A 139,778-nucleotide genomic window follows, 5' to 3' on the forward strand; every position below is an offset into this window, starting at 1 on the left:
ACCCAGCACATATGTTCAAAATCGCAAGTAAATGTAAATCTTTATAATTTACAGTATTTTTTTGATTGTATCTTTTGCATGTACTCTTAAATGGGATGCTTGAATCATTGAGCCATTTTCAGCAGTTAAAATATTTTGTCCAGAAGAATTTTATAACTTCATTATTTTTCATGTACAATTAATACATTTAAAACTTTTTTTTTTTTTTGCCGTCGATTGAAGATGACATCACCTGTGCTGAGGACATAGTTAACGACCAATCACCTGTTTTCTGGGTTTGGTCAGAAAACTGAGCCATGATTGGTCGTTACCTACTTCTTCAGCACAGGTGATGCTATCTTCAGTTAACAGCAAATGTAAAAAAAAAAAAAAAAAAAAAAAGGTATTGTACATGAAAAATAATGTTATCAAATTGTTTTTTGGTCAATTAATTTTTTACTGCTGAAAATGGCTCATTGAATCAAGTATCCCTTTAAAACTGCCAGGTGTTAAAATCTACACTCTAAATACAGTTGGGTCAAAAGTAACCCAATTATGGATCAAAAATGGACTGATCCACTTTATGGGTCAATTTGACCCAACTTTTTGAGTTTGTTTTACCCAAGTAAAGGAGCTGACCAATATTTACAAGTTGTTTTACACTAAAAGACCCATTTATTAACTCTAAATTGGGTCAATTTGACCCAAGTATAGGATTGGTTCATTTTTGACCCATAGTTGGGTTATTTTTGACCCAACTGTTTTTAAGGTCCAAAAGGGACAGAGTCACTGCTGGATTATTTTTTACCCATGGCTATTGAGTTGAGGATTTGACCCAGCATGTTGGGTCAAGATTTGGATCAAACAAGGGGTAAAAATGGGCTATCAGTATTGTAGTTAACAAATACCAATTTGAAAATCACTGTTTTGTCAGGAAAAAAGCAACTTTCCCATGTCAGGGGTCGCCACAGCAAGTCATTTGTATGAGATTTTTGTCTTCAGCCACCTAAATCCAATCTTCAACCCAATCTGCTGGGTCCAGAAAATAACCCATTCATCGGTAATAGTAACCCAATCTGCTCAAAATCTACAGCTACGTAAATAAAATGGAGAAATGGTAACCTCTTAAAATTAAAAAAATATATATATTCTTCTTCTGATTCTTTTGCGGAAATAGAAAATGACTTATTTTGCGTCTAAACAAACCAATGTGAATGTATGACAGTCTTGTTCATAATGTAATTGAAATCTTTATTTTTAACGCAAACCTTAAAATACAAAATATGCCTTCGTTCAAGTGGGAAACAACAAAGTCAACAACGCACACTGGGGTACAGTATATGAAAAGAAGCGACAAGACGACGCGTGGCCCCCCCCCGACCCCCTTCAGTTGGCGGCCTGCTGGGCCTGGCGGCGCAGTAGCACGTAGATCTTCTCCTTGATCCAGTCCTTGTTGTTGGGCTGGTACGTCTGCGTGTCGGCGCGGTACCTGACCAACACAGTTCAGCGCGGTTTCATGTTATACGGGAGTCGGTAAAGTGCCTCTGATAAGCCCCGCAAAAATTTCAGACGCGTACCTTAAAATGTAAAGGAAGCGAGCTTTGAGTATTTGAACTAGAATTCTACCACGGACAAACACGAATAGGCAAATTTATGAATTGTGACCCTTTTGCCGTGCTTACACCAGACAGCTGAGATCCGCCAGGTCGTCGATGAAGTCAAAAAGCTGGCTGATGTCGTACGTGATGGACGGACTGTTGGGGTTCATCCTCTTCAGATGCTCCTCGTACATCTTGCACACACCTTTGATACAAGACAGATTTGAGTCTTTACTACCCGCTGCACACTTTAACACATTTGAGCTCATTAATACAACAATGATCACTTTACCTTCCATGCACTCGTTGACAGACTCGTAGTCAGCATATGTTCTTCCCTCGGGCCGCTTGGTAGGTTGCACCAGCAGGATGGTGTGAGACTATAGAAAGCATTGACCAAGTGTTAAGAAAAAAACAAATGTCATACACAGTTATACACTTGATTAAAAAAAAGAAGGGAAACAGAGTTGCGGCGACAATAATCTTCGGCTGAAAGTAATTCGGTGTCTTAGTTATGTAATACTGAAATTAAATCAGAAATGGACGCGTGATAGTTATAAATTCCAAGTAAATGGTACAGGTTGCGAGCAACCTGAAGTACACAATGGAGAAAATAAATAACTTGGCAAACATTCTCAACTTAAGTGATGAAATGACTTTTTGTGAGGAAGGTCATTTAATTTATTCCAAAACATGAAAACGCAGTTTATGCCAGGCGTCGCCTGCTGTTAATTCATCAAAGTCTCCGCTTGACTTGGCCATGTTTATGCTAACTTTTAGCCAAAAGCTAGCAAGCGGCGCCGATTTTACTGATTCAAAATACGCAATAAAAATATTGGACCGGGTAACACGTTCGCGGCTGACACTTGAAACGAAAATTCATTTAGTGAGCATCCTACATACCATGCTTTGAATGTGGTTTGTGGTCGGTTTTTGTAAAGGTTTGTCGATCCGTGTCGCGTTTCTGCCGCTGTTGCTTGGACGAGTTGACTTCTGAACCGGAAGTACAATGTTAAGAAGAAAAAAAAGAAAAAACCGACACAATTATTTGAAGAACTTGAGTTCCGTTTTAAATGTAACTTAATGTAAATTAGTTTTGTTTTTAATATGTTCAATAATCAGTGAATGTGTTAAAAAAATTTATGTGAACTTTACATGGGGCGTACTTTTATTATGCTTTAGAAACACTGAACATACAAACACAATAGCCAGGGGGCGCAAATTCACAGTTTTATGTGCGTTCACATTTGTGGACTGTCCCGTAGTCCCAAAATATAGTTTGGCTTCATTTTCAAATATGCAATAAATAAATACATAAATTTGTATTAGTGTATTAACATATGTGAGTATGTTATTTAGCCAATAACGGATGGATAGTTGCTGAAGCCAAATAAATGAGACAATATATTTTCAGAGCACGCTTCTGTAAAAGGGAAATATGTGGTCCTATATAAATGAAAATAAAACTGTAAATATGTAATTTTACAGAAAATGGGCAATTCCAAAACTTTATCCAAAATAATAATCAGTATCAATGTCTTTTTTAAATCGATGCAAGAACTTTGCGCTCACATGTGAATCGTTTTAAATGACACTTTATTCTTAATCAAATGTTTTGCGGGTAAATTACACGTCTTTATCCTATCAAGATTATTGACACGATTGCTTGGCGTGTTCGGGACCCAGGAAGTAGCCAGTATTTATTTATTTGTTGTTTGTTTATTCATATATTTTTCGAAAGTAGCCAGCAGCGAAAAGTTGTCCTCTGAACTCACGCATAGATAAAAAATAAAAAAATTAAAATACATTTTTATTTTCATAAAACCAAGTTTCTAACAATAGTAGCATAATTACATATTTAATTCTGATATAACGTGAAAATATGTGTTTTAAGGCGGAACTAGTCCGTAAAACAAAATGCGAGGGAGACTAATTTCGACAGCACAATCCGGAAGTAGGCTCACAGAGAACAGGAAGAACAAAGAGGGAAAGTACTCCGGTTAGGAGCCCGTATTTACCTACTCAGTTTGTCCACAACGCCCAATTCGCCCTTTGTCGTTTGTTGACGGTAAGTTTCAATTATTTGAAGCCCTCTCTTCGGAAACAGCATTCGCACTGAGACGTTATACGTGTAAATATTCACCAGTTGGCGCGGGCGGTCGCTGCCGCTTATTGTGCCGCTATGTCATTGTTGCTAACTCGCTGGCATCAGCGGCTCGGCTAAATGATAACATAACAACGTAGCAGGTGTTTGCTGACGTCCAAATGTGTCCAATATTGTTTGTGGCCAACATGTCTTCCCCGTGGTGATGTGGAGCACAGAAGTCACAAAAATACTGATTTACATACGCTAACTCCATTTGGTATTGTAGCCAAACTGGTCTTAAAATATTAAATACAATTGAATCTTTTTTCCTTCTTAGATTTGCAATATAAAAAAACATTTGGTACGTTTTCAATAAAGAAAAATGGCATCGTAGAGTAGAAACACAGAATAAATAATAATAATAAAAACAATACTGGATAAAGTTTGACAGCATCGACGTCAACTAATTTATTATGGCCTACCACCGCTCGTTAGTAATGTTTTATTGAACAAATGGTAACAAAAATAAACGCATAATAACACAACTGATGCCCAGGTACTCAACACGCTGATTGGCTAACGTTTAGCCAGGTAAGCCAACCACTAATCTCAGCTCACAACAGCCAACTTTTATTTGCTCACTCCCACATCACTCACCAGGCCGTGTCCAGCAATTTAAAGCCACACACCCTCAAAGTCACAGATATTTGGAAGTAGACACAGATTATTTGCTTATTGTGGGCCACATATAGTGACCCCATAGGCCGGATCAGGTCAGTTAAAACATGATCACGACCCTTAAAATATGAATTTTACAACGTAACATGAGCCATCAAACTGGGCCATATTTAAGATAATTATGGCTTGACCTTGTAAAAATAGTACACTTCCAGGTTTCATTGTCAAAAATTGACAGAGTTTAGCCCCCCCCCTCAATTTTTTTGTATTTTTTTTATTTACTAAATATTCTATTTAATTGTAGCTTTTAGGTGGTTTTTTTCTGTTAAAAAGACTTGTCATACTAAAATTGTGATTATTCAAGGTAAAATGATGACTTTATTGTCATCTTGTTTCTTGCTTTAGTCTGTGACTGTGCTTTCCTTGAAATGTCATTGTTTAGTCTTATGTGACCCAAATACTTCCTTTATTCACTTCCTCATGCTTGCCGCCATTTAATGGAGGTCTTCAGTGTTAATGATCAGTGAAACTGCTTGACACAATCCTGCCCCTTTTCATGTCCGCTCAGGGCAACGGCGACTTCATCATCATTAGCTTTGCATGCGAGGACCAGCGTCGGCACGTCTCAACATGGCCAACGATACTCAAGACGTGGAAAACAACATGGTGAGTGTCAAACGGAAGGAAAGTGATTGCTTAATACAGACTTGCAACGCGTGTGGCCGAGTGTGTGTATGCCACAATGAGTGTGTAATCTCATACGTAAAGGCGTGTCCATGCATGCGCAGTCAAAGTCCACTTTTATAAGCACCATTTTGGAGTAAATTTGATTTACAGTAGCAATGCTTGTGCTCTCGCTCACAAACACACTTTGATATAAACGCTCACTTCATGTTTATTTGTAGGCAGCATCGAGTTCAGACACGTCTGTGTTGTACTTCAGCAACTGTTACGTCCCTCGCGCCTCCTGACTCCTATTTCAGCAATAGTTGCTCTTGTCACCGTTACTCTTACACTCATCGCGCGTGTCCAGATTTGGTCATAAACTTGGGTCACCCAAGCCTGCCGGCGAACCTGTGAGCAGTTTATCCATGGATTTATTTGCATCTCGCGTTTCCAGGACCAACAGGATGCCAACGGTGGCACTGAGCAGCACCAAGGCGACGGGACCACCAGAGTTCGGTCCAGGGGTGGCTCAGGGGGAGGATCTGGGGGTCCGGAGCAGAACGGCCTGGCCCCCTCCGCCAGGCCCCCCCGCGTGGCGGAGGCCGACGAGGAGGATGATGAGGAGTTGACGCTCAAGTATGGCGCCAAGCACGTCATCATGCTCTTCGTCCCCGTGACGCTGTGCATGGTCGTCGTCGTGGCGACCATCAAGTCGGTCAGCTTCTACACGCAGAATGACGGACAGAGGCTGTGAGTGGACAAAAAACTGGCGCGGCCACTTGGTGGCGCCATTGCGGCATTTCATGCACTATCCCATGGGTTCTTAAACCTTTTCAGTATTGGGGGATAAATGAACGACCCTTTCATAATCCTAATGCTAAGTACACATAATTAATATCTGTACCCTTAAATAGCAATTAAATAGAATTAAATAATAATATAAAAAAAGCCATTAAAAGCTTACCTGTTGACCAGAAAAAGTAAAAATGCTACAATAACAAATTTATATTTGATGATCTATGATTATGTTTTCAAGAACAATGGCACGGTTAGCTTGGACCAAAGTATGAAAAGTCATAATTTGGTCTAGAACTAAAGAGTATTCCTGTAAAAATATGCAACTTTCCCCCCCCCCCCAAATAACTTTACAGTAAGCTTTTTATTTGACCATTTATGAGTGAAATGCCTTCTAATTAGTAGATTAACACCTTAGCTGTTCAAAATGGGTACTCCTGCAAGCCTCTGGCCAACAGTTTTCAGACCGGATTCGGGTTCGAGTTTCCCGCGCCCTGTCTGCGGATGTGACATAATGTGTATGTGAAGAACGATATGTGCAGTTTCATTTCTCGTCAGCAGGTGGCAGTAGTGATTCAAAATGGAATATTCTACATTCAGTAGCTTTAAAAATAATATATGACCTTTTTTTTGCGCCTTTTTTCTAGAAAAAAAAAGTTTCCTCCTGTAATAATACGCTCTTAGTTCTAGAAAAAAAACATGACTAAAGTATTGTAATAATATACGTACTGTTGAAAAGAATGTTTAATTCACGATGGCATGTCATATTTATGTGATTCGTCACAATCATATCAGAGTTTTAATTGGCCCAAAGGTGACGTAGGGAAGAGTAATTGATTTATAAATTGGTTTTAGTGTCAATCGCCGTATTCGTTCTTGTTAAAGAATGCCATGTGATTTCTTACAAATGATTTTGCTGACCCTTAGTTACAACTCACGGTTTGACACAACCAAAACATTTTCAGCTCAAGTTGGCCATTTCCCGCGGCTAATTGTTATAATCATGACTATGGTTATATTAGGATCTACACGCCGTTCACGGAGGATACGGACACGGTGGGCCAGCGGGTGCTGAACTCCATCCTCAACGCCACCATCATGATCACCGTCATCATCGTCATGACGCTGGTGCTGGTGCTGCTCTACAAGTACCGCTGCTACAGGGTACGTCACGCCCGACACGTTCACGCTGAGATGCGGCAAAAAAAAAAAGAAGCATCGGTTGCTTTAAGACAGAACCCAGCAAAAGGGTATTGCCGCAATTGTGCAGCACACCTCAAAGTAAATGTAAACAAACCGTTCTTGTAAAATTAAGACCGTTTCAACAAAGAAGATAAACATTTTTTGTCTCGTAGTAAAAACTGTTTCATTTCCTAAAAACAGATTTGTGTCTTTTTTTTGGGGGGGGGGGTGTATGATATGGGCTTTTTTTCTTATTCTTTTTGGACGAAATGATGACTGTTTCTCTCTTGTAACAACAGTGATTTTAGTCTCTTAAAATGACTAAAGACTTTTCGTAAATTGACTTTTTGGCTGTAATTAGATTTGTTTTGTATTAATAGTACAATTTTAGTCATAAAATTAAAAATCTCGTAAAATGGCTGTTCTGTACTGAAATTGTGACTTATTTTCTGCAAAAGTTCATATTTTACTTCTTTTTTTTTTTAAACTAAAACTGTGACTGTGCTAAAATAGAAGAATTCTTGTAAAACCAGAAGTTTATGTAAAATTAAAATTTCTGACTAAAATTGACCTTTTTAAAACAAATTTTAAAAATTCCCTTGTAAATATTCTAGTAAAGTGTTTACTTTTTTCAACCCCCAAAAATATTTTAGTAATAATGATGCAATTTTATTCCTCAAAAGTTACATTTTCCTCTGTCATAAAACAGTATTTTTTTGCACCTAAAATAAAATTTTAAGTAAAACTTCATTCTTATTTGGCTAAAGTCATGCCTTTTTCCCCATAATAGTGTTGTTGTCCTACAATATCCCCCCCCCATAAAATAGTGACTTTTTTCCTTGTTACAATGTGACTTTCTCGTAATAGTACAATTTTATTCTCTTAAAAATATATATATTGTAAAATAATACTAATGAACTTTTTCTGCCATGAAAGTTGTTTTTTCTCATGAAATTCCATCTTAAATTAAGATTTTTTTTGTTTTGTTTTGCTAAAATGATCCCCTATCGATGCTATTAATATAAAACTGTGTCACAGCAGGCAGTGTGAAAGGGGCTTTAAACTGCAAAACAGCTGAAGCGGAAGCATGTAAAAAAAAAAAAAAGACTTTTCGACTGGCAATGTTATCACTTGACTTGTTTTTCTTTAGGTGATCCAAGGCTGGCTCTTCATCTCCTCCTTGCCCCTGCTCTTCTTCTTCTCCTACCTCTACCTCAAGTAAGCCCCCCCCTCTCATTTCACCCATCCCCTATCCTACATCCTTACATCATATCCTACCCCCCCCCCCCCCCCCTCTTTCCGCCACCACAGGGAGGTGTTCAAAACCTACAACGTGGCCATGGACTACATGACGCTGGCGGTCATCGTGTGGAACTTCGGCGTGGTGGGCATGCTGTGCATCTACTGGAAGGGGCCGCTGCGCCTCCAGCAGGCCTACCTCATCATGATCAGTGCTCTCATGGCGCTGGTCTTCATCAAGTACCTGCCCGAATGGACCGCTTGGCTCATACTCGCTGTCATATCCGTCTACGGTGTGTATGACCCGCCTTGAGTCAACACCCCCCCCCCCCCCCACCCGCCGTCACATGACCATTTCTGCTTCCAGATCTGTTGGCGGTGCTGTGTCCCAAAGGCCCTCTGAGGATCTTGGTGGAGACGGCTCAGGAGAGGAATGAGCCCATTTTTCCCGCCCTCATCTATTCATGTAAGGACATTTTTTCTGACACCGAAATGTACAACACGATGGCTGGGAGATTATGGAAGAGAAAAAAAATAATCACAGTTGGTTTTATTGATATTGAAATCATGATGAACTCATTCACTGCCATTGACGGCTATAAAGTCAAAAATTCATTTGGACTATTTCTATTAGTTTAACATTTTTTTCCACTTTTGTCAACAAGAGTATGAAAATCTATTAAAAAAAATTATTGTACATTTGGAACAGATATAAAATTAATGATTAATCGTGAAGTCATGCGACAAATTATGATCTGACGCCCCTAATTTTAAAGTATTTTTTCTATCTTTTTTTAACGCGTCAGGCGATTATTTTTTTTTTATTGTAATTGATTGCATTACTTCAATAGTTAACTCACAATTAATCACAAATTTTATATCTGTTCATTCTGTTCTAAAAAAAAAAAACATGCCGCTGTAATGTGATAAAACAATAAGAGTTTGAATTTATTAAATGGGTTCTGATGTTACGTTTACATTGCTGCAAAATGCTCAATCCGGTTCAGATCCAGATTAAACACATTTTGACATCTCTTTTCACCGCTTTTGTTTAAATTGGGTAAATTCAGACAGAAATGCAAGCGTGTGAATGTCAGAAACCAGATTTTCCTTGTTGCATTTACAAAGTGTGCAAATCTGGATCAGGTCTGGATTAAAACGGCATGATGATGATGATGATGATGATGATGTTGTGTTTTGTTCTAATTGGACAAGACCCCGTTCTCTTCGGGCTTTATGGAAAACGATGACATTAACATAGTCATTTAGAGCATTTTGCAAATTCTGTTTTTCGCCTTGAGTGACGGGTCGCATCAAACGCTGCCGTCGGGGTCATAACGTGACCCACATGCCGCATGTTGACCACACTTGCTTTAGAGCCGTGACCTCAGGCGTGTTCTTGTAAACATTAACGAGCATTTAGGGGATCATGATAACACGTGTGTTTCAGTGTATCCACCACGGGGTGCATATCATGCGCGTTTTTGGCATGTGGGAGGAAGCCACACTAACACAGGAAGAACACGCGAGAGCCCAGATTAGAAGCGGCAGTACATTCTTGCCGGCAGCCACGCTGGCGTCTTATAGAAATAACGCAGGGAGAATGTGAACTTTCCCTCCTCCCGCAGCAACCATGGTGTGGCTGGTCAACATGGCCGACACGGACACGCGGCCCAAGAGGACCCCCGATGACACGACGGCGCCTCAGCCCGAGCCTCAAACAGGTGAGCGCCCGCCTCCCGTCCGACTGCGCGCCTCGACGTTGCTGACGAACGCCCCCGTGCGCAGCTTTGGCGCCGGCGCCGGCCAGTCCGTCGGGCGACAACGGAGGCTTCACGCCATCCTGGGTGAGCCACCAGGAGCACCAGCTGGGCCAAATGCAGTCCAACGAGGACACCCGGCGGCAGATCCAGCAGATGCCCTCGGACCGGCCGCCCGTCGAGGATGACGACGAGGAGCGTGAGTGGAAACCTTTCAATGCAGCAAAAATAGGAATGGTTTGGCCAAAAGTATTCGTCATGGGTTGCCTGAAGTCAACCGCACAAACAATCAGTCTGCTTTCATGGAGGGCGACAAAAATCTTCTGTTGACAAGCTGAAATTCAAAATTTGGGCAATTTTAAAACAGTTATGTAAACGATTAACTCATTCCCTCGCAGCCATTTTCACTAAAACAACCCAATTCAATTAGTTTGACTGATTTTGCAAGGCCCGCAGAATATTGTAACCTACCAAAAGAAAGATTAGAGTCTCTTCTTTCATCAGGAAAAAAAAGTATATTTCTATCTGTTTCCGTTTTGCAGCAATTAGCATTAGCAATATAGCTAAGTTTCATCTTTTCACAAATCTATTTAGAAAGCTGAGTAATTAAGTTTTTTTTTCAACATGGTCCTGGTTCATTTCCTATGCTCTGCTGCCGCCTGCTGGCCGTTTGTGTAATAATTACCATTTCTTCTAACCGTTCTTTGCAGTTGAGAGGCGGCATCAAAGCCTTCTTTATGCTCTAGCATTAAAAACAAACACACATAAAAAACGTATAAATACGTCTTTGGGACAATTTTAAATAGAACACATTTATACGTTTTTGGAGGTAAATGAGTTAATCGTGATCAAAAATAATAATTGCGCTTTACTCGTGTTATTTTTATCCGCCATTTTAAAATTGAGTCTCCTTTTAGTCCAGTTTCAATCACGCTTGTTAGTTTTTATCACAGTCAGTCAACCTCATCCCATTTTTATTTAGTCCATTTTTAGTCGACTATAAATCTAGCATTTTAGTCTTAAGAAAATATAATTTTATTCGTCTAGTTTTAGTCAGGACAATCATTTTACCCCCTGTATATTTTTTTGTCAGCAGATTATGTTGAACATTTTGGTTCTAAAACTTTTTCACACAAAATGTTCTCTCATCTTTTTGATGATAAACAACTTGACACACAATTTACAGTATATCAACAAGTGGCTACAATGACTCAATGCTACGAGCTAGTAAATTAGCCAGCATTCGTTCGCGGTCGGATTAACATTATTGCTGGAACGTTTTCGGCTGAATTTAGTCCCGTTTTTATTAAGTGAAGTCAATTTTCGTCTTGTTTAGTCTGTTATTGTTTATCAATGAGAGTTTTAGTCGGGTGAAAAATGTTGGCTAAATTATTTGTGTTGAGTTTTCGTTGCTGAAATGAACACTATGCTCATGAGGGGGGAGGGGGGGGGCAACGAGGGCCATTCAGGATGAAGGGCATCTCGGGACAAGGGGCGCTAATGACACGGGGGGGGGGGGTGCGAACGAGGGGCTGTCCTCACATGGTGGCAGGGAGCCCGCGCACGTGTGGTGGTCACGTGCGCCCCCGCTGTGTCCCCAGGGGGTGTCAAGCTGGGCCTGGGAGACTTCATCTTCTACAGCGTGCTGGTGGGAAAAGCCTCGGCCGCCGCCAGCGGCGACTGGAACACCACGCTGGCCTGCTTCGTCGCCATCCTCATTGTGAGTGGCCGCAAAGCCGCGCTCCACCCCCGGCGGCGCCGTCGTAAATAAGCCGCCAGCTTGACGTAACCGCCCCCCCCCCCCCTCCCCGCCCCTCCTCGCCCCAACCGCCCCTCCCTTGTGTGGCGTGTGGTTTCTCCCTCCCGCAGGGTTTGTGTCTGACGCTGCTGCTGCTGGCCATCTTCAAGAAGGCGCTCCCCGCGCTGCCCATCTCCATCTTCTTCGGCCTGGTCTTCTACTTTGCCACCGACAACCTGGTGCGCCCCTTCATGGACGAGCTGGCGCTTCACCAGTTCTACATTTAGCAGGAACAAACTTTTTCCTCATGAAAAACTTGCCCGTGACAGGACGGGATGACTAGTTTGTTCCAGCTGAGAGGAAGGGAGGGCGTTCCTCGCTTTTTTTTCTTCTCTTTTTTTGTGTCATTTTATTTTTTTATCCAACTCCTGTCTCAGGCTAGCAACGCAAAACTCTGATTGACTCCCAGCGAGAATGTTTTTCCACCTTTTTTTAATTTACGCCGAGACGGAGCCTTTCCGGTTCTTCTACGGCCGGCGCAGCAGGTGCCTTGCTCAGGGACACCAGGAAGTCACTTTCAGCGCCGCGACTGCCGAGCTGTCCAACTCGCTCCCTCTCACAAACACCAGGATCTTCGAAATAAGAGTCCAGATCTCACGGCCCCTTTCACACAAATACTGTCTTCTTTTTTTTTTTCTTTTTTTTTTAACACCGTTTTCCATCCTCTCTCACTGAGGCAATTTCCCGCCTTGGAGAAAGGGGTGTAAAGTTTCACCTTTTCTTTCCACATCTCGCTGTATAAAAAGGATGGGTTGGGGTGGGGCAAAATCAACCCAGCTTCAGAAGTAGTACCAGAGCCGTAACAGCGTGAAAGGGTGTTTTGCAACGTCACAACCAGCATGTAATGTTTGTCACCGTCCGACCGACAAGTATTTTACATGCCAGCTTCAGTTGGCGCGGGAATATTCCAACTTTGTAGGTGTAGTACCAGCGCCGTACTGCGTGTAAGGGTCGTCGACCAGGGAATATCTGCATGTAAGGGTATAGCGGCGTAAAGGGTGCCACAGTTCAACCGAATTTTCTGTGTTTGTATCAACCAACATGGTTCGGGGGTAAAAATCTAAGACTCATAAAGTTTGCGTTTTCTTTTGCGGGATTCGGATGTGAAAAGCCTGACCGGTGATGCAGACACGGAATTTTTTTTTTGGCAGCTTGTATCGGCGAATGTGGCAGTGCTGGGACAGCGTGAAGTTCAATTTGCACGACATCACACATGCAGTCCAAGAGCCGTGGAAGATTTGAACAGCTTGAATATGAATAATAACAACGAGTGATGCGTACGACGCCGCGGCATCGCTTTTCTTCTCATACGCGCAATTTTTTGGGTTTGACGGACAGTTTGGGCTGACTTTGCTTTATTTTGTGTCCTTTAATTAACATGCATCATGTCTTTTTGCGAGTTTAAATGTGTTCACTTGCTTTTGTTTTTTTAAATAAACAACCACTGAAGTCAATGCAATTCTTTGTTTTCACCTTTCAATCAAAATGGGACCTTATGAAAGCGTTTTGGTGAAATACCGCAATTTAAAAAAGAAAAAAGTTTGAGACATTATCTGTACAATTCTTCTTTGTTCTGGACTTTTTGAAGGCAACTAAGCTTTTGGGGACTTTTTCAAGACTGCTTGGTAAAAATTGGGATGGCATACGTTGGAGAAATGTTAAATTTGAAGTTTTTAAATGTGACGACTTTTTGATGTATAGTTTGCCCCTTTTTGGCACGTTTTGAAGGCGTTTGATGCAGAATGTATTCCATTTAGAAAGTGTCATTTTTGTAGAAACTTTTGAACGCCATTAAATAAGTCTTATTTTCAGGAGGTTTTGAAGGCGGTTTGTGTAGAATGTTTAAATTTTCAAAACGTTCAAGGCATTTTGTAGACATTTGAATATTTAGGATTGGCAAGCCATTCTTATAGTTAAATTTGTTTACAAATGTTTTTAAATGGCATTTTTTGACTAATCAGTCATTTGTGGGGACTTTTGGACTTTTTAAGTCAAAGAACCTGAATTTTCAGGACTTTTCGGAAGCCGTTGAATATATAAATGTTCAGGAGCTTTTGAAGTTATTTTATACAGAATAAGTTGAAAAAAAAGGACATTTCTAGGTGTTCCTTAAGGCATTTTTTTTCTTACATGTCAATTTTGAGGACTTTTGGAATTTTTGTTAATTTGTCAAATACGTCTGTTTTGTAATAACTTTCAGGCCTTTTGGAAGCCATTTTAGGTTGAATATGTCCATTCTCTGTATTTTATTCAAATATGCTCCTTTTGGAGGCTTTTTATGTAGATTGTCAATTTTCAAAACTTTGAAGGCATTTTTGTAGAACGCTCAATGTTCATGTCTTTTGGAGGATCATTTTGAGGACGTTTTGTTGATCAATCCATTTTGAGGGACTTTTTTTTTTTTAGGAACCTTGATTTTCAGAACTATTTCAAACAAAAAAAAAATACATCAATTTCCAGCAGTTTTTGAAGGCATTTTTGGAGACACTTGGAAGACGACGGCAAATGTATTTTTATTTTTTTATTTTGATCAACCTCCTTTTCTGGACTTTTGGTAGCCGTTTTAAATTGATCACATCCAATCTCAATATCTTTCATCCATTTTTTTTTTTTTTGTAAAAAGCCCAACTTTTAGGACATTTCCAAAAATTCTTCAAGGCATTTTGTGTATTGTGTCCCTTAATGTTGAATATCAGCATTTCTTAAAGAATAGGTCAGTTTTGGGGGACTTTCAAGGCAATTGACGTACAATACGTCCAAAGCTGCCGGGGGGATAATTCCAAATCCTCGGCATCACCCAAGATAGATCCCCTAATGAGATTAGCGTGTTGGGAAGAACGAGGAGGATATTAGGCGAGAATAACCGCCGGTGTGGGTAACCGCACAAACGTCGACGACACGAAGATGTCCCAGGACAAGCTGGACAGCCTGGTCCGCCGCATGGAGGACACCCTGTCCGAGATGGAGCAACTGAAGGCGCACTGCGGCCGGCAGAACGACGAGCTGAGCCAGCTGGTGGTGGAACTCCGGCGGGAGAACCAGGAGCTGGCGGAGAAGTACGGACAGCTGGCCGGAGACATGCGCGAGGCCCGCCAACTCATCGACCAGCTCCAGGACACCAAGTACGCCTTCAACGCCAAGGAGCGTCAAGCCCACAAGCTCAGCCGGCAGCTCTGACTTCCGGGAAGAAGAAAAAAAAAGCGGGACGTCTTGTGCAGCGCTCGTCTGAGAAGCGGAAAGAGAAAGTGTAGAAACTCGAGAGGGAGTCTTTCGCTAGAACGAAAATGGAACAAGTTGCGCCAGGCCTTGTGAAAGGTTCTGTTTGTAGTCGTCCCGGCGAAGGAAGTGTCCGGTCAGCTATTTTGGGGGGCGCACAACTAAAAATACTCCCGTCATCGCAGCGCACGCAAACTGAGCGGATTGGACTGAAGAGAAACGTGTAGCGTCTTTTAGCAAGCAAAATGCAATAAACTTGATGAATTTCAAAGGTTTGTTTTTCCTCTTTGATGTTTGCGACACATACAGATTTTTGGGGACAAGTTTTTAGTGTTGACCATTTTACGGCAGAAATGTTGCGTCATCAGCGCATTGCTGCTGAGGAAAAATGTTACGTATCACAATACATTAAAATGTGAAATTATTGCGTTACCTCCAAAATGGTGAAACTCCACACCAAAATATTAGGGGCGGGAATCTTTGAATGTCTCACGATTCGATTCCGATTTTTTATTTTCTATGTTCAATTATAGTTAGAATGCTTATTCTCAATCTCAAGCAAATTGTTATTTGATGATACACAATTGTTTGTTTGTGTATAATTGTGTTAAAAAAAATCCCCGCAATCAGCCATCTTTGTTGTTTACATTTGCCTCAAATCCTTTGAGGGCGGAACTAGTTCACTCCAAGTTAAATAAATCTGACTTCAAACCCTCCTCGACCGCCATTTTGACTTGTGACGCCATTTCGGAATTGTCAATTGCCCGAATTGGAAACCCAAAATGCAAAGTGGCTCAGAAATCGCTTCAACCTGCAACTGAGTTCGCTTGACATCGGAGCCTTGAGTGTTGAGAAGTCGGTACAAACCGACATCTTGGCCGTTTTCACATCTTCTGAATTTTGTGATAAATCCAAGCCGTGACTGTTTTGCGTCTCCACTGTTCAACGCACCGATGGAAATCTCTCTCTCTCTCTCTCTCTCTCTCTCTCTCTCTCTCTCTCTCTCTCTCTCTCACTGTCTCTCTCTCTTTCTCTTTCGCTGTCTTTCTCCCTCTCTCTCTTTCTCTCTCGCTCTCTCTCCCTCTCTCGCTGTCTCTCTCTCTCTCCCTCTCTCTCTAGCTATCTCTCTCTCTCTGGCTGTCGTTCTCGCTCTCTCTCTCTCTCTCTCACTGTCTCTCTCTCTCTCTCTCTCTCTCTTTCTCTTTCGCTGTCTTTCTCCCTCTCTCTCTGGCTCTCTCACTCTCTCTCACTGTCTCTCTCTCTTTCTCTCTCTCTCGCTCTCTCTCCCTCTCTCGCTGTCTCTCTCTCCCTCTCTCTCTAGCTATCTCTCTCTCTCTGGCTGTCGTTCTCGCTCTCTCTCTCTCTCTCTCGCTGTCTCTCTCTCTCTGGCTCTCTCTCTTTCTCTCTCTCTCACTTTCTCTCTTGCTCTCTCACGCTGCCTCTCTCTTGCTCTCTCTCTCTCTTTCGCTGTCTCTCTTCCTCTCTCGCTGTCTCTCTCTCTCTGGCTGTCGTTCTCGCTCTCTCTCTCTCTCTCTCACTGTCTCTCTCTCTCTCTCTCTCTCTCTCTCTCTCTCTCTCTCACTGTCTCTCTCTCTTTCTCTTTCGCTGTCTTTCTCCCTCTCTCTCTTTCTCTCTCTCTCGCTCTCTCTCCCTCTCTCGCTGTCTCTCTCTCCCTCTCTCTCTAGCTATCTCTCTCTCTCTGGCTGTCGTTCTCGCTCTCTCTCTCTCTCTCTCGCTGTCTCTCTCTCTCTGGCTCTCTCTCTTTCTCTCTCTCTCACTTTCTCTCTTGCTCTCTCACACTGCCTCTCTCTTGCTCTCTCTCTCTCTTTCGCTGTCTCTCTTCCTCTCTCGCTGTCTCTCTCTCTCTGGCTGTCGTTCTCGCTCGCTCTCTCTCTCGCTCTCTCTCTCGTCTCTCTCTCTCTCGCTCTCTCTCCTCTCTCACTCTCTCTCTCTCTCTCTCTCGCTGTCTCTCTCTCTCGCTCTCTCGCTCTCTCTCTCTCTCTCTCTCTCTCTCTCGCTCTCTCTCTCGCTGTCTCTCTCTCTCTCTCTCTCTCTCTCTCTCTCGAAGATCCAAGGTCAACTCTTTCCAATTTTCCACACGAACGCAACGTAACCAAAGTCGCTGACGGGTGAATATTGCGCTATACAATCAGCCGGGGTATAAAAAGCCTGCTTGACATTGTGTGCTATAATCACGCGCCACCACTGGCTGCTGCGTGGGAGGCTTAACACTCGCAAATGTTGGCCCCGAGTCGCCTCCCTTGAGAAAAAGGAGGAAAAAAAGTTGTTGTTTTTTTGTTGGAGGGCAGCGTGGTTTTCAACCATTCTGCTGAGAAGTGCATGGCGTAAACGCGTAACGCGCGCGCACACGTGGTTTGGGCTGGTTCCACTGGTAATGATCTTGTCAAGAGAGGTCTCATTCCGACTCTGTGAACGGCATCCACGACAAAGTGTGACAATTATACTTTACAGCCAATGTTTATTTATACACAACAGCTCATTGCGTCTCTTTTTTTTTTTTTGGGGTGATTTTGAAGAGTAAGGGGTGCACACTCGCCATTTCCTCTTTCAAATTCCCAATTAATCCTGTTTCGCTGTTATTTTTGTGCACGTTTGGACCAAAGTCGACAGCGCAAAATCCCTTCGATGTGCCGTCCCTTTGATTTTGATGGAAAAATGCTAATTAAAGGGCCTGATTGAAGGTTTAAATGTTGCTTAATCATAAAAAGCAAAGCCAAATTGTCGCTTTGGGAAGCCTTTAAAAAAACACAAAAAAAAAACCACCAACAAGCCCATGAACTACATTCTAAGCTTTTCGTCAAGACACGCACACACACTTCATTGTCACAATTTGGGACAACGTGAGAAAATTCATAAGTGGGAAAATATACTGTATATTTGTAAGTTCACATGAGAATATAGAGAATGCATAGATGAAAAAAAAGCACCTCTTGTTTGAACACGTCCACTTTAAAGTGAGCAAAAGTATTGGAACAGATATTATTAAATAAACGTAAAGTGAACCACATGTCATATTTGGTGGCATAACCCTTACTTGCAATAACTGTATACAGAGAAATTAATATTGCCTGCAATACTTTGGGTGGGATGCATTCTGGTCGTCTAGCAACAGCAGTCTCTCCATCTTGTTGACTAAATGAGCTCATCACAATATTAGAAAAAGAAAGTGGACATTCGGCGTTTATTTATGAACTTGTTTGTTTCAATGTCATTAATTTACGAAGGCATTTTTATGTATGGCACATTTTCTCACCATCTAAGCGTCATAAATAAAAGTTTCCCCTCGACATAGTTCGACCATTCCCATTGTAAATCATCACATCGGCTATCATTTAGCACAGACATGATGAACTTTGATTATTTTTATTTTTAATCAAGCAGATGGGCCAGGACATCCATGAATAAGGTAAAAAAGAAAAATACATTGAATGAATTATTTAAGGTAGTAAATACAATATATAAAGAAAGAAGCACCCCCCTATTTTACATAACAGGCGCTTCTAAAAATGGATGCATATCAATTCCAAAAGTCCTCTTTTTGTTCGCCTCGCGTCTGAAAATAAATTCCCCCCCGGACCTTGAGAACCTCGACCCAATTAGTAGTTTGCGCTCCGCTCAAACATAAAGAGCCTGCTATTTGAAATGAAAAAAGCGAGGCATTTAAATATAAAATGAGGCTTTTGGTCAACTTGTAATCAAATGACAGCGTGGGCGTGAATAAATGATAGAACAGTGCATGCAGCACTTGTATATGATGAAGATGTGCTCATCATCCTGGTTCAGTCCAAGTTGTCGCAGTGCTTGCGTGTCACCCTGCTATTACGCACGCGCCATAATAAGCACCCAAGAACAGTGGTGGCAACTAACTAAGTACAAAATAGGTAAGTCGAGTTGCCAGTATAACCACATCGTCGTTCTGATTTCCCCTCATAGGGCTGTTACGTGTTGTGGATATAAAAAGTGTACACACCCCTGGTCAAATCAGGTTATTGTGATTTATAAAAAAATTAATCAAGTTTTTCCCCTTACCATTTATGTCACCAAGACCAGTACCAAAAATAAATAAATAAAATGCCGGAAAAATCAAGAAAGTCTGAATTTTATTTACTGTTACGGTTCGGAGAAACACATTTTTAAGAGGGTGTGTGCACTTATGCAACCACATCACAGTTGTTTAGTTTGACTTCCCCCTTGAAAATATTTTTGTAATTTGTGTTGTACAGGTTATTATATAATGGCAACTTGTTAAATTAATATTGGTCTATTTTTTTTATATCACAAAAACCTGGTCTTTAAATAGGGGTGTGTAGACTTTTGATATCCACTTTATTTGTAACTATATTTGTATTTTACCCCCCCCTAATTTTTATGCTATAAAATGTCTACACACCCCTGTTCAAATACTGACTTTTTAGGTTTTTTAAATTATTATTTTTCAATTATGTACAATATCCATGCCACGACTCACATATTGTCTTTGACAAAATAAGGCGTAGAAAGTCCAAGTCTCTCTAACAAATGTAGGGAGTAAATTAAAAGCAAAAAGATACTTAAGCCAACTACAGATAGCTGAAACATCCCAGTAATGAAGTATTTGTACTCAGTTACTTTTTAACACATGTATCTGTGCAGTCAGTCATTACTTTTGCCCTCTCTACCAAAAAAGTGGCCAGGGAATTAAATGTGCATCTAATGCGCATGTGCGAACTCTGCCCCCCGAACCTAAATCAACCCCCCCCCCCTCCTCTTCCTTCCCTATCTCCCTCCCTCATCCAACCCCTCCTCGTCCTCCCACCCGAACCCCCCTCCCTCCCTGGCTTCCACCCCAACACCTCTTCATCCCACCCCCAGCATATATGAGGGCACCGCGGCTCTTTTTGGACTCATCTGTCGGACCGAGTCCAGCAGCGAGGAACCTTCGGACCCAGACCGAGTTTGACTGCACCGAGCCGGGTGAGTACTGACCGAGTCTCCGCGTTTTTTTGGTGGAACGCTTTTCGGAAAAAGTTGCAAAAAGAAAAAAGAGGAGGAGTAAGAGGAGGAGGAATTTTAGGTCAAGTAGACGCGACGAACACGAGCGGAAGTAAAACATGTAAACAATGTACAAAGTAAATGAGAGAGACCAACGCTAACCGGAAGTGCGTATTAGGACGTTAAAGGTTGCAAAAATAAAATAGTCATCGAAATGTTTGAGGACGTAAAAGAGATTTTCAAAGTCTTATAAAAATAAAATAAATGACTATTTCAAAAATATCTGAAGTATAAAATTTAATGCTGTAAAAGAGGTTAAATAAGACATTTAAGGGAAAAAGAAAGGAAACAAAAATTAAGGTTAAAAAAAACAAAATAAAATAAATATAAGTTTAAAAAAGCAATTCCAGGTTGAAAAAAATATATATTGTGGAAGTAAAAGTCATGAAATAAAAAATAACTTAAAGAAAGTTTCAAAGGTGAAATAAATTTAAGGAGCAAAATAAAACAAATTTAAAGAAAAAAGTTAAAAGGGATCAAATAAAACTAATTTGAGGTTAAATAGCAAATGAAAATTAAGGTAAAAAATACAATAAAAGTAAAAGAAAATAAATACATTTAAAGAAGTAAAAGAGGGTAAATAATGTTTAAGGTTCATAATGAATAAATTCAAGGGTAAAGAATGAAATAGAGATTTAAGTCAAGGTTTAAGTCAAAAAAAATTTTTAAGGTTAAAACATTTGTTTTACGTTAATACAATTAAGCGAAGGTTTTAAAAAATGTAGAGTAAGTAAAATAAGTTTAAAAGACAAATTTAAGGATTGAAACAAGAAATTTAAGTGTCAAAGATAAGATAAATGTAAATGAGAAAAATTAAAAACAGTCAAGGAAGTAAAAGATGTTTAAAAGTAAAATAAATTAAAGGCATTGAAAAAAGACAAAAATTATGTACAGAGTAGATTGGTCAACAAAATTAACTGAGAAAAAGTTATTTTTCAATACGAGTATCCTCATGTCATCTTTCATTTCATGTATAAAATGACAAATATTTTTTAATTGAAGTGAATTTTTAGAGCTTTGGTTGTTGATGCTATAGAAATGGAGTTGTTTTCAAAGTGTGCTATGTTTACCCGTAGTGCTACATGAAAGAAAACCTAAATTGTGCAGAATGTTGCAGTAACTTGAACTTAAAAAAAAAAAACTTTTTTAAATTTTATTTTGATACAATTTTGATTTTATTTTTTTATGATTTTTGTTGTTGAAGTGAATCATTATTTAAGCAGTTTCCCCCCCCTTATATCTGAATCACATTCTTTCATGTTCAAACTGCGGACGTTGGACTGACCTTCATATATACTGTACATACTTTTACCTCCCTCAGGGAAGACTAATTTACGACGATGATGCTGCCTCTGTTACTCCTCCAGCTGGTCTTGGCTCCAGCCCTTTTGGTAACACTTATATGACAACTCACATTTCAAGTGTGAGAATAGTGTCTTAAAAGCGTTCTGTGCGCGTAGGTGTCCGCCGAGGACTACTGGGAGGGGTGGGGTGCATACGGACAATGCAGTCGGACCTGCGGCGGTGGCGTGATGGTCCGAAGCAGACGCTGCATCACACACAGGTATGGCAAGTCTGGCACTTTGGTTTGAAGTGGTCATTTGGGCCCTATATTGCGCACTCTGGGTTCGAAATGAATAAATAAATCGCCCCCCCACCCACATTCCGTCTCAGTTAGCCATGTGAACTTTTGCAGAAGTGCCCGCAAAGTCAGGTTCACTTTGCATCATGAATTTCGGGTAGACGTGTCTCCAACGAGTAAACCCACAAGAAGCCATGCCTGAATTGACACATTTAGTTTTCTTGTTATTCATAGTTTGCACACACACACACACACACACACACCCACACACACACACACACACACACACACACACTGTACGTGTGGAGTTGGCACGGGCGTCGCGCAGTTGGCAGGAAAAATGTCCAAGTCAAACAAAATGCATCTTTTTTGGGCCGTCGTCTGGGAGAGGATGAAATGCGTGCATTTTATTTCTATCTCTTCAATTTTGGCCGGGCTGAAAACCTCAGACGGGGTGTATATAAAAAAGTCGCGCATCATCATTTTGGTTTGTGCTCTTAAATTATTTTTATTTATGGCTGATGAACTCATATGCACTATACATCCAATAATACTGTTGCAGGACTTTTTTTTTTTTTAATTAATTTTTTTCCTTCTAATTCTCGGGGACATTTCTTTTTCAATACATTTTTTTTAATCTACTTTAATTTCTTATAGTATAACTTTTATATTAAAAAAAGATTCAATTATGTATTCTGAAATAATCATTATTTAAGCGCATGTGTGTAGCAGCTACTAGCAGCTCGTCCGCTAATTAGCATGCTAATTGCCTTTTTCCCACTGGAAACAGGAACGATGGAGGCTTCAACTGTGTCGGACCTGAAAAGTCTTACCTGGCCTGTAACACTCAGGTAAACACACATTTCACCAATACAGCCACACCCAATGAAATAATTGTGTTTTCTAATATTATCGCTACATAACGATATCAACTTCCGCGTTCAGGAGTGTCCCGCGGGAACCAAGGACTACCGCGAGGAGCAGTGCTCCCAGTTCGATGGCACTGACTTCAAGGGGTCCCGCTACACCTGGGTGCCCTATTACGGAGGTAACTTAACCCGCAATCATTTATTGTTAACGCAAATAATAAGTACTGGATCGTTTCTGTAGAAATAACGCGTGAATGCTGAAAAAAAAGTAAGTGAAATGTGGGAAATGTGAAAAATAGAAAGTGTTAAAAGTACTCAATTGTAGTACTAATATAATGAGAATTGATCAAATGCTAGCGTGCTAATAAGACATTTTAAATCTAGCGACTTTTCAAAGCCTCTTGGTCTTTTGATTACATTTGATATTCTAGCATTTAACAATACAAGATTGATTTATATAATGTGGGTCTAGACAAAGTATTAAAAGTAGCATTAAGGAACTTTTCAACCTTAATCAAATATTTTCATCGACTTAAAACTCGTTGAATGGTACCTGTGCCACGACCCGAGGGGGTCTGTATCATTTTTACTGGCACTAATCAACTTTGATTAGTTTTAGTTATTTCGAAAATGCTTAGTTTTAATTTAGTTTGAGTTAGTTTCCGTATTCGTTTTTGTTTATTTAATTTACTTATTTATTTATTTAATGTGTGTTACTTGTGCGCAGAGGTGGCAAATCCCGGTCCAGAGAGTAAAAACCCTGCTACAGTTTGGTTTTAGCCTTTGATGCTAGCTAGCTATTTAGCTAACCCCCTAGCAGGTAAACGAGCACCATGGGAGCTAGCCAGGGAACTAGCTAGCTAGCTAACAAGCATCTAGGGTTAAAGCCAAACTGTGATAGGGTTTTTACTTTCCGGACCTGGATTTGCCACCTCGGCTTGTGCGCAATATTTAATAAACACCGTGGTAAAATGAGAAAAGTCACACATTTCTTACCTAACGTTGCGTTTCGTTGTATTGCCGATTATGCAAATTAGGCGATGACGTCATTTAGCAACTTTTAGGACAGCCACTAACTACTTTCGTTACTGGGGAGTTGGCAACACTGATTTTAACATAAAGCAGTAAATGGAAAGCACTCGTCCCAAATGAGCAGAACAATTTTGAGGTTGAAATAGTTCAAATTATTTGGGAAATGTGAAAACATGTGGTTAGTTGGAGTAATAATTGACAAAGTAGTCAAGAGTAGTTGTATATGTCAGTCTCCATTCCTTTCAATTGGATCGTTGTCATAAAAAAATAATTTGAATTGTGGGAAAGGTAGGAATAAAAAAAAAATATATAGTTGCGTAAATGAGCTGAATATTTTGACATTGGTTTAAGTAATGTGGACATTTTTGAAGAAATGACAATTTTTCTTGTGACAGCCGAGAACCCCTGCGAGCTGAACTGCGTGCCCAAGGGAGAGAACTTCGTCTACCGCCACAGTGCCAGCGTGAAGGACGGGACACCTTGCCACCCTGGACGCTCTGACATTTGTGTGGAGGGAGTGTGCAGGGTAGGACGGCAAACCAGCTCGATTGTTGATATTGCGCGGTGACATATTGACATTGCTTTGACATCGTAGTTCGTTTTCAACTTTGTGTCTTCCAGCGCATGGGCTGCGACAACAACCTGGACTCCCATGTGCAGGAGGACCCCTGCCTGCAGTGCGGGGGCCACGGGCAGACCTGCTCGCTGGTCAGGAACACCTTCACCACGCAGCGTCTAGGCCACGGTACGTTACTGGAAGACCCCCCCCCCCCAAACCCCCACCCCCCTCAGAATAACATCTGAAGCTCACTGTCCACATCTGCAGGTTACCAACAGATCTTCACCATCCCCGCTGGAGCCACCTCCATCAGCATCAGAGAGAAACACGCCTCACGCAATTACCTCGGTAAAACTACTTTTGGCCATAAGTTAGCAGCAGTAAAAAAAAAAAAAAAAAAAAAAAAAAAAAACTTGCTCCAAAAACAAATTGAAACTAACAAAGTAATAAATAAATAAATAAATAAATGAAGGGTGTCAGGCGATTAATTTGTAATTAATTGCATGACTATAGATAAATTAAAATTTTGATATCTTTTCTGTAAATGTACAATAAAATGTACAATCGTTTTCCCACAACATAAAAGAAAAAAATGTAAAAATAATTGAAATATGGCTGCATCTTTTAGCCATTAATACAGTAATTTCATAATTCATAAAATTGAGTTAAAATAAAAAGATGTACTGTACTGTAAAAAAAACGAGTGTGATATTGATTTGTGTTGAGATCATTTTTCTGCCACTAGATGGCATAATTGCATTTCTAAAGACCTTGGTTGACAGCTCAGTGCATTTTTCTTTTCAGAGCTATCTAATCTTTAACATAAAGTAACGTGAATTTCTGCACATTTTAAAAATTGAAAAATACAACTTGATCCAAGTCTCCACAAATATATGCATTATTATTACATTTATTACTGCAAAATTTTGACTGTGGACGTGTCTGCCGAGTTGCAACTGGAATTCTCCCAGTACAAACTTCCCAATCATTAATCATTAATCGTACGTTAGAAAAGTTAAGTGTTGTTAAATTAACTCAAAATTAACACACTCATTTTGACACTCATAAAATAAAATAAATAGATAAATAAAAGTAAAAAATAAAAGTAAAAAATAAAAGTAAAAAATAAAAGTAAAAAATAAAAGTAAAAAATACAAGTAAAAAATAAAAGTAAAAAATAAAAGTAAAAAATAAAAGTAAAAAATAAAAGTAAAAAATACAAGTAAAAAATAAAAGTAAAAAATAAAAGTAAAAAATAAAAGTTAAAAAAAATAAATAAATAAAAAATAAAAAAAATGACTATTAACGGTCCTAGCAAAGTCCCGTTGTGTGTGTGCGCGATTAGCCGTCAAGAACCTGCAAGGAGATTACTACCTGAACGGCCACTGGGCACTCGAGTTCTCAAGTGCCACCCACATCGCCGGCACCAAGCTGTACTACCAACGAGGCGTCGAGGGCGACAACATTCCCGAGTCCATCATTGGCCGCGGGCCCACCACCGAGCCCCTCGTCGTGGAGGTGCGAACGCTTCTCCGACGGGGAGCGCGCCGCCCGCAGTCGGCAAAGAGCGCAAACGTTGAACTTGTTGAATGTGATGCTCGCAGCTGATCAACCAGGAGCCCAACCAGGGCGTGGAGTACGAGTACTACCTTCCCGTGGGGCACCCCACAGAGGGATACTCCTGGAGCTTCGGATCTTGGTCCGCCTGCAGCCAAGAGTGCGGATCAGGTGGGAAATCCAGGAAGAGATTTCTACCTGGCGTTCCTTTTGTTATCGTGTTTGAAAATATCCGGCGCTCTGCCACCAGGCTCGCAGTCCAGAGCCGTCTACTGCTCCGTCGACAACGAGGCCGTGCCCGACTACCTGTGCGCGTCCTACGCCCGGCCCGAGAGCAACAGAACCTGCAACCCTCAGGCTTGCCCCGTCACCTACGCGTGAGTGAAACACGTTTCTTCCACAATGTTTTATTTTACAATTCACTAACATGAAATTTGGTAGGCTTCTCCGTCGGTGGTCTCGAAAAGCCCATGGCTCGAAAGGCAGAAGAAATCCGCCATGTTGATTTGAAGTGGCCGTTTGAGCTCGTTAACACCTTTTAAAGTCAAATAAAAAAATACAGTACAGGCCAAAAGTTTAGAAATAAATTCTATTTTGTGCGGCTATTTTTGAAGAAACTAGAATCTAAAACATGTTTTCAGTTATTTCACCTTTTCTGTGTTGACGACATAACTCCACGTGTTCATTCTTACTTTTGACGCCTTCAGTGAGAATCTACAATGTAAATAGTAATGAGAATAAAGCAATTAGCACATTGAATGAGGCGTGTCCAAACTTTTTTGCCTCTACTGTAAATAAATAAAGTTTCATTAAACAGCATGAAATTCTATCATGAGCAGACCTATAAAAAAAAAGTCTATAAAAGCCAATTCCCAGACCACGTAGGAAGTCGGCCATTTTGGTTTTACACGGCCATTTTGGCTAGTATACCCATAAATCTGCCCACAAAGCCAGTTTCAGGAATGTGTAATGTGGTAGGCATGTTTACAATGAGTACCGGTAATCATACGCCCAAAAAAAGTCTCAAGGATCCGCGGCTGGAAAAAAAACGTTAAAAAAACACTTTATGTCTGCTATTTTGCTGTGGAGCGGCCATATTGGCTTGGTAATTCCTTCCAGAACAGAAATTCTCAACTGGTGGGTCGCGGGCCCATTTTGGGTGTATTGTGGACAGCTAGTAAAAAAATATGTAGTCGTACTTTGATTTTTCTGCTACGGTGCTGAGGCGTACCTAGTTTAGTAAGCAATACGAAGCATAGCTGCCTAGCGCTTTAGCCGCTAATTTACACTAGCTAGCGCACGTCATGGCGAATGATGTACCGTTAGCACCGGTATGTTAAACTCGTTTTATATTTGATACACTACTCGTGTTGTCAGAAGCTATTTTTTAAATAAAGCTGCATGTTATTTATTGTGTGCAACGTCTATAAAAGTGGGTGATGAAAATAAAACAAAAAAGGAAAATGCTGGTCCCAGGGGGACAACAGTTGGGAAACCACTGCTGTGGAATTCTTTTAGAAATGTTACATTTGGTAGGCATGGCTATAAGTAGACTCGCTGAAGTGTCCGAAACTCATGTCCAAAAATGCACTTGATGTCGGCCATTTTGGTTTGAAGCTGTCTTTGTGGTCCATAATTTCTTGTCGGTATTTGAAAAAGTTCAGCCACCAAACAAAGCCAGTTTTACTTCTATAGATCTATAAAATGCCATGTTGCTAATCATGAACAGACTTCAGAAGACATGCCTGAAAAAGACAAAGACAAATCAGCCATTTTGGTTTGAAATTTGTCATTTTAGCTAGAATGTTTTTTATTGCATTTTTTTCTATCCATTGAACATAAATGGAACCTTTTGAAGTACTTTGTTTCCCAACAAACTGACTTGTCCCACAGCTGGAGAAGCAGCGAGTGGAACGACTGCAACGTCCCATGCGGAGGCGGCTTGCAGTATCGCGGCGTGGACTGTCTGTACAATGACGAGTCAGGACCCCGTGTGGTCGAGGACGCTTACTGCGCACAGTACTACCAGGCACCCACAGACCAGCAGAAATGCAACATGCAGCGCTGTACCGACCTCCCCGCAAGAGCGGTGAGAGAAGCATGTTTGCCTGTATTATGAAATTGTTCATTTTAAAAAAAATGTTTTTGCACAGTCAATTGTTGCTAGGCAGAATTTACTACTACTACTCTATTGTATTTACTGTACTGTATATACTGTATTATAGGTTTACAGTTACTGCCATTTGAAGTATGTATGACTTTCACAAAGCTTAATAATACAAAGCTTTTCTTTGATCTCTGTATTTTTTTTCCAACTAAATTAAACCACTTAATTGATAATAGCAGAATTTGATGTAAAGTGCTTTTATAAATTACAAGTTACTGTGTTGATCCAATGATACATTAACAATCATTGAAAACTGTCAGCCAATGATGGTGCAGGTAGGGCTTGATTAGAGAACCATCAGAGGAGTAATAAGCACCCACGACAGAGTTAAAAGAATGGGGTTTTACTTTTATTCATAATAATTGCTTGAATTATTATTTTTTGTAAATTAAAAAAAAAGATTAGGCAAATATCATCACCAAAAAAAGTACAATCATAAAAAAATGAAAATGAGAAATTCAGAAATGAAAAATAATTAGTTTTTTTATTATTGAATTTCAGTTTTTTTATTAATTTAAAACAATCCCCTAGATACCCTGAATATCAATACTGTGCTGTATCATAGGCTACTGCATTGACAAAACTTTAACGGATATCAATATTGTGATGTGTCATTAGCTACAGTATCAATAGAACTAAGTAAAAAAATATATAAAAAAATATATTAAAAAAATAAATAAAATAATAATAATAATAAAAAAAGAACTAAGTAAAAAAAAATCTCATAATGTATTATAAGCTACGGTGTTTCAGATATTGATATAATCTACTATAGGCAACATTATTGATACAATATTGTGAGGTATCGTATATTAAGCATCAATAGGACTGGATCAAATATCAATATCATGAGGTTGATACGACTGGATCAAGTATCAATAATGTGATATATCACCGCCTACAATATTGATAGGAAATTGGCTTATTTATTAACATTGATGACTGCTGTGGCACGCATGTGTGTACTCAGATCATTTCCTACGTCCCCTCTGAGAACGCCGTCCAGTGCCGCACCACCACCTACGGGTGCTGCTACGACCGTACCACTCCCGCAGCCGGGCCCAATGGAGAGGGCTGCCGCGACCCACCTGCACCTTGTGAGTGTCAACAACGAAAACCCCAACACACGCATGCGCGATAGTGATTTGAGGAAAAATTGATTTGTTTTCTCCAGATGAGCGCTCCATCTGCTCGCTGCCTAAGGCTGCCGGATCCTGCGCCGGCTGGACATCGCGTTTCTTCTTTAATGTTCTAACTGGCAAGTGTACCGAGTTCTGGTACGGAGGCTGCCACGGCAACAGCAACCACTTTGCAACGCAGGAGGAGTGCGACCTGGTCTGCCACGAGCCCAATGGCAGAGCAAACGGAAATGGCTACAATGGAAACGGAAATGGAAACGGAAACGGAAACGGCAACGGCAACGGCAACGGCCGCGTCAACGGAAACGGTAACGGCCGTGCCAATGGAAATGGAAATGGAAATGGCAACGGTTACGCAAACGGAAATGGTAACGGCAACGGCAACGGCCGCGCTAACGGTCATGGAAATGGAAATGGAAATGGTAACGGTAACGGACGCACCAATGGAAACGGTAACGGTTACTCAAACGGAAATGGTAACGGCCGTACTAATGGAAATGGCAATGGCAACGGTAATGGTTACCCAAACGGAAATGGAAACGGTAACGGTAACGGCCGCACCAACGGAAACGGCAACGGTAACGGCCGCACCAATGGCAACGGCCTCACCAACGGAAACGGAAACGGCAACGGTAACGGCCGCACCAATGGCAACGGCCTCACCAACGGAAACGGAAACGGCAACGGTAACGGCCGCACCAATGGCAACGGCCACACCAACGGAAACGGCAACGGTAACGGCCACACCAACGGAAACGGCAACGGTAACGGCCACGCCAACGGAAACGGCAACGGTAACGGCCACGCCAACGGAAACGGCAACGGTAACGGCCACGCCAACGGAAACGGCAACGGTAACGGCCACGCCAACGGAAACGGCAACGGTAACGGCCACGCCAACGGAAACGGCAACGGTAACGGCCACACCAACGGCAACGGTAACGGCCACGCCAACGGAAACGGCAACGGTAACGGCCATGCCAACGGAAACGGCAACGGTAATGGTAACGGTTACTCCAATGGAAACGGTAACGGCCGCACCAACGGAAACGGAAATGGTAATGGCCACGCCAACGGAAATGGTAATGGTCACTCAAATGGAAATGGAAACGGTAATGGTAATGGCCGCACCAATGGAAACGGTAACGGTTACTCAAACGGAAACGGTAACGGCCGCAACGGAAACGGTTACTCAAACGGAAATGGAAATGGTAACGGCCATACCAATGGAAACGGTAACGGTCACTCCAATGGAAATGGAAACGGGGAGCACGACAATGGAAATGGTAATGGAAACGGAAATGGCCACTCAAATGGTAACGAAAACGGCAACGGAAATGGTGAGCACTACAACGGAAACGGTAACGGAAACGGAAACGGTCACTCACACGGATATGGACAGCGCGCCAACGGAAACGGCCGCGCCAACGGCAATGGCAATGGCAATGGAAACGGAAATGGCGAGGACTACAACGGAAATGGTAACGGCAACGGTGAGAACGGCAACGGCGAGAACGGGAACGGAAATGGCCACAACAATGGCTACCGCCGCAGGGTAGCCTCCAGCGTGGCCCAAACTGCCCACAAGGCCCGAGTCTACATGAAGGCCCGCAAGCCTTACTTTGTCACCGTGAAAAAGCACCTCATCCCCGCGGCCAGGTAAGGACCTTTAGAGAGGGGGGGGGGGGGGGGGGTGCGCCCCTAAAGTAACCCGAATCCCCTTTACCACAACCAACGGCCCCCATCAGTCACCACTTTCAACCCTTTAACGAACCCTTTCAAACCCCCCCCCCCGAAAAGAAAACCAGATTGAATAAATGTGTCGCCACCGCCCTTTCCTGCCCCGCTTTTGTTCCCATAATCCACCCGACATGAGCTCACCAGCCCCGCCCACACTTGTTTTGTGTTCGTGTGTCATCTCACTCTGTGTTACCATCAAACTAATAAAAACGTGCTGTGATGCTCACCAGTCCTCGTCCGAGTGTGGTCACTAAAAACCGGGAAGGGAATCGGTACAGTGGTGCCTTGACTTACGAGTGCCCCCGGTTTGAGTTGTTCGAGTAACAAGCGTGCCGTATGCGGTTCCTTCAAGCTGTTTGATGCCACGCCCCGTTGAATTTGACCTTTAAAATAAACAAACGGGCTAACACATAAAACCGCATAAATTTTTGTTTACATAATTATGCAAAATAATTGCATAATTTTTCTTGCAATGGTCTGCTAGCTTAATGCTAACATCGATATCACGGTAGTTGTAAACGGCGTAAAATAATTTTTTCTAAACATGCAGACAGACAATAGAATAGTTATACGCGTATATGCTTTTTGTTCTGCAAAAAACTGCAAATATTGCCGCTTAGTCTATGTTTAATTTCTTACGTTTTATTTAAATATTAGTTTTTTTACCGTACAATACAGTAACATTTTTCTTATTAAAAATACATAGCAAAAAGTGGCTAGTATATAAAAAAAAAAAAGGAACAGATTAACGACATTTACATTCATTTAACTGGGAAAAGTTGACTTTCAAGTTTCAAGATTCAAGTTACAAGCATAGTCACGGAACTAATTGAAATCTTAAGTCAAGGTTGCACTGTATTATCGTGTTGGCGTCGTCTTGCTGTCTTGCGTCTGTCTGCACGCACCTTCGTCACCCGCTCGCGTGGCGCTCTTTACGGCCCACTTTGACCCCGCGTCGAAGTGCAGCGTAAAGTGACTTTTCCTTGCTCGCTCCAGCTTGACTTTGCCAGCCCAGGTGAAGATCGACCAATCGGACCCGTCCGCCGTGGAGGCCCTCGTGGGCCAGACGGTGGTGCTGCCCTGCAGAGTCAGCCCACCGCCGTTGGCGTCGTCGCGGTCGTCCGGTGCGACGGTGGTGGTCGAGTGGAGGAGGGACGGAAACGCGATGACGTCGCGCAGGTAAGAATTTCAATCGCTACAAAAAATCTTGGCTGAAAAATAACCCAATTTGGGTCGGAAACATGAACCGATCCACTACTTTTGCTACCAATTTGACACAACTTTTCTCCCAAAATTAGGTTGAAACGACCTAGAAGTGTCTTGTTGACCCAAGTTGGGTTATTTTTATATATATTAACCCCGGGTTATTTTCCTAACCCACTTGATGGGTAGCTGTGAATTTTCAACAGATTGGGTTCCTTTTATTTAAAGTTGGGTGGACGAATTTTTCTAACCCATCAGATTGGGTTGAAGATTAGATTTTGGTTACACCCTCATCTCAATGCGCTGGGTACGAATAACCCAACGTTGGCTCAGTCCCTTTTGGACCCAGCGCCGGGTTAGCCGCTTTACCCAATTTGGGTTACTCTTGACCCGTCAGCTTTAAGAGTGTATGTCGTAGGTTCTGCTCGTGTCTTTGCTTTAGACATCAGCAGCAGCCGAACGGTTCGCTGCTGCTCGGACCCGTCAGCACGTCGGACGCCGGCTGGTTCTTGTGCGTGGCCACCAGGGGGCAGGAGAGAGACCATCGCTACGTTTACCTGACCGTCTCAGGTGAAGCCTTGGCGGAGGTCTGCGCCCTGCCATCCCATAATGTGTTCCTAATGTTGTGACTCGCAAATAGAGGGACGGCCTCAGCTGCAGCCGACCGTCTTGCCAACGGCGGAACCTTCGCCGAGGTGAGAGCAAAATCCTTTTATTTTGAAGTTGAGCAGCGCAGGAAGTGGCGAACGGACTGGTGAGTTCTACTTCCTGTCAGGTTCGACCTGGAGCGCTCGGCCTCGTCTTTGCTGGAGACGAGAGCGGGGCAGGCGGCCCGACTGCCGTGCGCCGTCGTACCTGCGGCAGCGCGACGATTCGTCAGCACGCAGTGGACGCGGGACGGACGAACGCTTGGCGACTCCAGGTGATGTCCGCATTTATATGAATTCCATTTGAAGATGTTTTCAAGAGGAGAATATGTTGGGGTTGTTTTTTTCAGGACTTTTTGAAGATTCTTTTCACTTCGGGGTATTTCATGTAGAATGTCAATATCATTGGGAGTTTTGTTGAATTCATATCGATTTAAAAAATACATTTGATTGTCGAATATGTTCATTTTCAAGACGTGCTTTTATGAGTAACACATCCATTTTTAAACCGGATTAAAGCATTTTATGTAATAAATCTTACATAGAACACCACAATTTTCAAGACTTTTTTGAACTTTTTCCATGAAGAAGATTTCAACATTTTTCAATGCTTTTGGAAGACATTCTAGCAAGAATATGTCCATTGTCAAGACTCCTTGAAGCCTTTTAATATATAATACCTCAATTCAATTCAAGATTTTTTTAAAAAGTATTTATAATATGTCAGTTTTCAAGACTTTTTGAAGGTATTTTGATGTAGAATGCCTGACTTTTCAAGACTTTGGAATGATTCTTTTGTTGAGCAACTCCATTTTCAAGATTCTTGGAGGCATTTCATGAGCAATAAGTCCGTTCTAAATATATAGAATGTTCATTTTCAACATTTTTTTTTAAAGTGTGCCATCTTTCAAGATTTCTTGATGGATTTGTGTTAAAGACCTCAAATTTCCAGGGTTCTGGAAGATATTTGACATAAAATATGTCATATTTGAGGACTTTCACGGATTTATTATGTGTAAAATTACTTTAAAAAAAAGTCTTATGAACAACAATTCCTTAGAAAAGCCCTTAAATAATGAACATTCAGTAAAATGTGGCTTCAAAAATTATTGATATTAAAACCTAGTCTGTGCAGAATGCGTCTTAAAAAAATTGGATTTTCTCCCTAAAACCTAAAAAAAAAGTCATGAAAAAAACGCACATGCAGTACATTTTAAGTCGCGTTTTAATTGAATTGCCTTCAAAATGAGCAATGTTGCACGTGGAAATAAAAATGTCCAAATGAAACCTTGTTCTCCTAAAGGTTTGTCCAGCAGTCCGATGGCGCGCTGCTCATCGAGTCGCTCCGGACGGAGGACGCCGGCGTGTACACTTGCTCCGCCTCCACGCAGCGACAGCTGGAACAGAGACGCGTGCAGCTCAGAGTCCAAGGTGACCTCGTCGGTCGTCATACTTGCAATTAGCACACTTAAAAAAAAAAAAAAAAAAGTGGTGGATGAAGCTAGAAAGAAGACAAATTGCTGTCATGCTGTCTTTCGTTCTGCCTTCGTTGTTGCGCCTTCAGCCGCCCTGCGGATCACCAAAGCTCCCGACGACATCCAGGTCCCTGAAGGCAGCACGGGCCAGCTGCCCTGCGTGGCGACGGGAGACAACGTAAGCATCGGCTGGTCCAGGTAATTTGCTCTTACTCTTAAAATGGCCGTGGTACCTTGACTTAGCAATTTCGTTCTGACAGCATAACTCCTATCACAAATTTGTATTTATTTTTATTTGATTTACGAAAAATGGATAATATGGATTTAATTCAGTGAACACCATCCACTTCTTCTCATCTCTTTACTTAAGACCAATTAGTAAAAGGACATCTGGCAAAATACCTGAAAAAAAACCAACAGCATAATATGCGACCACAAAACACAATACAGTGAATCCCCACTATTTGACACTTTTACCTCAAGTAATTTCTATAGTTGCCACAAGGTGGCGGCAAATCAAAGAGTGGTCATAAAGCATCAGTGCCATGCATCCAGAATGTACAGTATGTATGTATTCCGTAGTTAAACAAAAAAATAAAATAAGAGGCAGCATAACAACGAAAACATTAGAGGCTCTAAAATTGAACCCTGTGGAACACCATAAAACAATGGGGCAGATGTCAAGTTTAAGTGACTGTTAATAACTTAGTAAATTGGGGCACTCATAAGTCAATCTACCACTATATGTCCAAACACATTACATCATCATCATCATCATCATCATCATCATCATCATCATCATCATCATCATCATCATCAGCATGGCTTTTCCTCGGGATGTAGGAACGGCGTCCCAGTGCGTCCGGACGGACGAAAGGTCCAGGTGTCACCCGACGGGACCCTGATCCTGAACAACGTCCAGACGAGCGATGAGGGCACCTACACATGCAACGCCTACGCCGGCGTCTACTCGGCCAGCGCCTCGGCCGACGTGCACATCGCCAAAGACGCCCGTACAGGTACGCGAGCACGACGCCCACCCGGTCGCTTCATTAGGTACACCCACCATCAAACTTCCTAAGTCGAGTCAAGTTTGCAATGGAATTAAATATTCTAATCAGGGCCCAACCAAAATTGATTTTTGTAGGCTGATTCTGATATTTGCCGGAATAAAATTCCGATTACCGATTGACCGATTATTTAAAAAATATATATGTATACGATTAAAATCACTTAATTTTTTCCCTAAAAATGTGAATTACCTTTACATAAAGAAAAAATTTGCAAAAAAAAAAAAATGCAGATTTGAAAAACGCTTATATCATCCATTGAAATATGCTCAGCCCTGGTTCTAATATTATCTCAAATTTATATCCATTGGCAGATTTTTTTAGGTATGTTTTATTACTTTTTTCTTTTTTCTTTTTTTATGATGGTGGCTATACATCTCTCACTCTAGAAAACAGTTGGGTCAAAAATAACCCAATTATGGGTCAAAAATGGACCGATCCTCTACTTAAGTCAATTTGAACCAACTTTGAGTAAAAAAAAAAAGGGTCTTTTAGTGTAAAACAACTCATAAATATTGGACAGATCCTTTACTTGGGTCAAAAAATTGGGGCATTTTGTTAAAAACAACCCAAAAAGTTGACCCATGAATCGGTCCATTTTTGATCCATAATTGGGTTACTTTTTGACCCAACTGTTTTTCGAGTGCGTCCTACAACATATTAGGGAACAACTGACAGTGTGACGCAGTGCAGTGGAGCGTACCTAATATTCTGTCCGTTACAAAGAGTACATTCAAGTTGTGACCTTTGGCGCGTCCCATGTTGGATTTTGAAAAAAGCTGGACGTGCGTTTCAGGCGCGGTCGCGACGTCGTCGTCGTCGTCATCGTCAGCAGCGCCGTGCTCGGATCAGCCCGAGTTGGCCAACTGCGAGCTGGTGGTCTACGCCCGCCTGTGCGGCAACTCGTACTACGCCGCCTTCTGCTGTGCCAGCTGTGCCCGCCAAGCACGCAGCGGTGACAGCTTAGCCCAGTGACGCTGTGGTTCTGCGCTCTGTTTTTGGCTGGGGTACCCAAAAAAAAAGGAAAAAAAAAGGTCACCATGCCGCCCTTTCAACGTTATCATGTAAAAGATGTTTTATTGCCATTTTTGATCATTTTTTGTATGTTTACAATAAAAATCTATATGTTCACAATGTTGTCACGTGAGTGTGCTGCTTGCCGTGCCGAGTCGTGCCATTCAAAGAAGACTGCGAGTTATTAGGAATAATAATAATAATAATCATCTGTTTAGGCTACAATAAAAATACACAAAAAATATACTGGTAAAAGATGAATTCATTGAGATATTTTTAAAAATATATGTATATATTAGATAGGGTTGTCAGAACTAGTGCGTTCATTTTGAGTTAACTTAAAAGTTCCTTTAACGCCACTAATTTTTTTAACTCGCGATTAATGACCGCCCCTTACTTGGAAAGTCTGTAATGGAGGAATTCCAGTCGCAATGCAGCAGACACGTCCACGCCAAAATTTCGCATTTTAAGTTACTTCATGTTAAAGATTAGATAGCTCTTAACATAAAAAAAAAAATGCACTGAGCTGTCACCGTCTTACAAATGCAATTTTACCATCTAGTGTCAGAAAAAATGACCGCAACACAAATCAATATCACACTCGTTTTTTACAGTACTGTACAGCTTTTTAATTTTAACACAATTTTATGAATTATTATTAAATGACTGTGTCAATGACCTTCCCCACTCTTATGTTAGCAAGAGTATGAAAACATAGAAAAATATATTTTATTGTACATTTTATTGTACATTTAAAACAGATAGAAAATGTGCAATTAAACTATTGAATTCATGCAATTAATTACGATTAAAAAATTTTTGCCTGACACCCCTAATATAAAAAATATTTAAGGGATTTATTGAGAGTACCTGTATATTTTTTTAATAATGATACACGTAAATACTAGTGCTGTCAAATGATTAAATTTTTAATCAGATTAATCACATCTCAGAATTTTGATTAATCATGATTAATCGCTTAATTAAAATGGCTTTTTAACAACAATTTTTTACCCTGCAAATTTAAAGAGCACCTGTTATGTGTTTATTTTTTCGACATTTAATGTTAAGAGGACGTCTTCAACATTTTTTGATCCACTACACACGCTCATCCTCTTCTCTTTCTTATCAATTAATTATTTGCATAATTTGAAATGGGGGAAAAAACAACCCCAATAGTTTAACATGAACAAAAATTCTGAATGTCACACGCAAACATTTATTAAATGCTTTACTTTAATGCATGCAATGCATGTTATGTTTATTGCTCAAACACAACCTGTGCTACATTTACCATAACCATCCGCAGTCAGCTAAAGGATCATCAAAATTAATAGTGTGATTAATCTGCGTTAATACAAGATTAATGGGATAATTTTTTGTGATTAATTAATTAGTTAACGCTTTAATTAACTTTGACAGCACTAGTAAATACGCATTTATTTGTATTCATAATTAGATAATTTCAATCATTTTTATCATTTACTTGTTAATCAATTAAATTAAAATAAGTATAAAATTAATGAAATATTTAGTACAAATAACTTTACATGTAAATGTAGTGTTTGAATTTTTAAATAAATAGAAATAAATATCAAAATTAAATGAGACTTTTTTTTAAAATAACCCCTTTGTGGTGACAGATTATAGATTAAAAAAAGTTAACTGTAACTATAGGAATATGTTCAAAAAGGGTAGAGACAGTCAAGCAAACTACTCACAACTTTCATTAAATTTGTAAATATTTTTTTTAGTTAAATTGAAATAAATAAACTATAAAGTGGTATGTGTACTAAATAGCAGTCGTAAAAATCACTTTTGAATCAAAATAAATGATTGATCTGTTTAGAGTAATAATGCTAGATGTGAATAAAACGCCCTAAATCTTCAAAAACTGCAACTGTACCAAATGTTTGGCCTTGGACTGTAAGATTGTGGTAATGGAGCCAGATGTTGACAAGATGGCGTCCATAAACCTTGTGACGTCACTTTAACTAATGACAGAGCGTGTGGTCAGATTAACTACCCGTTCTGATTTTCGTTTTATACGACTTTGTTGCTTTCATGGGTGCGGCCATCTTGGAAACGGGAGTTAATGAAGTCGTTGGGCTGTCGCTTATAATGTCGAAAATTGCAATAAAATCTTGAATTAGGCCATCTATGCTATTCAGATGTGCATTTTCTCTTTTCCTTTTCATGTTGTTCTGCACTGAAAAGTGTCATTGCTTTGCTGCACCTTTCTCACTTCCTGCCCACGCATGCGCCACGTCTCACATCCGCGTGCGTGCGTGCGTGCGTGCGTGCGTGCAGGTGCAAGATGGTGGTTGCGGTGCGAGTGGAAAGTTGTGCTCGCATGTTTGTGAGTTTGTGACCACATCCTCTCTCGCTATGTGACCTCATTTCACTTAACGCCGTCCACGTTTTTAAAAGTGTCGACACAAAAATGTATTTGCAAGTCAGATTCCATGTCATGTATAAATTGAAAATAGAAAATAAAATAACATTTGTTTTAAATGATTCATGACTCAGGAAAATAAACGAATGAATTACCACCGGTACACTGAAATTAACTTTATTAACAAAAACTACATTTATTTGTTTGAGAGAAACAATAACCCATAAAAAATAAAAAATAAAGTTCAAGAAAATATTTTTGGGGAGAAAAGTGGAATACATGCAAAAAAATATATAAAATAAATAAACTGCTTTATACAGTATATAATGCAGTCGTAGAATTTAAGAGAGAGAAAGAGAGAGAAATGACTTTAAAAAAAATGATTTAACCATATACCTCTATAAGTTGCTTGTAATATATTTATATCAATACAGTCAAAAAAAAATCATGGCTTCAACCCGTCAGCCCTTCTTTCGGTTGTTGTTGATGTTGCAAATGATGTGATCGGTGACATCTGTTGTAATAATATGTCCGAAAGGGAAAAAATAAAATAAAAATAGATTAAAAAGAAATATATAACTTCCCTTATGACATATATAATTGAAAAATTATATATATATATATTTAAATACTATGCTTATATATATTTAAATACTATGCTTTATTATAAGTAAAAAATAATCTCATATATATTTTACAGTAAAGATGTAGTTACATACATACATCTTTTTGAAAGTTATATATATATATTTTTTTATAACCATGTGCGTATCCGTATCCGTATATGTATGTGCTGTACATATGTGAAATATAATGTGCATTATAACTAAAAAGAAAATACGGCAAGTGAATGATTTGTAGAAATAAACAAATTTCCTCTAGAAGTACATAATCAATCAGTTGACTTGAATTCAAAGGCAAACAAAGGACACTATTGTGAGTACTGAATAATACTTTTATTGAACAAAGTGAAGAAACAAAAAATGAGAAAAAAAACAAAACAAAGACATTCGTCCTTTAGCGGTTTTTCCCAGACGACACCTGCAACAAACAACGAGAAAAAAAAAAAAATCAGCAATCGCGTCTATGGAAAGCTGGAAAACATTTGAAGTCTTTATTGAACCGAACAAATGCATTTTTGTAAACATGAACAATTTAGTAATTTTATTTCATTTGTGTTTTTTTTTTTTTTTTCAAGGCATCACTGGGCACAACCAACCCTGAGCCGCCACAGCAGGAAGGCCACGAAGGCGGCGTAGACGGAGCTCTTGGCGATGAGGACGCCGTACGACAGTTTGGCGCTCTGCGTCAACCTCAGGAAGCTCTCTGGAGGACAAAAGACGGGACGGCGTTGAGAATCTCGCCAGTGCGCCAGTTACTCGTAAGACGCGTCGAGGAAACGTTAAACAAAAAAATCACAAAATCACCTCGGCTGGGTTCGTCTTCAGCTGAGTCTAAAGAGAAGATCAGATAATAAATATCAAAATAGTTATCATCAAAGACACGGACGGGTGTTCAACCATTCAAACAGTCTGGATTTTTTTGTTATCATCAAAGACAGTTTAAATGATTTCGGAAAAATTGTATTCTTTTTTCAAATTCGTGTTTTTTGTAATAAACCAGTTTTAGTTTTGTAAACATTATCTGATGTTTGTGTTTTGTAAACATCATAGATGATTTACAGTCTTTGATTAACCAAAATGTATTTTTGCGTAAAGAGCAAGGCCATTTATGTTGTACGTAGCCTTCATGTACATTTTGTAAACATCAAGGACAAATTAATTCTCAATAAAACAAACGTGCAGTTTTTAGAAACATCAAAGACAAATTACGGCCTTCAGTTAACCTAATGTACGTGTTTTAGTGAGCATCAAAGGCAATTATATGAATTAATGCACATTTTTGTTCACATCAATGATAGTTTTCAATAAATTCGGCATGTTAAACATCAAAGACGATATACGATCTCACGTCAATGTTTTTTTTGACAATTTAGCATCTGACAAACCTGAATCTTCAAACATCAAAGATGATTTAAAAACAATACACCTAACATATATGTTTTCCTCAATATCAAAAGCAATGTAATCAAAAATGGACCTTACAAACAAAATTTTAACATCAAATACTACAAAGTATTTTAGGAAAATTTTTGACCATGTGCGGGTCTTTGTAAATATCAAAGACACTTTAGCCTTCAAGGAATCTTAGCGTATGCATTTTTGTAAAAAAAATAATAATTTACCATTAAAGACAAATGTACCTCTGAGCATCAAAGATGATTCAAAGTCTTTGATTAAGCTCATTTTCTAAAAGAACAATTTCGAGTTTTTTGTATTTTTGTAACAATTTAAGATGATTTATAGTCTTTAGCAAATCGAATGTGTGCTTTTTTGGGGGTCAATTTTACCAATGTAGTGTCTTTGATGAACATGATGAAGGTTTTTGGATGTGTGTGTTGGTAAATACCAAAAACGATTTAGATTTTTGAACAAACTAAGCAAGTAAATTTTTTTGTAGCTAACAGACGATTTAGGCATTTAAAAACCTAACATGCATGATTTTGTGAACACCAAAGACCATGTAGTCTTCATTGATCCTAATGTACGTGTTTTTGTAAACATCAAAGACAATTTGGAGTGGATAACATGATTAAGTCACCTTCTAGGCCGCTGATGTGTTGTGGGTAGTCGACATATGTTACTCCGTTGAAAAACGTCACGATGCAGGTGAACTTCCGGCTCCCGCGGTACCATTCGTGCGCCGGGACCCTGAGCCTGCTGGTGATGCTGTAGCCGACCCCTCGCCGCCGGGCCTCTGGGTCCTTAGCCACGCCCTTTTCCCTCTTTTCGCCGTCCACCATCCAGGCCACGCGGACGTGGTCGGGGTAGAAGTCGGTGGCGGCGCAGACCAACGTCTTCTTCTTGGCCTCCTTGTCCTTGTCGTCAGTGCACTCGCGATCCGAAGGCAGGAACAACGTCACCTTGGGCGGGGTGATTTTGGCGTTTGATTCTGTGTGGAGCCAACACACAAATCATCAATATGATTATTGATATTATGATATATTATTATATAATGTTCTTTTTCATAAAAAATAATAATAATCTGTATCTTTAAGGAACTAGTGCACAAAGATGATTTACGGTCTTCATTGAATTCGCCGTGTTTTTGATAACATCAAAGACTACTAAAAATGTTTTTTTTTTTAAAGCATTGCAGGCCATGTCAAAATTAATATTTGGTATATGTAGCGGGCCGCTAAAAAATGGATAGTGGGCCGCAAGTGGCCCGGGCCGTAGTTTGGATGTTACAGCACGTTTTGCTAATATCAAAGACCCTAGAGTCGTCAATAACTAAATTATGTTTTATGCTAACTTCAAAGATGATTTACAGTTTCCAAATGCCCTAACGTAATCTGCTGTTAACAGCAAAGCTGAGTTTGAGTCTGTGTCTTTGATCATATCAAAGACTACTTTGTTTTCGGTGATCTTATGTACACGTTTATATAAACATGGATGATGATTTAATCTTTAATTAACCTAACATATGTGTTTATTAACATCAAAGACCCCTTTGTGAACGTCAAAGACCCTTTGTGAACATCAAAGACCTTTAATACTCCTTCAAAGTTCTTCAATGGTGATTTGCAGGCTTTAATCTTTAACTAGCCTAGCATATGTGTTTATTAACATCAAAGACCCTTTGTGAACATCAAAGACCCTCTTTAAAGCCCATCAATGTGATTTGCAGGCTTTGCAGACGTTAGACACACATCTTGTAAACAACAAAGCTGATTTGGAGTTCTTGATCATATACATTTTCATGTAAAATTCAAAGGTGATTTCCAGCCTATAAATAACTTTTTTTTTTAAAAAGTCTTCTTGAAATAAAGTTGAGTATTGACTGTGGTTTTGTTAACATCAAAGACAATTGGAATTCTTCAATGAACCGAACATATGTTTTTTCATGAGCATCGGAGATGATTTGAGTTTTCATCCAACCAAATGCACGTTTTTTAATAAGCGTCAAAGACAAACTTACTTACCTCCATGAACCAAAACTAGACATAGACATGAATTCTAAGATAGTAAAGATCTTTTTTGTTGTTCTACATTTCCCCCCCCCCGAAACATCATCACATTTCAAAGTCAAAAAGTCCGACTCAACATTGTGAGCTACTTGTGGTTAAAGAAAACGTTTTCTGCTCCATTTTCTTCCAGCTGCAAAAAGGGAAAAACGTCCACTTCATACCCATTTAACTACTTCACTACAAACTTTTCCCCCCAAATCAACATGTCTCGATTCAATTGAAATCAACAAAAACCCTCAAGGGGCTTGCAACACATCCGCTTGTTCAGCCAAAGATCCGTAAGCGCGCGTTTTTCTTACCTAAAACAGTGAGTTTGGTTCCTGCACCGAAGAAAGCTTGATCGTACGAGCACAGCGACGCCGAGCTACCGCGGAAACCTCTCGAGCTCTCGAGCTCTTCGCGCAACCACCTTTGTCTGACGAGGCCTTAAAGCGACACTGACTTAAGGTTGCTCAACCCACCTTGAAAGTATGTCAATGTTCATTTGATGATGAATTTGCCATCAATGAACACGATGAGTCAAAGTCTTCAATATGAGTTACGGGATTTTGTAAACATATTGGAAAAGTCTTCCGTGAGCTTAACGTTTGTTCGTAAACATCAAAGATGATCGAGTCTTTATTAAAACCAAAGTCGATGTTTTTCGAACCAGGACGAGAATTGAGCCTCAACCAAAAAAGCCGATAAACCTAATGTATGTTTTTTGTAACCGTCAAAGACAATATCGTGTTTAACAAACCGTACACACATTATTATTATTTTTTTATCAACAAAGATAATTCGGTCTTGAATTATGTGATCCAGCCTTTGGTAACTTAGTATACTTTTTTTTTTTTACGTACAGCCTTCACCGTTTTCGGAACGTTTAGTCAACAGTGAATCCAAGATGCAGGTTTTTGTAAAGGAAAGACAATTTAGGATTTCCGATACACGTAACGTACAATTTTGTAAACATCAGGCAAGTCTTTAACATGCCTAACGTAGTTATTTTAATCAACATGGTTGACAAGTTAAGAGTCATCCATCCTTCATCGTAGTGTTTTCGTAAAATGTGATTTTGTCTTCAATGAACTGACGTCGGTGTTAACAAAGCGCTTTCAACGAACCTAACACTTTTTTTGTCACAAGCATGCAAGTGTTTTTACCTTGAACTGTTTGTTAATCTTGTTCCTGTGCCAAAAAAAACAAACACTTCAGACGTGTCACAGCGTAGCGGGTCTACTACACAAAAAGCGATCCGCAACAATCATTTTTACAATTTTAGTTTCATTAAATTTCCTTAGGAAGACTTCAAATGTCGGACACTTGAGCTGTTCCTGTGTCTTACCTACAACGGTTAACTTTGTTCCTGCGCCAAAGAAAGCTGCATCAGCGTTGTCACAGCGTCGCCGTCCAATGCATAAAACCCGCAACAACAGATGATCAGAGACTTTTTATATGAAACTTGTTTTCCTGGTATTGCTTTCGTCTTCTGTCTTACCGAGAACTGTCATCCTTGTTCCTGCACCAAAAAAAAAAGAAAAGCTGCAGAGTATCACAGGACAGCTGGCCAGTAGACAAAACCACCAATTTTCCGCCATTATTATTTAATGTAAAAACTTTATTTTTTCTGGGAAAATTCAAAAAGCTTTTAAATTCCTTTTATGAATAGTTCCCACATCTTACCTAGAATGGTTCACCTTGTTCCTGCGCCAAAGATTGCATCAGTCATAATTCAAGAGTTACACAGCAGTTGAACAGTGACTTTACCCCTGCTTTGCTTTAATATCAAACCAGATTTCCACTATTCCTGCTATTGATTTGGTCTGGACTGGAAAACCAACGTAAACCTATGATAAAGTTGTCCGTTTCAAAACCCTTCATTTAAACTCCAGGATCCCCAAAAACACATTTTAAATCCATCCGCTTGTGTTGTACTAGCTGCTAGCTAGCTGCTAGCACTACTAAGCTAACCTGGGTGCTTTTGTTTCCGCTCAGTTGACTCAAATGCTCGCTAGCCGTCGCATGACGTGCGTGCTGACGAGAGTCTACGGCCGTTCAACATTCCTTTATGACAAAACAAAAGGACGACAACAACAACAAAAAAACGCGTCAATATGCTATAACCCAATGTGACTCGAATCTGAAGATACAATTCGGCATTCGTTTTTGACAGCAAATTGGCGACTCAATTCAAGTCACCGTCAATTCACGCACAGCCCGCGTTAAAACGATACCCATACTGGTGAGTTAAAGCGATCAATGAATGGGTTATGTTGAATTATTAACATTGTTTTTCAGTTTCAATTTATATTTTAGCCGTTTTGGATTTAGTTATAGCTGTGTAGCTCAATGAATGGGATTGTCTATTGTATTCTTATCTGTCTCTCTCCTGAGAAAAGAAGGGCAACAAGTTTCTTTTCCACTATTATCTAAAAGGGAGTGTAGCCTAGTACCGGTCTCAGCCGGTCGAAGTGAGACAGGCTGATTTATTATTGTTTAAGTCTAATCTGATTTGTATTCCTGGGAACTTCTGCCTTTTTGTGCTCATGGGAGGGGAGGGCCTTTTCAATAAAAAACGGTGTGCAGGAGAAGGAGGGACACACTTTTGAACAGAACACTGCTTGGGTGACTTCATTTGTGTGATCAGAAGCTTCTGATAATTATAATACCTTTGCAAAGGGACTTCTTCTCCAGAATCTCACCATTCAGTTAAATTGAACACGCAAAGAGTACAATACAAAAATTGTCTACTCTAACAGTTACCATGAGGTTATCAAGTATAGCTTTTATTACCAACGTTTTCTAAGAATGTTACATGTAATTGATTTCAACTTCAGGGCGTAAAACTCGCTCGAAATGGTGGACCGACCGCTCTTGAGTCCGCCCAAACCCAACCTTGGTTAAAAGTCAAAGAGCTGAAATAGAAAATTACAAAATCAGACAAAATAACCACCCCGAGGAATATCAATTTGCGTAAACACATTGAATATGGTCCAGAAATGACCAGAAACCGATTAGTTCCTGGCAGGTTATATATAGCGGGACGAGGCATCCATTTTGTCATCTATGATGGCGGCAACGTTTGTGAGGGAGCTTTTTGTACAGCCCTTCTATGGGCTTGCATCACCGTGGCCCCCTGTATACACAGTGTGTACGCTTTGTTCAAAAACCTGCGTGGTGGGTTTTCATGGTTTTCGATACCCCCCTTACACCATTCCCCTCGTCCCCCTCGTCCCCTTCGTCCCCCTCGTCATCCTCACCTGCTGCTCATATCTCAACCCGCATCTCTCCAAAGTTGCTGCTGCTATTTGTGTGTGGCCAAGAAAAGTAGCTGAGGAGGAGGAGATGCGCTCATAAACACTCAATCCCTCCCACCCACTCAAAAGATAATAAATAATTTTTTTTAACAAAATATAAATAGTGTTACTAATCCATAAAAGCTTGTAGTTGATATTATATTTATATTTATTGAGTCACTTTTTTTTTTACATTTAAACCTAAAAACACCTAAACAAACAAACAAAACATAATGTATTAAAACACACATATAAAATAATATGATAATAAAATAATAGTTATTATTTTATATTGTTCTGGAAAAACTATTCAAATTTGGAAAAAAAAAAAAAAGGTACATTATATTGCCATTGATTTTTATTTTAAAAAAATCTAATAATTAAATACATACATAAATAAAAGTGCTGTGTATTACTAAACCTGGACAACTTTTTATCCCTCAAAATTTTATGTTTCTTATATTTATATATTTATTGTATTTATTTTTCTTATATTTATCTGGAATTATATATATATATATACACACTGTACTCAAGTAAAAAAAATGTTTAACTACTTTTCTTTCAGACAAAAAAATTCTATTTTCTTTACCTGTTTTTTAATCCAAAACATGACACAACAATTTCTGTTGAGCAGAACATTTTGAAATAGAAAAACATGCAAAATCTAAATAATATTTATTTCAATGATCAAATATAAATTGAAATAAAATTAAATGTAGTATAATGTAATACAGTAAAAACAAAAACAAAAACATTGACACAGACACATTGAGACAGTCCATACAATTTTCTTTTAAATGCTAAAATAAATATGTTGTAAATTACATAATACCTAAGGATAGTCATATAAAGCAATCGTTTTATATTCCTTTATTATTCATTGTCCTTGCATCCCTCCCACCTTTGATCCTTTGATGTCACTTTAAATTTTGCTAGCTTATGTATGGCAGCCAATCAGCTAATTGCCTACCCTCACGTCCTCCCAACAATGCCTATGTCATATATATATATATATATATATATCATTTTTATTTATTTTTAACTCATTCACTGCCATTGACGGCTATAGACGTCAAAAATTCATTTGAACTATTTCTATTGGTTTAACATTATTTTCCACTTTTGTTAACAAGAGTGTGAAAACCTCAAATTCTTTAATTGTATATTTAGAACAGATATGAAATTTGTGATTAATTGACGCTCCTAATTTTTATTATCGCGTCAGGCGATAATTTTTTAAAATTGTAATTAATCACATGACTTCAATAATTAACTCATGATTTATCACAAATTTTATATTTGTTCTAAATGTACAATAATTTTTTTTGGGGGGTTTTCATATTCGTGGAAAAAGTGTAAAACTAATAAAAATAGTTCAAATGAATTTTTGACATCTATAGGCATCAACGACAGTGAATGAGTTAATGGAGGCTAATCTATTATTCTAGCTAGTTTTTTTTAGTCACATCAGGGCTTAATCCTTCACCCCGCAAATAGCATTTTTTTTTTTTTTGTAGCGCATTTTGACTTTTTAAAGTGACAGCCGAAAGAAAGTGTGTCAAGCGGCTTTCGTCTTCCGTTCTATCTTTCAGGGAGGGTTTTTGTGGGGCACCGTCGGGCCCCTTCATGGCCGTGTGTACTGGCAGCAGCAAAAAAATGGCCGCCGTTGTCAGGCCACCTCTGCACGAGGATGCGGAGGTGAGCCGCCTCCCTGCCGTTGCCGCTCACGTGGGTGCGGCCCTCGAAGGCCGGCTCCACCAAAGCCTTATCGTAATTGACGACGGCCACCAATTCCAAGGAGCGGGCGGCGCCTGACACCCGCCTGTACCACAGGATGGTGTCGTAGTGGGTGAGCGTGTGCGTGAAGCTCAACGTGACGTCCTCGTCGTCCGCTTTCCTGAAAACATCACGGGGGGTCTGAGAGACCCTCTCGTCTTCACTCAGCTGTACTCCTGAAAAGCGACGGAAATGCGCTTGAATGCTTTAAACAAACACTCATAAAATGGCGATGGGGGGGGGGGGGGTCGTACCTGTCATCCAGACCACGTTAGCCGCAAAGATAATGAGACGGTGTTGAGGCTTCATACTCGATATGTGACGGAGCAGAGGCTCTGTGTTGCAGGGAGTCAAGACAGGAAGTGACACGGTCGCAATGCAGCAAGGGCGTGATGGCATCGTAGGTGGAACAAGGCGCACTTTTGAGTCAGCGTTTTCATAATATTGACGAACCCGAGCGCAGCCAAGACCGTTCGACGGGTTAGCATCAACCTCCCGTTCTAAAAACGGCGCTCGGAATGGTTGAATCCAGGTGCACGGCGGCAACGGTGAACGTTGGGCTTTATGCGTGATAAGGTTTATGACTTGATCGTTTAATGCCACGCTGCACCGTGGTAGCGAGCGGCGCAGTAATAAACGGCGCTGCTGTTCAGGCGCAGCTCGGGGATGATCATTTTGCCCTTTTTGTTGGCTTGGCCGCTGCCCGCCAGCTTCACGTCCTCTTCGCCAGGCTCCATATTGGCATCTTTGTAGTACAGGTACCCGAGGAGCTGCACGTCCGCGCCGCGCTGCCGGTACCACAGCATCAGGTCGTAGTTGGTTATATTGTGAGAACAGTCGACCGTGGCCGAGCGGCCCACTGAATCGATGATGTCGGCGGGAGTCTGCGTGACGTCCAACCCTGAAAGACAAAAAAGAAAGAGGACGTTTTGTAAACTTCCAAGTCAATGGAACTAGCGAACGTTTTTTGATTAGTGTACGACGAATCTTTTGCACGTTTTTTGGTAAACATTGCCGATGAATTAGAGATTAATCTGACAATATTGATGTATTGGTCAACTTTGAAGGCTATTTAGTCTACAGTGAAGCTTATATTGTCCTTCGAAACAACAAAATGATTTTTTGCAAACTCTAACATACGTGATTTTGTAAACGTCAACATGGATTTAGTCTTCGACGATTAACTCATTCACTGCCATTGACGGCTATAGACGTCAAATATTCATTTGAACTATTAGTTAAAACATTTTTTTATGAAAACCTAGATTTTTTATTTATTGTACATTTAGAACAGATATAAAATTTATGATTAATCGTCAGTTAACTAGTGAAGGATTAATTACGATGCCCCTAATTTTTTATTATCTTTTCTCTTTTTTTTTATCGCGTCAGGCGATTACATTTTTTTATTGTAATTAATTGCATGACTTCAATAGTTAACTCACGATTAATCACAAATTTTATATCTGTTCTAAATGTACAATAAAAACAATTCTAGGTTTTCAAAAGTGGAAAAAAATGTTAAACTCATAGAAATAGTTCAAATGAATTTTTGACGTCTACAGCCGTCAATGGCAGTGAATGAGTTAACAACCTTTTAGAACCTTCAAATGTCCTACTGTAGTAAAATCATAAACATCAAAGACCATTTGGACTTGGAAAGGCCTAATGTTTACATTTTCGAAAGAAAAAAAAACACGCCTTCAATTGATCAAACATGATGCCCTTTTAGCCTTGAAGTAGAGAATAAAAAAATATGAGCATAATATTGCCGCGTTGACGTCATCCGATGTTACCTGAGAGGAGGAGAGTAAAGCTGGCAGCAATGCTCAACAACAAGAGGAACATCACGTCGTCTGGCTCACTTGAGGTTGCTATGATCTACGCTCGCAACTTATCTGATAAAGAGCAACAGACGAAGCAAGCTGATTGGCTGAGAGCCGGAGGCTCACGACCTCCTTTAACCCTTTAACATGCACTCTGGGAAATATATATATATATATATATATATATATATATATATATATATATATATATACTATGCGGTAAACACATACAGACATAACAGAGAACTTAGTCTTCAACAACAAAGTACGTTTTTGTTCAAATTAAAGAAATTTTCTTTTTCGATGAACTTTTTCGTAAATATCAGACACTATTTAAATCAAGTTTCCCCAATCCTGGTCTTCGAGGTGTGTTGAGGACGGAAACATCCTAAAACCTGTAGGACTCCGGCTCTCGAGGACCAGGATTTGGGAAGCCTGATTTAAATCTTCAATGAACCTAACGTGTTTTTGTTATCCGGTAAAACATCAGACACTATATAAATCTTTAATTAAGCGAACAGATGTGTTTTTTGAAGATGATTTTGAGCCTTTGACAAATCTTATGTGCTTCCTGTTGTTAAACAGTAACACCAAAGATAATTAATGATTGGTCAATAAGATGACGAGAGCTAGCCTACTTGCTAAGGAAGTTAGCTAGCTAGCAGAGAAGGGGGGAAGTGGTACGTATCCAGTGGGCGCTAACTGCAAGCAAAATCAGGAAAACTAATAAACAGTTTAACATCATATCTCCACGATTCCATACTACACAGTTCTCAGTCTTGCCACATTTTCTTTTCATTTTTTTTTTTTTTTAAGAAGCCAAGAGGATTTTTTTATCAACCTCAACGACACGTACGTGTGTGGCGGCATGCTAGCAACCAACGGATGAACCTCCCACTCTATTAAGAGTACTTGGAATGGTTGGACCCAGGTGCACGGCGGTGGTGCCGGGGATGCACGTGGGGTTTATCAAAAATGGCGGGATTGGGAGGGGGGGGGGGGGGGCTCTGCGTGAGTGATAAGGTTTATGACTTCTCGATGTAGCACGACACTGCACCGTGGTAACTAGCTGCACAGTAATAAATGGCGCTGCTGTTCAGGCGCAACTTTTGGATGATCATTTTGCACGTTTCTCCTGCCTCGGCGCTCCCAACCAGCCTCACATCCTCTTCGCCAGGCTCCAGATTGGCATCTTTATAGTACATGAACCCGAGGAGCTGCACGCCCATGCCGCGCTGCCGGTACCACAGCATCTGGTTGTAGATCCGTATGTTGTGAGAACATTGAAGCGTGACCGAGCCGTCCGCTGCCTCGATGATGTCGGCGGGAGTCTGCGTGGTGGCATGCTGTCCTGAAAGGGAAAAAAAAAGCAAAACGTAAATATAAAAGTAAATATCAAGGACTACTGAACGCATACATTTTGGTATTCCACTAAGACCATTAGCAAATATTAGCTTAGCATAGTGTAAATGATGTCCGATGTCACCTGAGAGCAGAGTAAAGCTGGCAGCAACGCTCAGCAACAAGAGGAACATCATTTCACCGGGGTCACATGAGGTTACTATGGCATGCGCTCGCTACTCGTCTGATGAAGAGCAGCAGCTGAAATGAGCTGATTGGCTGAGCGCGGTGGCGTGACAAGGGGCCCCGAGCAAAAAGGGATTGCCCAGCGGCCATTCGTACTGTAGGCTGCAGATTGTTTCCATTTGAAATTGCACATCTGCAATCTCAATAAACAGTCACCATTAATTGCTGCATTCAAGTGACTTTTTCTGTTTGAGTTTAACTTGTTTTAACTTAATACACTTTGCCGTTTAAAAAAAAAAAAAAAAGCCTTATTATACAAAACATTTTAATATAATAAAAAAATTGTCATACCTTAGCAGCTAGGGTCATTTTTGGGGAACAAAAAGCCTTACTATACATGGTAATTTTTGAAAATAAATAAATAAATAAATTTCTTTTTATATTTTAAATTGTATTTTTTTTTAATAAATGCCTTACTTTATATACATGTTTTTTATATAATGAAAGCCTTTACCATACATGGTCTTTTTTTTATTGTATTTATTTAAACTAAATGCCTTATTTTATATACATTTTTAATATAATGAAAGCCTTTACTATACATGGTCTTTTTGATTTCTTTTTTATTAGTATTTTTTTTTTTTACATAAAAACCCTATTTATTATACATGGTCATTTTTTGGTAGGAAGCATTTTTTGGTCGTTTTTTAACCAACATAAAAAAATGAACTAGAAAAATTCCCGCGGAAATTTTGAATGGGCCTGCTAACTCTTTTCAATGAGCTGAACAGTTTAAAATTCAAACCATTGAAATCGGTCAAGAAATGTGGAATCTACCATAATCAACAGTATCTTCCTGCCCCTTTACAAAACATGCACATTCACGCACACACATTTGATTTTAAGTTGTTAGGAGACGTCACGCACCAACGTTCCATTGATTTGTATAGGATTACGCTCACCTCAAACAAAAGCCTCTCGCGACTTAACGGTTGAAGATGCAGATTCCAGAAATGGCTCGTTAGAACGGCAAGGGTTTGGGGAACCCGAGCATGTTCTCAGTTTTTTAATCGGATGAAAAATGACCAAATGAGAGCAGGTTGAAAACTTATGATTGATCGAAAATGAAGAGGGAAAAACGGCGAAATTAACATTGAAAAGAGATCGAAATAGTGCGACTTCTCCTCGCTTAAAGTGAAAATAAAGGTACTAAATGACACCTTAGCCAAATAAAACTTAGTTTGTCAGAAAGCAGAGGCTTGTGGCTACAAAATGTGCGAATTTGATGTCTAGTGAGCAAAGATTGTGGCCATGGTGACGAGTTGAAGTGAAACTTTTGGAAATATATTTTTTGGTTCCCAGCACTCTGTCCTTAATTAGTCACACTCTAAATAGGCGACTTTCACCCCTTTGCTCACTGTCTTTGAACCCGCACAGGGGGGAGAGCTTTCGTTCCTTAATTTTTTTTTTGACACTGAGCTAAAGATGACAAAAATTCCAACAAAATGAGCTAATTTTCATATCGGTCGGTCAACGTATGCGCGCGCAGCGTGTCTTTGAAAAAGGTGCTTGATTGGAGTTGATCTCTTTCGGATTCCCATTCATTCCTATGGGACTTTATTTGGGACTTTTTTGGGAATAGCGTCGCCATGGTAACTGGGAATTCTTAGAAAAATAATGCCGCACCGAGTCAGATCGAGCCGCATCGTTTGATACCTCATTTGTCCCGGTGCGATCTACGGTACGGGCCGCATTTTTGCGTAAAATAATAAACCCTTTTTCCCTTTTTCTAGGATAGTAATATGTGCCTTCTGCTTCGCAGCAGGCCCATAATAATGCCTACATGGTCGATTATTTATGTAATCATTTATTTTTATAATGAAAGCATTCCTCAAAAAAAAAAAGTACTTTGTCGTTTAAAAAAAAAAACGTTTTAAAATCTGTATATTATTAGTTTTTAAAACCATATACCCGTCCGTATCTTTATCATCAGCATGCGTTGAGCATGTGTTCAATGGGGGAAATCTTATGCCTCTATTGCCTCCTAGTGAGCTCTGGGGGCGCATAACGTGGGGTACAGTGTTCCTTCCGTTATTGCTGGGGTTACATTTCAACAAATACCCGCAATAAGTGAAATCCACAAGGTCGTGAGCTTTATATTTTTACCTTTATTATACATATTTTAAGGCTCCCTCACCACACACTTTATATCCTTCTCTCAGACCGGCCTGGACATATTTTCACATTTCTCTCGCGGACTCAATGTTCAAACCTTCGTAGATTTTTAAAAACAGGTACACTACTGTAATTACAAAAATAAAAAAAATCTAAATTGCACTTGAAAAAAAAAGCAGTGAAAAGACAAGAAAAATTAAGATTTGTTAGTGGACATTTTTAACTCATTCACTGCCATTGACGGTTATAAACGTAAAAAAATAATTGTAACTATTTCTATTAGTTTAACTTTGTTTCTACTTTTGTTAACAAGAGTATGAAAACCTAGATTTTTTTATTGTACATTTAGAACAGATATAAAATGTGTGATTAATCGTGAGTTAACTATTGAAGTAAAAAAAAATAATAATCGCCTGACGCCCCTAATTTTTAATAATCATCTCGTCAGGCGATTAAATGTTTTAATTGTAATTAATCGCATGACTTCACTAGTTAACTCATGATAAATCACAAATTTTACTTATTTAATAGTTACTTATTTATTTATTTATTATACTCCTAAACACACACTAAACATGGACTAAAGAAAGTTAGGGAGAGATTAGAAAGGAAATTACAGTCAAGCATGTTAATATTTATAATAATAATAATAATAATAATTCATTCACCGCCCTTGACGGCTATAATTTATCCTGAAATCTTATTGGCCATTAAAATAAATCACTTTTTTTTGTCATTACAAGGACTGTGTGCAGAAATTAGATTTTTCAATGTTCATTTATTTGATTAACTCAATAAAGCCCCCCCCCCCCCCCCCGTGATCTCACTACACTACACTACCCCCCCCCCCCCCCCCCCGCCCCTTCCTCTTGTTTCTGACCAAAGTCATACACTATAAGTTACATTTAATGTGTACACAAAATGTACCCGCGTACTTAAAACTTACGTTTACCAGACGTTAGCCAGGCCTGCTAAATTTGTAGCATGGCTTGCATTCATGCTGGAAAGTTGACAAACATGAAATGTTACTGGTTTGTTGTCTTTTTTTCTTTTTTTTTTTACATACAATCAATTGCAAATAGGTGCATCTAAAATCACCGTTACATGAATTTACCTTTTTCTCAAGGACTCCTTTTTTCTTTTTTTTTGTTCAACCTAAACACAGTCAGGGATTTCAAACCATTGAGGTCGGTTTGCCCCCAGATTGCGGATGCGTTATCAGCATGCGCGGTTGGCATCATGTAAAAAGTGTGTCGCTCATTTTTTGGCACGCCCTCACAGAGTCGCACATCACCGTGAAGCGTGCCAACGGCGCACCAGTAGATTCCGGCATCGTTCGGCCGCACCTTCCTCACCGTCAAGAACCCCCTTTCGGCCACCGCCTGCTCGGCCAAGAAGAAGCTCGGGTCGGCGTTTCCGAATCCTGGTTGGCTCTTGAAGGACGACGTGCTGAGGATGTGTTTCAAGCCGCCTCCCGGAGTCTTCCGGTACCAGAACATGAGCAAGAAGGTGCCGCCCAGGTTGTGGCTACAGTGCATGCGGGCGGGAAGACCTAACCGGACCAGCAAATCCGGCATCTGGCGGACCCCTTTGCCGTCTCCTGGAAGCGATCCAGTCAATCAATGTGTAGGCTACTTTGCGTATTATATATCGTCAGTCAACATGATGCGGAATCTCACCAGCAACGCTGCAGAGCAGACAGATGACAAAGAGGCTGACGACTGGCGACATTATTGAGGGTTGAGTGACAAGTGAGACCCTTTGCCACATCCTGAAAAGGTGGCATCTGAAAGGGGGTGTTGAAAGCATGATGCAGTGCGCTAACGTGAAAAGGTACTTTCTCGAAAAGGTTTAAAATATTTAGGAAAAAAGTACAAAAATGAAAGTCTTGAGAAACAAATCTGTCAATTTAGATTTTTCTTTTTGAAGTACATTTTTAGTAGTAGGGGTGCGCCAAAAAAATGATTCTCATAAGAATCGCCATTCTCATTTAGTATGATTCAAAATCGATTTTATTTCAATTATTTTGTACTGTCTTGCCCTTGTTTGTGTGCGCCTTTATTGGGAGCACTGTTCATGTTGTACACGCTTTGGCCACTTAGGGGCAGTGTGGTTCCGTTCGTACTGATACGCTGTTAAGTTGTAGCCACATAGAAGCAAAATGTCATGATCAAGTTATTCCAATTATTTTTTTTGCAGTGTAGGATGTTAAGATGCTTCTCTGTATACATTCGTGAAGCGTTTTATATGAATAGTCGTTCTTTTGAGTGATAAAAGTGCCACGTGTAGCGCGCTAATTAGCATTAGCGAGTCAGACTGGAGTAGATCGTGACAATTCTTTGCATATCTATAAATTGAATCAGAAATCATTGTCATTAAAATCTTTTTTCATCTAAAATCGTTCTGAATTGATAATCGATTCTGAATCGAATCGCAGGCCCAAAAATCGGAATCGAATCGTGAGACAGTCAAAAGATTCCAAGCCCTAATTCTGTGTTATTTTGGAAAAGGAACAGATAAAAAAATAAAATAAATTATGCTAATTTTATATTTTCAAGAATTTTTTTCACAAGAAGTTATTTTAAAACTATACTTTTGCAATAATGTTAAAAGGTTAGTATTTTCTAGAAAAAGTTTAAAATATTTATGAAAAGAGTAAAGTAGTCTTGATATATTTAGAATTTTTTTTAAAGTACATTTTTAGTGTTATTTTGGAAAACAAAAATGTATTTATGCAAGTTTGATATTTTCAAGAACATTTTTCACAAAAATATTTCAAACTAGTATTTTCCATTAAAAAGTAAAAACTTTATATACTTTTGATATTAAAAATATGTAATTTCAAGAGAATTTTCATAGTCTGTTATTTTTGAGAGAAAAACTTTTGATATTTTCAAGGAAAAAAAACTGTATAGTTTAGAGAAAATCTTAAAAAAGACAAGATAAGTATTAAGTTGTAAAACTATGTATACTTTTGTTAAATAAAAAACACACTAGATTTTTAGGAAAAGTTTTTTGTTCTCTATTTTGGGAGTAAATATGATTTTTTTTTTTATTATTTTTGAGGAAAAAAAACTAAAAAGGAATTTTTCTCAACTTTTATACTTAAGATGAGAAAAGAAAAAAATGAATGAAAATCTCAAGGCTTTTTATCAAAAACATTTAATCTGAATAAAAGTTGTCTGAAGAAATCAAAGTTGTGTGAATGAGAACAAAAAAAGTTTATTTATGAGACACTGCTATGAATAAGTGTGATTGATGTAATGAAAAAGTATGGAGTGGCCTATGAAAATATTTTTATTCATTTCTTCCTTTGTTCCTGCAGATGCCGCCATGTTTATCTTCTAACAGAACAGCAGTTCTGTTAGAAGATAAAGTCCATCACCGTTGTCCAGCACCGCTCGTGAACGTGTCTCGGATCAAAGTGTCTTCCTCCTGAACTCCACCGCGTGTCCTTCACATACACATGACAAACACATTTCAGGAGGAAGGCGAAAATTGGCGCCATCAGGTGGACAAACATAAAATTAAACAAAACCAAAAAGTCCTTAAAGGTTGCAGTTTTTGGAGTATAAGTTGTCAACTATTTTTGATCCAGCAGATTGGTTAATAGCGCTCCAGTTTGTATTGACTGTTTTTATTTTAAATAAACCAACACAATAGACATACATCTGAAGATGTGTGAGATATAATTAATCAACACCTGTTGCTTTCTGTAGGCCTAAAATGCAGGATTACAGTGGATAACATTGTTATTTTCAATAAAAACTCAACTGTGTTGAAATACTTCGTTTTTTGTTCTTCTTTCAAACTTAACATTGTGTAACTGTGCCACCATCTAGTGGTCGTCAGTAGTACTACACTCACGAGTTAACTGGACAACCAAATCTGTGAAATTGAACTGTGAACTCATGATGGAGGTGGTTTACTGTACTTATATTTTGTAATACTTTTGTTCTACTTTGAATATTGTCTCTTTTTTTTTGTTATCTCCAAGGAATGTAATACGGTGACAAGCATGTGTACTAGCGCCCCCCTATTGACCATTGCCATTCATAACTTTAAAAGTAAAAGGCACCTTAAAATAATCTCCTAAATAATTATTTCCAGATTTTTCAGGAAACACAAAAATCTAATCATTTGTATCATGGAAAAAAATATAATTTTGGCAAAAAAATTACTTAGGCAATTATTTTAAGTGTGACAATATGTTTTATTGGACAAAAAAGGCGTTTTTTTTTTTTTTTTTTTTAAGTTGGATATTTGAAAGGATTGTTAATTCCGAGAAATGTTCGCATAAAAAAAAAAAAAAATCTCAACAAAATGCTACTGTTGAACACCGTGTGCAGCGGTACCTGATGTTCCGGCCGGGGGGGAGCGTGAACCTGATCCGAGGTGCTCGTCAGCAGCCACGCGTGTGCGCGTATGTGTGCGTCTCCCCCACGATGCTCTTGTGGTAGTGATGGCACAGCGTGTCGTTGCCGGGGACGTTGCCCACGCCGGCGCAGCAGTGTTCCACCACCGGGGCCACGTCCTCCAGGGACTCTTTTTTGTATGGGACAGATGACAACACACATTTGTTCAGCGGTAACTCGTGTTTTCCGCCAGCGGATGTAGATCACATGACGTACTTGGGCTGCTTGTGCTGTGCCTGCTGCGATCGCGCTTCCTCTTTTTGCCCTAACACACACAAACGAAACTCATTTGAGACATTTTTGTCCCAAACAGATGCCATTAACTGTACAGGCAACGCTGTCATCCAAATGCAAAAAAAAAAAACGAGTACCGTAAAAATCCTGTGTATAATACGCACCCGTGTATAAAACAATACCAAAAATACAATAAAAAAACACCCTTGTGTGCTGCAGTTTTAGGATTTTTTTTTCGCATTATCTTTGTTTTAAAAAGTTTATCTCTAAGAAAATCTATGTACAAGATTTTTTTTTTTTATATTTTCAAGAACGTAAGTCGTATATATGATTTAAAAAAAACAAATTTTTTTGCTTCAAAAAGTCAAATATTTTCAAATAAAATATTTCCTATAATTATCACTTTACAAGCAAATTGTTCTATTATATTTAATGTCAAGTATAAAGTCATAATACAATACTACCTGAAGTTGAGTATTTAGTTCCGTAAGAAAATCAGCTTTTCCCTTTAAAATGAATGTAAAAGTCTTCGATTCGTTTTTTTTATATTATTTAAAAATGTATATAAATATTTCCTAGAATTATTACCTTACAAGAACATTTTATATTATATTGTCAAGAATAACACTACTACCTGAAGTGGAGTTTATTTCATTTTGTAACCAAATCAGCTTTCCCCATTAAAATGAATGGAAAAGCCTTTGATCAGTTCTTTTTTTTTTTTTGTATTATTTAAAAATATATATATATATATTTCCTAGAATTATCACCTTACAATAATTTATTTTTATTATATTGTCAAGAATAAAAGTATTACCTTGAGTTTATTTCATTTTGAAAATGAATGGAAAAGCCTTTGACCAGTTTCTCCAATTTGTATTTATTTATTTATTTAAGTAGGAAACATAGCACTATATAGCATTATACTGTAAAGTCAAATAATAATAATAAGTAATTCAATGGATATTGTGCTGCTATGTTGCGCGCTATAACTACAAGCTCATGACAGACGTTTGAATGCAACTTTGGTCAAATATTCTTCTATCGGCAGCCATCTTCGGACAAAAAGTGAAATGCATCTATATCATTTATTTATACATGATATATGTATGTATATATCAAAAAACATCTTACATAGTTTTCTGTGCAGGACCAGTCTGGATGCTGCAGGCTGTGGAGGATTTTGTGCTCTTCGGCCTGCTGGTAGTACTTGGCTTGCAGCTTTTTGGGCAGCGACTTCCACTGCGGAAGCCAAAGCGAGTCAACGCCCGTGACGTGAAAAGAAAAAGGCATTCAAGTAGTACTTTTACCATCCTTCCCAGGATTTTATTGACCGCCGCGGAGTTGGTGATGTTGAACTGGGCGACGACGTTGGGACTCTGCTCCTTGCGGAACAGCATGAAGGCGTTGGGCGGCTTCTTGATGTACGGCCGGTTGGCTTCCGGCCGGCCGTAACGTTGGCTTTTGCCGCTATTGCTGCACACAACAAACGTCATCAAGAGAACAAGCAGGAGCTGATTTGTTTTATTTTGCGTTTTTTTATTATTATTTTTTTTTTAACACTTACATGGTCTGAGTGGCATCAGTGGGAGGTTCCATGGAGTCGGACGACGAGGACGCCCCGCACATCATCTCGCCATTACTACACACACACACACACACTGTAGACTTTAAACAGTGTCAAAAATAAAGAATGTTAGCTCATTTGAATATCAAATATTTTAAAAAATTGACTGATTCGTCGGCAGGCCTGCAAAAACACAATTAAAAATGAATTCCAGGCAGAACGTTGGACTGTTTTTATAATACATGCTATTTCTTACAATTTGTGAACTTTACACAGGAAAATTAATTTATTCTCTCCCCCACAGTAACACACTATAACAAAGATAATAATGTTCAAGCACAGCACAAAAAAAAATTAAAAATACTGAAGGACATGCCCTGCCTGTAATTCACATTTTTACTTTTGTAAGCATTAAGAAACCCCCCAAAAAATCCAGATTTTATTCATCAAATTTTTTTTTTTAAATAATCTGTTGATTAATCGGTTATCGGAATTTAATTCTGCCAAATATCGGAATGGACATTGACCTCTAAAGATCCACATTTAAAAAAATCCATATTGGTCGGGCCCTATAGTAACGATAGCAATAGAGATGTAAGGATATCCATCACCATACGATAAATATCACAATATTGTGGGGAGGTTGGCGCTATGTATAAAAAAAAAATCACAACACTGTGTAAAACTCACGATATTGCCCAAAAAAATTATATATTTGCTGGTATGACTGACTTATATGAGGGATAATTAATCACCAGTGGTCAAAAATTCCTAATTAAACTGCACTAATAAACTAACCACCAGAGGGTGCTAGAACTCCATAAATGGAATACAGCCTCACCTTTTTAACAGATATGCTGCTTTTAATATCGTGACATGACGACGACGATATTGTGGCAATTTCAACATCGCGATATCACCATATTGTAGCTATCGTTACATTCCTAGAAGGCAATGTGGTCCACTATACTGCAAGTATCCAATGGAATGTAAATCCCCGCACCAGTCAACATGAAGTTCAGAATGGAAATCCAGCTCACGCCAGCTGAATCAAAGTCAGCTATTTGAACCGCTGCACTGCCAACGAGCTTCGTGACCTCACGTATGACCTTTTAAAGCTTCCAAGTGTTTTTTGACACTTACAGCCTTCCCAGAAGAGGCTGGTTGGCGCCGTCGTGCATCGGCATCACCATGACGTCGTCATCCTGGAGAGAGAACGCACGCACACGCGCACCAGAAACTTTGCAAGGCAACCATGACCGCTCCAGGCAGATAGCGTCAACAAAAAGCGCAAAGGCACATCTGCACTACAAAATGTACATTTTATAGACATTTTATGCTTGGAATGTGTTTGAATATGTTTATTATTTGATTTAATTCCGCTTCCGGGCTCCGTGGAAAAGCTGCAGTTCTTCTAACCTTTTCCTTATTTAACTTTTAATTTTTGACTTTTTTTTAAATTATGAGCCACTTGTTGCTCAACCTGTCCGCGACTCCTACCGCGAGTTACAGCACACGTCGGGGGCTCCGAACGGAGCCTAATCTGCCAACGGCTCGTGGCGTGTGCGGACAGTGGGAACAAAGGAACGACATGGCTTTGTTGTCCGACATCAGAGACGCGCTCTGGGCCCTCCGCTCGACGGGCGGCACGCCACCACCCCCCCGCGAGCAGACCCGGGGGAAACGCCGCCGGAGGAGAGGACAACGAGGCGGAGCACGCCAAAGACTCCGGAGGAGAGGATGCGGACCAGCGCTGCCGTCCTTGCCGCTCGGCAACGGCAAGCTGGATGAGCTGAGGAGAACTCGCCTCGGCCTGCCGCGAGCACCACAACTTTAATTTGATCTCTTTCTATTCTGTTGTTTTTTTCTTTACTGGAACTGCAGCTGGACGGAGTCCAGGAAAAAGTTCCCCACGGGGGAAAATAAAAGTATATCATATCGTATCGTATCGTATCGTAAATGTGTTTAATAAGCGTGGGAGGGGTAAAACTATTTTTTTGAAACGTTTACATTGCTTTTTGTTTGCACTCTTTCTGAAAAGCGCTAATATTACTACGCAAGATGGCACAGATGCCCTGTCTAATGGGAATTTTTTGTTTTTTGGGGGGTGCAATTGCTCAAATTTTTTCACTATCACGTTTTTAAAAAAAAACAGGTAAATAACCAACTTTTGGGTTGATGTATTTACTGGTTTGAGTTGGGTTTATTGGGTTTTTTAAGTTTAATAACCCAAAAACTGAGTAATTATTCAAGTATTTTTTTTAAATGAATAACACAAAAGGGTCTTGATCATTGATCCATTTTCAACAGTAAGATCATATTTTGTCTATATTTAATGTCATAACTTCATTATTTTTAAACGACCAATCATGGCTCAGTTTTCTGACCAAACCCAGAAAACAGGTGAGCCATGATTGGCCGTTAACTACTTCCTCCGCACAGGTGATGTCATCTTCAGTTGACAGCAAGTGGCAAAATTAGTTTTTAAATATATTAATCCTTCATGAAAAATAATATTTTCATTAATTCTGGACATTTTTTTACTATTTTTTTTGTGCCTTAGTCGCTCGCATCACAGCCATAACAAAATGCAGGACAGCGTGAAAAGTGATCTGGTTACCTGGTCTTGGACGCTGATAGGGCCCGGTTGGCCGCCCAGGTAGTCGGGCAGCCAAAAGTCATCCAGCACGTTGGAGAGGTCATCGTCCACATCCGGGGGCTGCCCCTCCATCAGCAGCTCCAGGTGATCTCGACCGCCTGCCAGGGGCAGCAGGTCTGTCGCCCCGACGTGCTCGCTGGCTGCGGCTGTAACGGGCATAGGATGCGGTTCTTCTTTAGGCGACGGCGGGGACGGCGGGGACGGCGGGGACGGCGGCGACGGTGGCGGCGGCGGCGGCGGCACCGCCGGCGGCACCGCCGGCAAGGGGGTGCTGGCAGGTGTGGTGCCCCACAGGATGGTGTCGGCCGACTTCAGGATGTTGTCCAGCAACTTGTCCCACTTGACGTCCTCGTCGTTGGGCAGCGTCTGACGGTGATCCATTCTGTGCGCTCCTGACTCCGTTGCCTAAAATCTCCTGGGACAGCAAAACAACAAAAAAAAAAAACATTTGAATGGCGATCGTGGCCATGCTGGTTGCAGTCAAGTCAGCTATGTGAACCATTATGCTACAAGTGGACCACACACAAGTTGATCATGAGATTCTATACATAAGCTGGAAACACCAACTTTTCATGTTTCATGAAGCAATGATTATGTGGACTGCACGTAAGCCCTCAGCTTATCCAGGCACTAAACGAAACAATAAAATATATTCTCTATATACGTAAAAAAAAAAATAACAATAATAATAATAAAGCCTCCCATAGTGAGTTGACTTTTACAGGGGCATTTGAATTCAATTTTTTTTACATAATACATTACATCATAGTGTATAATGAATAAAAGCTTCATAACAAGCTTAAGACAGTATCCCTCACTAACTTTTTAAACAATGATGGGATGAATGAAGTGAATTTTACTATTTGTCGCTGAATGTTCCAGTCATTTGACAAAAAAATTGACAAGTGGTGTGTTGAAATTTGCCAATTAATTTCCCAAGCAACACTCCACAAAATTATTAGATCCACTACACTATCAATACCAACCAGATGTAATAAATCAGGTATGTGAACCACTACACTATCACTAATCATAAGATCCAAAACAAAAGCTTGAACCACTACACTACCAATGGCGCAAATATAAGAATAGATTTGTATTCAATATGTCAACAATTAAAATGAAAAATATGAACCAGTACATTATAAATCCCACTCAAACTACTTCAAGAGTTCCAAAACAAGAGCTGTAGGAAAATATTGTATATGCATTATAAATGAGTAGTTGTAGTAGAAATAGTAAGATGTCAGTGGACACATTGTACCTGCGGTGCTACTCACGAGCTGTCATCAAGATTCCTCCTCGAACCTGTGGAGTGTGTGGAACTCCTGCTGGACTTGCGTGCTGAGATGCGTGGGACGTCCACCCACAAACGTGGTAGGACAAGATGAGCCCGAAAAGCTTCTTAAAAGCCATCAAAGCTCTTTGTTATGTCACCCAACCTTTAGGTAGGTTGAAAGATTTCCCATTTAAATTTTGTCGGATAATAGTTCCTAACGGAACACCGGGCTGCCGGTGCGCTACAACACGCCATTAACCCCCTTAAGGATGGCTTTGTCCTAATTTTGTTGACAGAAAGCAACATTATGATCGAATTTAATAAATTTGAAGTGACAGTAGTAGACCTAGTGGCTAAGGTGCTAGCTGCTAGCGCATCGTTAGCCTCGCTGACTTTTAGGATATTACTTAAGTGGCAATCACGATTACGTTCAATTTAAACGTCTACATTTGTGTCGTCAATCTTGTGAAACATGTCACATTATAGCAATTTTCACATTTGCGTCCATACTGATTCTGTCTCGTCAATCACATGAAACATGTCACTACACAGCAATTAGCATATTCGCCTCTAAACTGATTGTCTCGCTCAGAGCTGCTCTTACTGTAATTTCCTTAACATCTTTTAATAAACGTTAGTCGAAAGTTAAGTTTTAAAGTGGAAATGTTCATTAAAGAAATATGTTTAATAATGTATTATTATTATTATTATTATTATTATTATTACATTTAGCAACCACCGCTGCTACATCACGATGAGCCATAATGGCAGACACGATGGTCCAGTTTCACAGCTGCCGTCTACAAATGACCCGCCGTGGCGGCCATGTTGGTCCAGTTTAAAAGCTGCACTCGTCTGCCCTTGGGGCCATAATGACTTCACCTGTTCCCGTCTAACAATGAACTGTCACGGCGGCCATGTTGGTCCAGTTTCACCGCTGCCCTCGGTTACGCTATGAGCCGTAATGGCGGATACGTTGGTCCGGTGTTGCGTAGAAAGGTGACGCGCCGGTTCCATTATTTAGTTAAAAAAACAAAAAAACTTTTGCATACAGTATTTATTTATCGTGGTTTCTTTTTAGATTATAGTACTGATATTTCATAACGCTTGGTCAACTTGCACAAATGAAGGTAGTTTGCGACTATTAACGTTGGTCTTTTATGACGTGCAGTAAACCAAGCGTAAAAAAGGTTGCACAATTGTTGACGTCTCAATATAAAGGTTGACTCGGGAATGACGGTCAATGTACGCTTGTCACCCCCCCCCCCCCGCCCCCTCCTCAAAGATGTTATTGAAATGCTGTACATTACAAGTAACAAAGTCATAGTTATTCCAGTTTGTTTAACCAAGATATAAAGAAATAGAAAAAAAAATAATAATAATAAATGCGTGTGTTTGGAGGCGGTGGAATGCTTCCCTTAATTTCCGTGACAATTATTGCTTAAAATCCTCTAAATAAATATTCATTAATGCTCAAATTTTTTTCAGATGATGATGGTGCTTATTTTGCCAAACAAAAGTTTATCAACATTTTAAGAGAATGGTCTGGGATCTGGAAACACATTAAGCTTTAGACAAAAGGACTCTCCTCAAAGCTGGTAAATCTCTTTGAAGTCTTAAGGTTCATAATAATGTGTTTTTTCCCCCTCTATCACAATCTGGGGGAGAAGTTAAGTCGTTCTTTGACATTCTTACAGACATGAACACCAATATATCTAATGCATTTATTATTTGATACCTGCAACTCAAAAAGAAAGTCTGATAACATTTAAAGTTAAGTAGCACAGGCATCTCAGGGCTAAATTTAAAATAACACTGAACAGGCAAATGAAGCCAAACTTCAAGTAAATCATAACAGGGAGATTTTGCACGTTGCTTGGCACATTAAGGCTCTTTTTTTTTGTGAAGCACGTAAATCGTGCAGGGCGTGCGGTGTAACTGCACGGGTGGCAGGTTAGATAGAAACTTTAAGCTTGATTGTTTGTTTTTGGAAGTGCTGATCCCACATTTTCTCAACATAAGAAACAATAATTTTGTGCTGGCTTCCGGAAGAATGGAAATGCACTCGTCGCTTCCATTTATTTTTAAAATGTTTGCTTTTTGAGTCAGCTGTCCAAACTTTTGAACAAGCAAACTGTGTCATCAATCCGGCAAATCTCTTCCAGTGGCCAAACGGTTTGATTGGCTTTGATAGGTCACGTGATCGTGATCAGACCTACCGTCGTACACTAGATGCGTACGCATGGGCTACAGACTGACCTCAGGGCTGGAAATCTCTTGGATATAGTATAATACAACTGTCATACCTTTATAAAACGTTTTGATAGCTGACGCATATTATGACCAAAACCAAAAGTAAACAAAAAAAATCAAGAAAAATCAAGAAAAAGTTTAGCATGATGTAGTTAAGAGTAGTCTATCAAATCAAGAAGTCGTATGTGTGAACTAATCTGACAAGCTATAATTTCACCAAAGAGATAATTTTATAATCGATATTTAAAAGAGTATTGTAATAGTTCTGAATTTTTCTACCAGTGATCGGCACTGCTGTCATTAACGAATGAGTCCAGTAGGTGGCGCCTCAGTACAACAGTTAATCCCTGAGTTTGAAGAGACATTTTCTCCGTCGGCCACTAGGTGGCTGCCAAATAACACCAATGCGGAAATACAGTCACATAATGTGCACCAATGTAAAATACATTTTTGAAAATTAATACGTTAAAAACCATAGGTTTTGGGGGGAATGTGTGTTTAATGAAAAAACATTTTATTTAATACTTGTTTAATGTTTTATGTCCAGCATTTTGTTACAGCCGCAGTTGTTGATAATCAAGAGTTCTAGAAATTAAGTAGCTGTAGTTTTTATCCAAACCAATAACTTTAAACGAATAAAAGCAATTTTAAAAAGTAAATACAATTAACATAGAATAAAAATGATGCTTCATTCTATAAAATGCAGTATAATTATATGCTTCTAACAATAAAATCAAATACACATTTACATTAAACAATTGCAATTTTTCATTATTATTTATATCTCTTTTTATTTTCAATTTGACACAATGGAGAACTGATCTAATAATAAGTAACAATAAACAATTATCTGGATTTATTACTGTATACTTTATTGCTGTGTTTTTACATTTATTTTACAATGGAAATGCATTGATTAAGCAAGCGTCTAGAAGCAAATAAAAAACGCAACCATTTACAAGCTCATTTGCAAGTCGAATAGAATGGCAATACTGTATTGCACTTTGCTAAAGAGGTGAGCGCAGGTGCAGCCGGCGTGCAAAGCCGGTGGTTGTGGTGAAGTGGAAAGTTTCTGCTTTGACGTTTCCCAGCCCTGTGAGCGATCGTGACCACATCCCGTCGACTTCTGCAACCTTATTTAACTCAACACGAACAGCAACATTTAACCTTTCAAAATAACAGCGCCGAGATCTGGAACTGACACGTAGATACTTTGCACATGGCGACACAACAGCCACAATGCTTTTTCTTTTTTTTTCCCGCCAAGCTATAGTCACACCAATCTCTTTTATGCCAGCCCCGAGTCAACTATGTGGGGTTCAGCTTTGCGATCTGACCCTGAAAGAAAAAGAACAAAAAGCAAAGGCATTTACTTTGCCTGCCGTTCAAGGCACACGTGTACAGTCATGTTGAAAACAAAAAAAATGTTCACAAGGTAGCACCATCATTTAGTCTCGTGTGGGTGGTTCAAATTTGGTCGCAATTGGCCAAATTCTATACAAGTAGTTTGCTTTTAACATGGAAATGTGTGTCATAATAACCCAAAACTGGCAGCTTCAAACCAAAATCTCAAGACTTCCTGACTTTTTTTGTGGGTCCACTTAGACATGAATAGATCATTTTATGTTGCTAAGTGAAAACTAACTTTTGGGGCTTAATTTTTTTTAAAAACATTTTTGAGGATGATACCGAGCAAAAAATAAGCACTTTGAACTAAAATAGCAGACGTTCTGTGTCTTTTCAGGCATGGGTTCGTGAGACCTTTTACTTGTGATAGACACGCCTACCAATTTTCAGGCTGCTAAGCGAAACGAGCTTTTGGGGCTAAATTTTGAAGAACAATCTTAGACGGTGCTACCAAAACAAAATGGCAGACTTCCTGTTCATTCTAAGGACTTTTTTTTTTTTTTTTGTGAGTCTAATTGTGATAGACATGTCTACCAAACTCTATATTACATTGCAGGTGAAACTGGATTTGGGGGCTAAAAAAAATAAATAATAATAATAAAAAGTTCTGGAGAGCTAAAAATGGTCACTCCAAACCAAAATGGCATATTTTCTGTGTCTTTACGTGTTTTGAAGAAACAACCTGACGTTTCCATAGCAAGAATCCGACAAAAGATGCGTAGACGCCGCTCTTGACCAGGATGACGGCGTAGGACAGCTTGGCACTCTGCGCCACCCTCAAATATGTCACTGCACAAAAACATCGCACAAACTTTAGTCAACATAGACCACTTATATAACATTTTTAAATTAGATAGGTTACTTCCAGGTGGCAGAACCGCGATTGACTGCAGCCACAAGAGTGTATATTTACCTCTTGTCGCTTTTTCATCTGATGGAAGACAAAGTTAAGTTAATAAAGCATCAACGACCTTTTCGAGCCGGTACCGTTGTGACTCTTTACCTTGAATGCCGTACACAGTTTTTGAATGCAGTGTGGTGTTTTCCCCATCAAAGAAGCTGACCGTGCAGGTAAAAGCCCTGCCAGGCACGGACCACAAATCCGCCGCCACCCGCAACCTGCTGGTCATCATGTAGAATGCGCCATCCGGCAGGGCGTCGGCGTCCGTGGCCAAACCCGCGGTGACGTTTTTCCCGTCGACCTGCCAGGATATACCCACGTGGTTCGGGAAGAAGCCCGTGGCGGCGCACACGAGCGTCTTCTTAAGCCTTTGCTTGTCCTTGTGGTTGTGACACTCCTTCGGCGAAGGCGGGAGCAAGGTAACGGTGGGCGGCGTGGGATTGTGACCCGGTTCTGTAAGACCCAAAACTTACTGATCACAACAAAGCAGCCTGGTTTGGTTCACTTTGCAACATGACTTTTGATAGACGTGTACAGTAGTCCCGCTTCCATCGTGGGGTTACGTTCTACGATATAGAAAAATAGTCTATCAAATATACCCTATGGAAGATTTTATAGTATTTAGGGCACTTCTTTTTTTTTTTTAAGGACTTTAAACACACTTTTAAAAATATTAAGACATATACTGAGCGAGACTAAGAGTTATTGATAACACATATTGTACCTATCCATCTATTTATTTAGCAGAAGTGTTCAACATAGAAGTAGTTGTACAGCAAGTCAGACACTGACAACAATTTCTTGAAATATCATCAACAAATGATTAAAGATCACCCAAGAATAACGTAAACGGAAGAAGATAAAATATAAATAGGGATGTAAACATTAGCTAGCATAAAATTAACAGCCTAGCAAGCTGATGGGCCTAGATCGCATTTTCAACAAACTTACCATCACACAATATACATTAATAATCATGCTCAAATATGTTTATGATAAAAATAACCAACAAACTCTGCTTACTGTGGACGTAAAATGTAGGATTGAAGAAGATTGTGACGTTAAACTGAAAATTTCCATTCTTCTTCAGTCGGATTTAGTGTCAAACAAAATAGCGTACCGCCAACTAGTGGTGAAAAATGGAATTACACACAAAATAAACGAGAGTCAGAACAAAGTAACAAACTGTATAATTGACTGTATACAAATCACAAACCCGAAACGACACAAGGAGTCTGCCATTTTGGTTTATAGCAACCATGTTAAAGCCACCTAGAGCAATAAAAGAAACGTGTCCTCAAAAGCCAGTGTCACTTAGCAAAATCAAATTTGGTAGACATTAAAAAAAATGTCTCAAGCTACAGCTTGCCTGAAAGGTTGTAGGAAGACTGTCATATTGTTTTGAAGCGGACGATGTAAGGTCATTTTGGGAATTTCAACAACGGTTTCCTCCTAAAGATTTTTGTCGATTACTACCAAATTTCAATCATTGACGAATTGGTGACTCTAAATTTAGGAGACATTTTTGTTTTTATCATTGTTTGTTGGGGGTACAGCGTGGTGGTGAAGTTTGGTTTCCAACTTTAAACACAAAACTTGAATTAACACCACAAGCTCCACAAGTTCAGAGAAACGGAATTAGCTACAATTTTAAATGACGCATTGTGAAAACAACTGATTCCCCTTTTTCACATGATTATTTTTTTTTGTCCACTTAAGCTTCTTTTCACATTTGGTAGTCTGTCGGAAGAAAAACTCGAACTTTTTGTACAATCAGGTTTGCATTTGGTGCAGTGGATTTTCTCGAGTGTTGATCAGAAATAGAATTGAGTCCACTTTGGGTTTTGATCCATCCATTGATTTTTAGAGGATTTCTGTTAATTCACAGTCCATCCTAATGAAATTTATTTTGCTAGTACAATATTATATATATATATATATATATATATATATATATATATATATATATATATATATATATATATATATACACACACAAGACCGGATTTCGACTACATCACATGATTTCTTTCACAATCCTATCACGATGAATGTTGCTTTTATTCTAAGATCACGGCATAATGTTTTATGCTAATTTCACAGCATATTCATTGCAAACATGTAGAATGCTTCGCTCAAGAACATTGCACAAACTAACTCAGCAATAACTATGAGGAAGAGCGTACGTTGCATTCATCGTGTCTACGAAGGAATATACGCTCGAAATTTTTAATTGTGATGTTTTCTTCTTACCCAAGACGGTCAATTTCGTTCCAGGTCCAAAGTAAGTAACGCTGTATTGCACGCTGACGTTGCCCTACGACTAAAACTCTTCCCCAATTGAAAAAAAAAGACAACTTCTTCACATTGACGATTCCGTCGATTTTCCATGCCGAGACTTTTGGAATACGCTCATACTTTCTCGATTTAGCTCCTGAAGGCAACCAAACACAATCATTACGTGTCATAAGAATAAAATCGTTTCTTACCCAAAACGCTGAGCATTGCTCCACTGTCAAAGCAAAGCTCCGAAGCTTTGGTGGCACAGTGCACGTGCGCTTGGCACCAAAGCGTCCAGGATATAATGCCGCACTAAATTTTTACATGCAGTATACCGAACTCAAGTTGAACTACTGGCATTATTGCTTTTGCAAGCGAATGTTTTGCGCCCTTGTTCAGAGAAGCTTCTAAAAACGTTCTTTTTGACACTTGAACCTGACACCGAAAAGCATGATGACATGACACGGCACTACCGTTAAACGCGGGCGTATTCACCTAAAACTGCAAGTCTGGTTCCAGGTCCAAAGTAAGCGGGCCGGCTGTAGCTGACACGGTGCTCCCGCTTGAGGCTGAATGGTTCGTCTCGTAACATTTGTTTTTTTTTAACTAAAGCAAGTTTCACATAGCAAGCTGAAATTTGGTGTACCCTATGGATCACGGTTAAACTGACAAAAAGTCCCCAAAAAAAAAAACAATGCCCTTAGGTTCAACGTATATATGTACCTGACACTAATCCCCCCCCCCCCGCCCCCCCCCAAAAAGTCTTCAATTTGGCAGGATAAAACCAGACTATCCAGAGGATAAAGAGGTTTTAAAAGGGCCACAAATTAGCCCAAAAAAAAAATCCATGTTTTTTCCCCTCCATGAGAGTAAAACAAAAATCCACGCAATGAACAAACAAAAGTGTGATACTGGTAAAAAAAAAAAAAGTGCCAAGGTAAGGCAGGGAGGTTTTTGTACAGCCCCTCTACGAGCTCGTGCCACCGTGTGAACCTGTTCCCACAGTGTTAGCGCTTTGCTCAAAAACACTGCACCTTTTTTTCCCCACGTACCCGCGGCCACAAAGCAGATCGTATCTCGGCGGCTCGTCTGGGTGACGCCACCTGCGTCGACGCTAAGAAACCATCAGGGAAGTCGGCGGGAGGGTGACGAGCCTGCTGATGACTTAAAGAGTGCGTGTTGGCCTTTCTTTTTTTTTTTTTTGTCTCCTCACACAAAACTTTTCAGCAGCCGCAATCACGCCTCGACATTCAAATCGACTGTCTTTGTAACGAGGGGGAAAAAGGGGAAGTGACGTATGCCGTGAAGCAGTCCATATTTGTAGTTTTTTGGTGTGGCAGGGTTCCCGCCACACCCTCAAAGTTGCTTAGTGCCGGTAAAAGCGATACAGACCCCCTCAAGCCATGACAAAGGTAACATTCAACTAGCTGTCAGTCGATCAGAAGAGTTATAAAAAATATTTTTGGACGGTTGAAAAGTTTGATTTCATTTCAACCCTATTCAAGTTAATGTCGATTTTTCAAGCGTTGCTCGAACCAAAGCGGCACCACCCGTGTGTTGATCATCCTCCATGAACCAAGAAGCGCTCCCCGAGCAGTTAGCCGAGCTCAAAAGGTGTCAAACTCCGGGTCCTGGGGGGCCGCAGTCCTGCAGGTTTTGGATGTTTTTCCGTTCTTCAACACAGCTGATACATGATCAGCTCATCAGCATGCTCTGCATAAGCCTTGATAACGAGGAAAACCCCCAAAACTGGCGGTTTGACACCTACGGCCTCGCTGCATTTGTTGACGAGCAAGGCTTTTTAGAGCGCCTTGCCGTCTTCGCGTGTCACCGTGTGCTAGTTGCGCAGAAGTACACACCTGTGTCTGACGCTCTGACAGAGCGAATGCTGAGAGAGCCTCTCTGCGTGTCCGCACGACTTATTACCACGCGAGTGTCGCGCTGCTTGTAGACAGGCTCGTTGCCCACGTGGCTGGACCCGACCAGCTGGATGGGCCGGCGGCGACCTTTGCTCTGGTGGTACCACAGCATGAGGTCCTGCCTGTCGTCGTCATGGCTGCACTGGAAGTCCACCCGAGATTCCGCGTGGACGATTTTGGATCCAGGAGGTTTAAAGTGTACGCCCGCGACGTGACCTGTGGGCCGAACATAGCGTGTCAACAATTCACGACAATTAAGTCGTCTTTGAGAATCGTATTACTTGGAAGCAAGATGAGAAATCCAATCAGGGTGGTCGACATCGTTGTTGTGTTACCACTTCATCACTCACACTGGTACCTTGAGAATTCGGAGGGAATCCGTCGCTGCCGGGTGCTTTGCCGCACCCTGTTGGTCGAGGCCAATCAAGATCGTTTCGGTAATGCGGTGGAACCTCACAATTTGTGGCGGTTAGGGACCAAGACCTGTTGCGAATAGCAGAAATTTGCGATCACAGTGGCTCCTTGAGATTAAGTTTAATTTGTTTTGTGACCATGGCCAGAATTGATATCTCAAATAATCATTTGCTATTGAAATGAATGCACATACCAATATGTTGCACTACAGGTGCAAGTGATTAATCGACAATTTGTTGATAATCAAATTAATATATGTATATATATTTTTAAATATTTTTTATTTATTTAATTTAAAATTGCAGAAGTTCTCAATTCTCAGATTTCTATCTTTATGTTGAACAAAAATAAAACTGCTTTTATTTTGGAAAACATTGATCACCATTTTTTTTTACTATTTTCTGGACTTATCACGGACCAAACCAGTAATTGAATCGTATTTAATTAGTTTGTGCGTTTTCTGCAACCAATTTGAAATAATGTTCACTTGTTGAATAAAAGGATGAAAATGTAAAAAGGTAAAAGTAATCCATTAATATGATCGACAGATGAATTAAAATACTGTAATCGTCGTGTGGCAGCCTGAGTTCAAACCTCCTCTAAAAAAATATATATTTGAATTTTGTCACACTTTCTCATTCAATTCAATGCACCTTATGTTGCTCATTTTGGTGTGCACAGTTTGACCACCAGGAGCAGTATTGAGGCTAATTCCTACTGAGTTCGTACCTGCAGTAGCTGATCTTATTAACAATTTAAAGTCTTTGAGAAATGAAGCGCTGAAACTCTTTTGGAATAAGGGAGAAAACCGGAGTAGTTGAAGGAAACCCACGCGAGCACGGGGAGAAAAGACTTTAAACCAGGAACGCCAGAGACCAGATTTGAACCCCAAACCTCAGAATTGTGAGATGGGAGGCGCTCGCCACTCTTCCACTGTGCCAAATCACTCTAAAAACAAACGATAACTTCCATCGTATTAACTTCCCAGTGCTATTTTGGTGACGTTTTGCCTTGTGAGAACAGCCGTGAGAATTCACAATGCCAGCGATGGAGCCGGGTGCCACAGGTGTTGGTTTTGATATTAAACCCAGATAAGCAAGGGTTGCTTGTTTTGTGACGGCTGAAGGGCCAACATGCAGCGCCGTGCTAGCTGCGCAGAAATACAGCGCACTGTCGTTTAAGGTCAGGTTGGCGATGATCAATTCGGACCGTTGTCTGCCATCTCCGCTGATGTCAACCTTCCCTGCCAAGTGGTTCTCAATCCCAGGGAAGTTCTGATTGAGGTAACCCAGGAACTCCATCGCGTTACCCCGACTTTGTTTGTACCAGAGGATGACGTCGTAATCTGTGATGCCGTGAGAGCACATCAATTCATTGGCGGTACGTTCCCCAACTCTCTTCATTATGAACGGCGGCGTTTGGTGCACAGTTACGGTGGTGTCTTCTGCTGCGGCTGCGGGAAAAAACACACAGGCTGTTAACTAAGCAATGCCATGTGAGGTTTTATTATTATTTTTTTTAATCCTGGATGATGTTCCTGGTTCCTCACCTTCAGTCTGTTGCAAGATGAGGATTAGCAAAGCGATCATGTTAGTTGCTCCAATTTTGGATTACCAGGAGAGGTGTGACCGATTTCTATTTATCAACAGAAACAGTACCCAGAATGCTCCTTGACTTTTGAGCTGATGTTTGGGGGCGGAACCTGTTGATGTTGATTGTGATTCTCAAAGTGTGGCATGCAGGCTCCCTCTAGTGGGATGTGAAAGAATTCATTTCCAAGTTTTTTTCTGATTTAAAGTCAACCTTGACAATAACGTGTTATTATGTGATCTCACCAGTTTAAACATGACATTCTAATTTATATTACATTTTTGGAATTGGGAGTTATAAAGCAAAATCCAGGGGGCGGCCATTTTGCCACTTGCTGTCGATTGAAGATCACATTAATGTTGCTCAGGGTTCAGGCAACAACCAATCAGAGCTCACCAGTTTTTTTAAAGTTGAGTTGTGATTGGTTGTTGAAACCTGAGCAACATTGATGTCATCTTCAGTCAACAGCAAGTGGCAAAATGGCCGCCGCCCGAGATGGATAAAAACGGCTGGATTTTGCTCCTGAACTCATATTCCACTAATGCAAAATTAACCAGAATACCGTATTGAGACTAGTGGGGCTGCATAGAACATATTATTGTCAAAAAAAGAAAGAAAAACAACTCATTCACTGCCATCAATTCTTTTTCTTCTTCTTTTTTTTAAAGGGAGCGGTGAGCAGCAGCAGGGGCTGCGCTCGGGAATCATTTGGTGATCTAACCCTCCAATTCCAACCCTTAATGCTGAGTGTCAGGGGAGACATGCGATTAACATTTTTAATTGTAATTAATTGCATGACTTCACTAGTTAACTCACGATTAATTACTGTGCCCACCATTATCTAATATGAGTATTGTAAGGCTTACAGTTCAGTACTTATGTTGACACTAACTTTTTGGCCGAAAATATCTTTACAATAGTTCTTATCTAACCATTTACCTTAGCTGTTTACAATGGGTACTCCTGAAAGCCTGTGGCCAATAGTTTTCAGACTGGATTTGGGTCCGAATTTCCCGCCCTCTGTCTGCGGATGGGACGCCATCTACGCGGTTGTGTACGTGAAGAAGGCACAAACCCCTCTTCACGTAGTTTCACTTTTCGTCAACAGGTGGCAGTAGCGATTCGAAATGGAATTTTCTGCGTTCCGCATCTTTAACTTTATTTTATTAAAAAAATAAAAAATAAGACTCTAAGCCTTTTCTCTTAAAAAAAAAAAAAAGCTTTTCCTGGTTGATTAAATTTTTTTATTAAATTTGTACTCTGATTTTTAATTCACTCTTTTTTTCGACTGTGTGCTTCCTTTGCTTTTATTGTTACTTGTGACATTTATTTCCATAAATATAAAGTTCGTTATAAGTAAATAAATAAAATAAATCTATTATTTGCCTTTAATGGTATCATACTTTGTGTTATATATCAATTGATGTAAAATCATATTTAAAACGTTAACATAATTTATGTGCACGTACAATATAGATCGTGTGTATATCAATGTTCTTATTTCATACATTGGCTGATATATCGGTTATCAATATATCAGCTTTTTTTTTTTGCCCCCAGTACGCCGACATGTACATAGGTATCGGCATAAGCCCAAAAATTCCATACCAGTCAGGCTCTACTTGTGACACTTGGGTGTGTCTCTTTATTTGGTTGCGTCACTTCATCGTGTCTCTTCTTTCCCATTTTGTCATCAACACGGTAAACATCTCACTTTGTCTTTTAATTATTCGAAGCACCTTAGCGCTTCTTCTTATCACCTCACTTTGTCAAGTCACTTTGCAATTCTCATTATTATTTATATATATATATATATATATATTTTTTTTTATAAATGCTATGCGCTTACTAATTGATTTAGTTTGGAGCAAACCGGGCTCTTGTCTGCTCCAAAAATATTTCAAAACAACCAACTGAATCTTGCATGGTGTTTTCAAACTCTTGCTTCCATCCACTAGGTGGCGATGTTCCCACGCTATTAAGATAAAGGGAAATTCAGTCTTAAATGCTGGTGTTCCTCGGAGCACCTCCCGGCTTCTGGTACGTCCGGTGGAGTGGGCTGACATTTTAGGATGCTTGGCAAAAACAATTGGGGCCACCCGTGGCGAGCCGCCCACTTTTCTAACCATACGGAGACGTACACCAAAGATCCGTTTAGGAGAAGGTGTTGAATCCGTTCTTGTTGTGCAAAGGGAGGTTTTCCGCCCCTCGGAAATCCTCCGCGATCTCGTCGAACGTTCGACCCTTGGTCTCGGGAACTCGAAACCAAGTAAAGGCGAAGCCCATCACAGCCGTGGTCATGAAGAGGAGGTAAGTGTAGCCGCCGATGACTTTCTGTGTGCAAGACAGATGCAAAAAGTGGCAAAAAGGACCGAAAAATCCGCCCCCGGATTGACGCGGGATGGACACTCACCATTAAGGGAGGAAAGAGCAGCGCCAGGAGGAACTTCCCTCCCCAGTTGAGCATGCTGGCGAAGGCCATGGCGATGGACCTGCCGGGCTGGTCGAACAACTCGCCGGCGATGAACCAGGAGATGGGGCCCGGCCCGAGCTCGTACGCCGAGATCAGGCAGAACACCAGCAGGACTTGCAAGCTCGCCAGCTCAGGCACCATTTCCTGCATGATGGCGGACGCAAAAAAAAAAATATTGGGGCGGTTCAACAAAAGATGATTTGATACGGAATGATATGAAGCGGAATTTTCCCATTTGAGTTGCGTCAAGGCGTATTGTCGTCAGAGAGGGATGTTTGGATGGGAAGCCCCTTTGTACGTGGAGAGACAAGCCTTAGCGCTAGCTTAGCGCCAGTTTAGCGCCAGCTTAGCGCCAGTTTAGCGCCAGTTTAGCGCCAGCTTAGCGCCAGCTTAGCGCCAGCTTAGCGCCAGCTTAGCGCCAGCTTAGCGCCAGCTTAGCGCCAGCTTAGCGCCAGCTTAGCGCCAGTTTAGCGCCAGCTTAGCGCCAGTTTAGCGCCAGTCTAGCGCCAGTTTAGCGCCAGTTTAGCGCCAGTCTAGCGCCAGTTTAGCGCCAGCTTAGCGCCAGTTTAGCGCCAGCTTAGCGCCAGTTTAGCGCCATCTTAGCGCCAGCTTAGCGCCAGTTTAGCGCCAGCTTAGCGCCAGTTTAGCGCCAGCTTAGCGCCAGTTTAGCGCCAGTTTAGCGCCATCTTAGCGCCATCTTAGCGCCAGCTTAGCGCCAGCTTAGCGCCAGCTTAGCGCCAGCTTAGCGCCAGCTTAGCGCCAGCTTAGCGCCAGTTTAGCGCCAGTCTAGCGCCAGTTTAGCGCCAGTTTAGCGCCAGTCTAGCGCCAGTTTAGCGCCAGCTTAGCGCCAGTTTAGCGCCAGCTTAGCGCCAGTTTAGCGCCAGCTTAGCGCCAGTTTAGCGCCAGTTTAGCGCCAGCTTAGCGCCAGTTTAGCGCCAGTTTAGCGCCAGCTTAGCGCCAGTTTAGCGCCAGCTTAGCGCCAGTTTAGCGCCGGCTTAGCGCCAGTTTAGCGCCATCTTAGCGCCATTTTAGCGCCAGTTTAGTGCCAGTTTAGCGCCAGCTTAGCGCTAGCTAGGACGAGGCTACAGCATACACATTTAAAATGCACAGTAAATTTTGTAGAGTAAATTTTACTATAAACAGAGAGTAAAATTTACAGTTGGAAGAGAGTACAAAATTCAGAGTAAATTTGACTCCAAGTACTTTTGACTGTATATGCGAGAATTGGCCTATCCCATGACAAAAACCTGGTAAAGTTTTTTCACTCAGAAATTCTAAGTACATTTTAGAAGGATTTTTTTGGAGTACATTTTACTAAAAAAAAAAAAAATGACACAAGGGTTGAGGAACAAACTCACGACTTTCAGCTTGAGAGGCTGCCACTCTACCACGTGAGCTATGCCACTCCTACCGTTTGCTAATATCCAAAAAGGAGACCAAAACTTGGAAGTACAAAAATTCCAGCGGACACGAGCGACATACTAACACACGGTAGGAGCGGCACGGCTCGGGGAGTAGATTGGTCGTCTCACAACCTGAAGTGGCGGGTTTGTTCCTCACACCGTGAGAGGACTTGCTTTTTGTTTTTAATTCTTAAATAAGCTAGCAAAATTTTGTCTAAATCTCTCCTGGCAAAATTTACTTTATTACCGAGTGAAAAATCTTTAACGGATTTTTTTCAGGGGATAGGCACATTTTCCCGTAAACAGTAAAAATACATTGAGTAAAATTTACTCTCTTGCAAGTGTAAATTTGACTCTGCTCGTGCGACCAAATAGACGCTGTTTAGAGTAAAAATGACTCTACAAAATTTACTGCGTGAGACCAAAGACAAAACAACATTCGAGGTTCTGCCATTGGCGCCTCATCCCGGAGGTTAAAGTAAGTCATTGGTTATAGATTACTGTCCAAAAAGAACAAGTTCAGAAACTGAAACTTACCACCACGGAATCCACGACGGTCAACAGGAGGTTGCACACGGCGATGATGATTAAGCCGATCAGGAGCAGTCGCCTCCTTCCGGCCTTTTCCATCAGGAAGACCTGACGGTGGAAAAAGAAGAAGGTACAAAGTGACACAAAAAAAGGGACTTGATGCGTTTCGTGGCGACTGAGGCCGCGCGGACTCACGGCCACCAGAGTGAAGATCACGTTGACGGCCCCCACGCCTAAAGTCAGATATTTGGCCTCCTCGAAGTTAGCCTGGAACATCGTGGTGGAATAATTGATGATCTGCGAAGACGGAGATTCACGTTAGGTTCCTCAAGGCGGGGTTTGGGTTTCAAAATGAGGCTTTAGCAATTTCAAACCTGTACTTTTAAACTACAGTTCAGGTTTCAAATTGCGGCTTCAATTCTGGGAATGGCGCCCCCCCCCCCCAAACAAAGGTTACTGTGTGAAATGGACGCCGGTCGTGTTGGCGGTTACCGCGTTGAATCCCGACAGCTGACTGGTCAGGTTGACGCACGTGACGATGACGATTGGCTGCCTGTAGCTCCGCTTCTGGAAAAATCCCCAAATGCCGACGGACGCTCGAGCGTGAGCGGCCTCGCTTTTCATCTCCTCCAGCTCGGCTCGCACCCCTCCCTCGGGATTTCCTCGCAGTCTGAGCAGGGCTGAGGGACGGTCGCAATAGGATGAGTTGTACTGTCAGGGAAAAAAAGGGGTCGGGTACGATTTTGTCCGACACCTTTCGTGATGTACACGACGGGGGTCACAATACAAGCCCTTGGCACAGATAAGTCATGTTTATGATTAGATAATGTATATAAACATTCGGTCACTTTTTGCTGACATGTAAGGGTTCAAACAAGTGCTACAGACTGCCAACGAACTGCCAACGGTTCTTGTGAGAGAGGCAAAAAAAAATATTGCTGCCCTTGTACTTTTCGGTCCTTCTTTGGTTCCTAGAAGGCAGTACAAATGATTTCAAACAAAAGTTAGGCTTTCCTACTCGGGTTAAGGTTTGAAATGAGGGTCTCAAGACTGGGTTAGGGTTTACATTTTTCAAGCGAGGCAAGGGTTTTAAGTTTTGGGTTACAAAACTGAGTTGGTGTTTCAAACAAAGGTTACAGATTCAAACTAGGATTATGGTTTAGGGGTCTTTTAGATTCAAAGTGTGGATAAACTTGAGTTAAGTTGAGTTTCAAGCCTGAGTGGGTTAGGGGTTCAAATTAGGTTTTAAAACCAGTTTATAAAGTTAGTTAGATTTTCAAACGGTGCTTATGATTTCAAATGAAGGTTTCAAGTCGTTATGGTTTGAAGCTAAGGTTAAGTTTTGGTGCTTTCACGTTCGGGTTTTTCCCACCAGCGTTGGCCTTGTCCTCCTGCCCTTTGTTAATGAGCAAGTATCGAGGGCTCTCGGGGCAGAAAGGCAGGAAGAGGTACTGCGCCAGCGCCGGGATCAGGGACAGGGACAGCATCATGCTCCAAAGTTCCTCGGTGCCCAGCGCGGTCTCCAGTCCCGACACCTGCAACGAGCCCAGTAAGCCGCCGTCATCTCGTCTCCGCGGCAACGGCGGGTTGTCCTCCTCACCATCCCCAGCAGGATTCCCGAGGCGAAGGCCACCTGGTTGAGGGTGGCGAAGGCGCCTCTCAGCGCGGTGGGCGACACCTCCTGGATGTAAAGCGGGTTGAGGCTCATCACGAGGCCACAGAAGAGACCGAACAGCAACCTGCCCAAGATCAGAGCCTCAAAGGACTCGATGAATTTGGACACCACCATCAGGGACGCCCCCACCACCGACAGGCAGTTGACGATCAGGATGGAGTTACGACTGGGGGGGGGGGGGGGGGGGGGGGGGGTTGGGGGGGGGGGCAAGATTGAAGATTGAATCGAAATGCATCAGAGTTCTTAACGGTCACAAGTTCTTTTCATCCTCACCGTCCAAAAGAGTCCGCCAGGTATTTGACTCCCAGGCAGCCCAGCAGGGCTCCAAAGTCCTTGATGCTGACCGAGAGGGACCACAGCAGGGTGAGGCTTTGGTCCGGCATGCTTTCATTGTATCGGTCCCTCCAGGTCTGGTTGAAGAACTGCTCGATGATCTGAGAGCAAGACACGCTGCGCTTGGTCCGGGAAAGTCTTTCTGGAATCGGTGGGTCGGTCTTACCTTAGCGGGGGCATTGACGTTCCCCGTGTGGTAGCCCACCTGCAGCGAGCCCAAAATGGCCGCCAACACCGAGGTCAGGAGTAAAAACGTCAGGTGGCACTGGAACAGATGGTGAAAGCAAATCTTAAAATGAAGGGTTCGGGTTTCAAATTGGCCTTTGAAGGATTGGTTATTTTCAAATGAGACTGCCAAGGGACTGTTTAAGGGTTTGAAATGAGGGTTCGAAAAGACAGAACTTGAAATCAGGCATTCAAGCCTGGGTTGGGCTTTCAAAGCAAGAGAGCATTCAGGTCAGGGTTCGGCTTCCATGTTACGGTTTTAAGATTGGGTTAGTGGTTTTTAAATGTGGTTCAAAGGTAGCGTTAGGGTTTCAAATAAAGGTTCGAGTTTAACAACAGGGATTCAAACCAGGGTTATGGTTTCAAGGCCATGTTCAGATTTCAAACAATACTGAGGTCTAAAATGATGGCTTGAAGCAAAAGTTAGGGATTCAAATGAGGGTTTTGAGCCAGTGATAGAATTTCAAATTAGGGTCTCGAGCCTGGGTTTGGGTTTCCGAACAATAGCTTCCAATGCAGGCTTAAAGCGCTAGTTAGGCTTTCTTATCAAGGTTTCAAGCCCGAGTTAGGGTTTCTAATCAGGATTTCAAGAGGGTTTAAAATGAGGTTTGGTATTTGTTATTAAATCAAGTTAGAAGCCAATGTTGGGGTTCCAAGACAGAGTTAGGGTTTGAAATGACAGTGCTCGGTATGCACATAGTTTCAGAGGACATCACAGTATGGACGGTCTCGGAGGTTAAAGGTGCTGTCAAGTATTTTCACACAGTGCTAACATGTCGACTTCGTATTGACATCAAGCAAGTGTTAGTGTTCTGCTCTCACGTGTTTGGAGGGTGAAGAAGAAGAAGAAGAAGAAGAAGAAGAAGAAGAAGAAGAAGAAGACACAAACCTCCAGTGCGGCCATTTGTCAGCTTCAGATGCGCTTCGTCTCCTTCCGGGTGATCACAATGCCTTCATTTACTGCTGAGGAACGGACACAACATCACAAATTGCCGTTCAAAGACCTCCACCGAGGAACAATCCTTGGGGCCCCCCAGTGCAAGTGGACTGTATCAGCCAACCATAACCCTGGTTTGAAACCCAAAACAAGCCTTCAAAACTGAACTTGAAACACCAACTCGGCCTGAAACCCTGACTTGAAACGTGGAACTCTGGCTTAGTTGAAACATTACTTTGCAACCCTCATTCAGGCCTCAAGCCCCAATTTGAAATCCTAACCTAGTCTTGAAACCATAATTTGAAAAAAAAATAATAACCCTATTTTGAAACCCTACCCCACCCTTGAAACTCCTAACAAGCCTTGAAACCTGAACCCAGGCTTGGATCTATACTTTGAAATCTTAACCCCAACTTGAAACCTTAACCCAACCTTCAAACATAAACTTTAAACTAACTCTGGCTTGAAACCCTAACACAGGTCCCAACCCACCAAATTGAAGCCTTAACGCTGTCTACAAACCCTTAATATGAAACTCCAAATTATGACAGGTCTGAGTCTTGAAAAACCTAATTATAAAACCCTGTCTTGACACTCCAACTTGAAACCCTAATTTGCAGCCTTAAACCTGACCTTTAACCCCAGCTCAGTCTTGTAACACAAACCAGTTTTTAAAACCTAACAGTTCTTAAAACCCTAGCCCTGACCTGAAACCCCAGCCAGTCTTGAACACCTAACTCAGTTACCTTAACCTAGGAAAGGGGTTGTTAAACCTTACCCAAGAAAAATGACTCAGCCATATAAAAAATAAATAAAATACAAATATAGTGAATACTCACCAGTGCTGCTGCGTAAAGCTCGTCCGTGATAATCACAAAGGAAAGTAAGTTATTATTTACTATCTCCCACCCGACGCCATCCTCATCCCGTGCGATTCAAGTGCAAGTGTGTTCTCGTCCGAGCACTCCACCCCTGGAACCACTCGCGCGCACACAAATATAGCAAAACACACACACACACACACACACACACACACACACACACACACACACACACACACACACACACCTCCCGGACCAGTTAGTCCACTGATGAAGTCGCACGCAGCCGCTGAATTTGTGGCCGTCCTGATAAAATAACCGCCGCGGGCCTCCCGGGAAGCTTCCCATGTAACGGCTGAACCGATGCATGTTTTCAGGGGGCTGACCCGGGATCAGTCCGCTTGTTCTGCTGCCACTTCGGCGGGCCCTTCGCAACTGATCCCAAGACCTTTTGGTTAGAAGCCGCGCACGACACTCCGCTGCGGAGATGCCACGATGTCGACCGCACGAGGATTATTGACGACTTGCGTCTTTCTAGGAAATGACAACGCTGACGGTTAGAATGAGGGGGCTAATGCTAATTAGCAGCTTCGCGCTGACACTTGGGGGGTCTGGTCGCGACTCGGGCAGAGCGGAGAAAGCGCCGAAGCGCTAACCCTTGAATCTTCAAACCTTCCTCGAGTTGACCCGGATTACTCGGGCACATGCAGACCCGCGTCCGTCCGCTGAAGTACTCGATCGCGTCGGTCATTCGTGTCGTCATCCGTAACGATTTAGTCAAACCATTTTCAAAAGTGTAAAAGAATGGCGTAACCTCCACTTGCTGGTGCGCGTCTGGAACATGAACTTTGACCTCGCCCAAGCCAGGGCAACTCGGTGACCCCCGGGCAGGTTCTCAGCGACCCTGACCCCCAGCCGGCGTTAATGGCCCTTTCCAATTACTCCTCATGGCGCGTCATGTGGTTTTAAGTGTTTCAATGCACACATACAGCGTATCCCAGCTGCCTTTTGGGGTGGGGGGTGGGGGGGGGGGGCAGTAGAAAAAATACGAAGTCATTGTTGGTAATACACAAATATAAAATATAAAATGTTAGAAAATATAAAAAAATATTAGCTGAAATATAGAACAAAATGTTGAACATTGTTTTATTGATGACATCATGACTTAGGGCTGGGTATCAATTCTAATTCCCTCAATCGATTCGATTTGATTCACTTCACTCCGATATTGATTAATTATGGAACATCAATTCTTCTTAAATGTTAAGGACATGATAAAAACACCGCACGCATTAAATTCCCAAATACAATTTTGCGTCGGCAGTAACTGGGTTAAATGATTTAGTTTATTAATGAATGTAACAGGTGTTATAATCACTTAAGTGTTACACAAACATTGACATCAGCAAGGATGAGATGAAAAGGTTTTCATAATTCTAATTCAATGTGTCAATATAAATTAAATAGATTCCGAATTGTCTTAAAGTGCAATGCGTCTGGTCTTTCATAAATGGAAGAAAATACCTTTAAATTTATGTGAGCAGTAAGTTCATAGTTTTATGAATCAATATCAGGCTCGACAAGGAAAATCGATTCAATATCGATATATACATTTTTATTTTTTTTTACCCAGCCCTACCAAAGACCTTTGAAAAAGAGTTAATTAAGCCTGTGTAACCCAAAATTGTCCACTTTTGTAAAGCTTGAAAGGGTTTTTTTGTCAGGCTCGAGCGTAGACTTTGACATCGCGACACCTTCTTAAAATAATCGCTTAAAAGTCACTTATTCCGATTTTTCAGGAAACACAAAAAATTTAACCATTTGCATCACGAGGAGATGATTTAGGCAAAAAAAATGACTTGAGCAATTATTTTAAGAGGGTGATGATTAGGCAACTTTGAAATTTGTGTTGTTGTTTTTTTAGCTTATTAAATTAGCAATTGAACGAACGGAAGGTTTTGCCTTTTTATTTATTTATATATATATATATATCCTAAATACCGCTCATTTTGGAGATGTGAGGATTCTGCCGAACAACGACGATATAACATACAAGGAGCGAGTTCGCTGACCCGCTCGCCGCGTAAAGCGCCTCGAACCTCCGTTGCGATTTGCCGCTAGATAAATAAAACCGACTTGACGTTAGGTCACGGGCCCCAATTCCAGCCGCCACCTGTGAAATCCACACGGCGTGTGGCTTGTGTCGTCCCAAAACCCTTTTGAACTTCACACCGCGAGTCCAATGTGCCACATGTGTCCGCGGACGAGCCAGATGTGCCGCAGCTGCCTCGCAGCTCCAATTTCATCAGCGATGATCAGCCCCGCCCACCTGCCAACACGCGGCCGACGACATCCGCGCTTTGGAAGTCTCATCTGTGCGTCGCGACGAAAACAGAGCGCGTCTTTGTCGTGATTTTTTTGTGGGTGGGGGCGGGGGGGGGGGGGGGGTTACTCCACGCCTGGAAGCTATTAACGTTGATTGTGAGTGCAACCTTTTAATTGCACGTCAGCTTCAAACAAAGGCACCTGGTACCGCCACGTTGATGCATGCAATAAGTAAGTGAAATTTGGTAACAATCGGACCAATCGTTTTTTGGAGTTGACCGAGGAAAAGTGGCCTCTTGTGAGGAATCTTGGCTTCAGACCGACAGCCGTCTTTCGGGCCTGCTTCTTCGCGGATCACCAATCGCCATTAGCGGTGATTGCTTTCGTCTTTACGGTGTCTGGAAGCACTTGAGCGTAGGTTCCGTGTTCAAACCCGGGATGGCCGCATTCCCAATCTTTCCCGTTCAAATTAGAACTCTGAAGGTTTGAGGAGAGTAATCACCTAAAAGCTTTCCGCAATCTTAACATTCTGTGACAATTTTTGGACAGCTTTTGCGGAATGCGGTGCAACGGTTCAGGGCTGGAGGAGTCGTTCACAGGTGCCAGTTTGTTCATGCAACACAGATGTGAAGCGGTTCTCAGAATATACAGCGGAATTGAACAAGTAAACATTACTTCAGGATCACTCAATTATTATTATTATTTTTTGTCATTTAGTGATGTCCGTCTTGTCTCCTAGACGAGGTTCAAATCGGACAAAAGGTTTTTTTGTGCCATCCAACTTTCTATCGTCTCACAATATAACACCGGCCATCTCTCTACTCAGAGGTGGCAAAATCCAGGTCCAGAAAGTAAAAAAAAAAAACCTGCCACAGTTTGGCTTTAGCTAGCTAGCTAACATGGTGCTCGTTTACCTGTTAGGTAGCTAGCTAGCTAGCTAGTTAGCATCAGGGGCTAAAGCCAAACGGTGGCAGGGTTTTTACTATTTAAACATGTTTTACAAATTTGGTAGCTTTTGAACAAAATGTTTTTTTTTTACTTATTGTATTTTAGCGTTTTATTTACTTTTTTTTTTAATAGATTTTATTTGTATGATAGTTGTGTGGATCTCAATGTGCAGCACTTTGGAAACGCTTGTTTATCAAATGTGCTATAGAAAAAAAAAAAAAAAAGATTGGATTGATTTAATTGGTCCTTCAAAATGGCCAAGTAACCAAAATGGCAGAACTTCCTGTTTCTGGGCATGGCTTACTCTTAACTTTTTTGGGTGGTTCGACTCATTATAGACATGCCAGGTTCCCAACTTAAACTTGCGTGTCAGGTGCTGATTTGCTTTTTTTTCTTCTTTTTTTTTTTCTTGGCCTCAAACCAAAATGGCAGACATAATTTGTGAGTCTACTCGTGATAGTGAAGCCTTTCCAAGTTCCTTGTTCTGAAAGTAAACCGGCTTCAAGGGCTGAATTTATGTTTCTAAAAATTACAGCAAATCCGCCAGAGAGCCAATTTCATGTTTTTTTGCCTTCAGAATAACAAGGAATTTCAAAAAGGTCTTTATTATTTAATTATACAGTAACTGTTATTCTAAACACAATCGTACGCAATACTATAGATTGTCTCACATTTGAGCACGATGCGCTACGAAGAAACACAAAATAAAACTTGTTGACTTTTTCTCAGGAGACTCAAATATTTATTTTATGGATTGCGGTTTGCATAACGTCACAGGTTGTGTACAAAAAGCAGGATTAACCAGAGCGGGGCGGCCATTATGAGTGGAGTGAGACATGTAAACACAGCATTCTGTTTTACTGCTGGCGTTCAGTCACCGTTATTTCCTGGCATTGCTAAAACTTCGGCAGTTGAGCGGATTTGCGCGGGTGGCGAGGCCGAGGTGGAGTTGAAAACATTTGTGCTCGTTTGGAATTAAAAACTCACAAAACGTTGCTTCCTTTTTAATTGTTTTTATTTATTACCTTGAGGTCGGCACAAACTCAAATTTACGTAAAACGTTAGCAAAAAAAAACATTGATCTTCAAGATCAATGCTCGTAAATGTTGGGTTGCACTTTAAGGGGCGAGTAGCACAGGCTAAGTTTCATCCGTCACTTGCCTATGCCGGATGTTAGCGACAGTTACGTTTCATCTAAAGCTAAATTGGACGAATGAATTTCATTTGTTTAGATTTTTCTTTTTTTTTTCTTCCATAGCAGTTCGTGACAAAACTCGGCACGATACATTATTGATAGCAAAATTTTGAATAGTTTTGATTGAGACAGCAATATTTGGTCCCACTTCAATTGTTGGGTTCTACTTTTCATCGTAACTAGTATCAAAGTAACTTTTGAAAATAAAAAAATCAGGCCAATGTCACATTTGTACAACCTGACAGGCAAGTGAAGTGAATCCCGAGTCGGTGCTAACTCTCCCCCCGTCACAATGCTAGTCAGATGTCACACTGGCAAAAAAAAAAAAATGTTTCTACAAAGGTTGCTTACAGTTAGGGTTGCAAAACTCCGGGAATTTTCAATGTTGGAAACTTTCCGTGGGAATTAAGGGGAATTCGTGGGAATCAAAAGGAGAAAGAAAGAAACAAACAGATTTTGAGGTAAATGAATGTAATATTTTGACACTACAAAATAAACTTCTATATTTTTGATAGGCTACATACACAAACATGTACTAAATATTTACATGAGAGTGTTGAGGGTTATTAGAAACAAAAAAAAATACAAAGTTGTTATATTGTGTGATTTAATTGTGCTCCCTTCTCTATAATACTGTACTTGCTAGCTAGCTAGCTAACCTAACCATTAGCATGTTAGCTTTAAGCTAGGCGGCCTCTTTCATGAGGCAAAGCTACTTTGCTTGAAACGCGCAAGGTCTCATTGTCTTTGTTTTCCGTTTGGTGTCGCAGGAAGTGGAAACCGGGCGTGGCATTCAACAGCTTGAAGCCTCTTTCTTGAACAATTATTCAATATTTGCCAAACTGCTGCTTGTGGTGAAGTGAGTCGAGTTTGTGCTCGACAAAACAAAAAATGTTTACAGTTACACTTGATAGCGATACCTCCCCATCAATTCCCACTAATTCCCGTGAAAAGTGCCGGATTTGGAATATTTGCCGAATTGCTCATCTTCATTTGCCAATCAAATGGACTGGAATGTTTCTGTAAATGGACTGGAAATGTTCCATCCCTTCACAACCCTATTTACAGTGCAAGGGGATCCATACAGCTAAAATTCCGTGCTGATGAATTCAACTTGGGGAGTCACAGTTTAATTCTAATTAGATGCACGTTCATATGTACAACAAACATTCCCTCGCCGTTGCTAGTAGGGATGGGCAATCCACAGCATTTCTATGGGGGGGGATTACAGTCAGAATGTTCTGAACTCCTGTTTCAACAACCTTGGCTGACTCACGGGGCATCTCGACTTCAATTTCCCACAATAAATGAAAGACTTAGTCATATTTTTTGTGGGGTTTGTTTTGTAAAAGGATGGGAGAATTTCTGTATATGTTCTGAACTCCTGTTTTCATACCCATCGATGACATCGCAGTGCACTCCGTTTTGTCACTTTGAGACTTTTTTTTTTCCAATGTGTCAAACGGACGCAGCTACTAAGATTTACTTGATGTCAGAATTATTATTTGTTTGCCTCAAGTATCAGTGGCTAGTATCAGCATCCTTCATGAGTACCCGATACCTTGAAGAAAGGCTGGCACCGGTACTCGCCCATCCCTAGTTGAGAGCAATGTGCATATTTTAGCCCGCTAACTGCTAACTGCTAACTCTTGTGCACGCGCCCCACTTGTTCCGTGGCCACTTTTACACGTAAATCCTCGCTCACCTTTTCACTCACTTCAAAACCACATACAATCCAAAATACAAACATAACAAGTCAAACACAGGGAGGAGAAAGTGCAAATATTTTGGCGCTGCTTCGTTTTCTTCTGTTTTGTGTGTGTGTGTGTGTGTGTGTGTGTGTACGAAACAAATCAGGAAGTTATTTTCTCTCCGACCTGTCTTTCCTTTTTTTCACCGTCAAGCGAGCGCGCCGATGCCTTCCTTCTGTGCCCTCCGCGCTCGTCTCGGCTCCTGGAACCTTCTCCTCTCACGCCAGACGACCGACTGCAATCACAGCATGGCAAGACGCCGTTGCAGTGAGTGTGACACGCGCTGACGCGAGCATGGAGGATGGTGGGTGTCCAAGCTACGGACCGGGGGGCCATTTGCGGCCTGCCATCCATTTTTCAGTGGCCCGTGTCAAATGTTTTGGGAAAATTGGGGGGGGAAAGGGTTGGTTGTCGGAAAAAGAACCGCCGCCACTACTACTAATAAATTAGCATGATGTAGAGCTTTTCTAGATATGCAAAGTTGCAAATAAAACTTCTCTTCAAAACGAATGGTGACGAAAGATAATTGAATTTTACAAGCAAAAATGGTTTCTCCCACTTTCTCGCTTTGGGGGATGATTTTTTATTTTTTTTTTATCATGTTTTATGAAGGGTGAAACACAAAAAAACCTCTGTGTCTTTTCAGGCATGGCTTCCTGAGAATTTTTTGTGGGTTCGCTCATGATAGCAAATGCACATTTCCAACATGTTGTGGATTTATTTAGCCTAAGAATAATAACGAAAAATCAATTTCAAGAAGGCCTTCCCTCATTAAGGACAGATGGAAGTCGGCTTTTATTTTTATTTTTTTTAAATGGACATATGGAGGAGGCCTGGGAGAAAAGGAGATGAGCTTTGATTGCTTACAGATGGCCACATTATAGTTCAGCTGTGTGCGTGTGCGTGTGTGTGCGTGGCATTACATGTTCGGGAACATGGTGTGCACGTCAGTATGTGGAAACTTGTGTTTGTAGGCGACATTTTGATTGCAGGTGCTCTCTTCGTAGCTCCTGGATTTAGCGTTCAACGTCTCTCGGCGGGCTCATAAATCTCACGCGCGCGGCACATCGGAGTACACTTTTACGCGCATGGAAATAAAATATTACGGCCAACTATTTACGACGACCGCCGCTTTCAGACATTCGATACGTTAAGTATGTTTTTTTTGTGGTTTTTTTGCCAAAACGAATAAGAGACGACTTGACTCGCATGACTAACAACTCAGAACTTTGGCTTGGCTCGACATACACTGCAGGTTAAGTACCCAATTCCCCATTTAGTGCCGCTATGCAGTTTTATTTGACTATTTACCATAAATATTATAGGTTATTTGACTATAAATACAATTTACATGAATTTTCAAGTGACCCGTACCCTATATCGCTGTTTTTACTGTGTAAATGTGTGTTTAGTGTGTGAAATGTGGATTTTAACATTCATGACATGCAGGGGGTGGGCCGGCGTTCCTATTTTTTTTTTTGTCCAATCAGATTTCAGCACCTGTGTGTTGCCATGTCAGACTAATCTGCCTCGAGCCTTTAGAATCACTCTTAACGCAACCAATATCAGTAATGGGATTGTTTCTTCAACCAATCAAATTTCAATTTGGCCTCAGTGGGGCTCATTGTGTTACAAATGATTTCACATATGGTACACTTTGTTTTTTGTTTCAAGTGTTTCTTGTCTTTTCCTGTCTTCACCTGGGATGCTTCAAAAGTAAAAAGGCACTTGGCTCAAGATAGGACTATTACAATGTTTGCACTCGAAGGCAACAAACGTCCACGGAAACAGGTTTTTGTTTAGTTTAGTTTTTTTAAGAGGGCTGCTTTACTGGCGTGTAAATAAAACATTTTAGAAAAGCAGCGAATATCATTCACCAAAAACAAACATGGCGTAACATACAAGGCCAAAATGTGCAAAAAAATAACTTTAGTGGACCAGTCCTACCGGAACGGTATGTAAATAACCTGAAGGTTTAGAGTTAAAATGATATTAATAAATGCACACTTCTGTGTGATCCGCACCCTTTAGCTACTGTTGCCAATTATAGCGAGCCTCGTAAGATGGAGCTCGGCCTTGCCTTGTTAGCGTAGCGTTAGCATTTTTCAGCTAACATGATCTAAAGCGACCTAAAGCTAATCTGGTTAACTGTGGTCACTAAGTCGCGACCCACTTTTAGAGAAGTTAAGAACAATAAAGAAAATGTACTGTTCAGAATTAGCATGTGATTATACTTTGCTGTATGTAAAGTGTTTTCCTCCTATAAAGCGACGAATCCTTTGCTCCCCTGCTATATCGCAGATTGCTAATACTATTTATGAATATTTGTCTGACAAACATTTCAGCCATAGACACCTGAAGTGTGTTGATCAATTTCTATTTATTTATTTTTTAAATAAATTCCCCTTTAATTATTTTCTTAATGGTAGTTTGTCCAGCACACCTGAAGTGTGTTGATCTTTTTTTTTTTAATTAAATGTATTTATTAATTTTTAATAAATTCCCCTTTAATTATTTTCTTGGTGGTAGTTTGTCCAGCACACATGAAGTGTGATGATCAAATTTTATTTTTTTTATTTTTTTTAAATAAATTCCCCTTTAATTATTTTCTTGGTGGTAGTTTGTCAGCACACCTGAAGTGTATTGATAATTTTTTGTGTGTATTTTTTTTTAAATAAATTCCCCTTTAATTATTTTCCTGGTGGTAGTTTGTCCAGCACACCAGAAGTGCATTGAATAATTTCCCTTTTTTTTTTTTTTTTTTATAAATAAATTCCCCTTTAATTATTCCCTTGTTGGTAGTTTGTCGTGTCACAGGTTTAGCCAATAGCCTGTTGCGAAAGGACCTTGTGGAGCCAAATCTCCCAACTCCATAAAATGTGGTCATGTTCATTTGCGGGACCGAGGGAACCATATTACCAGCACGCCTGCTGACTTGGCGGGAGTCTGTGCGGAGAAAACGGCCGCCCTGGGACCTCTCATCAAAATGCAAAAACACCCCAACTTCAGCACATCAAGAATTTGCAGGGGGGGGGGGGGTGTGAGGGGGGGGAGGTATTCCCATTACTCGGATATGTTGTGTTTCGCCACCACATGCTCTTAATAAGCCTGCTCAATAAAACAGCAACCCAACATTGCGACGGAGTGCAAAGTCACGGTGACTTAAAAGGATGTGGGCCGTTAAGAATTATTGAGGCATGTCTGAACACAATGGGCCCGTATTAACTAATAAATGCAGAAATGCAAAGCGCAACATTACTGTTGGATTCATGACACGTGCGCGCACCAGCCAATTTTCTTCTCACCGCCGTGTGCATGTTTGGGAATCGGGATTGATTCTGAAGGCCTTTTCACACTGCACTTAGCAACACAGAGTGTGTTGGACCACCGTGCAACAAACACGAATTGAGAAATTCTCAATTCTAGTGCGGCGTGGCGATGACATCACAAGGCGCATCCAATCGAACAGAATCTGGCGGAGTGATTTCAGAGTGCTAACAGCAAAAGATCAAATAAGAAGGAAAAGCCTCCGTTTTGCTTCTTGGCTGGGCAAGCTTGCAGGGTCGTCCTTGCGCGCTGCTCTGCGGCGAACACCAAGGAAAAAATAAGTGCAGTGTGAAAAGGTCTGGTTGTGGAGGAAAACGGCTCCCACGAAGTGCTACTGAGACAATTTTGGGAGTCAAATGTGAGGCCTGAAGTCACTTCTAAATATGAATAAATGACTTTTGTTATTAATGTGCATATTAATCGTGTTAAATACACAAACTATCAACTTTGACACTAATGACAGAGACGTATTAGTAAAAGTAGTAGTATTAGTTGCTCTTACTGAACACATTTGTCCCTTGCCTTGTCCCGTAGCTGCTGCTTGCCGTTGAACCACCTGAAAAAGTCATAAATAAATCACAATACTATGTTAAAGTGGAAGTCAACCGTAAACATTTCTTGACAATAATATGTTATATGTGACCTCACTACTCTAAACATGACATTCTAATTAATATTAAATTTTGGGAATCAGCGTTATGAAGCAAAATCCAGCCATTTTTAATCCATCTCGGGGCGGCCATTTTGCCACTTGCTGTCGACTGAAGATGGCATCACAGTTGCTCGGGGAACCACCAATCAGAGCTCACCTTTTCTCTGAAGCTGCGCTGTGACCTGAGCAACTATGATGTCATCTTTAGTCGACAGCAAGTAGCAAAATGGCCGCCCCCTGAAATAGATAAAAACTAGCTTCCACTAACGCATACCATATTTAGACTAGTGGGGCTGCATAGAACATATTATTGACTGTTTTAGGTTAAGAAAACGAATCCCTTAAACCTTAACATTGCAATATGATATTTTAACGAGCGTCTCTTGATGAATTGTTGGTGTATTCTGGCAACAAGCATGTTACCTTAAGCTACTGGGGGGTTTTCACCCACTTTGGAAATTTGAGTGCGATGACCCGATAAGAGCCAAATCCTCCTCCAGGTCGATGTTTACACATTTTTGGCCTATCCGTCTTTATACGTTTCTCACAAAGAAGCTATTAAAAACTTTATGAGATGGTCAGCAGCTTGAGAAGCTTATAGTGAAACCCCTCAAGTGCAATACTGGAAATAATCTGGATAAGGTAGAACTGGGCAAGGCATTCATTTCCATTAACTTCCACGAATATAGTGATGATTTTCTTCCATCCATCCATCCATTTTCTGTACCGCTTGTCCTCACAAGGGTCGCAGGGGTTGCTGGAGCCTATCCCAGCTGGCTTCAGGGCAGTAGGCGGGGTACACCCTGAACTGGTTGCCAGCCAATCGCAGGGCACACAGAGACCAACAACCATACTCCCAATCGCACCTGTGGACAATTTGGAGTGTCCAATTCACCTGCCATGCATGTTTTTTGGAATGTGGGAGGAAACCGGAGCACCCGGAGAAAAGCCACGCAGGCACGGGGAGAACATGCAAACTCCACCCAGGAAGGCCGAAGCCCGGACTTGATCTCACGACCTTTGCACTGGGAGGCGGTCGTGCTAACCAGTCAGCCACCGTGCCGCCAATGATTCCCCCCCCCCCCCCCCCCCCAAAAAAAGGTATCCTTACCGTCCTTGCCGACTCCGAGGCAGCCCTTGAGCTCGTGCAGCGAGATGGCTTTGTCCTTGTTCAGGTCGCAGTAGTCGGTGAACTTGCGGGCACACTTCTTGGGCTTGGCCTTTTTCTTCAGGTACCTCTTGAAGGGCTTCAGCTCCTTCTTGCTGACGTCCCGGCTGCCGTTTGCGTCCAGCTGGGCGAAGTACCAGTGCACCACCCGCTCCTCCAGCGTGTGGCTGGGGTCCGGCTCTACGAACCTGCTGGCGGACATTTTAAAACGAAGCGGGAGAAATTGTGTTTCGTTTGTCTTGTCATCTGCGATAAAAGATCGGCAACTTCAATCCAAATGTCTGTCGATAATCATCTGAATCGTATATCGGGTCTGCGGGGACGTGTGAGAGTGTGAAATGAAAAGCATGAGCGCTTCCTCGAAGCGCTTGAGTTTCAAGGAAAGCAAAATGACAGATCGGAAGGAGGGGATTTGCGTTACAGGGTAATGGATTGCGATCAAGGGGGACGTAAGCCGTGAAATATGCATTTCAACAGAAATGCTTTAAAAAAAATAAAAAAAGAAAGAAAGAAAACTAACTGAAACTGCACCTTACATTTATGAAACTAAGAAATGTCAAGTTTTAAAATCGTCTTTGTTAATAGTACCATACAAGTACATGAGCTTTCGGGGTTCATTTAAAAAAAAAAATTGGGGGGCTCAATGCTATACGCCCCATATGGAAAAAGGAAGGTCAAATAACTGTTCGAGAATTGTAGTTTTTGTTATTACCCAATACTTAATTACTCGACAAATAGTCCATTTAGTATATATATGAAAAAACTCAACTAATAAAAACTATATTAAATCCAAATATTTTCAGAAAAACTGAAAAAAAACTAACAAATCTGCTTTAAAATTTCATTAAAACTAACTGAATTTTAAAAGCAATATCTATAATGAAAAATCCAAAACTGTTGCTGCAATTTAAATGAACCCATACAGTTAGTAATGCTCTACATCACCACCATGGTGTCCATGGGCACCAGATAGCACCCAAGGACTACATGAGTAGCCTGTTCTAAAAATATATCATCTGCCATGGGACATAATGATTTCCTAGGAGTAATGATTTGAAAATGTACACACTTGCAGGGATTTATACAAATAAAGTGTTGCAAATTTCTGTTTCCTACATTGTTAAATCATCCTTCTTAATTATTCAGATGTTACATATTGACTTTTTATGTAATAGTCTATATATTTAATGTAGCATATTTAAATCACAATTATATGTATACCTCTAATGTATCATATTTGTTATCAATAAATGCACCTATGAGTGTAAAACGTTTCTGTAAGCACTTTATGAGTTCTAAGTACCATTTGCTTATAGAACTTACTGATGTACAATAATGTATTCAGCATTTTAGTTGTTGTTGCCTACCTCCCGCCACCAGAGGGGACTGGTGAGTTTATGGCTTGAACCATGTCTGTGGTCAGGGCGTCTAACAGGCTCGTAATGAATTCCACTTTTTTCCCCTCGGGGCAACCTGGAAAAAAACAAAAACAGCAATATTACCTTCCCAGTCTAATTTGTGTGGTTACACCAAGGTTGTGGAGATTTCTCAACGAGCATGACGAGGAAAGGAGACGTTGCCCAAAGCGTCACACGGACTATAGTAGGTAAATGATCATTTTTTTCATTGGAGGAAAATGGATGCGAGTCACATGCAGAGGTACGGAGGAGGATTAGTGTCAGTGAAGAATGGAAAAAAAATAAAGTTTGGCAGGATTCTGACTTTATTTTTAGAATTCTGACTTTAATGTGAGAATTCTGAGAATAAAGTCAGAAATCTCACTTTACAGTGATTTTTTTTTGTGGCTTTTGCTTCTGACTTTTCACTTAAAAGTGAGAATTCTGACTTTATTCTCATAATTCTCACTTTAAAGTGATTTTTTTTGTGGCTTTTGCTTCTGACTTTTCACTTTAAAGTGAGAATTCTGCCTTTATTCTCAGAATTCTGACTTTAAAGTCAGAAATTTCACTTCAAAGTCAGAATTCTGACTTTATTCTTAGAATTTTGACTTCTGACTAAAGTCAGAATTCTGAGTTAGAGTCTGAGTCAGAATTCTGAGAATGAAGTAAGAATTCTGAGATTAAAGTGAGAATTCTGAAATTAAAGTCAGAATTCTCACTTTAAAGTCTGACTTTAAAGTGAGAATTCTCACTTTAAAGTCTGACTTTAAAGTCAGAATTCTTACTTTAAAGTGAGAATTCTGAGAATAAAGTCAGAATCCTGCCAAACTTTTTTCTCACTTTAAAGTCTGACTTTAAAGTCAGAATTCTTACTTTAAAGTGAGAATTCTGAGAATAAAGTCAGAATCCTGCCAAACTTTTTTTTCTCTCTTCACTGGCCCTAATCCTCCTCTTCCTCAGACCCGAAAAAAAAATTTATGACGCGATTCAAAACACGCAACATGTATGATGCTCACAGGGAACTTAAGTGGCATCCATTTTGTCAACTTGAAAGGCAAAGACATTTCCACACACCTCTCCAGATTCCCCAAGACCAACAGATGCTTGTTTCTACAAGAACCTGAGCAAATGTGGTGGAAACACAGACAGCTGTCGACGTTGTTTCACCCTACTACTGTCTTTTAACAAATTCTATTAACACTTGCTTTAACCCGTACTGGTAAATCTGAAATCCCTTCGAGAAGACACGACATTTGATGACATAAAGTAACTCAGATCAGCCTGTCACCCGTCGCCACCTCCAACCACAACACTCACAAAACCTCCCATTAAAAACAAGCCACACATCTGCGGCGCAGCCAGCAGCCGCCACACTTCGCTCTGTAAAGTCAGCAGATGGCGAATAAAACGTTGCAGCCTTCGATGGCGGTGAAAAAAAAACAAACAGGAAGTGAGCAGTGACGAGTTACGTGGCATGTGTTCAAAATCATTCTTGACAAAAATATGTTAAATGTGGCCTCGCTAGTCTAAACATGACATTTTGATTAATATTACATTTGTGGAATATGTGTTATGTGGCAAAATTCAGCCAGTTTTATCCATCTTAGGGGGCGGCCATTTTGCCACTTGCTGTCAACTGAAGATGACGTCAAAGGCCTCAGGCAACGACCAATCACAGGTCACCTGTTTTGTAAAGCTGAGCTGGGATTGGTTGTTACCTGAGACCTGAGCAACTGTGATGTCATCTTCAGTCGACAGCAAGTGGCAAAATGGCCGCCCCCTATGAGGCTAATGAGTTTGAGTCCGGAGCAACTGTGATGTTGTTTTCAACCAATATACATTATTGGCAGTAAATGAATAATCGTTTTCAAACCAATTCAGTGAAACGTTATCATTTTCACACCTGATGATTTCTCACAGCGCAATGGTTGAAAATTACAGTTCTGGGTTCTCATGCTACATGGCTATATGTTAGCCTTACTACGCGATATTGACAACACAATGACATTCTCGCTTTGAACGCGGCTCATTGTAAGGCCATCCAGAGTTGAACTTAGACTGATGTAGTAAAAAAAAAAAAAAAAAAAAGGGGGAAGGAAAAACCTGTCAGGTCTCGGCCCTGGAACAGATCTTCGGCGTCGGAGCTGCGAGAACGTGCGGTGTTGTCACATTCTGGCGTCTGGTACCTGTTGGGACGAGATACACAAGACGGGAGCTGGATGAAAAGGGAAGACGGAAGAGTGGGGAAAAGCCTGCCGTGCTTAAATCAATAAGCTGGCTTCGGATCTCCGAGTCTGCCGGACTCCCAACTTTTTAAAGGCTCCCCACAAATTTATGTAGCATGTACAACGCTAACAAAAGTGGCTGTGATGGGAAGGGAAAAAGGTGCAAATACTTTATTAGTATACAAAGGTCCGAAATTAAGCCTATTGCCATCATTTATTTTTCACTTGAGTAAACATTTCAGCAAATTTTTTAAAACTCATTTTTAAGGAAGCCCAAGGACTTATGTGGTCTGATGAGTCAATTGTACCTTTCTACATTTAGTTAAGTACAGGAGTTGAATGAGTACTTGTACTTTTGCCAGAGCCTGTTTTTTACCCAAGCACTGCATCCGCTTAAATACAGACTGTGAATATTTTTCTCGTCCATATACATGGCATGACAGTTTTTTTCTGCTCCAAATGAATGGAAAGTTATCATTTGCTCTCACTACATTCCTAACATGCGTTTATTACCTGGTGGAGGTTCCCGGAATGGGTCGTCCGGTGTCGACCAGCACGCACCAGCAGTAGCCGGTGGACTGGTGGCACTGGACGGCCTTGTATAGGCCGCCGGGCCCGCAGTCGGGGATGAAGACGGCCTCGCGGGGGTTCTGCCGGGCCTCGTCCAGCGCGCTCTGTCGCTCTTGATCGCAAGAGGGAACTTTCTCTAGAAGCATGACAAACAAACTCAGTGCAAGCTCACAAATTGCTCAGGAAATAGTCGATGAACAGCAGGTGGACTTGGTCCCTGAAGCAATAGCCACGCAAATTGTATTTATTTAAATAATATATTTTTTTTAATAATAAACATCTAAAAAATAATGTAAAAAAAAAACCATGCAAAAAAATATATAAATATATATTTAAAAAATAATAAGAAATACCTAAAAAGTAATGTAAAAAAATAATAAACCACGCAAAAATAAATTAATAATATAAATATATATTTAAAAAATAATAATAAATACCTAAAAAGTAATGTAAAAAAATAGTAAACCACGCAAAAATAAATTAATAATATAAATATATTTAAAAAATAATAATAAATACCTAAAAAGTAATGTAAAAAAATAAAAAATAAACCACGCAAAAATTAATAATAAAAAATAAATATCTAAAAAATAAAGTATATATATATATATATATATATATGTTTTTGGACTGTTGAAGGAATCCTGTATATTCTGTAATTCTGTGCCGTTTCCACAATGACGGTGTTTTACCGAGACCGAACTTTGTCATCATGAATGACACTTTGACAAACACCGTTATGAAATATTAGTGGCTGAGGCTCTTAAAATGCTTCTGCGACATCTCGTCGCTGTCACGCTGTATTTACACTTGCATCCATTTGGGCTATTTCTCACTCTGAAGTCGCACGAGCACAGCGGCGTGCCGTGGCTCCTGGTCCATTTTGGCCTCAACAAACGTGAGATGTGAGGCCTTAAAGCTGCAACTCTTTAGAGCATTTCCATTTCAAGATGGTGGCAATTTGATGTTGGTAACAAAATATGGAGCTGATTATGACTAGAGCGCCGGTGGTCTCGGCGTGCAATTAAATTTGAATTAGGACAAACTTTGTGCTTCATTTCCTTGAAGATGTCATAACAGCGAAGCAGCTTCATGTTTTCTTCTCTTGTTTTTTTTTTTTTTTTCCATTGAGTCACACGTCGTCGTACCTTCAAAGCTTCATGTTTTTGGCATTCGGACGACACGTTGTGTTCTTCATCAGAGCGTGTTTCTAGTCACGTCCAGCGGTTTCAATGAACAAAAATGTGTTTTCGCCAAGGTAAAAAAATTTAAGTGCCGTCAAAATGTTGTCTCGAGCCAGTGAGACTGAGAAGACAAGGTTTAAATGATGAGCTGTGCTTGTAAATAAACAGTAAAGGAGACATATTTGTCCAATATGAGAGCGCCGGGACATCTTTGCGAATGATAATTCTGTACTTTCCCGCTTTTCCTTCCACTTTGATAATTGTGTCACATCATGTATCAAGAGATTCAAACATACAGCAAGGCGTACAGTGACCCCGGGCGGGCTTGCTGTGATTGTGCAGATGACAGTATTTCCATCTTATAAAATAAGCGGAGATGTCTGCAATGTGTCTGCGCGTCGCTGTGGTTCTGGCTAAAGTTGTGCTAAATATAACGACGTTACGCTGGCGCCAAGCAATAAGATTCCCTGAAGTAAATTGTCCCGCAAAACACGTAGTGTAATTCAATCTAGCATTGTACTGATTTCTATTTAGTATTTCTTTTATCGCATCGCTTGTGTTCCTTGTGTCTTGTCTTGACAGGACGAGAACGAGACAGCCCGACACCCGAAACCCACAAAGTCACTTTAAGCGTGGAACAGTTTTGCTGCTTCTTGATATAGTAGACAAAAGATGACGTGCTGAGAACAGACTTGCTCTATTTTATGCTTTTCGCTCCTCCGGGCGCCGAGCCAAGTGAATTTTTAAACCCCGGTCTGTATCCTCATTCAGGCCTAACCTTTCCTCCTCCTCCTCCATCGTCTGATTCCCTTCATCCTCAAAGCCTCCTTGCCGGAGTTAACCCCCACCCAGCCCTCCCCTGTCCGCCCGCCTCACCAATGGCTTTCAGCTGTGCCATAATCACTGCAAAATTCTCTCAAAGCAAGCAGTTAAATTAGGGCGTGTTGGTCGAGATGCGCGTCGCGTTTACGTTCATGCAGACAAAATGGTTTGCTCATAAAATGAAATCACGTCACATTTCTTTTTGAAGCACCCCGTTCACAACATTGTCGGTCTACTGGAACAAATGGACGCATGCAACATTGTGGAGCATCCATATGTCGGAGTTAACTGGAATATAAACATGGGTGTGCATGACATTGTGGAGCGTCCACATGTCAGAAGCTACTGGAAAATAAACTTAGATGCACATAACATTGTGGAGCATTCACATGTCACTCTACCAGAACAAACATCGATGCATGCAACGTTATGAGGTGTCTACTTGGGAGTCGACTAGACACCACAACATTGTGGAGCGACCACGTCGGTGTCCTGTAACATAAGCAAGGATGTGCACAACATTGTGGCATGTTCACATATCAATCTACTGAAACGTTCACATGCAACATAGTCAGCATCCACAGAGTCAAGTGGAGTACAAACAAGGTTGTGGAGCGTCCACATGTCAGCATCTACTGGAAAATAAACATAAATGCACACAACATTGCAAAGCATTCACATGTCACTCTACTAGAACAAGCATCGATGCATGCAACATTGTGAGGTGTCCACATGTCAGAGTCAACTGGAACATAAACGTGCACAACACTGTGGAGCAACCACATCAGTCTCCTGTAGCATAAGCAAGGATGCACACAACATTGTGGCACGTTCACTTGTCAATCTACTGGAATGTTCACATGCAACATAGTCACCATCCACAGTCTAGTGGAATACAAACAAAGCAAAATCAACTGGAAAAATAAATATGGACTTGCACAACATTGTGGCGCAACCACACGTCATTCTACTGAGCACAAACATAGACGCTCGCAACATTGCGGAACGTCAGTGTCTACTTAATAATGTTCTCAATGTCACCTTGCTTCCTGGGCGTGGAGCTGTTCTGCTTGTTCTCCTTATAAACCAACTGTTTGATCCACAGCGTGGGGGCGGTTATCTCTGCAATGACAGATGGACGTCATGTTACCGACGGCAACCTTATGATAAACGGTGACTAATTATTCATGACAACTCATCACTGATTTTATAGTGTATTTGGAAAGTGTATGTTTTTGTGGCAGTTCACTGATTTCATAAATCCAACGCTCTCATTTTTTATATGAAAAAAAAAAAACGGCATATGCAGTGTATCCAGTTTTGGATGTCCGTTCGGACCCGTAACACCTGCCTCAAATATTCCTTTTAATCGTCAGACCCCTGAGGTGAGTGAGTACTTGTGGAAATTCCGATACTTGAGGACCCTTACCGTCGCCTTCGGCGGGGACGAGGGTCTCCATGGTGGGCGTCGGCTTGGAGCCGTCGTCTGGATTGAGGGTGAGAAAGAAACGGAAAGAGACTACCATTATTGAGGTTAATACAATCTACTCTCCACAAGTGTTGAATGGTTGGGATTTGCACATGGCCCGGCCAAGGTGGACACAAAAACGGAGATGCGCGCGCGCGCACACACACACACACACGCGCACACGCACAAGCACAAGAAGAGTGGAACAAAGCATGACCACCCACATGTAGATGTCCCTCACACTTAAACAGATCTCACACCAACATCAAACAACTCCACATTAACACAATTTTCCTTTTTGTGAAGAACAAGAAGCGCACACACACACACACCACTTACATCAGAAGACCCCCACAACCCCCATCAAGGGGCAGGACGTGTCAGTGAAGACCACCCACTCTAAATAAAAGTGTGCAATATTAAAAGTGCCATGATAGAATAATTATGACATTGTGGGTTTTTTTCTCAAGCCTGATTTTTTTCCCCCCTCCAACAATGTATGAAAATGTTCTCTTAACTTTCAACTCCAAAACTAACACTGTGCCAGGGAGAGGGGGTGCACGATCAAGGTCATTTAAGTGGGTCTGGACAGGCCTCCATAGCCAGCGATTCGGCACTGGCCGAAAACAGGCTGGCCAATCAAATTTGTCCATTTGCGCGACGTCTTTGTGAGCAACGCCACTCTTCCCTCTTCAAGTTTTTCCCGCAACAACGCGACTTAAGTCATTTACTAGCCATGTTGGATTTTGACTCCGTCTCCGAAAAAAGAAAAGAAAAGATTTTAACGAGTCGCTTTTCTGACGTTACGTCCGCTCTTTGCTCATTGGTTCATTCCACTGTCTGTTAGCTCAGGTTAGCCCCGCCTCTGAAATGCGACTGATAGGGCGGTTGACCCGCTGATCTGAATATGTGACTGCACAGCCGATAGGCCGACACTTTGGAAGTTGCGAGGCCGCCATATTGCTCCTCCCAAGAAACGTTTCTCGGCATGCGATCCTATACATTTACAGTTTTAAAATTGGAGAACGTTTGAGACAGTACTTAGCAGAAACAGCGTGATTTAAGATGTTTTCAATTTCAGACATTCAGACATTTTACAACTTGCCTTATATATATATATATATATATATATATGTATGTATAAATTATATGCTTAATGATGTTTACAGGAGGAAACTTGCATTTATTTTTTTTAATTAAAGAATTATAACTAATTCAACAAAAGATGCCTCTGCCGAATCTAAAATTGTTGTATCTTCAAAGTCAAAGTCACATACCGTCCATTTGTTAATTTATTTTTATTTTTTACTTGTTAAAAAAATAGTGACCACCCCGCCCGCCGGCCTTATACTAACTGCCTACGAGCTGAATATGTCTCATCTGTACATATTCCGTATAATTTATACAGTAGTCTGTTCGCAAGATGTGAGGAGCAAGATGGCCGCCCTGTGACTTCAACGGCTTACACGGGCGTGTATGAGCTATCGGCTATCTCGTCATATATTCAGATCATTGGGTTGACCAGACTTACTCTACGGCAAAGCCGCGAGTGAGTCAGGATTTCCAGGCTATGTTTTTTTTTACCTTAAAAAAATAAATAAAGGTGTCATTTACAACTGAACATGACTTAAATTGTGGCAACGATACATTTTTTTGGCTCTGCAGATTACTTTTGAGGGATTCGCTAGAATTTGAGCTTTAAAAAAATATTATATCAAGGTCGTGAAATGAAAGTGACGGGGTGCGTCTTACGTAACGTTGAACGCCCCCCGGAAAATACTCACCCACGTGCAGCTTTGGAGCATCTGGAACATTCCTTTAGGAAGCAATTGAGTCAAAAGCAAAGCACAGACAACCTGCATTGGATTTAGTTGATACATTGTAGATTTTTGGGATGAAAAATGTAAGGTCCTTGAAGCTTATAAGATATCAACACACGGACACGCTGCCTACAGGGCAGATCTCAGACCAGTGGACTGCCGCAATTTCGTGAGGAAAAAGTTATCACTTTCTTTTGGTTATTTGACCACAACTGAATATAAATTAATGAAACATTTCTTGAGCTCAACTCACCTTTTCGACCGGTGTTTGCCGGCCCGGGGGGTCTGTCGGTCACGGACCCTGCGGAGCGAAAACACAAACGTGTGCAAAGCAGAAAAGGTCAGCAACGACGACAACGTTCCTGCAAGTAAACACGAGTATTTGGAGTCCTTTCGCAGGCCATGAAAGATTGATCCTGAGTTCAAACGGGCCACAAGCAAACGAAACAACCTGAATGGTTACAAGAACATTCTGTGAAGACTGTGCAGTAAAGTTGAGGACAGGAGTGGAACGGTACAGATTTTTCGGTACGATACATACAGTGGAACCCTCGATTTAACATACTAATTAGGGGAAGAGGGTCATCTGTGCAAGTACTTTTATTGTAGCCTAAAAAAAACTAATACAGTACAAAATTATTTTTTTTTTTTACTTTTTTCAAAGTCTGAAAATGCCCAGTACAGTACAAAATCATTGTATAGAAATATTTTTTAGAATTTTTTTTTTACACGCTTGAAACAGTTTGAAAAGTTGATTCAAAGCTTATCTTGTTGGTGTTTGTGGGTGAAGGGGGGGGTATTGGCGTGCAATCTTGTTACGTAAATTAGCTAAAATCTTAGCATTTCCGTTCCGAATAGATGTCATAGATAAGGGCTTTACTAAAAAAAAACACAAAAAAAAACTGTGTACTATACCAAAAATAGCACCATCGAGAGACGTGTACTCTATTTATGCTGGTAAAAACAACAACCATATATATAAATAAGTTGAAATGACATGCTAATTTTGACTAGCTGCGTACCAAGATGCTAAGCTAACGTCTATGCTCCATTACATTTGAAGGGACGCTCGCTCTCCCCTGCAAACATGGCCGCCATATCTGTCCATACATTGTTTTGATGGGAAAGTCGCCCCTTCCAACATGGCCGCCAAGTTAACGCACACTATGCTAAGCTAACGTCTATGCTCCATTACATTTGAAGGGACGCTCTCCCCTGCAAACATGGTCGCCACATCTGTCCACACATTGTTTTGATGGGAAAGTCGCCCCTTCCAACGTGGCCGCCATGTTAACACACACTTGATTTCAAATTAAGGCTGGCCTGACCTATTTTTAGTGCACAAAAGTACAGTGACAGACTTGAACTGGAGCACAATATTGAATTTCCAGTCGCACCGGCGCACCACTTACGTGCACCACCTTTTTAGGAGGGTCGTCAGTTATTCCCGGATTTTCACTATTTTTGGCAAGGCTTGATCTTTACACTTCAGGTCAAAATCATTAAACCGTTTGAAATTGCATCACACCAACGTAAAATTTGTGTTTCATGACATTTCTGACGGTTTCTTACCTAAAAAGATGACAAACAACCGATACTGCACTCCCCAAAACAGAAACGTTTTTTTAATAGCGTGATTACATAACCCTGAAAAAGTCATTTCAAAGTTATGGTTTCAATTTAAAAACATCATAAACCGAGGGTCCTTCTCTGTATGTACCAAACTGTAATTTTTGCCAGTGTTACACCCCAAACTTTGAGGGACTATCCCATCACAATGCTGCCGAATGGGAAAAGCCAAAATGGCGATGCACTGAAAATCAAGTAGAGTTTGTGGTCCCAGTCATGCGGGTGGCGACATGCTTTGTGGATGCAAAGAGCAGGACAAAAAGAAGAAAATTCGCGATTTGTTTCGGAAGATGTACTACCTGTCAATGCGCTCGTCCCGGTGTGACTTCCCAAAAACTCATGGAAATTTCCTGCGAACGTATACGGCACATGATTGATGCCTGTCACATGACGTACGTGTCGGTGAATGTCATTTGCGGTCGCCACTAAAGTCTTGTTTCTACAGTGCCCTATTATGGCGATTTCTTTTATATTTTACTAAATATTATAGCCCGCAACAATCATTAAAAACTGCCTGCAAAATTCTTAATATTTGGAGAAAAAAAAAAAGTTTACTCCCAAATTTTATTTTTGAGTGACAAAAAAAAATTGCATATTTTAGAAAAATTGGCCACAAAATCAGGCATTTTAGCCTACAACAATCATGTAACAAAAAAATTGCAACTTTTATCGCAACTTTTGCAAAAACTGGCCGTGAAATCGTGCATTTTAGCCCACAACCATAAAACCTGCCCGCGAAATTCTTAAAATTTGCAGAAAAATTCTTTGAGCAACAACAACAAAAATTGCAACTTCTATCGCAACTTTTAGAAAAATTGGCTGCGAAATCGGGCATTTTAGCCTGCAACAATCATAAAAAATGCCCGTGAAATTCTTAAAATTTGCAGAAAAAATCTTTGAGCGACAACAAAAATTGCAACATTTATTACAACTTTTTTTTTTAATGGCCGCGAAATCTGGCATTTTAGCCCGCAACAATCATATAAAATGGCCGCGAAATTCTTAAAATTTGCAGAAAAAGTGTTTGAGGAACCAAAAATAATAATTGCAACTTTTAGAAAAATGGCCACGAAATACTGGAGGGATTGATATGGGACAACAGTCTCCCATATACTTCAAGAAACACACTGAAAACACTCTCTCCAAAATGCATGAAAGGACGATTCAAGAGGCTAACAAAACGACTGGCTACGTACCTACATGGGACAACAATCTCTTGTATTTTTCTAGGATTACGGTGAGGACAGTCTCCCTATAATGGATGAAAGCTGGTCATAGAGGCTACTAACTGAGGCTAACAGCAACATTAAATAAGTTATGGCAATTTCTGGCAAGTACCAGCTTGGTCCTACATGTGACAACAATCTCCCATATTCTTCACAGAACACAGTCCCTTTAAGACAGATGAAAATACAGTAAGTAAACCTGTGGTCATTTCTGGCTAATACTAGCTGTTTCCTACATTGGACAACAATCACCCTCTTCGCGGCAGATGGTCATTGAGGTTACTATCAACAATCTCCAGTATTCTTCATGGAACACAAAAAAAGGTATTCCATTTCAAATAAACTGGTCAAGGAGGCTGCATAAATGGCCTACAGCGACATGGTGCTTGACATGTGACAACAATCTGAAGGTGACATTAAAAGGAGCTTGAGTAACTTTGGGCAAGTCCTGCCTTTGTCCTAAATGTGACAACAATCACCATTATTTTACATGGAACACAGTCAAGACTGTCCCATCAAAAGAGATGAAAAGGCGAGAGGACAAACAGTCAGAAGGGCTGCAAAAGGAGGCCAAAAGCAACATGGAGGGGGACAGCTGGAATTTCTGGTAAGTACTGGCTGTGTCCTACATGTGACAACAATCTCCCATATTCTTTCTATGTCTGGACAATGGGATAGGGACGTCTTTTAAACCTCCAGACCTGTGCACATTTGTCCGCAAAATACACGTGTACTAATGCGCGACTTTGCAGCCAGCCAAGAGCAGATTGTGCGCCAAAAGCCTTTTGGTAACAACAGTTTACAGCGATGCAAAGACCGAAGAATGAGTTTTTGTCGTTGAGTGTGGGCAGAGCAAGGCAGCCAGGTTAGTGATTTGTGGTTGCGCAGCCTGGGAATTTGGGGGAAAATTCAAATTCAGTATCCGTGCCATTCGTTAAGTGTGCAATGGGGAATTCTCCAATTCTCTTCATTTACCAGTAATTGGTCTGAAAGTGATTATTTATTCACTAAAATAGAGTTCTGGGTAATTTTTAAAGCTGGAAACATGGGGATTTATGATTTATTATAATTCGATGCTACAATCCAACTCATTGTGCTGCTCCTTCTGGTGTTCCGAACCTTGACCACCAGGAGGCAGTGTAATAATAGTGCAGACACAAATAAAAAAATATTGCTTCTTCTTCTACAGTTCTACAACTCTAAGTGACTCTGCTGTAATATTAGTCACTTTTTTTTTTTTTTAAGAGTCTCTCCAACCCCCGCCAACTAATTCCCGGCAGTACCTGAACACACCGGAGTCCTGTTGTGCACCGAGGAGCCGCTCACCGGTTTTCCGTCGGTGGTGACGCACCAGCAGTAGCCTGTCAGAGTGTGACACTGCGCCTGCGTGAGCGGCCACAGTTGCAATACGTCTCATGAAACAAAATCATTCTTTCATTTCGACATTGTCGCGCCATCATCGCACACCTGCGCAAAGGAGCCATCCTCGTTGCATTCCGGAACGAACATGGACTCTTGCGGCCTCCGGGCTTGCTCCAAAGCCTGGCTCCGCTCCACGCGACACTTGGACTGGACCTCATCTGTAACCAAATGCCATCTTAAAAAGCAGACAAAGTGCAATTTCTGCGGAAATGAAGTGGGACGCTATTAGCTGAAAGCTAAGATTTGAATGCATGTGCTTATCAAGTAAACTGAAAGATAAATGACTTAAGTGCTCAAATGTGGTCCAAGCGGGGTTTTGGACCCAGGTACTCCGTGACTTATTCGAAATCATAGCTAATAGCGTAATTATTTTGAAAAGTGTCATCTGATGTTGAAAGCTAACATTTTGCATTTTATCATTTCAGTGAAATTATAATCCATTTCCTGATATGATGGTCAGTTGCTATCGAACTTTTTAAGTAACTAAGTAGAAAAATGTAGTCTAAGCGGGATTTGAGCCCAGGTACTCCGTGCTCTAACTACTGGGCTAACTTGACTTGTTCAAAATCATGGCTAATAGCGTGTTTATTTTGAAAAGTGTCATCTGATGCTGACCGCTAAAACATGCATCTAATCATTTCAGTGATTTGATAATCCATTTCCTGATGTGATAGTCAGTTGGTATACATAGGATATATTTGTACAGTGGGAGATGGGATTCGAACCTGCGACCTCTTGGTTACTGGGCAGTGCACGTTACCAACTGCGCCACTGAGCAGTATCAGTTGTAAATTGTAAAGTGGGCGTGGAAAGTTTGACTTAATAAAAGTTCCCAATGAAAATGAATGAGGAAAAGTTTAGATTTAACGTAAAATTTTGCGAAGCTGTAAGTAATTTCAACGGTGTCAGTATTATCAGGGAGTTATTGCATGGCAAAAAAAGTCAACGGAATAATAAGAGCCCGAAATAATAAAAGTTAGAAACAACATAATCAATATCATTTCAAAGTCATTCCGACCATCTGCCACAGAGAAAAGAAAGACCGAGATCCACAAAACCATTTTGACATCTAAAGTGAGAATAAAACTGCACCTTCGCGAACGCTGGTTTCATTTTGGTAGGCTTCTAAAAAAAAAAAAAAAAAAAAAAAAAAAAAAAAAAAAGGCTTCTACTTCCTGTTTGGTTCCTTCGTGTTTAAAATGTCCAGCGAGGAGCGTGAGCTGCCGGCTCCAATCGAAGCTGCTACAAAGCAGAGCCGTGGCATCTGCGAGAACGTGTGATCTTTGCCCAGCTTTCCTTCACGCACGCATGATTTTATGGAACAAAACTGCCTATTACCGTCGGGAAAGACGACGCGGCTTGACCAAAAATGGATCTGGTGCGAGGTGCAGTTTTCCTAAAGGTCACGGGTGGGGTGGGGTGGGGTGTGGGGAAGGGAGAGCGGCGGGTGAGCAGATGCCAAGTTCCGACCTTTTTACTCCACACCGATCAATCTGCGCTGCGAAGCGAGTGAGTGATGGAGGTCTGTGAAAAATTACACGCCAGCTAAGACGTGGAAAATGAAAGACATCTTGTCTTTCACTTCCCTTTTTTTTTTCTTTTTGCCCAAGCTAACGAGATCGTAAAAGGTTCATTTGAATTTAACGTCTGTTTCTTGAGACTCTAAGAGAGAAGAACTTTTATTTGGAATTCTTTTGTCTTAGGCCATGTCCATACCAACAAGGTTTTTTTTTTTTTTTAACTCAGTCACTGCCATAAATTCATTTTTTTTAAAACACAAAAAGATTATTAAATAATTGGGGCTTCAGGCGATTAAAATTTTTATCGTAATTAATTGCATGATTTCACTAGTTAACTCACGATTAATCACAAATTTGATATCTGTTCTAAATGTAGAATTTAAAAACATTTCTAGGTTTTCCTACTCTTGTTAACAAAGTTTAAAAAAATGTTAAACTAATTGAAATAGTTCAAATTAATTTTTGACTTTTATAGCCGTGAATAGCAGTGAATTAATAAAAAAGAAAAAGAAAAGAAAAGATGATTAAAAATTCGGGGCTAAAATTTTTAATTGGAAATAATCGCATGATTTCACTAGTTAACTCACGATTAATCACAAATTTTATATCTGTTCTTTTTTTTTACTCTTGTTAACAAAAGTGTGTGAAACTAATAGAAATAGTTAAAAAATAATTTTTGACGTTTATAGCCGTCAATGGCAGTGAATGAGTTAATATGTCCTGCTGATTTTTACAAAAGCTTTTGTTTACGGTATTTTTGTTTTTTTGTTGCAAGGAATGATTCAAATAAAACAAACATGTATATTGTACAAAATTATTGTAATTTTTACAAATAAACAAATATTTTCCCCAAAATTACAAAATGCATTTTACATTTATTCATTTTAATGTATTCAATGTTTTTGAAGGTATTTATTTGCGTTACTGTATTAAACAAAGCTGCACGTGCATTTATTTTCTAAGTCAATTTGTTTTTAATAAATATATTTTTCAACATGTTTTGGCCCATTTCTAACGGTTAAAATTAGCTTTAAAAAATACTAAATAAAGAGAGCTTTTTCAATGTTATTAAAATTTTGATTACTTACTTTTGCAATTAAAATATAGGTTTTAATTTATTTATTGTAAAAGAATAAAGAAATGCATCTTTCTCAAGGAATTGTTTCCTTTTGTCCATAATTTGTTTGTATTGCTTTTGTCATTTCATATTTTATTTTAAATAAATAATAAAGTTTATTCTTCAACCAGTTTGGCAAATTTGTAATTTTTTTTTTTTTACTAAGAAAGAATATTGTAAACGCAAATATTTTTCCCCAGGTGTTTTGCTCTTTGCCTTATTTTTGTGTTTATTTATCTAAGCATTAGCTACATAATATTTAATGAATCCATTCACCAGAGTTGTTGTGGTGCCTTTTCCAGAAATGATTTTCTTCTCAAATGTGATTGGTTGCAATATTCTCCTGGGTACAGCGCTTACCTGTTTGCACAGAGTCTCTGCCCACAGATGGGGGTGTCGGTGGAAGCGCCGCCACCGCCGCCACCGCCGCCACCACCGCTGACTGCTCGACTTTCGCCCAGTTTCTTCCTGAAGGCCAAAACGTGACACTTAGCACATGACTGCCCCCAGTGGCCAGGAGGCCTCAAACTCAACCTCAACCTCAAAAGTGGACGAACAAATACATTTTATTACTAGTGAAATTATTTTTCAAAAGCGTTCTGTCGGGAACCCCAGGTGCAAAATCTCCTTGTATGTGCGTTCACCTCGGCAGCGGCCGCGGTGCGCCAGCGTCAGGGTCTTGTCTTTGCAGCGCGCCCTCTGCAGCTCGCATCCGTTCTCGTAGCTCCGCCCATCCGAGCCGCACACCGGCTTGGCCTGCGGTCGCGTGCAGGAACCGCCGCAGTGGTTGTCTCTGTCGCCAATCAGCCACTGAAACCACACGCAAATTCAAATGGAAACATTTTGGTTATCTCATAATTCAAAAGAATTCCCAGAGGTCTTAATAACTTGTCTGTGATATGCTATTGGGAAAATAGAATATTTTTACAGCATATTTCTTGCAACTACCCAGAGCCCTTAACAGGCTATGAGGACAGCTGCATAGTTTTACCCTGACCCCCTCAAACTATGAATTTAATTTAATCAGATCTCTGCTCTGCACTATGATTGGCCATCTTGTATCATGGGGGTGTGGCTTAGTGTCATGTGTACGTACCCTAGAAGGCAACATTGTTCACATTCACATAGACGAGTGACAATTGAAAAACTGCCCTTTCAAAGTCATTTTACTTTTCTTTTTTTTAAAACAACAATTCCAATAGCGTCCCACAGGATAAATGATGACGAAGGCTTTGCAAAAACTTTATTTAAAAAAAATCAATAATAATTATAATAATAACATTTGAGAAATCAGATCAAATCCTATGATGAAATTTCAAAAAGGGTTATTAAATCTTTTCTTTTTAGGAAAGTGCAAACAATCATTTACAGTATCTTCTCTTTAGGAAACAACGGATGCAGATAAGTGCAGCAGAAGAAGTTTGAGTAGGCAGTAATGTAAAAAAATGTATCAAACTGATATAGAATATCTTATATCTTTTGTTTTTCGAAAAACGCAGCACTGTTTTCTTTTTAGGAAACGAACAATGCAGACATGAGTGCAATAGTAAAAGGTTTGTTAGTCAGGAATGTGTACAGTAAATACAAACATATTGTATGTATTTAAATATGTAACAGCTTAAATGTTATCTGTTTAGTAAAGTCCAACATAAATAGTAGGGGTGGGAATCTTTGACTGTCTCACGATTCGATTTGATTCCGATTTTGGGGTCTGCAATTCGATTTTTTATTTTTATTTTCAAAATGATTTGATTGACAATGATTTTTGCTTCAATCTATAGATGTGGAAGGAATTGTAATGATCTACTCCAGTCTGACTCGCTAATGCTAGCGCGCTACTCGCTCCACGCTGGAAAAAAAACAAAAAAAAACTTTTATTGTAATAACTTGATGGTGACTTTTTCCTTCTACTCTCTAATGTGGCTACAACTTAACCGTGTATCAGACCGCGTGGAACCACACTGCCCCTCAGTGGTTAAACCGGGTACAACATGAACAGCGCTCCGAATAAAGGCACACACAGACAAAAGGCGAGACAGTAAAGAATAATTTACATAAAATCGATTTTGGGACATTTAAAATCGATTCTGAATCGTACTAAATGAGAATCGATTTTTTGGGCACACCCCTGATAAATAGTTTGTCTTTTTGTCAAAAGCGCAACTTCTTTTTGTTTCTGTGCTGGAACTCAAATCAACTATACTTATGGAGCCCTTTAAAACATGGAGCAAAAACGCAACGACATACAACAAAGCAATCAAAACAAAACACCAAAACAATGCCGAGCATCATTATCAGCCGATATCATCGTTATGGTGCGTTAGATGCCGAGTCCGGTTGCTCCTGATGCTGCATCATCAGCCGGTGAATCAGGAGAGGATATTAAAGCGCTTTTCATTAAGGCGGAAAAGCCAAAAGTCAAAACCCAGTTGCCGTAAACTTACGAGCCACAAAGTCTGGACCCTGCCCACACACAGCGACTGAGCCGCCTGACTCAGCGCTTTAATGGACGCAGCTCTTCTTCTACCTACACCAGGATTAAAAAAAAACCCATTTCATCTCATTTTTGAGACGCCATTAAATGGAAATAAACCAAAGTCTCCCACGTAAGCGTCGCAGCTTAGTCATACGGTCCCCGCCACCCGCGGAACTGACCCGAATCTTACGAGGATCTCGTTTTGGTTGAATATTTAAAGAAAGGTTTCAAGGTTGGGTGTTAGTCAGTGAAATACACGTGACTTCCCCACAGGCCTGCTTGACTTAACACACTGAATATAGACCCATGAGTCACTCAAGTTCCACACACATTGTTCAAAAACCATCTTTAAAAGGGCTTTTCCATATTCATGAAACTCGCCAAATTCTGCAGGCGAGTTGGTCCTGGTAAAGAACTTTACGTTTGGTTGGGAGGGCGAGCACCAGCCCCAGAATGGAATAAACAAACAAAAAAAAAATGTTTAAGTCATGAGAAACATAACATTTGTTGGACATGTCTATCATGTGAAGACCCACAAAAAAAGTCTCAAGAAGCCCCTGAAGACAGTTTCACTACACATGAATTTTGGTAGGCATGTTTATCAGGGGTGTGCCCCAAAAAATTGGATTCTCGTCAGAATCGCCATTCTCATTTAGTACGATTCAGAATCAATTTAAAAAAATCGATTTTAGTTAAGTTATTTTATACTGTCTTGCCTTTATCTGTGTGTGCCTTTATTTGGAGCGCTGTTTATGTTGTACCCGGTTTGGCCACTGAGGGGCAGTGTGGTTCCACGCGGTCTGATACACTGTTAAGTTGTAGCCACATTAGAGAGTAGAAGGAAAAAGTCACCATCAAGTTATTCCAATAAAAGTTGTTGTTTTTTCAGCGTGGAGACGTTCTTTTGAGTGATAAAAGTGGAATTAATTACGATTAAAAAATGTAATCACCTGACGGCCCTAATTTTTAATAATCTTTTCTTTAAAAAAAAATAATAATTAGAGATTATTAAAAATTAGGGTGGTCAGGCGATTCAATTTTTTTTATTGTAATTAACCGCATGACTTCACAATTTTTTTCCTTTTTTTTTAAAAAAGAAAAGAAAAGATTATTAAAAATTAGGGGCGTCAGGCGATTACATTTTTTAATTGTAATTAATTGACTTCACAATTTTTTTCCTTAAAAAAAAAAAAGATTAAAAAAAGATAAGTTTACTAAAAATTAGGGGCGTCAGGCGATTAAAATTTGTAATTGTAATTAATCGCATGTCTTCACTAAACTCACCATTTTTAATATCTTATCTAAATGTACAATAAATAAATAAATATTTAAATAGAATTTGACGTCTATAGCCGTCAATGGCAGTGAATGAGTTAATATACCACCATAATTGAATACTACATAGTTCTCAGTGTTTGGACCCTTTAGTAGCGCTCGCGCAACGAGCCGAGCCCGGAGAAGCTTCCAGCGCCAGGAGAGGCAAATGTCAGATCTGGCTTTCATTATCCTGATTGGAACGGCAGACAATTGAGCATGAAAAGGCATTTTCCGAGGGTGAACTCATGTGTGATTGGTCGCTGATGGCGTCGACGTCCAGGACATCTGTCAATGGCCCGTAAAAGCCCCCCAAAAAGTGGAGCCCCGGCATTCCTAATGAGAGCTTTTGGCTCGTAAAAGGCGCGCGCGTGTGCTTTGGAGCGCGCGCCTCCACCAGGATGAAATGATCCGTTGGCATTTTGCGGAATGTAGACGTTATGATTTGTACGTCTTTGAGTATTTCCACCACTTAATAGCATCACTAGGAGTAAAAAAGCGGTGTCAAATACATTTGATTGATTTACACTAAGGTTGATGATGATGTCGCTAGTTAAAGCAGCTCTTCATCACGTTATGACACAAGGATTTGGTTTTTAGTTGGGTTGTCGAAATGAGTACGTTAATTTTGAGTTAAGTTAAAGTTTCTTTAACGACACTAATTTTTTTAATGCGCGATTAATGACCGCCCCTTACTTGGAAAGCCTGTACTGGGGGTAATTCAGGTCACGTTCACGTCAAAATTTAGCAGTAATACATTTAATAATAATGCATATATTTGTGGAGACCGGGGTCAAGTAGTATTTTACAATTTTAAAAATGTGCAGAATTTCACTCGTTACTTCATGTTAAGGATCACATAGCTCTTAATATGAAAAGAAAAATGCACTGAGCTGTCGCCATCTTGCAATTGGGATTATGCCATCTAGTGGCAGAAAAATGACCAACACAAATCAATATCGCACTCGTTAACTTTAACTCAATTTTCAACTATTATGAAATGACTATCATTGACTTAAAGATGCAGCCATATTTCTATTATAGTTTAATATTTTTTACACTTTTATGTTAGCTGGAGTATGAAAACTATTTCAATCGTACATTTAGAACAGATTTAAGATTTGCGATTAATCGTGAGTTAACTATTGAAGTCATGCGATTAATTACGATTTTAATTACGAGTTTTTAGGCAATGAGGCTGACTATTCCTACTGCGATACAATTCGAGGACGATTTGTTTTAAAGTGGAACGATTTGATGTCACTGTCGACTATTTTTAGAATCGATTAATCTATTGATTATTCAATCGATTCACCGGATTCATTATAATTTTGCATTAAAGTGCATTACTTACCCAGTGATTGGTGTTTTTTTTCGTACTTTGTATTCGTGTAGTGATTTTTTTTTTTATGGGTGGGGGGGGGGGGTGATGTTGTACTATGTTACCGGTTCGGTCATTGTTTTCTAAAGTAAAAACAGATGTTTGTAAATGTCTTATTTTGAGTAAGCACATAAGATAGTCTTCTTTCATGAAGGACTACAGAAATCAACAATTACTGTTGATATGCTGAAATCAGAAGATTTGGACAATTTTAAATAATAAAAAAAGAGGCTCCAAACGATTACTCGATTATTAAGATAGTTGTCGGTTATTTCGATAATCGATTAATTTCAACAGCTCTAATTTTGATTCGATTCGATGTGGTTAGGGATCAGTTCGGGAATAAACAATAAAAGACGATTCAATACGTTATCTCCATATATTTTAAACCGATTTCCCGATTCAAATAATTTTGTTATGCCACTAATATATATCTATATCATATATTTAGCAATATTAAAAAATATTTACGTAAGATGAGCCACATCTGACTCATGGACGAACTGCACATTTGTCCATAAAGGCTTTACTGCCTTTTTTTTTTTTTTTACTATAAACAGCTGTTGACTAATTTGTACATTTGTATTTACACTTAACAATGTTGAAATTGTCTGTGGTTTTATGACGCCGATAATTGGACGCCGGGAGAGCTTGTTTGTGTTTATATCACTTCCTATGAGAAAAAAAATATGTTGTAAGTCAACCTCTCAAAATGCCGACATCCCACATAAGCAGACTTTCCCTCAAGGCGTACCTGCATCCACACACCTGTCGCCATTTACCTCATGCCAATAAAACATCGGCCCTGCTGCACTCCCCCACCCCAAAAAAAACGAGGGTATGCGTTCACGGCTCTTGTTTATTTGCACTTTGTTTTGTTTTGTCCTGTCACGTTTACGGCGCCGTCTATTAGCCAGTCACTCGGCAACTCGCAAGTCATAAACCATGTAAGGCTTTCTTAAACTTCCCGTTATCCCGCTTGAGGGGGAAATTCCGGGCACCGATTGCATCACAGGAGAGGAGTGTTGCCTTTCCCTTTTTATTTGGGAATCTTCCAAGAGGCAAATGATGCATTCAAGTGCCCTTAAATAGCCGCCAACCGCAACTTAATCAGCCAACTTGTACTATTATTATCATATTATCATTATTATTATGCTTGGAGGCCGGCAGATAGAGAGGCCGTTACACAAGTGCTACGTGCGCCCGAGTGACTTTTTTTTATTATTATTTTTTATACATGTGTTGTGAAATTGCTCCAGTGTGTGACAAGTATGATAGTTGACCACAACTATTACATTGTCGAACCAACGCAATAAAGCACTGGTGATTATTCAGCAAAATGATTCAGCATCCAATCCAAAACCGAAAAGAGAATAAAACCTGCAGGATATAAAACGCTGTTACAAAAATGTGCAGATTGTTCAGAACGAATGCATTTTGCTGACATTTGCGGAGCCGTGTCCATGTTTTCCGGCCGGTCTCACCTCGTGTTCCATAGCGTCTTGCAAGATGGGAGGTCGCAGCCAAGCTCCAGAAAATAATTAGCATTTCTTGATTTTTATTGCATTTGAGGATTGTGCTACATGTCTTTAGCACGCGTACGGTCATATGCCGCACTGCAGTGTTACAACTCACAAAATGCAAACAAAGCAAGTTATGTTGTTCGAAGAATGGTTTGCTATCGGGTGAATTTCGCATAGCGGTCTTAAAAATACTGGTAGTGAAAAGATGCGTTTTATGGTGAAATATCACGGTACTTATGTAGTTCTGGTACTCTGACTGTCTCTTTTATTCTTACATATTGTCCATTTTCAATTTTGACCAGACGAGGGTGAAAAATATCCTCACAATAATTGTCTATCAAATTATGAAGTTTTCCAAATTTGCCTAACTAACATTATTAAATGAAAATGGTTTATTTTTAACTCATTCACTGCCATTGACAGCTATAGACGTCAAAATCCATTTGAACTATTTCTTATTAGTTTAACATATTTTTCCATTTTTGTTAACAAGAGTATGAAAGCCTAGATTTTTTATTTTTTTACATTTAGAACAGATATAAAATTTGTGATTAATCGTGAGTTAACTAGTTTTTTAAATAATCTTTTCTTTTTAAATATATATATATATTTTTTAATCATCTTTTTTTTTATAAGGAAAAGATTATAAAAAAATTTGTGGCGTCAGGCGATTACAATTTTAAATTGTAATTAATCGCATGACCTCACTAGTTAACTCACAATTAATCACAGATTTTATATATGTTCTAATAAAATAAAAAAAATCTAGGTTTTCATATTCATGTTAACAAAAGTGGGGGAAAATGTGAAACTCATAGAAATAGTTCAAATGAATTTTTGACGTCTATAGCCGTAAATGGCAGTTGTTTTTGGATTAAAAATAGCTATTGTCTGAAAAATGTGATGTCCTATTTATGCATAATCATTCTTGTGCTCTATTAACTCAATCACTGCCATTTACGGCTATAGACGTCCAAAAATCATTTAAACTCTTTCTAGTAGTTTAACATTTTTTTCCACTTTTGTTAAGAGTATGAAAACCTAGAAACATTTTTTTTACATTTTAAACAGATATAAAATGTGTGATTAATCGTGAGTTAACTATTGAAGTCATGCGATTAATTACAATTTTAAAAAATTAACCGCCTGACGCGATAAAAAAATATTAAAAATTAGAGGCGTCAGGTGATTACAATTTTTAATTGTAATTAATTGCATGACTTCACAACCCACGATTAATCACAAATTGTATATCTGTTCTAAATGTACAATAAAAACATTTCTAGGTTTTCATACTCTTGTTAACAAAAGTGGGGGGGGGAAATGTTAAACTAATAAAAAATAGATCAAATGATTTTTTGACGTCTATAGCCGTCAATGGCAGTGAATGAGTTAATTGGTCTCTAAAGTGTAATATTGAACAACAGGTGCACGTTTCTGTGGAAACTCAGACATCTCTTCTTGTGTGCCACCTTGTGCCTAATTTTGGTTCCGTAAATATCCATTGCATTTCCTCTTGAGGGATGTACATCACTTTTGGAAAAAGTCATCACACTTCAAGATTAAACAATGACATTTCAGATATTTCTAACACTGTCAAATGTCAACAATTGCACCTGACGGGATGACGGAACTCACCCTGTTGGCAGGCTTGTTGTGTCCGGCGTGGACGTGAGGCAGGTAGCACAGGAGCAGCAGTGGCACCATCAGGTGACAGCAACAGGTCGCCGCCACAAAAACAACAACAATGCGCGAAGACAACATGGCAGCGGCGCTCTCAAAAACCTTCGTCGTCGTCGTCGTCGTCGTCGTCGTCGTCGTCTTGCTCGCGTCAGCAGTCACATAATAGTGGCACGCGCGGACGACCGTGGCCGCCACAGCTCTTGTGTGTGCCGAGTCCGGAGCGCTTGTGTCCCCCCACAGGTTGACTTTGTCTGCGCACCCGCCCACCTCGCCGCCGAGTTTTCATTGCCTCCTTTCTTTAAAAAAAAAAAAAAAAAAGGAGCCCGGCGAGTGATTGACGTTCCCGTTCGACCAATGGGCGGCGGCAGGTTTGGGTCGAAGCCACGCCTCACTCAACATTTCTGTCTGTATGATTTAAGTGATGAACAGCCATTTTGAGTAAAAAAAAACACACACACAAAAACTCATGTTTTATGTTAACGTTTTGGTTAGTGTAAGGTTTAGCCAGTAGTATGTCAACGAGATACATCATTTATAATATAATAAATTTCTTATCAAAGCATAAATGAGTACCAGTGTGGTCAGAACAAGAGAGCATCCGTTTTAGCATTTGGCAAGATTGTACTGCTAATTACGGGGGTGTCAAACTCATTTTATCTTGATTTAAAGTGGGCCAGACAACTGAATTTGTGACTTAAAAAGCTATACACAACAGTAATTCCAAACGTTCCCCATTTTTTTGGCATGAATAAATACAAATACATTTAGAAAATATTCACATTCATTGATTATGCTAGCTAGCAATGAGCGTTAGCTGCGGCTAAACATGTTGCAGAATCACGATCAAGTCAGTAATCATCGCCTCTGTGGTGGCAAAATAAACTACATTTCTGACTACAAGTATTATTCTGACGAGGCGAGAAGACATGCTAATTGCTAAGCTAACCTACGATTGACACGGCTAGCAAGTTTATAAATTAAGCGCTTTTTTTCGATAAACAAAGAGGGGAGGAAAACTCAATTGAAATCTGAAATATGATTTTTGTGTGGAAAAAAAATAATGTTGAAGAATTGTTTTATATAACTGAAAACAATACAGTTGTTCAATTTGGTGCTGATCCAGCAAGTCACACCTTGGCGGAGGTCCGCTCCGAGTGTCTCTGTTGCGGTTGAAGAGCAAACATGTCAGCGTCGGCCATGAAAGACATTTTTAACTGATTGTTGTTTAAACGTCGGCTATCGTGTGACATAAACACAGCGAAGCTCCACGCGGGAAAATAAATAAAGGAGACATTAAAATAGATCTGTTTATTTGGTTCGGAGGCTTAAAAAGCATTTTGGATTGCACGCAGGTACTTTTTTTTTGGGGGGGGGGGGGGGGCGAGAGCTCACTACTTCGCGTAGCCAAAGAAGTGTCACAGATGTATGCTGGATTTTTTTGCTGAGCGTTTTTTAACCCATTGAATAACTTCTTTGGTCAAGTAAATCTTTCGTGAGCTGCCCATTTCCTCGAATGTATCATCATAATTCGGCTCATTTGCATAATAACACCCCGACACCAAGTTAGATCCGCCATTTTTAAGTGAAACCTGGCCAACGTTTTTTTTTGTGTTAGTCGTGTTTGGCGATACGCCCGCTGTAAAATTAAATTTTGAATGGCTGAAAAATTGAAATTCTCTTATCCGCCATTTTTTGTCATGTGGCATGCGGTGATACACGCCATCGCCCAAAACACGGTTCTAAACGAGCGTCGTCGCCAAGATGGCACCCAGCGTTGTCTGTGGACCTGACTGGTCCTGTGAAGAATGAGACCTCTGCTTGCCCCCAGTTCACATTTCCAGCTTTGCTTTGCCAACAGAAAGCTTTGCTGGACACTTTCAACAATTCCCCCCTTTTGACCCTTTCTCCAAACACTAACAAACCCCTCCCCTCGCCCAACTCCCTCCTTTTACCCTCCCCGGCGGTCCCATGCCGAGACGGAGCTGTTAATTCAATCAGCCGAGCACTACGCTCAATTGGGCATCCATAAGGGCCCCGGGATGGGCGCGGGGGCCCCGCGGAGGGTCGGGCGCCCTCGTCCCCTCCCTGCGGGGGTTGATAATTGCGGTTGACAGTGTGTAAACATGGCGGTGAATAGCGCGGCGCAGGTGCAGGCCCGTGTGCTGACGCCGGCTGGTGCAATAGTTCACACCCGCGCCTCCCGCGCCTCCCGCGCCTCCCGCTACCCCTTCCAATGCCGCACTTTTGTTTTTAGCCTCAAGTGGTGCTTTGCCGACAACAGCTTTACACCCAGCAAACTTCGATCGCCGTGGGGGCCGGGGCGGCGGACTGTAAGGGGGATCACTTAAGGTGATCTCGTTAACATTCCTTCAGACACTCCGGTTGGCCCACACTCATCCTCACGTACCAGAATGTCTCTACACTCTAACCCTGCCACCAGGTAGGGGCCGGGAGGCATAGCAGGGCTTCAGACCGGCAGAATCCCTCAAATGAGGATTCTTGTCTTAATTGTCACAACCACAAATCCAGATGCTTTGTCTTTATTTAATCAAAAAGCCTCCATACGGTCTCGTTTGCCCCGGGTTCCAGAGGGCGTGGGTGATTCCGGGTGAGGAACGGTAGTATCCCTAGATCTGGACCATAGGTGTCAAACTCCGGTCCTGGAGTTGCCGCAGTCATGCAGGTTTTGGAGGTTTCCCTCTTCCAACGCAAGCTGATTCCAATCAGCGGGGTCGTTATCAGGCTTATGCAGAGCTTGCTGATGAGCTGATCATATAATCAGCTGTGTTGGAGAACGGAAACATCCAAAACCTGCAGGACTGCTGCCCTCCAGGACCGGAGTTTGACACCTATGGTCTAGATCTAGGGATACTACCGTTCCTCAACCGGAATCACCCACGCCCTCTGGAACCTGGGGCAAACGAGACTGATTTTCCAAACTCCAAACTGTCCTGCAACCCCTTACCTAGCCTCCCCCTGGATCCTGGATGGAGTGAATCCATAGACTAAAGATCCTTAGTCCACACGGTTTGGATCTGGCACCCCCTTTACTGGTCTCTAACTGGACACTAGTGAAATGGGCGGTTTCAACAGAAGAAGGGGAGAATCGCTAGACCAGTGGTTCTCAACCGCAGTCCTCGAGTACCACTATCCAGCCTGTTTTCCATGTCTCCCTAAGCCAACACAGGTGTTTCAAACAATCAGCTAATGCGCAAGCTCTGCATGAAGCCTGATAACGATCCTCAGCTGTGTTGGCTGAGGGATACGCGGAAAACAGGCTGGATAGGGGTACTCGAAGACCGGGGTTGAGAACCATAGGTGTCAAACTCCGGTTCTCGAGGGCCGCAGTCCCGCATGTTTTGGATGTCTCCCTTCTCCAACACAGCTGTTATATGATCAGCTCATCAGCAAGCTCTGCATAAGCCTGATAACGATCCTGTTGATTGGAATCAGCTTGTGTTGGAAGAGGGAAACAGTCCCTGCAGGACTGCGGACCTCGAGGACCGGAGTTTGACACCTACGCCCTAGACCAGGGTTCACCAATTGCGGTCCTCGAGGTCTGAAGTCCTGCAGGTTTTAGATGTTTCCGCCCACGAGCACAGCTGATTCATATAATCAGCATGCCTGATAACGATCCTGATCTTTAATATCAGGTGTGTTGGTAGGCGGAAACACCTAAAACCTGCAGAACTCCGGGCCTCGAGGACCGGAATTGGCGAACCCTGCCCTAGACTAAGGACTCTTGTCTTCACCACCTACAACAAAGATTTCTACTGTCTTCTGTCTCGCCTGCATTTCTTGCTCTCCCGCCGGATCCTGCTGGCACCAGGTGGGGACTGGTTGGCATGGCGATGGTTCGGATTAAGCAAGGGGGGCATTCTTTGAATAAGGGCTCTTGTTTTACTTGTCTAACAACCAAAAATCCAGATGATTTTGGTTCCTGGGTTCATCAATAAAACTCCAAACTGACCTGCAACCCCCCCCTGGTCTTTTCCCTGGATCCTTCTCGAGCACGGGCGGTTTGAACAGAGGAGAGGGAGCGTCTCAAGACCAAATCTTGTCTTAACCTTCCTCCAAACAAAAATATTGGTGATGCTTTGTCTTCAGTTCATCAAAAAACGTACTTGCTGTCCTTCATAGTCGAGGTTCGGATTGAGGAAGGCGATCATCCATAGACTAAAAGGATTCTTGTCTTTCCCATCCCACAACCCAAAAAAATCCACATGATTTTCTTTTTTTCGCCTCATTAAAGGATCTCCAAACTGTCTCCCCCCCCCCGTAGGCCTGACTGCCACCCAACCCCCCCCCCCACCCTTGCCGCTGCTTGCAATCATTCATGCTGACCCTAATTGTGCCAATTCCAGCAGCTCAATAGCTCTAATTACGAGGCCTCGGCCGAGGCTTTCCACAAGCTGCTGAACCGTCACGGCCAACAAGTAGAAAACATCTACAGGGACAAAGAGTGCGGGTCGAGTGGTGGGGGGGGGGGGGGGGGGGGACTGAAAGGCGTGAGGGGTGGGCGGGGGCGGGGGGTAAATAAAGGTTGACCCGTTGGCCCTTTTCAGTGCTTAAAAGCTGCATTTGTGAAGCTGAACACCTGCACTCAGAATTTAGTGGACATTCTGTAACGGAAAACGGACACAAGCAGTGCTCGCTTTGAGGTAAAATGGAGGACGTAATTGAGTATACATCGCAATTAAAAGAATAAATAAATTCCTCCTCCAAATGACGCTTTTCTAGTAATTAATGAGTACACTGCTTTTAGGAAAATATCTTACAAAAATGTCATCAGAACTGTCCAAAGATGCTTAGAGTTACATCGTAATTCTTGACACCGCCACCTATTGGCCCGGCATGCATATTACACTGTTTTAAATCGTTTTTGTTTTTGTTGTTGTTGTGCTTATTTGCATGAAAAGGATTATAGAAAAGTAACAAAAATATCATGTTGGCCTGCGGAAAATGTGGAACGACATTGGTGGACACGTCGGTCATAACAGGACACATGAAAAAGTTTCAAGTCATCCATTTTGGTTTGTGGCAGCCATTTTGGGAGAATTCCATAGCTTGCACTTCCTTCCTTGATTGGTAGGCAACATGAAATTGTGAATTTTATTTTGCCGATGGTATCAGAGTTTGATCATGATAACGATTTGCAAAATAGGGGGTGTGGAGACCCCCGGAAAATTAGAAAAAAATACCCCCCCCCCTCACACACACCAGTTTCACCTATCAACACAAATTTGGTGGACTTGTTTGTTATGACAAGAAAGACACACAAAAAAGTCTCAAGGACCCATACATGAAATGGAACAGAAAGTCAGCCATTTTGGTTTTAAGGAGCCATTTTGGCCTCGTACTTTGACGAATTTCCACATCGGAGATGTTCTAGACCAAAATAACAAAATATGTGAAATTGTTTGGAGAAAACCTCTCTCATTTTTAGTTATCAAATGCTATGTAATTTTATAAAGAGAAAACTAATAAAAAAAAAAAAAGAGGCTTTTCATTTGACAATGACAATAAAGTCAATGTCGTGAAAACCGGTTGAGAAATAAGCAAGTTCTGATTTATTTTCAGATGTATTTGCATTGCCTTTGTTGGGAACGTCGCCCCCACCAAGGTGGCCGCCACATAGGAACATCATTTAGCAGGCTGCTAAGCGGCGACGTACCTAGTTTTCTATAAATATCTGTGGTTACACCCAAAGTTACTGTAGTCGCTCCGCTAACTACCCTGTATTGAATGCTACTCGCTAAGATAGGTTTTGAGTTCACCTCTGCGTGAACCCGCCGGTCCAGGCTTCCAAAAACAACAACAATAACAACAACACAAAACTTGACCTGACCCCCACCACTCAGCCTTGGTAACAAGCCAACCACCACCTTCTCTGTCGCCGATAAAACTCAATTAAAGTGGCACTGTTCCCCTCGGTTTGTCACAAAGTTTAGTGGGTCACCATGAAGGGCTCGCTAGAGAATACGCAGCGCATTTACGACTATTGCTATGTTTATTATTCATTTACTTTGGACGTATATTACAATCGGAAATATTTAACTAAACATAGTACTGTTAGACAGAAAGACCAGGTAGATTAGATAGATAACAAAAAGGATAGACAGATAGTGAACATTTCAAAGAGACTTCAAGCTGTTTTATGGCACTTCCAGCTGAAGTTTGTCAAATTATACATAAAATATGAATGACACATGAATTAAAAGAACTACACGTTGCGTTTTTCCAAAACACACGATTAATGCTTCATGCTAACATGTATAGGAAAATAACATCGGCATGCTAATAGTTACCCTATAGGTTCTGGGTTTCACGCTTTGATCATTGGAAAGTTGAACACAAACAGTTCAAACAACACATACAGACACATAATATTATCCCCTATAAATATTAGACACTTAGTAGAAGAAGGCTATTGTTCTTTGTTCATTTTTACATGACCGTACAGTATTATAAAGTACTGCCTCCCAGTGGCCAAGAGTGGCACACCAGAAGTTAAAGTGCAAGCAACACTCGCACCCCCACCCCTGCGCCCCCCAATCGCGAGCTCCCGCTCAACGCGCAACCGAGGGGCACAAAGGCGGAAGCGCAAATACTGGGACGCGACACACACACGTCACAAACGGAGACAAATTTGATGGGGGAAAACCCGGAAGTCGGAAGTCCCGCCTCCTCCGTGGCATATAGTCCATAAACTTTAAGTAGCTTCCAAAGGATGTCGCTTTCATATGTAAGTGTATATTCAGGTTGCCCTGACATAATAAATGTACAACAATGTAAAATTGAGTTAGATTGAGTGCTAAAATTGACCATTAATTAACTTCATTAGAAGGATAGTTGGATTGGTTTGTAACAATAAACTTCTCTATATAACCAAAAGAAGCAGCTACCTGATGGCGCAGTTGTTTTAATGAGGAAAAGGATTATTTCAGACTGTCCTTGAAAGCAACATTGAACGAGCTGGATTGATTGGTAAAAACATTTAACAGTAAAACAATAATTATTACCAATTACATAAATAACAATATTAATAACAAAAAAAAAATTGTTTTTTTTTTTACATGCGCGTTGTTGTTGCCGCTGAATCAGAACACCGTAATATAGTATTCTACCTCCCTCTGGTGGTCATAAGGTGTATTACATTATCTTTGTTTTTCTTCTGCTACCTTTCAGAATCATTTCCATCAATTCACATCATGCACATCCGAAAATTGCATTGAAATAGGCTCCACTAAGATGAATTGTTCTCACTTTAACGAAAATATACGCAAGAACTACTACAGTATTCTCGAAGGATCTCTCTGACTCTTATCAGGAAGAATCTCGCCTGCACGCGTCAAGCATGTTAAAAGCATGCAGAAGCCGCACACTCTCATTGGTCCATATTGCCGTCACTATTGTGAGCATATTGAGCTGAGAGCAGGCGGGGCCAGCGCGGAGGCTGAGGCGAAGGTGGGGGATGTTGCAGCACAAGCGACGATTCTGGACATCATCGTAGAAAAAGCAGACGTTCAGCTGGATTATTTATATATATATTTTTTTTGCTATATTGTGGAACAATCTCTTGGATCTCGCCATCCGATCGGCCGCGACCTGCGGAGTCCGGGTGTCGTGATGCTGAGGCGGCGTGACGTTCCGCGGAGGTGGGGGAGAGGAGGGCCGAGCGCCAGCTGATGTTATAATGCGGGGAACGAGGCCCGCTGGACGGATTAAAGAGGAACAAAGCACCGCTCCAGGCGACGTCTTGCACACTGGCAGGTCAGCATATATTTTTGAATTCATATTCATTTTTGGAATATGAAAATGGACTGTACTCTTTCCCCATCTTTAGTCAGTGGGGGTGTGGGTGGGGGTTCGAGGCCTTCATTTTGTTGTAGAAGGTTGTGGTAACATCATTCTCTATGCTAGGCCTCTCTTAAGGGGGCATGTTACAGTCTATTTTTGGATATATATATATATATTTATATTTTTTTAGCCAAAACCTTCCTCCATGAATTTGCTGTGGTGTTTCATTCAGACATAAGTAGTGCTTTGCCGCCAAAGGCAATTACAAACCTTTTGGGTGTGTCAAACCCTAGCCTCTTGCAAATCTCCCTTCTAAAAGATCATTCCCCAAAATGTATATTTGATGTCGTAATTTGATTCGTTTGCATAACACCGCACCTAATTTGGTTTATCTCCGCGACTTGGAAGCTAGGCCAGGTCTAAATCTGCCACTTTCAAGCGACGGCTCAGGCCACAGTGAGCTCTAGCTGTTTGTTAGGAGATGGGTTCCGCCAAAGCAATAATTTTATATTAGACATGGTGTGTAAGGACAATAATAATGAACAGGTGAGTTTTACGGCGAATAACGGGGGATATGTCACCCCCATAACAAAAAGAAAGAAAAAAAAGACAATTTGAGAATGCTGAATCATGAATCGGGTGGGTTCACTCTAGTCAGAAACACTACAGCGTCAATCGTCAAAGCCAAAAAGCTGCAGAGCTGCAGTGTTGTCGGATGCACAGATGCTCTTCGTGTACACCGCATGCACCATATGCACGGATACCCTTCGTTAATTGGCAGGGAAATCGACGGATTTGGTAATGAAGTGCTGCTTCCACCAGTGAAAATACAATCCATATTTGAACTGTCAATATGGTGCTTTTTTAATTTTTTAATTTTTTAAATCTTGACACTAGTGGAAGCCGCTTGTGTCGTTAACGCTTTAAGTCTTTTCCCTGTCATCGTGGCAAAGAAAGTCGTAATTGGCATTGGCCCCGCAATAGAGGGGGAGCATGCAGGGCTCAATTGCCTATGAGAGAGGCATCCCCTCAAAACAGGCTAATTTCAGTTACTCGATCTTTGGGGTATTTTGATCAAAGCACGTCCTATACTCTAAAAACAATTGGGTTAAAGGACCCAAATTGGGTCCAAAAAGGGACTGGCCAAACTTTTTGAGTTATTCTTTGTACAAAAATCCACAGAATTTGGTTGTTTTGGGGTTATTTAACACAAAATCACAATTTGGGCAATTTTTGACCCAACTATTTGTACACTGGATCATAAATGGACCGACCCACTACTTGGGTCAGTTTGCCCCAATTTTTGGGGCTGTTATGTATAAACAAACCCCCCAAAATTGGGTCGTTTTATGTAAAACCACCCCAAAAATTTGGTCAAATTAACCTAAGTAGTGGAAGTGTCTGTCTGGTCCCGAATTGGGTTATTGGACAGAACGATATTTAGAGTCATTTTGAGGCTTGCTTCTGGGTTATTTAATTAACCCAAATTTTTGGTTTAAATGATAAATTAAAAAAAACATTTCCCCCTTTTTAAAAAATCCAATTTGGGTTATTTTTGACTGTTCTTAGACTATTAGTCTAGACATGGTACTGAGACACCTTGGTACTGTTTTAAAGCGGAGAGGGGGGACGGACAACATGTCTCGTTTCTGGTAGAGTGAACAATATTTTTTCAGAATTCACTTGGCCTAGTAAATCGGCCCAAAATAGAGCTTCTGTTACAGGATGGAGGCTTGTGTGTGATGTCACTTCCCCCGGAGGCAGAAAGTCGCATCTGCTGCAAAGACTCACATGTGCACGCACGCACGCACGCACGCACGCAACCCTCCCCCCGCTGACCACCTAATTGAACCCTCTTCCTGTTTTCCTTCATCGTAGCCAACCATGGTGGACCCCTCCGAGGCTGAGGAGCAGACCACCAAGTTCGTCGCCCCGCAAATGGGTGCCCCCGCCGTGCAGGTCCCCGGAGACCAACGCTTGCCAGACCAGGCGGACGGCGCCATCGCCGAGGAGGAAGGCGACGCCGGCGACTTCCAGACGCCGCCCACCGGCAGCTCCGAGCCCAGCCCCTGCCACACCTCCTCTCCGGCGGTCCCGTCACCGCCGCCTCCTCCAGAACCCGACGGCGACCTGTCACCCAAGCTGCACCTGGATCTGTACAACTTCGACTCGCCGGTGGCCGAGGGCAGCCGTTACGTGTTGACCAGCCCGCGCTCGCTGGAGGCTTGCGCCCGCTGCGGCGTCAAACCCGTGGAGCTGCTGTCCCGGCCGCTCTCCGACTTTGCCCGCGAGGCGCCCGGCCGCTCCATGCGGGTGGCCACGGGTATGTTCGAGGTCTACGAGCGGGATCGTCACGCCAAGTTGCGCCACTGCAGGGAAGAACGGGAGCGGATCGTCAGGGAGGAGAAGCGGCGGGTGATGCAAGCGGCGGTTAACAGTTGCGCGTCGGCGACGGAGCAGCACAAAGTCACCTCCCAGCCTCCTGCGCAAGAGACCTCCAGCTCAGCTACCGATTCGGTTCCAGCTTCCAAACCAAGAGCATCTTTGCAATCTAAACCATCCAAAGTCGGGTCCACAGGTTCCAAGCGGTCCTTTGGTAAAACCCAGCGGCCAGCATCAGGAGGTCCTCCGCCGGTAGTCCCGAGGACTTGTGGGGGCAAACTCTCCAGCACGTTCCCCAGACCCGCACCCAAAACTCCGGTCTTCCTCAGAGCCAAATCCACCTTGACGCCATCGGTGTCGAAACCGTCCAACGGTTTGTTTTCGCAGCACAATGGACACTCTCACCCCAAGGTGCGAGCAAGAAGCCACTCCTTGGAGTCCCTGCAGAGGAAGGCTGAGCCCGTCTGCTCCTCGGCATCCAACACCACCACATGCACCTCCTCAGAGTCCGGAGCCTCGTCATACAGCTTGGACGGGCCGCGGGACCACTGGGCCAAAGTGCTGAGCCCCCGCGCTCGGACCCTGGCCGCGTTCAACTCCCTGATGGGCCGCAGCCTCAGCCTGGGTGACCTGAGCCACTCGCCGCAAACCACGCAGAAGGTGGAGCGCATCATGAGGGAGGTGAAGCGTCGGGGCCTGAACGCCGTGTCGGAGCGCGACCGCAAGATCGCGGCGCTGATGCTGGCCCGGTACCAGGAGGAGGACATCATGAGCCAGACCCGCTACGTGGCCCACCTGCAGTGGGACAGCGAGCGGCGGATGGAGGAGCTGCGGCGGGAGCAGGACGAGCGCGACAAGCAGCGGGCGGTGCAGCACGGGCAGAAGCTGTGGCAGACGCAGGTGTCGTCGCGGCAACGGCGGCTCAGCCGGGAGGAGCGCCGGTCGGCCGCCGCCAAGATGCGGCAAGCCGAGGAGAGCGAGAAGCAGTGGCGCGATCTGGCGGAGCGGCAGGAGCGCCACCGCCTGCAGAGGCTGCAGCAGGCGGCGCGCGAGGAGAAGCACAAAAAGTCTCTGCAGGAGCAGAACCTCAAGGCGCTGGAGGAGGAACGGGCGGCCATGTTGGAGCAGGAGCGCCTGCTGCTGAAAGAGAAGCTCACCATGGCCGAGCTCAAGCGGCAGGAGAAGGAGCACCAGGCCCAGGAGGAGCGGCGAGGCCTGAACAAGGCCGAGCGGCGCCGCCACGCCGCCCTCATCCAGGAGATCACCCGGCGCGAGCTGGAGGAGTACGAGGAAGCCAAGCGGGCGGCGCAGGAGAAGCTCAACCGCTCGCTGGAGAACTACGAGCACATCGTGGAGCGACGAGGCCAGGAGCTGCGGGAGAAGGCCAAGCGCGAGGAGGAACAGATCCAGCGAGCCCGCCGGGCCGCCGAGAACCGGGAGCGGCAGCAGCAGAGGCAGCTGGAGGCCCGCGCCCGCGAGGCCGACAAGCGGGCCCGGCAGGCGGCGCTGGTGGCCGAGGAGCGCGCCAAGGAGAGGGCGCAGCGCGCCGTGCAGAGCCGGCGGGAGAAGGAGCGGCTGCAGCGACTTAACCGGCAACGCGTGGAGGAGGAGGAGCAGCAGCGGCGGCGCGAGCTGCTGCAGTCCATCGAGCGCAAGCTGGAGAAGAGCGAGCAGATCTTCAAGGAGAAACGCGCCGTTCTGGAGAGCGCGCGCTCGGTGGCGCGCGCCTCCTTCCACGTGCGGGACAAAGTGCGCGAGGAGACCAATGTGCGTACTTTTGACAAAATGGCGTTGGAGGCTCAGCTCAAAGCCGGCCTGGATGACAAATAGGACCACTTGAAAGCTTTAACTCCCCCCTTGTCCCTAAAAAAGACAACAACCTTTTTGTTTACTTACATATCATCAGAAACTGCATCCATCCCTCTTTTGTGCCTCCATGACGACGGACCAGGCTCTTAAAAAAAACTCCCTCCGGCAGCGGCGCAGCATTAAAGGACAGCCCATAAAAAAAAAGGAGGAATTCATCTGGAAAATAACGCTCCGGCCCAGATGACGAATCACCGGACGTCCTCATTCACGCTCCGTTGGCCGTGCACAAGCGAAGGGCTTCAGGTAAGCACTTCGACCAGGAAGTCCTCACAAGCTCTTCGAGAGCGCATCGACTGAACTGTACGCTAGCTGACGCCTGATGCTAATTAGCTCGTGCTTAATTTAGCTTACCTATTAGCTTAGTCAACCCCCTAAAAAAAATATTCTTTCCAATAATACACGCCCCCATTCTGATGATTACTGTATTGCGTTTATGGAATCTGAATTAAGCAGCAAAATCCACCCGTTTTTATCCATTTTAGGAGGCGGCCATTTTGCCACTGATGTCAACTGAAAATGACAGTTGCTCAGGCTCAGTTAACAACCAATCATGGCTCGGCTTGAGAAGGTCACATGACCAAACTCAGACAACAGGTGAGCCGTGATTGGTCGTGAGCAACTGGGATGTCATTTTCAGTTGACGGCAAGTGGCAAAATGGCCGCCTCCTAAAATGGATTAAAAAAAAGGTGGATTTTGGTGCTAAATTCATATTCTATGAACGCAATAGTAATCAGAATTGCCGTGTTTACAACTGTGACATTTATATGTTGTGTATCGTTAAAACAAAAAAAACAAAAAACTCTTTTCACAAGCCTTCACACAAAAAATATGGAAAGTTTAATTGTTTTTGTGGTAATAGTTACTTAACACAACATGAAAAGATTGTAAGGTGGAAAAAGTATGCCATCGCCATTGTTGGTTAAAAGCGGTCCAATAAGAAAGATACAATTAGTTTTTTTCTTTTTTCAAGAAGGATTTCCTGATACATTAGCTAACCTCAAAGTTGTTGTTTTTTTAAATCCGTTAAATGTAAGCCGTACATCTGTTCAGTGTTTGTTTATCCCATAGAACGAAGACATTGTTGACAGTTAGCGGATATTAGCATTAGCTGCTAACAGTGTTCCCCCGTGTCATTTCAGGTCCAAGAGATGACGAACCAAGTCGTTCCGAGGAAAAGAAGAACTCCCATTAAACTGCACACGCAAATGAAACTTGTTTACTTTTTTTTGGGTGTGCAAGGTTCAACTTTATTTCCATAAAAGTTTTTTCTAAACCCCCCCCCCCCTCAACAACCGTCCTCCATTCCTGTGTACACATGTTCAAGTGTGGCTACAATTCAAAACAAAACCGGTTGTGGCAAGAAAACAATCAAAATCAGAATAAAACAATCTTTTTTTCTTTGATGATGGATTGGCCTCATGTCAATAACAACCGCCATTTTGGACCCTAAACATCCTCTCTCTACCCCCCAAGCATATCAGACGCCGTAGTGTTGTATTGTTCTTAGCTCTAGCATTTTTTTTGAGTTACTATGGTGACATAAAGCCTCAAATTAAGGGTTCAATATCACCACACAAAAAAATGCTAAGCTGTTTTCCGAACCCACTCGCTGGGTAGCTGTGAATTTTGAACAGTTGGGTATAACTCTCCAAGGGTCCTCGCACCCCAAAGTTCTACAACAACAGACTATCTACTAGAACACTCCGCTACAATGTAACCTTAATGCTAACGTCGGCCATGTTTGTCGTTTACGTTCCGAGCTCACGCGCCGTGTTTTCCCTGACGTCTTAACCAACGTGGTCGCGTCTACCTCCGCCCGGCGTCAGTCTTGGTCAAAGCTGGTGGCGGCGTCCTTGCGCGCTATGATCTTGTAGACGCTCTCCCGGAAGCTGCTGTCGGAGGTGAGGCGGCGCGCCGTCTCCCTCAGCTCCTCCATGCTGCTGCCCACGCCGCCGTCCAGGCTCGCCGTGGCAAATGACTTGGAGTGTTTCACTGGGGAAAAGGGAGCAGCGTGGTCACGTCGGCGCACCTTCGGTGTACCACGTTTATATATTTGAGGGGGACCAAATTTAACAGCTGACACGCCTCCACCATATTAAACGTCCAACACGTATTCAGCGTACCATATGACCGGCACAAGTCCACCAAATTTAACAGCCGGCGCACCTCCAATGTGCCCAATTTTACATCCGACGCACCTCCAGTGTACCATCTGGCATCTCCAGAGTACGATATTTACATATTTAACTCATTTGCTCCCAAAAACGTATATAAATACGCTCTATTTTAAATATGACCATGGTCCTGAAAACGTATTTATATGTTTGTTTTTTTATGCTAGAGCACACAGAAGGCTTTGATGCAGCCTCTGAACTGAAAAGAATGCTTGAAGCAATGGTAGTTATTACAAAAACGGCCAGCAGGTGGCAGCAGAGTATAAGAGATCAACCAGGGCCATGTTGTAAAAAGCCTCCCCCCCCCCCCCCAGTGCTTTAAACAGATTTGTGAATAATGATGCCATTTAGCTATAATCTAATGCTAATTGCTGCAAAACGGAAACATAAAAATATAAAAAATATATACTTTTTTTCCTGATGAAAGAAGAGACTAATTTTTCTTTTGGTAGGTTCCATGTTTTTATAGCAATAGAACACAATATTCTGTGGGCCTTGCAAAATCAGTCAGAATCCAGTAAAACAGCCAGGAGCAAAGGGAGTTGCTTCAGTGAAAATAGCTGAGAGTGAATGAGTTGATGTCTGACGCACATTTGACTCGCTGAAAGTAGCATATTTACATTTATCACGTCTGAAGCACCTCCGGGGTATCGAACGCACCATATTTAATGGCTGACGCATCTCTCGTTTGCCAAATTTAGCAATTGACACACTATTGGTGTACTTTATTTACATATTTATTTAACGTCCACCACAGTTCCAGTGTACTATATTTATCAGGCCGCACACGATAACACTGTATTGACATATTGGCTCCTCCAATGCACCAAATTTAACGACCGACGCACCTCAGCCGATGCACCTTGAATGTACCAAATCCAATCCAATGAATCATAATTACATCATATTTACAGCGCGATATTTCCAATGTATCATATTTACGGCGGTACACTTCCGATGTATCAATGATTTACAAAATATTTTTATTTGCCCCGCGCACCTTCAATCTTTCACTGCAGTTGTGATTTAGCACGGGTGTGTTGCGCACAACATCATTGATCAACATGCAGCGGATATCGCGTGCGACTTACGCCAGTGTCGTCTCGAGGCTCTCCTCTGCACGCGGCAGCTCTTGATCCTGCGCGCCGCCGCCTTGTGGAGGTAGACGGCGTTCTTCATGATGGCCGGCAGCTTGGCTTCGATCTCGGCGGCGCAGATGCACTCCTCGAAGAAGCCTGACCGACACGGCGCCAATGTCAAGGCGGCGTTCAAATCGGCGCGACGTCGGCGTACGTTCGCCGGCTCAACTCACGCCGCAGCTGAGTGACGTCGCCCCTCATCCTCTGGTCCCGCTCGCTGGTGCGATCCAGAGAGTCCAGGCCTTTCTCCAGGTCTTGCAGAGCCTCCTCGGCCTGCTTCAGCCTCTTCTCCAGCTCCATGCGAGACTCCATCTCCGCCTGACGGCGAGGAGATTTTTTACAGACCGTAGCGTTTAAAATCTGCAAAAAGATGAACGCCGCACGCCGCGCGTGCGGCGTTACCTGCAGCTCGACTTCCGTCTGCTGCTTGTCGGCGGTGAGCTGAGAGAGCGACTGCTGCAGCGTATTGGACTGCGATGAGTAAAACTCTCGCTCCTGCTGCAGGACTTCAGCCCGCTGTTGGTTCTCACGCAGCCTGAAACGACAATAACAACAAAATATGGAGTTCGGATTGTGAGATTAAAACCCACAAAGATGACATGACAGTTTTAGTCAAATCTGACGCACCTCCGGCGAATCAAATTTGATGTGCGACGCACTTCTAATAACATATTTAACCTCCAATATATCAAAAATTATGTAATATTTATGACCAAGGGGGTGCAACAGCTACGTTGAAAAAGTAACTTAGTTACTTTACTGATTACTTGATTTTAAAAGTAATCAGTGAAGCAACTTTTTAAAAATGACTAGTTACCCAAAAAAGTGAACATTTTTGAGTAATGCGTTACCGGCGTCACTGTTCACATCATATTTATTTATGATTGATGCACATTCAGCGTATCATATTGACCAGCCAGAGCACCTCCAATTTATCTAATTGTAAGTCTGATGAGTTAAAAGCCAGCTTGGACTGCATGAAAGGGGCTAGCATTGAACAGAAGCCTGGACTTCTGCTTCCACCTACTGGCCGATCTACAAAACTGCACAACACGTAACAACCAAAACAAAAAGACACGATTAGGGCTTCCCAGTCGATAAAAAACCTGGCTGGAAGCTGACACTCGATGCTTGCACTTCAGTAGCGATCAATGCACATTTTTCCACCAGCATTAGCATTAGCATTAGCAGCTTGTGTTGTCGATTTTGAGGTGTGGGCGAACGTTTCAGTTTAAGGACAACATTTGAATTTTTAGGACAGACATATGAGCTAGATCAATCATGAAGTAAAAAATAAATAAAGTTACAATTAATTACAATACTTTGTTACTTATACTAAATGTAATTACCAGTATAATTAATTTACCATTTATGTATTTTTATAAATAACTCACTAGACTTTATTTGGTAGTTGGAATTTTGGAGTTATGTTCTCAGTACTTTTTAGAATAAAAAAATTAATAAAATCGATTTACTTTATATATCTATAAACAGTCAAATCTGATAATTTTGCAGTGGCCTTTTCATTTTCCCTCCCAATATGTAAAACATTTTCATTATTTATTTTATTGTTTATAATAAATCAATTTACCCAATTGAAATCGTTGAGATAAATAAATCATAATTTTTTTTGAAAACACGGCTAAATGAATGCAATGCTTTGTTTCGACATCATAACTCATGCTGACTTAAAATTGATCAGTTATGAACCAATTATTTAATACTTAAATGTAGAATTATTTGATAATTATTATTTACAAAAAAAATCAATAAAAAAATATTACTGTATAAAAACAAAATAACACTGAATGAACTCTTACTTCTCGTCCGCCTGCTCTTTCTCCTTCAGCAGCAGCTTCATCTGCTCCTCGATGTGGTGCAGATCTTGCAGGAGGTCCAGATTTCCCAGCTCCTTCCTGCTCTCCACCACCACCTCCTCCTCCTCCTCCTCCTCCTCCTCCCCATCATCCACCTTCTCCTCATCCTCCTCCTCCTCCTCCTCCTCCTTGGCCTCCAGCAGCTTCAGAGTTCTCCGCTTCTCCTGGGAGAGTTGCTGCCAAAACACTCGAGAGGTTCGGAACCTTTTGCCACCGTTCTCATTGATCCTGAACGTCAATGACGTCACGGCGGCATTGTTGGGTAACGCGTTATGTCGGCGCTGTCGATAAAGTTGCAAACCTACCTCGATGGACTTCTGCAGCATGACGGTTAGGCCGCTCAGCTCCTCCTTCTCACTCTCCACACCTCGCAGCGATTGAGTCGTGCCGTCCAGGTCTCTGTCAGAACCGAAAGCAAATGGACGTTTTTTTTTTTCCATGCAAGTAGAATTAATAGCGAACAATAGAAAAACACTTGGACGTTATCGGGGCTTAATCAGACTGCGGTAATTACAGTTAATGAAAAAAGTATTTTCGTGAATAAAATTTTTAAAAAGAAAATATATATATATTTTTTTAACTGCTTAAAAAAAAACTACAGGTATATCTTACGTTTATATAACAACAAATCTGCTTCACTTTAAAGCTGCCAATATTACATCCTTACAATTTAATTTGCTCCTGCTCGGCTTTGAGCTCCATCACTACTTCCTCGTACTTCATCTTTTCCTCTTCCAGAACCTGATTGAGACGCTCCAGCTCCTGCAAGTAAATAAATAAAATAAGCATGGCTGCATGGAAGGAAGAGCGGTTGAGAACAAAGAAGGCTTACTTCTCTCTGTGCTCGCTGCAGGGTGAGCTCCTCCGTCTCTTCCATCAGCTTATCTGCAAGAGGCACACACTGGGTCGCCACATGCTTCGAAAAGACTTACACGCACAAATTACCCAAGTACTCCTGCTTCTCCTTGGCCAGTTGAAGCCCCTGAGCCTCCAGACTTTCGATCATGGCCTCCCCCAGCTGAGCGTTCTTCCATGTGCTGTGGACAAAAAACACCAAAAATAACAAAATCATGTACCTTACTTTACACCTTGAGGTCTTGCTCGCATGTAGAGTATCGATTCAAAGTTAAACATTGCGTGCTCAAATATGGCATTTTGTAAAAGGTACTCAAAAAAGAAGTCAGTAATTATCTGTAAATAGAGAAACGATTTTCATACTCATTTCATAATTCTACATCAATATCAGCTAATATTAGGCTGGGAAGCCAGAAGATTTTCTATAAACAATCCCCAATGAACGCTAGCATAGCAACTGTTACAATGCTAGAGTTCATGACCCCAAAACACTGACCTCTGATTGGTCTATTAATATTTGTTTGAATAGCGGGTCAGATATATTAATTATTCCTCCGCAAAGAAGGACTAATATTACGGTCTCCATGTATGTCTATATTATACTGCCCCCAGGTGGCCACAAAAAGGAGCAGCACAACGTCCATTGAATTGATGGAAAAAATGCCGCAAAAACTGTAGAATTCTTCACATAAAGTACGTTATAAAAAAATAAAAAAGTTAGGGAAGATTTCCTTTCATTTCAATGGGGAAAGCTAATTTGAGAAATGAACGTTTTGAGTTCACAAGAGTGGTCACAGAGCAAAATAAACTTGCATATCAAGGCACAATTGTATATATTAATTAAGGTAAAGGGGTTTCTTACACTTTGCCCGACTCCTGCAGCATCTCCATCCAGTGCAGCTGCTCCTCCTCAGACTCAGCAGCCACCACGATGGTACCCTGCTGGCCACAACAATGTTGCACATCATTTAGAAGGAAATCTTACAACATTTTTTCATTACCATCAGTCATTTTCCATTGCGATAGTCAGAAGCCGCTTGGCAGGTTTGCAATAGTTTAAAATTTTTCATTAGATATTTTTTGCTTTGACTTTTGTTTTTTAAATTCATTTAGTTTTAATTAGTTTTTGTAGTTTATTTCTTAATTTTATTTTATTTTTTAAGTAAGTTTCATTTTAGTTTAGGTTTTAATCTTAATACATTTTTTATTTTTATATAGAATAGAATAAGTGCAACAGTCGAAAATTATATCTACCTTGATAGTGGTAAGAGTCCAACTGTTTTATCTTCAACTGTTTTTAGTTTTAGTTTTTTAATAATATGGTAACTAGAAATTTGTATATTCAGAATTTAATTTCCTTGAAAAAAAAATCAAATTCTATAGTTAAGATGTTATGTTTTTCCACCTTTACTAAGAAAATAATTCTAAAAAAAAAATTAAAAAAGGAAGGAAAAAGAAAACATTTTGCACCCCCAACTCTCCGCTTGGACTATAAATAGTATAATTCGTCCATAAAGTTGTTTTAAGCACACCCACGGCATTTCTTGTAATCCTTAATAACGTTAACTAAAGCGAAAAATAGAAATCAACTTACAAAGAATAACTTTAAACATGCTTTTTTATTCTGTCAGAAAAGTTTTGAAGTGCATCAATTTGCCTGAAATAAAAAAATTAATGAGCGCCACTGCCACCTACTGTAGTGGATGTGCAATTACACTTACAAAAGGAGGGGGAAAAAACATTCCCCAGGCTACGTGCCCTACGCTCCACTATTTGAAGAACTGCTTGAAAGAAATCTGACTTTATCCATAAAAAAAAAAAAAAAAACCTCCAGCCATATATAGTCCTTCAAATACAAAATACAAAAAATTGGAATGATGCGTTCAATGCATCATGGATTTTGCAATTTCCCTGCTATTTAGAATCAGCCCTTGGCAAATCGTTGACACAAGACTATGACGTAGTCAAAGTGCTCACCGAGAAGTCTTCCAGGCCGATGACGAGGCCAAAGGGCATGCCCATGTCCTCTGTGGGCGTCACCACGCATCCTCCCAGAGGAATCACTCCCTGAAACAACACAAACGCACACCGCGAGTGAACACGTCTCCCAGGAGGAGGCCTCGGGGCGACGGAAGTTGACCTTTGGGTGGATGTTGAAGATCCTGCTGCTCTCAAAGCTCCTTTTCTCACTCTCAGCATAGTACAGCAAAAAGCTGTCTTTGATCACGAAGAATCTTTGCGAGACAGAAAGTAACTGTCACTCAAGCAGGAAGTAAAAAAATAAAGAAAGAAGTATTTTTTAAAGGCCATAACCATAAATAGATTGAAACCAAATTATTTGTTTTATTTCATGCTCACAAATGTTTGCCTTTGAATCACACTGTTGTAACCCTTTTTCACTCAACTAAATTTAATTGGCGGTCGCTCTTACAGTACATGACCTTTGACCTTGTGCCGGCCGGTCTGCATAACACAAATCGACAAAAAAAAAAATAATACAAGCTGTGACCTTCACCACCCGCACAAACGATCGCAGAGCGTGTTGCAAATTGATTGAGCTGTGACGCCTTAACGGTTACGTCACCAGGATGCCGAGTTTACGTCGTCAACACTCTTGCAATAGCCGCAATTAAGACATAAACTCGGCTATTTGCTGTAAGAACATTGCTCAAACTCTTCAATAATGGACACCAAAGTCATCACAAACCCTAAGGAGAGCAGTTTCTAGTATTTTCAAGTACAAGAATAAGCAACAGTCGTAGAAGCTTCTGACCTGCGGGACCACTTCGCCGAGGGCCGTCCGAAGGGTCTCTTCCAAAGGATGCCATGCAGCTGCACCTTGGCGCTGATGTCCAACGCTTCCGAGTCCGACTGCTCCATGGACGACCAGGGCGAGAACGCCGAGCTTCTGGACGAGGACGGGAACATCCCGCTCGGCTAGAGAGGAGGAGGAGGAGGAGGAGGAGGCGCTGGAAACTGAATCAGATTCGTGAATCCATTTGAAAGAGAAAATAGTCGATAACAATTAACCCGCTGCGCACGAGCA

At 41.2% G+C, this 139,778-nt stretch overlaps 11 protein-coding genes and 1 gene segment (V, D, J or C); 3 read left to right on the forward strand and 9 right to left on the reverse strand.

Moving 5' to 3' along the window:
• Positions 1-1,216: 1,216 nt before the first annotated feature.
• LOC147162423 (enhancer of rudimentary homolog) lies at positions 1,217-2,597 on the reverse strand. Its single transcript, XM_086095061.1, has 4 exons — positions 2,481-2,597; positions 1,870-1,957; positions 1,662-1,782; positions 1,217-1,468 (listed from the first exon to the last, which is right to left on the reverse strand). The coding sequence occupies exons 1-4, from the start codon at positions 2,481-2,483 to the stop codon at positions 1,366-1,368; spliced, it is 315 nt and encodes a 104-aa protein (XP_085951187.1). The 5' UTR covers positions 2,484-2,597; the 3' UTR covers positions 1,217-1,365.
• Positions 2,598-3,594: 997 nt separating this feature from the next.
• On the forward strand, positions 3,595-13,240 carry psen1 (presenilin 1). The gene is made up of 11 exons (XM_086094135.1): positions 3,595-3,645; positions 4,910-5,007; positions 5,462-5,757; positions 6,825-6,966; positions 8,135-8,202; positions 8,296-8,516; positions 8,591-8,689; positions 9,852-9,947; positions 10,012-10,182; positions 11,585-11,703; positions 11,853-13,240. Exons 2-11 carry the CDS (start codon positions 4,942-4,944, stop codon positions 12,006-12,008), a joined length of 1,434 nt encoding a protein of 477 aa, XP_085950261.1. The 5' UTR covers positions 3,595-3,645; positions 4,910-4,941; the 3' UTR covers positions 12,009-13,240.
• A 6,586-nt stretch (positions 13,241-19,826) lies between these two features.
• On the forward strand, positions 19,827-36,137 carry paplna (papilin a, proteoglycan-like sulfated glycoprotein). Its single transcript, XM_086094656.1, has 22 exons — positions 19,827-19,971; positions 21,371-21,440; positions 21,510-21,613; positions 22,422-22,482; positions 22,577-22,679; positions 23,928-24,058; positions 24,154-24,277; positions 24,359-24,439; positions 25,437-25,609; positions 25,696-25,819; positions 25,899-26,025; positions 27,542-27,737; positions 28,786-28,912; positions 28,990-30,613; positions 31,691-31,873; positions 32,340-32,467; positions 32,538-32,592; positions 32,673-32,819; positions 33,848-33,975; positions 34,109-34,217; positions 34,863-35,038; positions 35,886-36,137. Exons 2-22 carry the CDS (start codon positions 21,390-21,392, stop codon positions 36,062-36,064), a joined length of 4,131 nt encoding a protein of 1,376 aa, XP_085950782.1. The 5' UTR covers positions 19,827-19,971; positions 21,371-21,389; the 3' UTR covers positions 36,065-36,137.
• Positions 36,138-39,432: 3,295 nt separating this feature from the next.
• On the reverse strand, positions 39,433-49,617 carry LOC147162426 (M1-specific T cell receptor beta chain). The gene is made up of 7 exons (XM_086095144.1): positions 49,442-49,617; positions 48,244-48,546; positions 42,888-43,016; positions 41,160-41,510; positions 39,926-39,952; positions 39,718-39,824; positions 39,433-39,539 (listed from the first exon to the last, which is right to left on the reverse strand). Exons 1-7 carry the CDS (start codon positions 49,491-49,493, stop codon positions 39,516-39,518), a joined length of 993 nt encoding a protein of 330 aa, XP_085951270.1. The 5' UTR covers positions 49,494-49,617; the 3' UTR covers positions 39,433-39,515.
• LOC147162427 (uncharacterized) lies at positions 46,697-48,229 on the reverse strand. The gene is made up of 2 exons (XM_086094657.1): positions 47,900-48,229; positions 46,697-47,821 (listed from the first exon to the last, which is right to left on the reverse strand). The coding sequence occupies exons 1-2, from the start codon at positions 48,042-48,044 to the stop codon at positions 47,451-47,453; spliced, it is 516 nt and encodes a 171-aa protein (XP_085950783.1). The 5' UTR covers positions 48,045-48,229; the 3' UTR covers positions 46,697-47,450.
• Positions 49,618-50,363: 746 nt separating the features above from the next.
• On the reverse strand, positions 50,364-51,018 carry LOC147162428 (Ig kappa chain V region 3381-like). The segment is given in 2 exon segments: positions 50,364-50,822; positions 50,958-51,018. Coding segments are annotated over 2 exon segments (378 nt in total).
• A 5,352-nt stretch (positions 51,019-56,370) lies between these two features.
• Positions 56,371-64,428, reverse strand: LOC147162429 (uncharacterized). Its single transcript, XM_086095642.1, has 9 exons — positions 63,313-64,428; positions 62,010-62,463; positions 60,533-60,594; positions 59,390-59,464; positions 59,133-59,298; positions 58,957-59,064; positions 57,805-57,853; positions 57,529-57,718; positions 56,371-56,627 (listed from the first exon to the last, which is right to left on the reverse strand). Exons 2-8 carry the CDS (start codon positions 62,427-62,429, stop codon positions 57,576-57,578), a joined length of 1,023 nt encoding a protein of 340 aa, XP_085951768.1. The 5' UTR covers positions 62,430-62,463; positions 63,313-64,428; the 3' UTR covers positions 56,371-56,627; positions 57,529-57,575.
• A 1,998-nt stretch (positions 64,429-66,426) lies between these two features.
• Positions 66,427-74,154, reverse strand: LOC147162430 (T cell receptor beta chain MC.7.G5-like). 2 transcript variants are annotated; one of them, XM_086095730.1, is made up of 8 exons: positions 74,051-74,154; positions 73,828-73,954; positions 72,446-72,570; positions 72,028-72,303; positions 67,991-68,341; positions 67,901-67,918; positions 67,652-67,776; positions 66,427-66,918 (listed from the first exon to the last, which is right to left on the reverse strand). In XM_086095730.1, exons 1-8 carry the CDS (start codon positions 74,088-74,090, stop codon positions 66,889-66,891), a joined length of 1,092 nt encoding a protein of 363 aa, XP_085951856.1. In that variant the 5' UTR covers positions 74,091-74,154; the 3' UTR covers positions 66,427-66,888. The 2 variants fall into 2 exon arrangements, with proteins under 2 accessions (XP_085951856.1, XP_085951857.1); XM_086095731.1 differs by having other exon boundaries at positions 67,670-67,776; positions 74,051-74,153.
• Positions 74,155-75,708: 1,554 nt separating this feature from the next.
• slc2a1c (solute carrier family 2 member 1c) lies at positions 75,709-84,902 on the reverse strand. 3 transcript variants are annotated; one of them, XM_086095728.1, is made up of 11 exons: positions 82,508-84,902; positions 81,621-81,691; positions 80,673-80,771; positions 80,447-80,607; positions 80,099-80,339; positions 79,871-80,033; positions 78,991-79,178; positions 78,694-78,795; positions 78,505-78,606; positions 76,505-76,708; positions 75,709-76,425 (listed from the first exon to the last, which is right to left on the reverse strand). In XM_086095728.1, exons 2-11 carry the CDS (start codon positions 81,633-81,635, stop codon positions 76,246-76,248), a joined length of 1,455 nt encoding a protein of 484 aa, XP_085951854.1. In that variant the 5' UTR covers positions 81,636-81,691; positions 82,508-84,902; the 3' UTR covers positions 75,709-76,245. The 3 variants fall into 3 exon arrangements, with proteins under 3 accessions (XP_085951854.1, XP_085951853.1, XP_085951855.1); XM_086095727.1 differs by having other exon boundaries at positions 81,621-81,694; XM_086095729.1 differs by lacking the exon at positions 82,508-84,902 and having other exon boundaries at positions 81,621-82,480.
• Positions 84,903-86,759: 1,857 nt separating this feature from the next.
• smoc1 (SPARC related modular calcium binding 1) lies at positions 86,760-118,908 on the reverse strand. Of its 7 annotated transcripts, none has more exons than XM_086095726.1 (15): positions 118,591-118,908; positions 110,903-111,068; positions 110,619-110,726; positions 107,667-107,779; positions 107,483-107,582; positions 105,273-105,323; positions 103,598-103,645; positions 101,486-101,575; positions 101,098-101,178; positions 97,994-98,186; positions 97,359-97,441; positions 95,223-95,328; positions 93,799-94,043; positions 92,538-92,591; positions 86,760-88,943 (listed from the first exon to the last, which is right to left on the reverse strand). In XM_086095726.1, the coding sequence occupies exons 1-15, from the start codon at positions 118,714-118,716 to the stop codon at positions 88,927-88,929; spliced, it is 1,581 nt and encodes a 526-aa protein (XP_085951852.1). In that variant the 5' UTR covers positions 118,717-118,908; the 3' UTR covers positions 86,760-88,926. The 7 variants fall into 7 exon arrangements, with proteins under 7 accessions (XP_085951852.1, XP_085951845.1, XP_085951851.1 ...); XM_086095719.1 differs by having other exon boundaries at positions 92,558-92,591; positions 93,799-94,046; XM_086095725.1 differs by having other exon boundaries at positions 93,799-94,046.
• A 6,451-nt stretch (positions 118,909-125,359) lies between these two features.
• Positions 125,360-132,090, forward strand: ccdc177 (coiled-coil domain containing 177). Its single transcript, XM_086094436.1, has 4 exons — positions 125,360-125,380; positions 125,966-126,408; positions 128,314-130,929; positions 131,827-132,090. Exon 3 carries the CDS (start codon positions 128,320-128,322, stop codon positions 130,645-130,647), a length of 2,328 nt encoding a protein of 775 aa, XP_085950562.1. The 5' UTR covers positions 125,360-125,380; positions 125,966-126,408; positions 128,314-128,319; the 3' UTR covers positions 130,648-130,929; positions 131,827-132,090.
• plekhd1 (pleckstrin homology and coiled-coil domain containing D1) overlaps positions 131,502-139,778 on the reverse strand; it is an 8,354-nt gene continuing 77 nt past the window's right edge. The window contains exons 1-13 of one of the 3 annotated variants that reach the window (XM_086094438.1): positions 139,506-139,778; positions 138,873-138,966; positions 138,710-138,799; positions 137,595-137,671; positions 136,823-136,914; positions 136,710-136,762; positions 136,545-136,639; positions 136,183-136,276; positions 135,821-136,053; positions 134,403-134,535; positions 134,174-134,318; positions 133,953-134,096; positions 131,502-132,679 (exon numbers count right to left, since the gene is read on the reverse strand). The exon at positions 139,506-139,778 is cut by the window's right edge and continues 74 nt beyond it. In XM_086094438.1, the coding sequence (XP_085950564.1) occupies positions 132,510-132,679; positions 133,953-134,096; positions 134,174-134,318; positions 134,403-134,535; positions 135,821-136,053; positions 136,183-136,276; positions 136,545-136,639; positions 136,710-136,762; positions 136,823-136,914; positions 137,595-137,671; positions 138,710-138,799; positions 138,873-138,966; positions 139,506-139,660 (1,575 nt within the window). In that variant the 5' untranslated portion in view covers positions 139,661-139,778 and the 3' untranslated portion in view covers positions 131,502-132,509. Of the gene's footprint in view, positions 132,680-133,952; positions 134,097-134,173; positions 134,319-134,402; positions 134,536-135,820; positions 136,277-136,544; positions 136,640-136,709; positions 136,763-136,822; positions 136,915-137,594; positions 137,675-138,709; positions 138,800-138,872; positions 138,967-139,505 lie in introns of all 3 variants that reach the window. The other 2 variants (XM_086094439.1, XM_086094437.1) reach the window with 2 other exon arrangements.

The sequence above is a fragment of the Leptonotus elevatus genome, chromosome 14, assembly GCF_054856555.1.
Source record: "Leptonotus elevatus isolate MCC_2025b chromosome 14, RoL_Lele_1.0, whole genome shotgun sequence".
In the NCBI taxonomy this organism is placed as follows: Eukaryota; Metazoa; Chordata; class Actinopteri; order Syngnathiformes; family Syngnathidae; genus Leptonotus; species Leptonotus elevatus.

What these genes read in the sequence shown, in the direction of transcription:
- LOC147162423 (XM_086095061.1), bottom strand. An exon ending in TGTCAACGAGTGCATGGAAG is followed by an intron (nt 1,783 to 1,869) that starts GTAAAGTGATCA and finishes CTTGTATCAAAG; the next exon opens with GTGTGTGCAAGATGTACGAG. An exon ending in GCGGATCTCAGCTGTCTGGT is followed by an intron (nt 1,469 to 1,661) that starts GTAAGCACGGCA and finishes TGTGTTGGTCAG; the next exon opens with GTACCGCGCCGACACGCAGA.
- psen1 (XM_086094135.1), top strand. Translation starts at nt 4,942, where the DNA reads ATGCGAGGACCAGCGTCGGCACGTCTCAACATGGCCAACGATACTCAA. An exon ending in TTCTCCTACCTCTACCTCAA is followed by an intron (nt 8,203 to 8,295) that starts GTAAGCCCCCCC and finishes CCGCCACCACAG; the next exon opens with GGAGGTGTTCAAAACCTACA. An exon ending in TCAGCCCGAGCCTCAAACAG is followed by an intron (nt 9,948 to 10,011) that starts GTGAGCGCCCGC and finishes CCCCGTGCGCAG; the next exon opens with CTTTGGCGCCGGCGCCGGCC.
- paplna (XM_086094656.1), top strand. Translation starts at nt 21,390, where the DNA reads ATGATGCTGCCTCTGTTACTCCTCCAGCTGGTCTTGGCTCCAGCCCTT. An exon ending in CCGACCTCCCCGCAAGAGCG is followed by an intron (nt 27,738 to 28,785) that starts GTGAGAGAAGCA and finishes GTGTGTACTCAG; the next exon opens with ATCATTTCCTACGTCCCCTC. An exon ending in CGTGCAGCTCAGAGTCCAAG is followed by an intron (nt 33,976 to 34,108) that starts GTGACCTCGTCG and finishes TTGCGCCTTCAG; the next exon opens with CCGCCCTGCGGATCACCAAA.
- LOC147162427 (XM_086094657.1), bottom strand. Translation starts at nt 48,044, where the DNA reads ATGCCATCACGCCCTTGCTGCATTGCGACCGTGTCACTTCCTGTCTTG. An exon ending in TAACGTGGTCTGGATGACAG is followed by an intron (nt 47,822 to 47,899) that starts GTACGACCCCCC and finishes GTCGCTTTTCAG; the next exon opens with GAGTACAGCTGAGTGAAGAC.
- LOC147162426 (XM_086095144.1), bottom strand. Translation starts at nt 49,493, where the DNA reads ATGTTCCTCTTGTTGTTGAGCATTGCTGCCAGCTTTACTCTCCTCCTC. An exon ending in CTTTACTCTCCTCCTCTCAG is followed by an intron (nt 48,547 to 49,441) that starts GTAACATCGGAT and finishes TTTGTCTTTCAG; the next exon opens with GGTTGGACGTCACGCAGACT. An exon ending in ACACATCAGCGGCCTAGAAG is followed by an intron (nt 39,953 to 41,159) that starts GTGACTTAATCA and finishes TCTTCTCTTTAG; the next exon opens with ACTCAGCTGAAGACGAACCC.
- LOC147162429 (XM_086095642.1), bottom strand. Translation starts at nt 62,429, where the DNA reads ATGGATCACCGTCAGACGCTGCCCAACGACGAGGACGTCAAGTGGGAC. An exon ending in GGTCCTGCACAGAAAACTAT is followed by an intron (nt 57,854 to 58,956) that starts GTAAGATGTTTT and finishes TGTGTGTGTTAG; the next exon opens with GGCAAAAAGAGGAAGCGCGA. An exon ending in GCACAGCACAAGCAGCCCAA is followed by an intron (nt 57,719 to 57,804) that starts GTACGTCATGTG and finishes CATACAAAAAAG; the next exon opens with AGTCCCTGGAGGACGTGGCC.
- LOC147162430 (XM_086095730.1), bottom strand. Translation starts at nt 74,090, where the DNA reads ATGATCGCTTTGCTAATCCTCATCTTGCAACAGACTGAAG. An exon ending in GATTACGACGTCATCCTCTG is followed by an intron (nt 72,571 to 73,827) that starts GTACAAACAAAG and finishes TATTCGCAACAG; the next exon opens with GTCTTGGTCCCTAACCGCCA. An exon ending in AGGTTGTTTCTTCAAAACAC is followed by an intron (nt 66,919 to 67,651) that starts GTAAAGACACAG and finishes TTTTTCTTTCAG; the next exon opens with GGTCAGATCGCAAAGCTGAA.
- slc2a1c (XM_086095728.1), bottom strand. An exon ending in CGGGAATCCTGCTGGGGATG is followed by an intron (nt 80,034 to 80,098) that starts GTGAGGAGGACA and finishes GGCTCGTTGCAG; the next exon opens with GTGTCGGGACTGGAGACCGC. An exon ending in CCGTCGTGGATTCCGTGGTG is followed by an intron (nt 76,709 to 78,504) that starts GTAAGTTTCAGT and finishes GCCATCATGCAG; the next exon opens with GAAATGGTGCCTGAGCTGGC.
- smoc1 (XM_086095719.1), bottom strand. Translation starts at nt 118,716, where the DNA reads ATGTTGTCTTCGCGCATTGTTGTTGTTTTTGTGGCGGCGACCTGTTGC. An exon ending in CGGGACGAGCGCATTGACAG is followed by an intron (nt 103,646 to 105,272) that starts GTAGTACATCTT and finishes TTCGCTCCGCAG; the next exon opens with GGTCCGTGACCGACAGACCC. An exon ending in CCAGGGCCGAGACCTGACAG is followed by an intron (nt 95,329 to 97,358) that starts GTTTTTCCTTCC and finishes GTTTTTTTCCAG; the next exon opens with GTTGCCCCGAGGGGAAAAAA.
- ccdc177 (XM_086094436.1), top strand. Translation starts at nt 128,320, where the DNA reads ATGGTGGACCCCTCCGAGGCTGAGGAGCAGACCACCAAGTTCGTCGCC.